The 123,557-nt window shown below is 42.8% G+C and overlaps 12 protein-coding genes across 20 annotated transcripts; 4 read left to right on the plus strand and 8 right to left on the minus strand.

The window, feature by feature from the left end:
* Positions 1 to 441: 441 nt before the first annotated feature.
* Positions 442 to 6,125, minus strand: gnl3l (G protein nucleolar 3 like). The gene is made up of 15 exons (XM_037448183.2): positions 6,011 to 6,125; positions 5,890 to 5,933; positions 5,076 to 5,186; positions 4,863 to 4,979; positions 4,676 to 4,759; positions 4,389 to 4,524; positions 4,153 to 4,256; positions 3,900 to 4,044; positions 3,719 to 3,806; positions 3,462 to 3,639; positions 3,233 to 3,375; positions 3,005 to 3,141; positions 1,221 to 1,387; positions 943 to 1,117; positions 442 to 540 (listed from the first exon to the last, which is right to left on the minus strand). Exons 1-15 carry the CDS (start codon positions 6,021 to 6,023, stop codon positions 473 to 475), a joined length of 1,710 nt encoding a protein of 569 aa, XP_037304080.1. The 5' UTR covers positions 6,024 to 6,125; the 3' UTR covers positions 442 to 472.
* A 1,378-nt stretch (positions 6,126 to 7,503) lies between these two features.
* On the minus strand, positions 7,504 to 9,793 carry LOC119193961 (red-sensitive opsin). Its single transcript, XM_037447920.2, has 6 exons — positions 9,618 to 9,793; positions 8,711 to 9,007; positions 8,425 to 8,593; positions 8,174 to 8,339; positions 7,845 to 8,084; positions 7,504 to 7,748 (listed from the first exon to the last, which is right to left on the minus strand). The coding sequence occupies exons 1-6, from the start codon at positions 9,718 to 9,720 to the stop codon at positions 7,650 to 7,652; spliced, it is 1,074 nt and encodes a 357-aa protein (XP_037303817.2). The 5' UTR covers positions 9,721 to 9,793; the 3' UTR covers positions 7,504 to 7,649.
* Positions 9,794 to 17,958: 8,165 nt separating this feature from the next.
* On the minus strand, positions 17,959 to 19,695 carry opn1sw2 (opsin 1 (cone pigments), short-wave-sensitive 2). The gene is made up of 5 exons (XM_037448155.2): positions 19,243 to 19,695; positions 18,993 to 19,161; positions 18,694 to 18,859; positions 18,317 to 18,556; positions 17,959 to 18,223 (listed from the first exon to the last, which is right to left on the minus strand). Exons 1-5 carry the CDS (start codon positions 19,619 to 19,621, stop codon positions 18,122 to 18,124), a joined length of 1,056 nt encoding a protein of 351 aa, XP_037304052.1. The 5' UTR covers positions 19,622 to 19,695; the 3' UTR covers positions 17,959 to 18,121.
* A 5,061-nt stretch (positions 19,696 to 24,756) lies between these two features.
* Positions 24,757 to 39,189, plus strand: hcfc1a (host cell factor C1a). Of its 6 annotated transcripts, none has more exons than XM_037448152.2 (28): positions 25,704 to 25,797; positions 26,085 to 26,284; positions 26,845 to 26,993; positions 27,819 to 27,979; positions 28,082 to 28,290; positions 28,513 to 28,597; positions 28,723 to 28,829; positions 28,921 to 29,100; positions 29,207 to 29,449; positions 29,561 to 29,709; positions 29,821 to 30,003; positions 30,084 to 30,305; positions 30,592 to 30,696; positions 30,809 to 31,037; positions 31,330 to 31,466; positions 31,555 to 31,702; positions 31,826 to 32,034; positions 32,694 to 33,987; positions 34,076 to 34,248; positions 34,362 to 34,490; positions 34,597 to 34,804; positions 34,936 to 35,217; positions 35,300 to 35,406; positions 35,487 to 35,621; positions 35,711 to 35,896; positions 36,007 to 36,304; positions 36,572 to 36,635; positions 36,738 to 39,189. In XM_037448152.2, the coding sequence occupies exons 1-28, from the start codon at positions 25,784 to 25,786 to the stop codon at positions 36,775 to 36,777; spliced, it is 5,646 nt and encodes a 1,881-aa protein (XP_037304049.2). In that variant the 5' UTR covers positions 25,704 to 25,783; the 3' UTR covers positions 36,778 to 39,189. The 6 variants fall into 6 exon arrangements, with proteins under 6 accessions (XP_037304047.2, XP_037304048.2, XP_037304049.2 ...); XM_037448154.2 differs by having other exon boundaries at positions 30,809 to 31,025; XM_037448150.2 differs by lacking the exon at positions 25,704 to 25,797 and adding an exon at positions 24,757 to 24,927 and having other exon boundaries at positions 29,207 to 29,709.
* A 5,085-nt stretch (positions 39,190 to 44,274) lies between these two features.
* On the plus strand, positions 44,275 to 48,148 carry gata1a (GATA binding protein 1a). Its single transcript, XM_037491172.2, has 6 exons — positions 44,275 to 44,387; positions 45,813 to 46,055; positions 46,141 to 46,647; positions 47,063 to 47,208; positions 47,305 to 47,430; positions 47,515 to 48,148. The coding sequence occupies exons 2-6, from the start codon at positions 45,842 to 45,844 to the stop codon at positions 47,800 to 47,802; spliced, it is 1,281 nt and encodes a 426-aa protein (XP_037347069.1). The 5' UTR covers positions 44,275 to 44,387; positions 45,813 to 45,841; the 3' UTR covers positions 47,803 to 48,148.
* Positions 48,149 to 52,623: 4,475 nt separating this feature from the next.
* Positions 52,624 to 55,831, minus strand: LOC119230149 (bcl-2-like protein 1). The gene is made up of 3 exons (XM_037491174.2): positions 55,683 to 55,831; positions 54,452 to 55,080; positions 52,624 to 53,222 (listed from the first exon to the last, which is right to left on the minus strand). The coding sequence occupies exons 2-3, from the start codon at positions 54,953 to 54,955 to the stop codon at positions 53,082 to 53,084; spliced, it is 645 nt and encodes a 214-aa protein (XP_037347071.2). The 5' UTR covers positions 54,956 to 55,080; positions 55,683 to 55,831; the 3' UTR covers positions 52,624 to 53,081.
* A 2,200-nt stretch (positions 55,832 to 58,031) lies between these two features.
* On the minus strand, positions 58,032 to 62,193 carry adnpa (activity-dependent neuroprotector homeobox a). Its single transcript, XM_037490528.2, has 4 exons — positions 61,849 to 62,193; positions 61,178 to 61,290; positions 60,801 to 60,893; positions 58,032 to 60,699 (listed from the first exon to the last, which is right to left on the minus strand). The coding sequence occupies exons 2-4, from the start codon at positions 61,283 to 61,285 to the stop codon at positions 58,363 to 58,365; spliced, it is 2,538 nt and encodes an 845-aa protein (XP_037346425.2). The 5' UTR covers positions 61,286 to 61,290; positions 61,849 to 62,193; the 3' UTR covers positions 58,032 to 58,362.
* Positions 62,194 to 62,444: 251 nt separating this feature from the next.
* Positions 62,445 to 66,097, minus strand: si:dkeyp-97e7.9 (DEP domain-containing mTOR-interacting protein). Its single transcript, XM_037490531.2, has 9 exons — positions 65,787 to 66,097; positions 65,503 to 65,681; positions 65,252 to 65,375; positions 64,830 to 65,008; positions 63,629 to 63,838; positions 63,409 to 63,543; positions 63,220 to 63,290; positions 62,774 to 62,878; positions 62,445 to 62,673 (listed from the first exon to the last, which is right to left on the minus strand). The coding sequence occupies exons 1-9, from the start codon at positions 65,858 to 65,860 to the stop codon at positions 62,548 to 62,550; spliced, it is 1,203 nt and encodes a 400-aa protein (XP_037346428.1). The 5' UTR covers positions 65,861 to 66,097; the 3' UTR covers positions 62,445 to 62,547.
* A 286-nt stretch (positions 66,098 to 66,383) lies between these two features.
* Positions 66,384 to 69,481, plus strand: mafbb (v-maf avian musculoaponeurotic fibrosarcoma oncogene homolog Bb). Its single transcript, XM_037490529.2, has one exon. The coding sequence runs from the start codon at positions 67,923 to 67,925 to the stop codon at positions 68,883 to 68,885; it is 963 nt and encodes a 320-aa protein (XP_037346426.1). The 5' UTR covers positions 66,384 to 67,922; the 3' UTR covers positions 68,886 to 69,481.
* A 21,219-nt stretch (positions 69,482 to 90,700) lies between these two features.
* Positions 90,701 to 97,993, minus strand: fam83d (family with sequence similarity 83 member D). 2 transcript variants are annotated; one of them, XM_037447931.2, is made up of 6 exons: positions 97,730 to 97,807; positions 96,853 to 96,948; positions 94,805 to 95,318; positions 93,607 to 93,774; positions 93,318 to 93,442; positions 90,701 to 93,152 (listed from the first exon to the last, which is right to left on the minus strand). In XM_037447931.2, exons 3-6 carry the CDS (start codon positions 95,288 to 95,290, stop codon positions 92,375 to 92,377), a joined length of 1,557 nt encoding a protein of 518 aa, XP_037303828.2. In that variant the 5' UTR covers positions 95,291 to 95,318; positions 96,853 to 96,948; positions 97,730 to 97,807; the 3' UTR covers positions 90,701 to 92,374. The 2 variants fall into 2 exon arrangements, with proteins under 2 accessions (XP_037303828.2, XP_037303827.2); XM_037447930.2 differs by lacking the exon at positions 96,853 to 96,948 and having other exon boundaries at positions 94,805 to 95,275; positions 97,730 to 97,993.
* Positions 97,750 to 109,277, plus strand: zhx3a (zinc fingers and homeoboxes 3a). Of its 3 annotated transcripts, none has more exons than XM_037447925.2 (3): positions 97,750 to 97,887; positions 104,854 to 107,740; positions 108,532 to 109,277. In XM_037447925.2, exons 2-3 carry the CDS (start codon positions 105,051 to 105,053, stop codon positions 108,560 to 108,562), a joined length of 2,721 nt encoding a protein of 906 aa, XP_037303822.2. In that variant the 5' UTR covers positions 97,750 to 97,887; positions 104,854 to 105,050; the 3' UTR covers positions 108,563 to 109,277. The 3 variants fall into 3 exon arrangements, with proteins under 3 accessions (XP_037303822.2, XP_037303825.2, XP_037303824.2); XM_037447928.2 differs by lacking the exon at positions 97,750 to 97,887 and adding an exon at positions 98,036 to 98,476; XM_037447927.2 differs by lacking the exon at positions 97,750 to 97,887 and adding an exon at positions 98,483 to 99,053.
* Positions 109,278 to 110,802: 1,525 nt separating this feature from the next.
* top1a (DNA topoisomerase Ia) lies at positions 110,803 to 120,651 on the minus strand. The gene is made up of 21 exons (XM_037447929.2): positions 120,527 to 120,651; positions 120,024 to 120,048; positions 118,487 to 118,583; positions 118,271 to 118,373; positions 117,753 to 117,799; positions 117,520 to 117,612; positions 117,329 to 117,401; positions 117,071 to 117,159; positions 116,832 to 116,947; positions 116,626 to 116,747; positions 116,408 to 116,530; positions 115,862 to 116,049; positions 114,174 to 114,318; positions 113,793 to 113,936; positions 113,503 to 113,688; positions 113,354 to 113,422; positions 112,800 to 112,914; positions 112,477 to 112,604; positions 112,100 to 112,194; positions 111,845 to 111,994; positions 110,803 to 111,687 (listed from the first exon to the last, which is right to left on the minus strand). The coding sequence occupies exons 1-21, from the start codon at positions 120,539 to 120,541 to the stop codon at positions 111,585 to 111,587; spliced, it is 2,226 nt and encodes a 741-aa protein (XP_037303826.2). The 5' UTR covers positions 120,542 to 120,651; the 3' UTR covers positions 110,803 to 111,584.
* Positions 120,652 to 123,557: the final 2,906 nt, after the last annotated feature.

The following is a 123,557-nucleotide window of genomic DNA, read 5'->3' on the forward strand; positions in this document are numbered from 1 at the left end:
CTGGAGGGGGCCGGGGTCAGAAAAAGTGTGACGATTGCAGTGGGTGCCTAAATGTAAACATTTGTTTTCCGGAAAGCCACATATAACCAAATAATCAATCCGGGATCTTCACAGAAAAAAAAGTCAGGAAAATAAATAATAACCAAATAATCTTCTCTGGGGTCTTTACAGAAAAAAATTAAATAAATGATGAGAGCATTGAACAAACAAATAATCGTTTGACCACTGCAGGTTAAATACCCTGCATTCTGAATAAACTTTTTCTCCATTATTCCATTCTATTTCACAGGGGCTAGTCTAGGATTTGCGTGGCCAGACTGAAAAAAAAATCATAATGCCCCTCTGGTATTGTTCAGGGGACCGGGCCAAATGTGGAGGCGGGCCGTATCCAGCCCGCGGGCCACATCTCATTTGCTATCAAAATAATAGGCACAAACCGTATTCATGGATAAATTTAGTCTTTTATTTTGAATCAGTTATCTGAAAAGGAGAAGTCCATTGCCGCTGTCAAGGTGTCAGAGAGTTTTGTGGCAATTTTGTCTGCAGAGGAAAAAAGAACAATTTTAGTTTCATTTTTCAGGATTAAACAGCACATAGCGAAAATACAGTAGTTCTTACAGAAGCATGTGTGCGCGCATGCTGGTTTACATGTTGATCATCTGCCACATCAATTGTAACAAAATAAACTACAAACCTATAGAAACTTTTTTCATAGACTCTCAAAGGCCAGAACGGAGGCCCGCTTAATCACTTAATTAAATTTAGGTGAGGTATAATATTACCACTATCAACTGATGACGCTATATTAATTCTTTTAAAAAAAGTAAACATAAATGAAGTTGTTGAGTCATTTTGTCTGATTACTTTTCCCTCTATTTATTGTTCAAATATGTTCTAATAAATCATAGTATCATTACATATGAGACCAATATTTATACAAACCAGCTCTTTTCTGCTTCTTTTTTCTCATCTTTCCAGCAGCCAGGAGAGCCTGACCCTGCTGTAGAGGATCTGTACCAAAGATGTCCTTCAAATCTGGCGCCCTGGATGCAGCATCATTTGAGGGGAGGTCAGTCTTCACCCTCTGAGATTTTATCTCTACAGTCATTGGTCCAAACTATTTTGAGCAGAAAGAAAAGTTAAAATAGACACAACTATCTAATTGCATAAAGCATACCGTTTTCAATGTAACACTTAAGCTGGGAGAGCCCATTTCACACCTCTGGTTTGTGGCCATCTTCCATAGATTTAGTTTTGTCTTTAAACTCAGGCTCTTCCAAGAACCCTCCCACCATTTCCAGGTCAGACGGTGGCTCACCCTGGCCACCTTGTGTCATCCCAGTGTTTTCCATGCAAAATCCCATTTGGATATCAGGACAAGATGATTCTGAAAGACAGCAAGAAGCATATTCAGCTTTGGAAGAACCACTGCTTCTTTGGGACGTTTCAACAGAACGCATCACATAATGTTCCCACTTAAATCCACTGTAAACATCAGATTTATGATCTAACGCTGCCCTTGGAACTACTGTAAAATCCAGACTATAAGCTGCTACTTTTTCCCCACGATTTGAACCCTGCAGCTTATACAACGGTGCGGGTAATGTATCATTTTTTTACTGGCTAAGGCGCAAGAGCGAGATAATTTTGTTCATATCAATCATATTCAAACACTCATCATGGAAAATACATGTAGGAATGCATATGATTTAGCATTTAAGTTACGGGCAACCAATCTGGCTGTCGGAGAAGGAAACAGACGTTGTAGACGGCAATGTGAAGAACTTACTCAATGTAAAAAGATGACAAAAGTTTTCAGAAGAAATAAAAGCAGATGTCCCCAACTTGAAAACGTTCTTGAAGACTGGGTGAAGACAAGGGTGTAACCATGCATTCTTTGGGGGGGGGTGTCATGTCCCCCCCAATATTGAGAAAATACCAATCCCTCCACCCCCAATATACAGCAGAAAATATGTTAAATGTATATGTTCTCTTTTCAATGGATCGGTCTCTTGGCTCGTTAGTGAGACTTTGCAGCGCGGTTCTCGCACACAGCTGCCGGGCATCTTTCTCTGCAACGCGCGCTCACAGCGAAATACTAGAAGAACTTTAGCTGCTGGTACGGAGTGACAGAGAAATTTCTACATCCTCCGTGTTGTGCTTCACGGAGACCTGGCTCTATGGATCGATGCTGGGCTTCAAGCTGCTCTGAGCGGCCCGCGACTCGGAGCCCTCCGGCAAGACGAAGGGTGGAGGAATCTGCTTCTACGCCAACATCAGCTGGTGCAACGACGCGACAGTGATCCAACAACACTGTTCTCCCGACGTTAAATCTTTTAAAACCCTTTTACTCCCCAATGAGTTTGCTGCATTCATCCTGGTCGGTGCCGCAGTCGAGACATTGCAGGAGGCGCAGCGGACACTCGCTGACCAGATACGGCGTTTGAAGCGAACGAACCTGGACTCCTTAGGCCTTAGTCCTTGGGGACTTTAACAAAGGAAATCTCAGCCATGAACTTCCTAGGTACAGTAAGTCCTAATGCCCACCCAGAGAGGAGAACACCCTGGATCACTGTTACACCACACCAGCCAAATACCCGCTTAAAAAAAAAGATGGAAGGGTATTCATTTGGACCCCCCCCCCCCAATGTCTAAACCATGGTTACGCCCTTGGGTGAACACAGAGAGCAGACAGCCGTGGTGATTCCACCGTGCAGATCCGACTGAAAGTCAAAACAATCGCCACCGCCGTTTTTTATGCACTAAAAAAAAAAAAAAAAAAATTAAAAAGAAAAAAGTATCATCCTTCTGTGTAAATATCTCATGTTGCGGCTTAGACAGGTGCAGCAAATATGTACAGATGCAGGTGGTGCGGCTTACATTCAGGTGCGCTCTATTGTCTGTAAATTACGGTACTTTACCAAACAAAAAAGCCCATTGACAAAGAAGCCTGAGGTTTGTCCTAAAAACTGGGACAACATTCTCCACACTGAGTAACTTTTACCTGCAAGAACCTTCTGATTTCCCTTTTCCAGCTCATCCCAGTCAAAAGCTTTACCCATCTCAGTGATAATCTCAGCGCTGACGTGTGTGGGAAGGGTGTGTGTCTCCGGAGGGTGTGTAAAGTAGCTGATCCTCCCCCTAAACAACATAGCATTTTGAAATTAGCACAGTGTTGTGACCTAGTTGATTGTCATTTGTAAGAACTTTCAAACTTAAAATTGTAACTCACCCTGTCCAATCCATCAGCACACTCTTTGCTGCTTTGTCGGTGTCAGGCAGACCTCCCTTTCGGAGCTTGCCTTGGCGTCGAGCAAGCATTGCCAAGAACTCCAGAGCTGTGTGAAAGTCTGTAACCCCGTAGTGCTCCATGATCTGTACATGCAGCAAAATCAGTCACTGCAGTGTGCAAAAGACACCATTAGGCAAAACAGAAATGGGGTTGCGCCGACATGACATACCTCCGCCTTGTTGCAGCGTCGGAGGATGGCTTCAACGGGCCCAAGAGGATCAACGAGCTGTTCAATCTTCACGCAGTTGCGAAGAATCATTGCGGCATCCGTCGTTGATGTCGCCATGACGATTCCGGGGCAATCGAGAAGCTTAATGTGCTTGTCCAAATGCACCTGTTGAAGGCACCTGAAAACCACCAAACCCATCAGCAAGACTGGAAGTGGACCAGCAGGATTTCAGCATCAACAGCTTACGGCGTACTTACTTGGTGACACCAGGAGTGGCGCCGACATTACATGCTCGCGCCCGTTTCAAACTGTTGATCAAACTACTCTTTCCCACGTTAGGAAATCCTAGAAAACAAGACGGGGCAAATTATTTCGTTGTTAGACAACCTCGCCACTTGCAAAGACAGGACCTGGTGTGTCGCCGGACATGGTGCTTACCTACAACACCGACTGTGATGGCTGTCTTTATGTCGAGGTTGCGGCAGTAGTTGCCAAGTAGCTTCATCAAGCAATCTGCACCAATACAAGCGCTGGTGCTGAGAAGCTCTGTGGTGGCTTGTGTCACTGGTATGTTACTGCGTTTCTGTCCATGGAAAGAGACAGTAGAAATAATGTGATCTTATGCCAATCCATTGCTTAAATCTCAATTAGCATTTCTAGATGATCAAAGTATACATTTTAAAATGCGTACCAAGTTCTTGTTTTGTTGCTGAGTAGATGCTTTGAAAGCTACTGTGGGAAACTCATTTCGGAGAAATTTTATCCACTTTTCCACAATTTCCTTTGACACCAAATCTATGCGAATCAAAAGCATTCAAAGTAAATGCATAGAGTAAATAAAACTATCTTTCTTGTCATCCGATGATTTTATGGAAATACAGATTATCCTGAAAATAAATACTTTCAGAATGAATTGAGATCACATACCGATTTTATTAAGCACTAAAACGATCTTCTTGTTTGTTCCACTTTGAATGACTGCCTGCTCCACCTGAGGACATCTGCAGCCAAGGGGGTCACGTGCATCCAAAACCTCTAAAATCACATCAGAGGCCTCCACCACCTTCAAAGATTGTGTTCAATTTAATTGTGTTATCCAACATTCATTGACTTCAGATTGCTTCAAAAAGGGTTAAGAGAAAAAATCTGGGGTGCTAATTCTATGTTAATGCTATCAGAAATGAAGCTGTGGCATATATGGAGCAACTTAGTACCTTTTTAAATTCTCTGTAATATGCCTTTCTTGAATTCTCATTCTCAAAATTAACATTCTTCACCAAACTCTGCATATCCATTTCCTGTGAACACAAAGAAAACATGTATGACTACAGTGGCCCTCTGCACAGAATGCATTTATATTTTAATTGCTATACAGTAAGGCCAAAGAAGGGCGGCATTTACCTTCTGTTCAAAATCCCTTTGTCGCTGCAGGATGTCATTCTGAAAGCTTTGCAAGTTCCTTCGCTTCATCAGATCTCGTTCTCGGGAGAGTTTCTGCCTGTCCTGGAGCTCCTGAAGCTAATTAGGAAATTTATAATTGAGAGAATGGTTTACCTCATCATATCGGCAATGTTACCTCAAATAGAAGCATAGGCAAGACTTTCAAAGGCTCACCCTATGCTTTCGGATTTCTTCTGGTTTTCGGTGTTCTTTGACATGCTGCGTGGATGACTGCTCTGAATTCTTTATCTGCCCTGAAGCATAATCTTTTTGTCCATCCTTAGTCTGCAAGTAGGAAAACATACAAAATAGCCTTTACTCGTAAAAAATATTTATTCTTTTAGTTCATCATAAAAAGTATTACAATGCAAACAATGACACAGAACATACGAGGTTTTGTAAATTAAACAAGAAGCTCAAAGAGGCTGTGTTTCTTTGGGCAATGTGCACTCTAGTAGAACAAAACTGATTTGTGATTCTATATTACGTTATTGATCATGTTCCTAAATTATCACTCTTACACTAAACTACTTATTTAGAAGTTTTAGGAATAGCTTTACTTAAGCAACAAGCCTGTTAGCTGTTGTGCGGCTGAACTTGGAAATTCCATTAATCTACGGCTTTACCAGTGATGTTCTCTCATATTATCACTTAACAGTGGTTCAGACAATCTCCCCATGCATTACCTCATCTGTAAACACTGTACAGTTGTTTGGTTTGTGTATGGACACGAGGAGTCTAAATGTAATTTACCAAAAATGTGTTGATGAAGGGATCTCTCCCCGATCCTCGCAGATACTTGGCAGGCTGAGTAATTGTCTCATTTATAACACATCTGTCAATGGAGTGTCCTGAGATTGGCGTTCATTTTCTTTAGAGTAAAGACTCAACTAACGTTAAATTAGCTAACGTTCTGTTACACTGCACAGTCCCACTCGCAACGTTAGCTTCAGCACTAAAAGCAAACATTAGCTTGGCTCACAGTTACCTTCAATTTCCCGAGGAAGCCGAGACGTTTCGCTCGTTTTTGTTCTGTAAGAAACAACGGAGTCCATTAAACCATACGTAGTTATTTAGTGAGTGAATGCATTTACGAAGAATATACGTACTAGCTTTGGACATGGCTTAAAGTCTCTTTCGGCTCTTCGTTCACGTGCGTGGCAAAAGGGTGAACACGTGCACACAGTGACGCTAAACACAACATCCGGATAATTTCAAAATAAAGGCGTCAAATTAAAAGACGTCGTTTGTCTAACTAGTTAGAGCGTTTAAGCGGGGAAATTAATTAATTAATTACCAAACACGGCATGCAGAAGGAGTGAAATGACAAAATCCTATGAGGAACAGTGTTAATTGTGTTAAGTGTTTAGCTATTTTTTTATTTAGTCTTAGTCTTTAGACGAAAAGGCATGTTAGTTTTAGTCATTTGAATCCTTCTTAGTTTTAGTCTAGTTTTCGTTGACGAAAACTAATTAGATTTTAGTCTAGTTTTAGTCACATTTAATTGCCATATTGAACTCATTTTCTTCCCTTTTCCGAGGGCAAGTGCGTCTGGGAGCACAGCGACGTGAACGGGCTGATACAACCACGGCTACCGGTGTTACACCGAAATCTGTGACCGCAGAGGGCGCTGTTTCACATCGTCTGCTCGTGCGTGCTAGACAATGGAGGACGAAGAAGAGCGCCTACGCAAACGGCGTAAACGTTAATACATTACGTCCACGGATGAAAGCATCATATTGTAGTGTTAAGAAAAGAAACAAAATATTTAATGGACCAGCACATTGGCTAAGTGGTCAGAATATGTGACCCCACTGTAACTGCTTAATAAAGGAGTTAAACTTCAAATGATTGTTTGGGGTTGTTATTTCATCTCTTCACATTACTTTGGACACATATTTTCTTATTTGGAGTCTTCACAGAGCCAGTACCTCAGAGGTCACCATATCTGACAAGTAGCAGCCGTCAGAATGTGTGACCCCACTATAACTGCTGAATTAATGAGTCAAACTTCAGTAGGTTAAAATCGAAATATGAAATGACAATGAATTGTCACGTGGAACTAAGGCTCCTTGTGTTTTGTTATGTAAGAATGTTCCTTTCATATATATATGGAGGGAGCATATCCTTTTCACAGAGTTCATCATGTTGCACTGCTATGTGTAAGTAGCCTAGAACGAACAAACCAAACACTGATTCACGTGTTACTTGAAGCAGGCGCTAGTTCTCCGACACATTTGGAAAAGAGGGGTAATCAGCAGTATTCAGTTGGTTGCAATGTAATGCCATTAGTCCTACATTTTGGAAGGAATTCTCTACGTGTTCTCACTGGTTGGGTTGTTTGTTTCCAGTAAATCTTTCTACATTGCTCTTCTGCATTAAGAGATTATCAAACTTGGATTTAATTAAAGGAAATTATTTTGCTTCCGTTTGTGAACATCATGCTGTCTTTGTCAGTCAACTTAATCTAGGTGGAGGTGAAAAAAAACTGAATGGATGTAGTTCTCATGCTCAAAATGAATCTCTGATTTAATCAAGTTTAAAAAATATTCAAAATACTATGTCAACCCTCAAGCAGGCGTTTAAGTCATTTAATGCTTCATTTGCTTTATGTATTTTTTATTTTAATTTTTGTCTTTTGCCAGAAAGCTATATTTACTAAAAAAAAAAGAAATTAAACAATACATATATATATATACTGTACAAATCACAAAGGTTCTCGTTTTCCCAAAAAGGAGAATATCAGTTTTATGCAGGAGCCACAGAGGAGACCTCCGTCTTTGATGTAGATACTTCAGAGCCATCGTCCACTTCTTTGCCAAAGAGCTGCATGATACATGAACGGAACTGATGGGGAGAGAATAACAAAAAGGCACGTTAAAAAGGTCTGATTTGGACAAATAGAAAAGCAGATCAACATGTCAATGTAACTGTAGTTCCCACCTGCCGGTTCATGAAGACATAGATAACTGGGTTGTAGATGGTGGCGCTCTTGGCAAAGTATGCAGGCATGGCAGCAGCCAGAGGATGGAAGGCATATCCAGGGTTAGCCGCAGCAAAGCAGGCAAAAGCTGTGTAAGGTCCCCAGCAGACAATATATGCCACAATCATGACAACGACCATTCTGGATACGTCTCTTTCAGCTTTTTGAGTTGACTCTGATTCCTTCTGCTGCATGGCAACCTGTGATCCACAGATTAACACAGTGTGAGAGTCTTCCAGGGAGTGATCTACTTTACATGGTGTATAATACTGCAGTTAAAAAAACTTACAGCACGGATAGCCATCCAGACTGCAAGGTAGCACAAGATGATGATGGCCAGAGGAATGAAGCAGCATGTAATCATGAGGACAATCATGTAGGACTGGACTCCAGGGTCTTCACTTCCGCTGAATACATCTGGTCCGCAGGAAGTCTTTAGTCCATGAGGCCAGAACCTGATGCAAGAAAATATTTAGTTTACTGTTCTGGTCAATACAAAATGTAGTGGGTTTTATTCAAGAACAAAAAATGCCAGGCTACCTGCTCCATCCAAACATTGGGGGAGCACACCAGAAGGCAGACCAGACCCAGGAGAACACTATTCCACCAGTTGCCCATTTGGCATCAAACTTGACGTTTCCAAAAGGTTTGCACACAACTATCCATCTCTCCCAGGAGATGATAGTCAGGGACCAGAGAGCGGTAATACCTGTGTAAAGAAAAAGGATACTCAGTAAATGTTTATTCTCAGATTGATAACAAATGCAACAAAGAACAAACTCTCTGCCCAAACCCAATCAAAGTGGCAAACACAGTGACCACTTACCACAGGTTGAGACGACAAAGCCCTCAAAGATGCACATTGGGTGTCCCAAAATGAAGTAACCAAAAAACTGGTTGCACACACTGATGGTACTGGCAAAAACGGTCTCTCCAAGATCAGCAATTGCAAGATTGACCAAGATCCAGTTCAGAGGGTGTTGGAGTTTCTTAAACTTGAACGTGGCCACCAAGACGAGACCGTTGGTGAAGACTGATAGGATGACCACAATGAACATCCAGAGTGTTGCAACGTTGTAAATCCATCGAGGAGCAATGTGGTAGTTGGGACCCTCAAAGGGATCTGAAAGCGAAAAAAAGCGGTGTTTTATTTATTTCACATTTTCTTTTTTAAACTCATCTTGTGAGGTCTCAGAAAGACTAAGACAGCCCTTATTTATGAAATAAATGTTACACCGTATGTAACTATATTAAAACTCTATTATTCGTCTTGCAATAAAAATTAGACTAATGCTTTGTTTTTGGAATTTATCAATGTTATTTTACAACAAAACAACTGCTAACCACAAATGTTCACATGTCTGAAGCAAAATGTGAGATAGAGTTCAATCTCCGGTAGTAGAACATTGCTGCATCCAAATTCTTTTCTATTATAAGTATTTTCTAATAGACAAAGGATACATCAATTGTCGAGCAACATTATCATACTAGTTCTTGCTGGTATAAAATGATGGATACAAAGTAAATGATTAAATAAATTAGCTTAAAATGATCCTTTTAAATATGTTGTGACTCCAAATACAAAATATCTCAATGTGTGTGCAAAATCAAATAACCAAAATAACCAATGACCAAATAAAAGTTACATCTAAATAAAGTTCTGATAGCAAACACTGTATTGATTTTGCTCTGGTTAACCCATTGAATTATTAAAGAACTAAAATGTACTGTACCTTTGGTATTATTGCTGTTTGTGTAGACGAATACAGATCCTCTTGTTGTATCTTCATTGTACCGCCTGGCAGAAAACACCTGCTTTCCCCACTCTTCTGCCATTCTGATCGTAAAGGGAGGACCTCAGCAGTTGACCTTTCTTGTCACTTGCAACCTCCTCAGGTGCCTGGTGCTACACATCTGACATTTGCTTTTATACGCTGAAGCAGACGTAGACCCCTGATTGGATAAGGCTATTAGGTTATCTGATGCGTCCTGATTGGCAGTGATACTGCGACAAAGCCACCACGGTCAAACGTATTTCAACTGTAATTAAAACTATTAGCTTATGACCTTAAAACACAAAATGCCCAAATAATCTTGAAAGCGGATTACCGTCCACTCCGTTAAAAAAATAGGAATTAGTTGCCAGACCTTTGACTAACACACAAAAGTGAATGTTCTGCCATTGTCTGATTTCATAGACACCAGCAGTAGGTAACATTGTCTTTTTCTATACAATTATAGCAATTCAAAAATGGACCACGGAGTGTGTGAATGTAATAGTCATTTAAGCTTAAAAGCAAATGGTTATTTCCTAATACTTCTGGATGAAGAGGAACATTTCCATGGGACATCAAATATTGTGAATTGCATCCATTGTGAAGCTAAGAGAAATAGTTCAGAAATGTGCATATTAACTTGAAAGTTGTGTGTGATGTTGTGGTGAAAAGTAAATACATAGATGTGAAGCCTGGTGGGCATAAGAGGACAGCCAAGTCTTAAAGCAGCTTAATTGAACAAGTAGTGGGACTATACAAGGCAGTCACAGTTGAGGCTGACGTGAGGGAAGTAAAACACCTTTAATCCGTACAGATTTGAGAGTTCACACCGGCACATTGGCTTTTTAGACTCTGCTTTGACCCCCTAAATCACGTCATAATCCTTGTTTCAAAGTCAAAGGGGCGAGGGATATCATCACGCTTTCTGATGGAAGGCTATCGGAAGAACACTTAAAATAATAGAAAGCCTATATAGGCACATTCATTGTTTTTGTGTAGATTGGCAGAGAGACAGGATTATTGGCTTGAATAACAACGAAGAAAATAAATACTGAAATAGTAGTGCTAAAGTCGACAAAGGAAATACTGTCATATTTTGTTGTGGATGTTTTACTAGTATATACTGGTCTTCAGGGTTCTTGTATTTTGTTGTGAATCTCAAACATTTTTGGCAAAATGATGCCGGGGAACAGCTGTGTCCGTCCAAAGCTCTCCAGTCCGGTGTTTTCCCATCAGGATAGGGTGCGTTTAGTGGATTAGAGCAGCTACTGTTTAAGTAAATTGGCATCTTGGACACTTGATTACTGTCTTTTACTGCTGTTGCGCTTTCTATCATAGTGAAAATTAATGATTCAATTTGATTTTTGTATTTTTGCATGATGGCCAACCAGTTGAAGGTCCATCAAGCCTTGACATGTTTTGTAAAATAGCCATTCATGATTTATTTTGAGGGGGATTCGATCTCACTATCTAAAATCTCCTATGGACAACACTTAAAGGCCTACATTTGTCTCCAAAAGTAGATTGTATCTTTGTCGTTGTGTCTTGACAAGATGGAATAAATGAGAGTGAAGGGGTTAGCATTTTAGCACTTCTGATTCCTTCTTTCCAAAGTCGTGGTGATTAACACAAGCTTAAAGAGATTTCAGGGTTTTTTTGCAATCCAAAGTACATCAGTAAATACCCCTCTCATTGCTTTTGAAGCTTTTATGTGTCTTAGAAAAGGCGGTTGCTAACAAGTGACTAATTGAGATGACAAAAACCCAAACTTCTTCAGGGTGAATACTAGTCTGCCTTTAGATTAACTGCAACATGTGAAGTCCACTGTCCTTTAATTTGTTTAGAGTATGATAACTCTGTACTTCTGCTGGTTACCCATACAAAACAATGAAGTTGAGATTAGAAGACTCCTCGTTAAATTACATTTCCTTACAGTCTTTGTGAATGCACAAAAATAATCATATTTGTGAGTGGAGACGTAGCTGGAGAACACAATGTCCGTGAGGCCCCCTAATGGACCGAGACATTCAGCTAGGTGTGGATGAGGATAAGCCCTCCATTGCATGATCAAGAGCCTCTGCCTCGAACAACCATAACCATTGATAGTGTTGAGAATACATCAATGTATCCAAGCAGCGCGTGACACCCAAAACTAGGGTAGCAGCTGTCTAAACGGTTTCCCCCCTCTTAGTGTTGACCCGCTAATCAGAAGTGGGTTGACACAGGTGAAGATTTGTCATCCCAAAGGAGATTATACGGACAAGTCAGGTTCTTCCATAAAACAGATTACCACAGAGTAATTACTTCTGGCGTGCTCACTCCGTAACGAGTTAATCTTTCCGGAGTGACAGTTCAGCTCGGATCACAGGTCGACATAACCCGCCAGTTTATTTTTATCCGTCGATAATGCGTGTCTCTGGAGTCCACTTCTTGCTCGTGGCTGGCTGGCCTCGCACGTTTGGTAAAAGCTCCATTTGGGACAAGGACTGCACATCGAGGAGAAGATGGACCCTGAAACTAAAGACATCTGTAAACTTTTTGACTATTTTCATTTATTGAGATAATATGCATTCATGTTTCATTTTGTGTTTTCATTATTATTTCTGAAATAGGTCTTGTGGGATTTTGCTCCATGATGTTTCGAGGGTAGGTCTGGAATTCCGCTAGTTCTGAACTATTCGGGATTGGTAAAAGTTCACTACTAGCAGAACTCAGATTTGCTCCCGACTACCGCCGAGAATCTCCATGTACCACCAGAAGCAGGTGGGAACGTTTGGTCTACGCGCTCCCCCTGTGAATAGCAGCTGGTCTCCTGCACTAATTACTCTGGTGTAAAGTGAACCGAGCTTTGCTACTCATCATGTTCACTTCACATCAGGTAATGTTGCATGTTAACAGCTTTGTGCGCAGAAGTTGTCGAGGGACGTTGTGATGAAAATAATAATCTTGTTTCCCCTTTGCTTTTCCCTGCATGACAGTTGACCGGGGGGGGGGGGGCGCCTACAACCCAGAGGCAATGGTGTCAACATATTGATTTGACCGATCTGTTCTCTGCAGCATATCAGGCACGCAACATGTAATCAAGTGTGTTTGGTTCTAATATTTTTCAGATCTAAAATGGTTTCGATTAATATGTTGAGATGTACTGTGTTTTTTAGATATTATATATTAATGAAAAAGTTGGTTACAATATTGAGGCAAATACATTGTGAAATGTGTGTATAACGTTTAACTACCAAGATTAATGGGTAAGCTTAATCAGTTAACCCGCTTTTAGCTAATTGTCTTAAAGCACAACAATATATTTTGTTTCTGTGCACTTCTATTATGTATAATAATAAATCGCAAGATGTGTGAGTGTTCGTCTGCCAAGATATCCTCTGAACTCTGTAGGGCAAAATCATTTTTTTCCTGATCATGTACAAGGTAAAAACGATTGACGGACTGGATTTAATATGAGTCGGTCAGTGCTTTTCAGTGGAAAGAATTAGAATGGAATTATGACATGGTAAAAATTGTATAAATATTATAGTACTATGTATAATATGACATTGTGTTGTAATAATATATATTTTTTACCATTATTAGTTGCTGTACTATCAAAACAAAAAAGCCTGGTTCCCTTGAGTCTTTTCAGTACTGATTTAATCACAGTTACAGTGTAAAGTCACAGAGAGGCTGTTTTGCGCCATCTGCTGAACATTGCTGAATCTCAGTCTTTGAACCCACTCAGATGTCTGATACATTGTATTATGTATAATTATAAATTAACTGGTTGTTAATGCATGGGAAAACAGTGAAGCCGCTCTCTTATGGTACGGGTCGGGTCGGTACCCTTTTATTTGTGTCTCCACTGAGAAAAGTACCAAAAATCCAAACCGTACCATACCACTTTTTGGGTACCCTTCCGTTGGGGTACCTGGCACAGTTGTTTGGTACTAAAGGGTGGAGCTAGACTCACTGCAGAACGTTGATTGGTTGAAAGAGTGTCGTCATTTGCGCGTGCCGCAAGGGGAAAGACAACACACGAAGCGCCATTTTTAAAACTACAACACCGTCGCAACAATGTCGCCGCGCAGCATTTACTTTACTATTACCCGTACCGTACAGCTCGGTGGAAACGCGCCATTAATGGTGCGTTTCCACCAAGCGGTACCTTTCTCAACTTTTGGCAGTGGAGACACAAATAAAAGGGTCCCGACCCGTACCGCTCGGTGAACACCTTATAGACATAGTTTGTATGTTTTGTGGGTTTTGCTTGGTTTTGTTTTCAAAGTGGTCTGAAAAATTTAATTTTTTGACTTGACAATACCATATATCAATGCAGGCGCATATACCTTTTATTTATAAACATTACATCATGTAGCCAAGAACATCCATTATTGTCAGAAAGCAGTAGTTCCACAGTTTTTGCCCAACATTCTCAATGATTGTCTATCATTGTACAGCTGCAAAGTTGTGGGTCTTGATGCATTTGCTTGCAAACATTAATTGACTAATTACTAATATGGGTTTTGTACGACCAAAATTAGACATTTTAGTGTCTTAAATCAAAAACATGAGATAACATCAGATAAAAATATCACATCTTGGATTAGAAAAAAAAAACATAAATAATAAACATGTTTACTTACTTTACATTTTTTATTCAATATAATATAATTCTATTTGTAATGTTATTTGTTAGTATTAACTAAATTATATATACTGTATATATATATATAATAAAAATGAACCAGCGCAGAAGGTCAGACATTCAAAACTTCAGTAACTGATTAACTTGTTGATGACTCCTCATCACCGCCTTAACTGATACACTGTATCTTCCATATAAGCAGAACTGACGGCGTAAAAACAACATTAGTTGATGAGGGAAATTATGAGGTTTTCTATGACTGCATACGATTTAATACAATCGGGAACATTTCAGGTAAGTCTATTTAGAGATCAATGGTGCAACAATATATCTGGTGACCCATTTATGACAGGAATTCTATTTGTCCAAATACTCCAAATGAAATAAAGAGAGGAATCTGCAGTTGTTAAAAGCACATCAGGTTTTCTGTCTGAAGAAGAAGCAAGATTTTTTTTTGCCGTCTTTAGAGGGCATCACTGGTTTGACATTTGGCATGAAAGAGAACAATAAAACAACCTATTTATTGAGGAGTCTATGGGGTCTTGGGTTGAAGGGATTCCAATGATTGTTGATCATCAAAAGAGCAAATGAGGCAAAAGGCATCCAGCACACCAGGAAGCCGAGCACCATGACCAACACCATGCTGGTCACCTCCCGCTCTGTCTTCTTGGGTGGAGAAAATGATGACGCAGAAAGGAGCAGATAAGCAGAAGAGGAACATGAAGTGGGACCCATGGTTGTATTTTTTGTCGGTTGTGTACCAGTTTGATCCACGGGAACCCTGCTGGTCTTATGGGTTGTTCCTGGAGGGACAGACAATGAATCACTATGGACTATGGATACTTCTGAAGTGGCTGTATGTCTAAGAATCCCGTCACTGCCCAGCAGGCTGCAGCAGGGGAAGGCTTGGGGCCTAAGTTCCCAAGTGGCTTGCAGACGACAACCCATCTTTCACAAGCTACCACAGCCAGATACTATAGGCTTACCATGCCCGAAACAAGACGGACAACTATAAAAGGCCGCTATCACTGAGCAGAAACATATTCAATTGCGTATATCTAATAGCAGTTCAAAATTACCAAAGGAGGGCAATGATGATGAACTATTCACATATGATGTATTTTGTCATCACATTTTCTTTACATTACATGTCATTTAGCTGACTATTTTACATGTTTAAAGATGTAAAATAGTGTGCAGTTAAATTAAAATAGTTTAACGGCACATTGATAATATCATGACATAATATCTAATGCATGATTATTTTAAGTTTGTACAGGTGGTCCGCTTTAATGAATTGTACATACAACCGGATGCAACAAAGGGATCTGCTACACTACAAAATTGTCCACAGATTACAGAAAAAGTCTTTTGTCAGAAGCCGTAGGCTTGTAAGAGACATGCAATGTTTAAATGTCTTTGCTTTACAAACAATAACCATAGGCAGAACATACAGAGCATACATCACAACACACATTATCTTTTGGTAATCTACTTACCACCACCAGTCGCTGTAAATGATTCAATCTTGCATCCTACTCGAGATGTGTATCAAAATAAGTGAAAATACATTTGACACACTGGATGTTTCAGCTCTTTCAGCGCGTTGTGTCTTGCCGACGAGTTGCGAAAGGTGCATTTATAGGATCTTTGGCAAATACTTAGGCTTGACTTAATTGGCTTTAAGGAGGGGCTATAAGGCTTAGATTCAAAGCCCACTGACATTGGCCACACCCCAGACGCACTCCCACAATAACATGCGCCACCTTCGTAAGGCCATTGTAAGTGATGGTCAATACTATGTTAAGAATATAGAATAAACATAATTACTGCGAAGTCTGTGTACCTGACGCGTCTTTTGTGGAGGACTGACTGGTATTAAGGTTCCCAGGATGTCCTTTGTCCCAATTAAAAGATTAAATGACTATGATTGACAGATTAATTTGAGTTTACTGGTGTAAGTCATTTTAAATGAATAGTTAAAAAACATGATACTCAAAAGGTTCAACAAAGACAAGAGCATTTCACTGGTAAAAGTTAAGGTCCCCTCATAACAAGCTTAATCTTGAACACGCATGTATTAGCTTGGCGGTTGGAAATCACGTGTTGGTGCAGTGCAATCGATTTTTGTATGAGGTTGCTGTTCCTAGTTAGACAATGACCTAAATTAACAATCTTAAAAGTTAATCACATCCTCCTGTTGAGAACATCAACGTATTGGTCAGAAAATGAGAATTGTAAAATATGGTTGATTGTGTCAAAAAATGATCCGCAAGAATCTGAACCAAGAAACACACAAGCATATAAATATTCACACGGTGCACTTGTGCATGTTTGCATGCACACTTGCTCCTGACATCCAAACTGATCCCAGCAGCGTAATCCCACTTTCTTAAGGAAGATCGCAGTAGTTCTTTCGTGGATAATCTTGTTTCCAAATTAGATTAACTGACACTGTAGCCTTTTGTAAACTACTCTACTGGTTTAACTCAAGCTTTGTGTTACCTTTCTGGCATTTCTGCTCCTTCCCAAGGCTTAAACAGAGCATAAGATGTTGTGAACACAGTGTAATTGCAGAAGAGGATCTCCGTAGGGTAACTCAGTCTGTCCAACAACCGAAGGCATAGTGATTTTACCAATACTGGAGGATGAATTTCAAAAGAACAAATGGAAAAGGTTTTATTACTATGTAGGGATATTGAAAGCAACACAATCATATAAAACAGAAATTATAACACAAACTAGAAAATTCCGCAGTATTTTTTAGCGTAATTTCCGCACCCCGCCATAAGCCCTGCTTGCATTAAAAACGAAATAAAATTAAACATCAGAGTGGGAGATTCCGCATCCCAAGCGAAAAGAGTTGCCACTGGGCCACTGCCTTGTCGTCATTTTTTTTTTTGAGAGTTAATGCCTTCGGGTTTAATCCCTGGGCTCCTCCCAGGGATTAAACCTGATTCTTTTCAAAATCGCGCAGTGTGATCCTGAGAACTTAGGTTCTAAAAACTGCATTTTGCCGGAAGAATTTCCAAACTGTGTGTGTAGGGAGCATTTTCAAAAAGCCACCATTCTCCACGAACGTTGAAGTTGTTTTAACTAGACCATACTTTATCTAATCTGCTCCATATTTCTCATATAGCATGAACATCTCACCCTTTAAACATCCATATGATTACTAACCTGTCTTATGGTTTTAAGAAGATATTACGGTTAATGAACTTTGCAAGGGGTGTGGCTTAATCTGGCAAGATTTATAACTTCCAAATGACTTGCCCTGCTCTCACCAAAACTGCAGGATGTGTAAACAAACAAACAAAAAGGTTCGTGAATTTTATTTATATAAATTCAAGCATAGGAGGGAGAAAGCTGGTAGGTCATAGCCCCCCTCTCCTGAACGAGCTGAATATTTAAAATAGCTGAATAAAGATTCGAAGATGCGTCCACGCATTCCAACAATGATCAGTTGCCTCTGCAGCAATATCTTTACAAAAAAAACAGCGTTACTTTCCCCACATTGCATTTCTAAATTACAGTTAATAATGAGTTACTTTTGTAGTAACGGCTCACACGTGGCAACGCCTTACAACGCAACATCCATAAAAGAAAACCAGTGACTGTGTGTTTCTTAAATCAACAATATATAGACACGATATCCATTGGATGTTCATATTTTTTTTATTTTTCACTTTGCAGATTATTTAGGATTCATTTATTATTTGAATCGCATATACTTTTGCTTTTCTTATGACAAAACACACTTACATTTAATGTTATTTACAATCCACAATCATTAGTGGCAGAGAAGTCAACGGTCTTGATGTTCAGTCTAAGCAGGTCCAACTTTGGAGACTTCGGTCACTGACGATGTCGACGACTCTTCATCATCACCTCCACCCATCCCCAGCATCTTCATCATGCATGATCGGAACTGACAGACATCGGAGGACAGTACAAGTACATTTTAAAATAAGCCTTATGAAGCATACCTAGGGTGGGTTTCAACATGTTACATCCAACTGACCTGTTTGTTGAGGAGTACATAGATGACCGGATTGTAAACTGCAGAGGACTTGGAAAAGACGGATGGAATCGAAGCAAACCTCAGGTCAAAAGTCTGCCCGCGGTTGTTGACCACCCAAAGAGCGAAAGAGGCGTATGGCATCCAGCACACCAGGAACCCCATCACCATGAGAACCACCATCCTGGTAACCTCCCGCTCTGCCTTCTGGGTCGAGGCAGATTCTGCTTGGGCCTTTGCCGCCTGTTGAGGAAGAAAGGAGGAGAAGTCTCATGTCTGCATATTTCATATTTGCAAATAGTTAAGCAGCAGTATTACAGAATTATTGGCCGTAAAACATTTTTTCATTCTGTTTTCATTTTTTCTTTACTTTGCCTCACCATTTTCATCGTAAACAGAAGCTGGGAGTAGCAGAAGCAAATTGTGGAGAAGGGAACAGCAAAGCAGAACCCGAAGAGAAACAGCACGTAAGATTCATTGTTGTATTTGTTGTTGGTTGTGTACCAGTCTGGACCACAGGAGCACTGCAGGCCTTCTGGGATGTACCTGGAGAGATAAACACAATAGCAATGACTGAGCACACAGGCTTTTCCTCCTCATTATCAGTGCAGATGGGCTTTGCATCTTATTGTCTGTGCAGATGTAAGTGTAGAGTGCAGAGTGTGTGTGTGATACTGACCTGCTCCATCCGACCAGTGGAGGAAGTGAGGCAGCCAGTGCAAACACCCAGGTGAATGCACAGCAGACCAGAGCATGGTCTGGCTTGAAAATAAAGTTACCAAGTGGCTTGCAGATGACCAGCCATCTTTCAAAAGCTATCACAGCAAGAGACCACAAGCTTACCATACCTGGAACAAGATAGAGGAGAATTAGAAACCTCATCAAAACTCATTAGGCATAAATTCATCAAATGTGTCTCAAAGTCTTACCGCCAAGCGTTGCTAGAAAGCCTTCTATCTTGCATCCTAATGTTCCGAGGACAAAATATCTGGCAGCAAAGCAGAAGAAGGCAGTAAAAGCGCCCACACCAGACACAAGAAGGTTCGACACAGCCAAGTTCACCAGGATGTAGTTGAGGTGGGACCGGAGCTTCTTGTTTTGGATGGTGCAAGCAACCGTAAGAGCATTGATGAAAGTGCCCACAATTAATATAAAAAACATGTAAAAGGCCATTGAATAGAAGGTGGCTTTGTTTGCTAGATGGTCCTGGGGGACCAGGAATGGGCTGAGAGCCGTGATGTTGTCCGTATCCAGGGCGATGGGGATATAGAAATCCTCCGGAAGCTCTGGGACACGGCCGTGCTTCATTTTGACCCCGAATTTAAAAACGGAAAATCTATATTTTCTTTTTATGTGATTGTCAGCTGAGCGTCTCTTGCTTTATGGCTATGGCAGTCTGCTACAGATGACAGGAGCCCATTTATAAAGCTGTCTTATGGAACATTTAATTGATTGAATGATTGAATAATGAATTGCTTAAGTAAATTGTAACCCCCAAGAATAGTCAGAGATTAGCGTATGGCAGGAAGCAATGCACGAACACGTTACACAAAGGAACAAAACTCTGCCAGAAGCAAGTCCAATATTTGGGATATTCACACTCAGGCAATGTGGCTACACTACGAGACACACATTGAGGGCTTAATGCACTGACATAAACATGTATTCACCCATTAGTGAACATTTTAGTTGGCCCAAGCTGGTTCAATTGGCTCTAATCTGGAAGGAAGACCATTGTTTTTGAATCAGTTAATCCAGTCATCAGTGCAATTAGATGTGCTAATCACATTCAGGCTGCCCTTGGGTAAGCTGCTTTCTGCTACTATTAGGATGGATGATCTCTACCTTCATTATCGTATCAAGAAAGGATTAACCTCTGTTGATCATGGATCTTAGAACAGCATTTCCATTTTTCACCCTCAAGAGCAGGTAAACTGATGAAAGCTGTGTAAAGAATCTGCTTATTATTACGGAAATGGAGCATCCTGTGTATGACCTGAGGTCTGCATGTCCAGTCTAAAAGGCCGCGACAAGTTCAGAATTTTTTATCTGATACAAACGTATGTTATGTGATGAACAACACCCTGCACCGTGAACAGCACACATTGGTTCCTGCAGCTCTACCTAAAGGTCAAGGTTTGCCTAATTACTAAATCAAAAATCAATTGCAACTGAATTTTCTTTCTAATTTACCTTTTTATTTTGAAAGACAGTTGTAATAAAGGACAAAGACAGGAAAGTTCAAAAGAGATGTACTAAAGTATTCTAAACAGACTTTCAGAATTAAGGGTTGATGGGGAAACATTTGTTGAGCAGTAAGTTGTTTGGTCGACAAACAAAATATTGGACCTGAAGAAACTATAAAGTATTTGTGCATCATTGTTTTGTACTTTTAAATAAAAAACATAGCAATTGTAATGTTCAACTGTTTCTCTGACTCTGAGACTCCTTAATTCATCCTCCACTCTCCATAATATATTTTTTGTGTTTTTCTTGTGAAGCAAAACAGGATTTTAATGTTTGCTTCACCTTTGTAAATAATATTTAGATGCTGTGCCCTCCCACACAGAGGCACGTTGTGTTCTGGGTCAAATGATAATCAAGATGTTTGTGTGTCAATGTCTACTTAATCTTGTGGTGCCTAAAATGATCGTATACATCCAAGGTCGTTTCCAGCCCATGTGATTTTCCCGGGGGCGCCCCTAACCCTAACCCTATCTTTCAACTATATACTCCCACTCCAAAGAGTAGAACCTTTAGGATGCCTTGATCTTAACTTTGCCTCACCATTTTCATTGAAAAAATAAGCTGGATCCGCTTGAGTTGCAGAATGAATGCAATATTTTTACTGTACATTTTTAGAGATTTCTCCCAAGTAAAAGCCCCACATTAAAAGTCATATTTTAGTTCAAAAGGATAATTTCTCCAGATTTGAGTTGCAATAAAAACATTTGTCTAAATAATTCCACATAAAGACCAATGTACATCGGTTGAGAACCTCTCTGACTTCTCTATGCTGTATGCTAAGATTTAACATTTTCAGAGAATTATCCAAAGTAGAAGTCCTATTTTTGCAAAGTCCAAACTATGATTGATGCATGTGTTTAGGACATTTTTGAACCTTCCATTTCAAATTTTAAATATTTCTAAAGAACAAATTTGGGGACTTGTCTTAAACATATTTTTAATTCCCCTAAATGCTATCATAAAACCTAATAACATAAATAATTACACACCTAATACCTGACAATGAGTTACATGATTACCTACCGAACAAAATGTTTTATGCAAAAGAATATACTCATATATAATATTATTTATCCAATCATGCCATTGAATTACACTTTGATGTAATGTGCATGGGCGACATTCCCTTCATCATCTTAAATATTACACCATTTATTCAGTTGTTACGTTATGAAACATGTATTACATTTTTACTTTTTAATCATTCCATTTCAAATTGATGAAGAATGTAGCAAGTCATTATCTGCTATTTCTACCATAGTAACCTCCTTGACCCCCACCAGTCAGGCTTCAAGCCGCGACATGATAAAATGGATGTTTACAGCGCTTTTCTAGTCTTCCCCTCAAAGCGCTTTAACACATGACATCATTCACCCATTCATACACTGATGACAGGACCTACCATCCACAGCGGCACCTGCCCATCAGTAACTTCCATTCACACACTGTAGTCACAGCTAGAGGAGCAATGCTGGGGTTAAGTGTCTTGCCCAAGGACACATTGACATGCAGGTTAGCCGGACCTGGGAGGTGCCATTTTATTCTTTTCCAGGTCTTTTCCAGGCCTGGAAATGAGCTCTAAGAAACTCAACACACATCAATGTAAAACTCAGAAACTGACCCAAAAACTAATGAAACACAATTAGTGATTATGAAAAAAGTATAATGGAATATAAAATTGTTAAAACTTGTGTCAACATTTTAAAGTTTAAATGGTGTCTCTAGCTTAAAGATTGGAAAAGCTGAAAAAGTTGAAAGTTCAAGAGGTTTTTAGAGGATTTGAAAATTTACTCCATTGGAAACCATTTGAGGATTTTAATTCATATAAATTCAATTATAAGACCTAAAAAGCTGAAAAGTCATAGCACCCCTCTCCTAAAGGAGCTGAAGATTTTAATATTTGAACAGTTTTAATAGCAGAAAGTGTGAAGGACATTTTCACGTTGTGTTCTGGGTCAAATGATAATCAAGATGTTGATGTCTTTGTACGCGTGTCAATTATTTTTCCTGCTTGCAAGTATTATTTAATAAATGTTCTGTAATGATTTTACACCCGTGTTGAGTAAGAATTTTTATAACACCTGTCACATTATAAAACTCTAGAGTGAACTTCTGTATAATAATGAGTGCTTGGACTTGATTTTGTTTGATTTTGTTTGTAACCAATCCCTGATAACATTTGTCTATTTAGAAATATATTATGTTCAACACACATGGTAATAAAATCCTGTAAAAAAGGCTCACAGACTGATCGGTTGGGATGCTTATACGGGTGAGAAGCCACATACACCTCCTCAAAATCCTCCACCCCCAGCTGCCATTATCCTTGATCCACGTCACTTGTGAGGATTTTACAAGATGATCTCTTTAAGCTTTTAACGAGCGGTTCTCCAGCCGTTTCCTAAGACTCTTACCGTGTATAAACCATTACCGGTGGCTCAGAATGTAAATCAAGGTGTTTGTCTGAACTCCACTGACAACTGAAAACTGATATTTTGGTTGAATGGAAGTTCAGTAATCTGAATAATGTTATTATGTAGACAGATTCAATGTAGGTCTATTTTTATTTTTTAATTACAATCTACATGTGTGTATAATGACTCTCTATATGATTTCCAATAAATCCCTTTCCAGGTCGGGAAAGGGATTTCCTGAGAACCAAAGGAAAGAAAGGAGATTTGGATAGGTTTGTCAACTTCCTGGACAAGTGATCTGTTAAATTATTAAATCAGTTTAGCACTTTAATAAGACAACATTTGTAACGTGTAGGGTTTTTTTTCCTTCTATTTATGGCTACTTGTTTCTGTCTTGTGCAACACATGGGGATGGATTTAGACGTGTCTTATATTAGTATCAGGTTTTAAGTCTATATAAGATTTAACAGATTACCTCATGTTGTTGACACTCATTAGCAAGTTAGGTCATTCAAGAGGCTCTGATCTCAGCTGCTGCATTAGTGCTGGCCTCAAAGCTTTATAAAATATCATAAACGACTCACTTTACATTAACAAAAGAGGATTCTACTTATGCAAATAACTTGTTTACTTTATGAAAAGTAAAAAAATGTTCTCTTTACTGGTTGTTTAAGATGAGATAGAAGGACGAAGGGGCTGTTACATATTAGAATGATTGAAATGTAAATGGTGTCAGGGCTTTTTTGTTGTTGTGAACTCTTCATCTTTTGGTTCACATGTCATGAATTGCTAGCTTTGGTCACTGGTCCACACACTAAAACTAAAGCAAACCAATTTAAATGCCTCAGGCTCCATGGGTGTCTACAGTCTGTGCTTAGTTTACGTACACCTCCCTGTCTCTCCCATGAAGTTTGCTGCACCTGTTAGAACATTACCCGATATTCTTTCTTACTGGCCCATGGAGGCTGGTGATCAGACTTTTATCAACCTAAGTAGAAATTGAATCAGACTTAATAAGAACTCTTACGTAGGTGTGTGCTGGGTTTTTAAGTTCTAACCGTAGTTCTTTAGTGATTATGTAAATGTTGCTTTTTAATTTTTTATTCCAGTACAATGGTCAATCATTAATTTAATATTTAACTGATGAGAACCATAACCCCCTGATCCTGTTTCTATCTGTGCATTACTTAATTTTATGTTTCGGCACAAAATTTTGCTATCTTTGTTGCAAGAAAGGAACATTGTACATGTGAATTAGACAGGGTGTCCTCTATACTCTTTTTATTTTATTATGCATAACACGTCTTTTAACGTTGAAGTAATAATTAGTGTGCAGAATGAAGTGAAATGAGTTAATTGATGTAGATGGTAATGCAGTACTTGTACCACGAGAGGGCGCAATATAGATGGGTGTGGGCACTGTAAATGTATACCAGCCTTCATTTGAGCGCCCAGCAGCAAAAAGGTGATATTACATTATCATTGTGCATTTATAGGCTTATCTAGGTGGGTTTAGAGGGGAATAAAATTAGCATCGCCCCCTTGATTACAAATAAGTGGGTTCAGCGCGGATGTCGCCATCTTTACTAAGGGACAATAAGCTCGGTGTCGAAACACAACTTGTTGTAATTTTCTGAAACTCCTCATGCATTTGCTTTGCATCGATATAAATTATGATCACTGTGTAGAACATCCATATCATATTCAAAACGACAAGTGGCAAAAACGATTAGCGTTTCTGTCGGAAATGTATAGCGAGCGGCTCTCTGTCGCCATGTTTACTTTGGGTGACGCCAACTCGCTTCCATTTTCCTCCGCCTCTGGTTGTCAAGAAGATGGCAGCTTCCAGGCAGGCATGAGAGGAAATACTTCTTCTAAAATCGAATGAATTTGGATAATTACCTGAAGATAAGACCACATACCCGTGTTTTTGAATTTTCTGCATCGAAATACGTAAGTGAAATTCATAAATATTTGCGCCTTATTCGGTTTGTTATGTTTTGTTGTTGCATACCGCCCGGCCATTTTTCTTGTGGGAGCCGAACTAGGCCGATTTTCGAAAAGATGGCTGCTTCCAGAGACGGCATGAAACATAATAACACTCTGTATATGCAGTTTCCCTCCGCCTAGCTTTGTTTTAGAACTGTTGTTGCAACTCAATTTATATCAGGTAAAATATGCATTTCAGAATACAACGTAGTTACTTTGCATTTAATTGTAATATCTCGCGACGCTTTGACAGATGCCAGCCTTGAGGCTAACGCTGTTAGCTTGTGCAAATTAGAGTGAACAACTAGCCGCTAGCGCTAGCGGAGTATAGCTAACGTTAGAATTCGGATGATAACCATTTAGTTCAAGTGGGCTTAATTGTTTGGAAGATATTCAGTGACCACTGAGGTTGGTTTCATATTAAGCCGCCGCGTCTTAATACGCTTTTGACATTTCTGTAACGTTAATAATTACGTGTAAGCTATTGTGGGGAATGCTACGCTTGTTAGCTACAATATGGCGGCTCCCACAGAGGCATGAAAATAGCCGACTCTTGTTCACTGTTTAAACACAGGATTACGTTTTTTTCGGCAACCACGTACGGTTCTGCTGTGTTGGCCTACTACAACTCAATTGCATTTTTTTGTATTTAGGGGTTTTGCTTGCTGTTGTAGCTAGCTAGCTTTCATCTATTTTTCTTTTTCGTTCGCTTCCGCCATTTCTCAGACGAGCAGTAGCGTTAGCGGGGGTTTGTTTGGTTACAAGATGGCTGCTTCCATGGATTGAATTCAATGGTTACAAACAACCAAGGCACAATTGTATGACAGATTGGATGTATGTATTAGTACAACTGCAACGTCCAACATATACCAGGTGTTATAGACAAGTTTAGAAGTGTTTACTCTGCAGTTATTTGTTTCTTTGCTTGAATGAGTTCACTAACCGTCAGCTAACGTTAACTGCTATCACCGCTAAGCTATCGAGTTGCTACGGCCGCACAATGTTTTTAGAAGTTGGCCAACGTTACGCGGCATAGTCGTCTGCTGACGAGTTTCTGGAGTCGTTAACGTGTGATTACTTAGCAGTTAAGTAAAACGTTGTGTGATTATTTCCTTTGACAGAATCATGTCTGCCCCTGGCTCCGCGGTGTCTGGGACCACGGCGTCGGTTCTGCAGCCGCGGTGGAAACGGGTCCTCGGATGGTCCGGTCCCGTTCCCCGGCCCAGGCACGGGCACAGAGCTGTTGCTATAAAGGAGCTTATGGTTGTCTTTGGCGGTGGAAACGAAGGGATTGTGGACGAATTACATGTATACAACACTGGTAAGACAAACGTTGCTTGTGAAACTTTAGATTCATTCTCGCAGTGAACTTCATGCTTTACTTAACAAATGAGCAGGTGCGAAATTACATACAACTCCTTTTTTCCCCATTGGGTCTTTGCCCTAAAACATCTCTATTTAATATCTATTGAGTAATTCGTGATGTGTAAAACTGTAGCTTACAGGCCTCAGCAGGCCAAGCAAGTCCGTGTCTGGTTATGTTTGGCCCCCTCTACTGGGTAAAGCCTGTTAATGCCCGTTAAAAAAGGCGGGCTAAAATAAAATGGATGATGCTGGTTGGTTTAAGAACATCCTCTGCCCCAATTCCCTGCACATAAACCAATAAGGACCTATAAATTCAGCAGATTTCATTTATATATCCCTATCCTTAAATGCTGATTGTGGTTTATGTATAATGGTCATAAGAGAGTTGTACCTAGCTTGTATCAGAGACTCACGGCCATGTATAGTTCATAACATTAACTCCCCCCATCATTTTAATAACTTCATACGAGTAAGCCTCAGCATCTAACTAATTTCATTATTTGTTTATTTTTCTAGCAACAAACCAGTGGTTTATCCCAGCGGTTCGTGGTGATATTCCACCTGGATGTGCTGCATATGGTTTTGTCTGTGATGGCACTAGATTGCTGGTGTTTGGTGGAATGGTGGAGTACGGAAAGTACAGCAACGATCTCTACGAACTACAGGTAATGTGTCTTTAATTACATATCGGAATTAATCAACATTGTGGTATTATTTTTTTGTTAGACGTATTTTTGTGTTGAAGTTTATACTAGCATAAAATGGATATGAATATTCTTACTTGACAAACAAATGTCGTGTTCATATTTTAGGATCAAAGCAAAGTTGGACTTATCACAGTACATTTTAATGGCTTTTCAGCAGAAAAAGAGTTTGAAATCAGTCTGGAATGTATATTTTTAAGTTATGGTGTAGCTTTTAATATCAGTAGAGGAACAGGCAAAATACAAATCAAACTCATCATTGTAACTTGTAAGTTTCACTGCTGTGCATGTAAATGTACTCCATGCAGTCCAGCTATACACAGTGATAGTAAGCCATTGAACATGAAAACAGGAATCTTGATTCATCAAATGAAGACTGGTATGTGTGTGTTGCATAGTTGTGGGGAGGGGTCTATTCATTCTGTCTGTGCACTTCCGATAATTGGATTAAATTACATAAGCAGAACAAAGTTTCAATCCGGCGTCTAAGAAAAAAATGATGCACATTATTCTCAGTTATTTAAGTGATTCAGAGTTTAGAGGGTTCACCAAGTACAAGAAAGTACTTTGAAGTAAGTACATAAGTCAGTTATTCTTCTGACAAGTGCACTGTGTCAATCTTGTGTCTTCATTGTAGTTCAGTCTTCACAATGAAGGGTGTTTAAGTGGTAAATAGGTTTCCTGATGAGGACATTAAATATGTTCCAATCAGGGTAATGTTGACCAGAGTCCAGTTCTGAAGTAACTAGGATAATATGTTATTTTGACCATGTTTTTTTGTTGCAGGCCAGCAGATGGGAATGGAAAAAGTTAAAAGCAAAAAACCCGAAGAACGGTCCCCCTCCTTGTCCTCGTCTCGGCCACAGTTTCTCGTTGGTTGGGAACAAATGCTACTTGTTTGGTGGACTAGCCAATGATAGCGAAGACCCCAAAAACAACATTCCCAGGTACAGCTGTGGTTCCAGCATGGCCCTTTTTTGCACAAGATGTGTCAGGTCATCCTTTAACCATCAATATGAATGTAATTTCTTTCTGTTTTTAATTTTTAGATACCTGAATGACCTGTACACACTTGAGCTTCGCGCAGGCTCCAGTGTGGTAGGATGGGATATCCCAATCACATATGGCGTTCTGCCTCCTCCTCGGGAGAGCCACACTGCTGTTGTATACACAGAAAAGACAAGCAGGAAATCTCGCCTGATAATCTATGGAGGGATGAGTGGTTGTCGCCTTGGGGACCTGTGGACACTTGATATTGGTAGGTGGCTAGAAGCATGAAAGTGTGGCTATTTATACCTATTCAGAACAACAGGAGTTGAGCATCGTCACTCTCAGAGTACCACACCGTTAGAGAGGGGTAAAAATTCAGTGTTCCACAATGATGCTTGAGAGTAGGCCTTGTATGAGGCACTTGAATTGGATTTTAGTTGCATTAAAAAGGGCTTTTTTGTAAATTCCTACTGCTCATCATTGTCAACAGATACCCTGACATGGAACAAACCATCCGTAAACGGGACAGCACCGCTCCCCAGAAGTCTTCACTCTGCCACCACCATCACAAACAAGTGAGACAGCTGCTTCACCTGAACAGTTGCACATTGAGTGTTGCATTTAATCATGTCAGAACTCTGAGAAGATCCAGGTGTGTTGGTAGCAGCATCTCACTGATTTTTTTCCCCTCAATGTGCAGGATGTATGTTTTTGGAGGATGGGTTCCATTGGTAATGGATGATGTCAAAGTGGCCACGCATGAGAAGGAGTGGAAGTGCACCAACACTCTTGCCTGCCTGAATCTAGGTTTGTTTAACTCCGTATTCATCACACTTAGTCTCAATTAGAAGAGGTTTGAGCAAAACGGTTAATATCTGTACCACGTGTTTGTCTGTAGACGCCATGTGTTGGGAGACAGTACTGATGGATACTCTTGAAGACAACATCCCTCGGGCCCGTGCTGGCCACTGTGCTGTGGCCATCAACTCTAGACTCTATGTATGGAGCGGCCGCGACGGTTATCGTAAAGCCTGGAACAACCAAGTCTGTTGTAAAGATCTATGGTACTTGGAAACCGGTAAGAACACCTGTACATGGTTTTTGCCCTTCTTGAAGGGATTTCTGTGGGTTTGGTTGTCAAATAGTGTGAATGTCGTTTAATGTCTCGTCCTCCACCTCCCCAGAGCGGCCACATGCCCCTGCTAGGGTGCAGTTAGTTCGTGCCAACACAAACTCTCTTGAGGTTAGCTGGGGCGCAGTCTCAACTGCCGACACCTACTTACTGCAGCTGCAGAAATATGACATCCCTGCAACTCCAGCTGCAGCCTCGCCAGTCATGAGTGCCAGTCCCGTGCAGCCTTTGAACTCTCCAAAGAGCCCTGCACCGGTGGCAGCAGCATCCTCTGCTCAAAGCTTACCCCAGACAGGTATTATAGTGACCGACGATTCCTCTTTTCAAGCTATGTTGTTTGCACTAAAAGAAGAAAAACTAATTAATTGCAAAACAAAGTTTGATCGTCTCTTCTCTTATGTGACAGCTGTCTTAAAGGTTGCAGCTCAACAGTCTGCCACAGGCACGTCTGTTGTCACAGTCCGCCCCAGCCAGCCTGGGAAATCTCCCGTCACAGTGACATCCCTTCCACCAGGTGTCCGTATGGTGATGCCGGCGCAGACCACCCAGGGATCGGTATGAGGCGCAATCATCATTGATCATATTGAAGTTTTTCTTCTGCAGTAAATAAAAATGATCAGACAAGTACATGGGTCTAATAATGCGTTTTCTTGTTTGCATTTTCAGCCAATTGGTAGTAGCCCTCAGATGAGCGGCATGGCAGCTTTGGCTGCAGCAGCTGCTGCAACACAGAAGATCCCGCCCTCTTCTGCAGGAACTGTCCTAAATGTTCCTGCAGGGGCCACCATTCTCAAAACAGTAGCTGTTTCGCCTGGCACAACCACAATGAAAATGGCATCTCCACTTATGGTAGAGATCTCACTTAACATTCTTTTCAAATATTGTGTGCATTCTGTCTGTCAATTCTGAAAATAACTTTGTGCTTTTAGGTCAGTAACCCGGCTACTCGAATGCTGAAGACTGCTGCAGCCCAGGTGGGCACAGGGACTGCGTCCTCTCCCACCAACACCAGACCCATCATCACTGTGCACAAGTCTGGTGCAGTCACAGTGGCTCAGCAGGCCCAGGTGGTAACCACGGTGGTGGGTGGGGTCACTAAGACAATCACCCTGGTCAAGAGTCCCCTCACCATGGGGAGCGGCGGCACATTGGTAAGAGAGTAGAACAGTAAACAACTCTGGTAGCACCCTTTAGCACTTTCACAGGCTGTAAACCATAGTTTTTGTTATATGCATTTTTCAAACAAATGCTTTTTAGTTTTTTTCCCCTCTTTAGTCCCAATATGTTGACAACATGCACTGAGCTTTAACTAGGTGGGGGGAGGTGGAAAGTAAAGTTCAGACTAACTGACTAGTGGGTCAGTTTTCCACTAACGTCCACTGTGCTGTCCAGTGTTACCTGGTGACTAATGAACACAAATGTCTCCTATTTTGGCAGATTTCCAACCTTGGCAAGATGATGTCTGTGGTACAAACCAAGCCAGTGCAGACATCCGCTATCACAGGCCAGGCGTCTACTAACCCTCTTACACAGCTCATACAGGTCAGAAATATGCATGAGTGCTGGGGAAAAAACAGGCGGTAGCTTAAAACTCCTTAGAAGTACACCAGGTGTTTCTCCAAATGGTTTATATAATATGTGCCTCTCCTCCCAGACAAAGGGTCCCCTCCCAGCCGGCACCATCCTGAAGCTGGTGACCTCTGCTGATGGCAAGCCCACCACCATCATCACCACTTCCCAGGCAGGGGGCACAGGAAACAAGCCCCATATCCTCAACATCAGTGGCGTCTCTCCTAGCACCACTAAGCAGGGCACCACCATCATCAAGACTATCCCTATGTCGGCTCTCATGTCCCAGTCTGGAGCTACAGGTCTAAACTCACGCAAGTTTACATTCTTAACTCCTTATCACAACGGGCAGCACATTTATGACATGAAAGTAGTACAAAAATCGTGACGTTTGCAGCTAAACCTGAATCAGATGAACACCTGGACCAGAAATTTGCTGGTGGGATTTTCAGCTGAGCAGTGGTTATATGCCACAACAGAAGTAGTAATAATGCAGTCTGGCATCAGTGTTACTAAAAACAAAATTGTATTATCTGCCGTCTGGTATTTGGATGAAGTTATCGTAATCTAATTTAAATTAACTTGAGGCACACATGTCTTTTGTAGGTGTGACCAGCAGTGGAGGCATGAAATCGCCAATCACAATCCTCACCACAAAGGTGATGACCACCGGAACCCCTGGCAAAATAATCACTGCAATGCCCAAACTGGGCACTGCAGCTGGCCAACAGGGATTGACACAGGTAATCCGACTGTTAGCTGGCAGAAGTCTTTCAAGCAATCATTGTTTATGTTTCCTGTAAGGACACTAATCCTGAACTATTCCTCTAGGTGGTTTTGAAGGGTGCGCCGGGTCAACCTGGCACTATTTTGCGCACAGTGCCTATGAGCACAGTCGGTGGTGTTCGACTTGTTACACCAGTGACCGTATCCGCTGTCAAGCCTACTGTCACCACTCTGGTTGTCAAGGGGACCACTGGTAAGAATAACAGTTTTTTGTGTTCTATTTCTGATGATTTCTTTTGAGATCACATTAATATGTTATTACACAGTTAGCTCTTAGTTTTATACACTTAGCCGTTTTGTGTTGTCTTCCTTCCAGGTGTCACCACTCTTGGTACGGTCTCCTCAAGTCTGGCAGGAGGCACAGTGGACAGTTCCAACGCCTCTCTGGCCACCCCCATCACCACACTGGGAACCATCGCTACTCTGTCCAGCCAGGTCATCAGCCAAGCTGCCATAACTGTTTCAGCTCCTCAGACCAACCTGACTTCTGTCTCCACATTGCCCTCGTCTACCATGGCGGTGCAAGTAAGACACGGCAGATCATTGTCTTTAGCATTGTAATCATTGTGGCAGCACTACGCGCCAAAACCTTAATTACTACATTAAACATTAGGAAAAATATTGTAGCTGTGGTGTTAAATGCCCATTTCTGTTATCACAAAGGTACCACCAGACTAATGGTACGTTCACACCGAACGCGTCACCAGTGTTTTGCGCGACAGGATTACATACAAAGCCTATGCACAGACGCAATGATGCTGGAGGGACGCAAATTTCTCGCAGCACCTTCCGCAAACTCGCAATTCCAGACAAAGTTGTCGAAACGCAGGAAACGTGAAAGTTGAAATATTCAGCTACAAAACCACAGATGCTGCAACGCGATGCTATTTAGTACAAAAACAACAACAAAAGTTTGAATGTCCGACGTGAGTAGGACTTTCGGGGGGTTGATGTGGAGGAAAATCAATGGCGAAAAGTTGATCTTTCAGGATCATAAACTACACCCCCTCTCCATTGCATCGTTGTGAATACGCGATACACGCAAAAGTACTTTGAGAGTCCTGCGGTGCGTTTAGGGCGTTTGACACATTCGCGTAGCATAACAATGTGTTAAGGAGAGGGTAGAAAAGGACTTTCATTTGAGCTGTATGACTAGAAGATAACTTGAACTGTCTTTTGTCTAGAACCAGCCCACCCAGGTGACTTTGATCACAACTCCCAGTGGCGTAGAAGCTCAACCAGTGCAGGATCTACCAGTGTCCATCCTTGCTTCACCAACCTCTGAGCAGCCCAGCTCTTCTGAGGCTGGAGCAGCTGGTGAAGGCTCTGGAACCGTCACCCTGGTCTGCTCCAACCCGCCATGTGAAACCCACGAGACAGGAACTACCAACACAGCGACCACCTCTTCGGCCTCCATGGGAGCAGGACAGGTCTGTTCTAACCCGCCCTGCGAGACTCACGAGACTGGAACCACCAACACCTCCACCATCTCCTCTGCTGCAATGGGAGCAGGACAAGTGTGTTCCAACCCACCGTGTGAGACCCACGAAACCGGCACCACCAACACCGCCACAACTGCATCATCAAACATGTCTGCGCCGCGCATGTGCTCGAACCCACCATGCGAAACCCAAGAAACTGGAACTAACACAGCCACCACAGCGTCTGCTAACAAGGAAGAAGTTCAGCATCAGTGTTCCAACCCACCATGTGAGACCCACGTAACCGGCACCACCAACACAGCCACCCAATCATCATCTAACATGAACACAAATGAGACGACGACAACCGCGCAGAGGGTGTCCTCCAACCCACCCTACGAAACGCACAAGACTGGAACCACCAACTCCCAGTCCACAGCCTCCTCCAACATGGGAAGCGACCAGACCACCACATCGACCGGCCAGGTCCAGAGGGTGTGCTCCAACCCACCCTATGAAGCACACAAGACTGGAACCACCAACTCCCAGTCCACAGCCTCCTCCAACATGGGAAGCGACCAGACCAGAACATCCACAGGCCAGGTCCAGATGGTGTCCTCCAACCCACCCTGTGAAACACACAAGACAGGGACCACCAACACCCAGTCCACAGCCTCCTCCAACATGGGAAGTGACCAGACCAGTACATCCACAGGCCAGGTCCAGATGGTGTGCTCCAACCCACCCTGTGAAACACACGAGACTGGGACCACCAACACCCAGTCCACATCCACCTCCAACATGGGAGGCAACCAGACCAGTACAGCCACAGGCCAGGTCGAGAAGGTGTGCTCCAACCCACCCTGTGAAACACACGAGACTGGGACCACCAACACCCAGTCCACATCCACCTCCAACATGGGAGGCAACCAGACCAGTTCAGCCACAGGCCAGGTCGAGAGGGTGTGCTCCAACCCACCCTGTGAAACACATGAAACGGGTACAACTGCCACAGCCACCACTGCCACCTGCAACATGGAGACTGGTGAAGGCACAGGTATAACCAACTTTAGTGTAATTGATAGCAAAGTAAATGTATTGGTTGGAAGGCCAATTTAAATTGCGTTTTTTGTGTCCATCATCAGCCCAGCAGACAGAGGAGGGAGCGGAAAGTACCAGCAGCCTAGAAGTTAATGCAGCCCCCGCCCCCACTTCCAACACCACTGCAGCAGCTGCAGCTGGCATGGTTACCACAACTCAGGGCAGGGCCATCACCACTGTCACTCAATCAACACCAGCCCCTGGACCCTCTGTGCCAGTAAGAAATTAACGAGTGATCTAACCTCTGCCGAGTTATGGTTATCTGAGCAGATGTCTTCCTGAAACCTAATTTCTCATTGCGACCCAATCCAAATCTTTGTTTCTCTCCAGTCGATCTCATCGATCACAGAGGGTGTGAGTACTGCTGCCAGCTCCACAGAGGAACCCATGCAAACTGATGAGACTGCAACAACAGATGGTGTAGAGGAGGGAGCCAGCGCTATGGTGACACAAGCAGAGGTAATAAAAAAAATGTGTTTGATATGTCCAAAGGCAGTGTCTGCTCAAAAGTCCATTGAATCAAATATGTGAATGAGTATATATTACCTTTTTAATGTGTCCTCAGGGAGATGCAGCCACCGCTGCCACCTTGAATCTGCCCTCAGAGCTAATGTCTGAGGGTCAGGGCGCCACTCTCATGGTGACGGGGCTGTCGGACGAGGAGCTAGCTGTGACTGCAGCAGCGGAGGCCGCTGCACAGGCAGCAGCCACTGAAGAAGCCCAGGCCCTCGCTATCCAGGCTGTCCTCCAGGCTGCCCAGCAAGCAGTAATGAGTGAGTTTAGTCATATTCAGAGTTCCGTGCTTGATTTGGTTTTTACATGTATTGTCTGCCTTCCAGAATGGAACGATTCATCCATTCATGCTGTCAATGTCCAAATTCTTCAATATATCCCCTGTTTATAGATGAGGGCGATTCCACTGGAGAGAACCAGCAGCCCACCACCATCCCCATCATGTTAACCCAACAGGAGCTTGCAGCACTGGTCCATCAGCAGCAGCAGCTGCAGATGCAGGAAGCTCAGGCTGCAGCCCAGCAGGCCAGTGTGGACGCAAGTTTGCCCACTGAGGGCCTCGCCCCCGCCGACAGCCTCAACGACCCCTCGGTCGAGAGCAACGGGCACAATGAGATGGCTGCGGCAGTCACCAGCGCCGTAGCTTCACTTCTCCCGCGTACCACCGCTGAGAGTAAGACCCATTGCTTCTTCTGACCGTTACTTTTGCTTTGACTTTCAACCGAGTTTGACTTTTTTCCTTTGTAACTTCACAGCACTCATTCCATCAAGCACATTTGCACCCTGTGTATCGGTGGCGAGTCCTGCCAAGCTGCAAGCAGCGGCCGCTCTAGCGGAGGTCGCCAATGGGATCGTGGGGGAGGTGAGTTATCAGACTCTTAAGATGTCTTGGTCAAACAGAAGAGAAATTAAATTTCTACTTTTTGTTTTATTTCCTTGCAGAAGCAAGCCCCTCAACCAACCCCAGTGAAGCCTGTTGTAAAGAAAGAGAACCAGTGGTTTGATGTTGGAATTGTGAAAGTGACAAATATGGTCGTCACACACTTCTATATGCCAGGAGACAGTTCTCAAGGAGATGTAAGTATTTGTTTTCAGCAGGCTTTTTTCCTGCTTCGATGACGTCTTGTTGACGTGCTCAGTGCATCTCTAATCTTTTGTGTTTTCAGGACGACTCTGGCGTCATGCCAGACTACGGCCAGATGAAGAAAATGGAGCTGCAGCCCGGCACGGCTTACAAGTTCCGTGTTGCCGGAATCAACGCTTGTGGCCGCGGGGCTTTCTCTGAGATATCCGCCTTCAAGACCTGCCTACCAGGCTTCCCAGGGGCACCTTGCGCCATCAAAATCAGCAAGGTAAACCCTCCAGTGAAAGCCCCGTTCCCGTCTTCCCGTTGTGCCTCCAGATGTCCTTGTCAGCTGCGCTCTCAGCCACCTGGTAGTTATTGTCCACTTTCACCCTGCAGAGCCCGGACGGTGCCCACCTGACCTGGGAGCCGCCCTCTGTGACGTCCGGGAAGATCATTGAGTACTCTGTGTACCTCGCCATCCAGAGCAACCAGACCGCCGAGGCTAAGGCCTCCACCCCGGCCCAGCTAGCCTTCATGCGTGTGTACTGTGGACCCAACCCATCCTGCTTGGTGCAGTCGTCCAGCCTCTCCAACGCCCACATTGACTACACCACCAAGCCAGCCATCATCTTCCGCATCGCGGCCCGCAACGAGAAGGGCTACGGTCCCGCCACCCAAGTCCGATGGCTGCAAGGTGAGCACCCACCTGGCTTCCAAGCGGACTGGTGGAATCATTTAGGACATACAGGAGGTCGTTCCAACCCATTGCAGTGAGACGTTACAAAAAATCTGGCCAAATTAATTGGCGCAGTGTTACACTATTGTTGGTTGGTTCTGCTGCATCTTTTGCCTGTTGTTTATTTAGTAGAAAAAGCCTCCCCCTCCAGAGTTAATAAAGTAACTATCTGCATTGTTGGATAAAGAAATGTATTTCCAATGTTTTCTACTTTTTTTCTACTAGAATCCGGCAAAGACGCCGCCTCTGCAAAACCGGCCGCCAAAAGACCAGGCACCTCTCCTGATACGTAAGTACAGTGTCCACGTTTCACACAGGCTTGACGTTAACACTGCACTGATGAATGAAACCTGAAATAATACTAATTCTGGTTTTATGTGTGTCCTTGCAGCAAGTCTACTGGTCCAAAGAAAGCAAGGACGGACCAGTGAGGTTGCCCAGAGACCCCTACCCGTCTTTTGTCCTTTTTTTCCACTCGCTGTCCTTTTTATCAGGAAGACTGACCTTCACCCTTCATCCTCATCCTAGTCTCATCCTCCACCCTCAAGTCTCAATTCAAGACGGCAATGGAGGCAAAACAAGCGTATGATGCCGAGATGAAAGTCAATCTGAGATGTTTCTGTAGATAAAAAAAAACTCCTTCCTCCTCGTTATGTTGGTTGTACTATTTTTATAGCAACACAAACTTAGAAGCACATTACCTTTTTTCAGTCACATCCCCTCCTATCGTTTAACATTTACTTTTGGCTTATTTCAGTAGTTAAGCAGTGTAGAGAAGAATTTCCATCTTTCACAAATGGGAAGCCAGCTCGAGCTCACTCTTATCTTTTGTTTTTTTGTGTTGTAAATCCTTGGGGGATGTAGAGAGAGACTACACCAGTTGATGTACAGTGTTGAAACAGGCTGTGGAGGCATGAGTTTAGCTGAGAGGAAACATCGGTATGGATACAAATAAAGCACTTGTCCTCAGCGACAGAGGACATCATTCTTTTCCTTCCTTTTTTTTTTTTGGTCAAAACAAATTTGCTTCATTGAGAACCACGTCTGTATTCATCGTGCTGGACTCCAGTCTCCTGTAAATGTCATCAATGTGCGCTTTTGACCCCAAGATGAGGACTGTTGGCAGACACTTCAAAGTGGACAAAAAAAAACGACGAAGAGATTTGTAGAAAATGAATGACTCACTTGCTCGAACTGAGACTTGCAGCACACACAAACACACACAAAAATCCTCCCAAAAAATTAGCAAGCAGCAAGATCTTTTGTGTAGTTTATTTTTGTATTTTTTAAGCATTTTTTCCCCTCCTGCGTGTGTATGTCGTGTGCATTTTTAAAAACATCACCTTTTTTTAAACAGTTGTTCATCCCCCATAGTTTGTGTTGGTGGGAAGATTGGTGGCTGTGTTGTGGTTGCCGCTCACTTTTTAAAAATCTTTATTAAGTTGGTTCTATGTTCTTGTTCACAGAAGGTAACAAAAGAGAGATGAACTTTTGTATTTGTTCCAAGTAGAACCCACAGAGGTTATAGGACTGAAGGGAACTTTGAAGTGGACCCAGAGAGAGATTTTACTTTGTTTACTACTCAACGCTTGTGTTGCTTTGTTTGCCAAACGTGGAATTTGCCGGGTATGAGGAAAACATCTGGTCTTATCGTACCTTACCCGCCCAAAACATCCTGATCAGTTGTCCTGCCCTTTTTATGCTCATGAATGTGGCGTCTCACCTCTTTAATTTTTAGAATGGCAAATTATATTAGTCTACGTATTTTCCCTTTCCTATTGATGTATGTGAATCCATTTAATAAATTTTAACTTTTGTTTTCCTTCCACGGCTCTGTATTTCAGACTATTGATGGTGTGCAGCTTACTGTGACGCGTTAGCCTGTATGTCTTTGGAATGGGGATGTCTCGGGAAGAAAGCTTACGTAGTCGGAGTGTACTCACTTGTAAATTAGTTCCTACATAGAACAAGAATAAAACAAACAAAAAAAACTACAATATCTTGGCCTTTTATATAATTACCCGTAACACACATTTTACATGTTGGTCATCTCTTGATTGCCTTTTGTGTCTTCTAAAAGAAACCTATGTATATATTATAATGTTTCTTTTAGAAGCTGTGTGTGTCTCCCTGATGGTTTTGATTTGATTTGCTTCTGTTGAGCTGATTCACTGTACGAGTCTGAATCACTGATGGTTTCATTACGGTATAAGAAGTTGTACAGGGAGGACGTTTCTGACTGGACATGAGTGTATATCTACTTTGTAAGAGCAGATTCAGTTATGGTAACGGCCAGGAACATCAGAGCCAAGGTTTTTGCTTGCCGCCTTTTTTCTGACGGGCGCCTTGGTTTCCATTTGTGGTTTCGTCCCTTATTTCTTACAAAAAAAATGACTTCTCTCATATGCATTCATAATTTGTGTGTGTCAGTTCGTCTGTTGAACAAAACTAGACATGCATGCAAAAGCAGTGTATTTTAGTAGTGATGCCTTAAGTTAGACCATAAACTGGTTCTCAGAAAAAGTAAAAAAACATTTAATGAGTTTGTTCCTCGCTCCATGTGGTATACAATTGTGTCCTTTCCTTCCACAGCACCTTGGCGGGGTCACTATTTTTGCACCCTCGTTAGATAGGTTGTCATCAGCAGTGCCGAGGTCTCTGAACTCTACCTCCCACACTGGGACAAGCGCTGCTCTCAGCATTCACAGGTGTTGCGAGTTTCTCTCGGCTCTTTGCAGGTTATCTGGAAATGTCCTGTATTTTCCAATGTTTGTTTTTTTTGTACTGTAGGGAGTAATGTATCTTTTATCATCAAAAAATAAAGATGTTAAACATAAACATGAGACTAGGCTGCCGCGTATTTCTTTCTCGCAGCAAAGATTCAAAAGGCACCAGAATCCGCTGCTGTAAAGCCGCTTCAGGGACGGCTTCCTTTGCGGAGTGCTCCGCTCCTATTGGCTCACACCACTGCCGGGCCTTGCTGACTGGCACCTGCAGAGGCCACAGAGGTCACAGTGCAAGCATCAAACAGTGCTGACCACTGTGGCAAAGCAAATAGTTCAATGTTTTACCTGTATGATACATTTGCTGTTAGCGAAGAAAATATTTTCATTATTGATCCATCATCCAACTATTTTCTAAGTGAATCTATTAACCTGCCAGCAGAGTGTTACTGTTAATTTAACTTTAATTAATTACTAATACGAACTTCCAAAAGACAGCTGTCACAACCACATCTCTTCCACACTTTATGAACATTTATCCCGGCTTCTCAGGTCCGTCTTGTTGCTCCTGTGACTCTCTCCTGTGGCTCATTGCGTAGAGCAGTGGCCTCGATGGGTGTAGGATGTTTTGACCCACGGGGTTCGTTCCGATCTTTTTTAAAATATATTTTCTTGAATACCTGTTTTCATACGTGGTTGTGATGTAGTGCTCACTTATACGATCGGGAACGCTGCAATGGATTTGTGATGCGTTTTGTAGATTTTGAGCAATATCTTTGTGAATGTGTTGCTGTCAGCTGGCAGGTTGTTTGGCTTCATACACGTACTGCAAGAAACTCTTCTAATCATTACGTTACACTGGGTATATAAGTTAGTTAATGCAACTTTTGATATAGGAACACCAACTCCAAATATTTTACTATAACAAGCAATTGTTATGGAGATATAAACATAATCGAAGCACTTACAGGATTTTCATGAGGGATTTCACTTTTTGTGAGGCTTCGTTTTTGCCGCGTTCAACAATAACCTACGTGTCTGCGTCATGGACCACAACAACTATCTGTGATGCTATTGGCTGCCCTGATTGCTGCCCAATCGCGCTAGGAAATGAATTAATTATTGTTATGAATATAAAACGTCACTAAAGACCTTTTCACAATCATTTTTAATGTAAAAAAAATTGGTCGGGGACCCACCAAAATCTAAAAATAAATCCTTATAGGGGGTCCCTAATGACTTATAGGTCATGAGGGGTGTCTGGGACATTTCGAACCCTGTATATATATATATATATATATATATATATATATATATACATATATCTCATACATATAGATGTCTCGTCCGGTCAGCTCGCTCACCATTAACATTGTGTTTGTAGTAATACGTGCACTTTTAAAATAACCATAACTTGATCAATTTTCAACAGATTTTTAAACGTGCTGTACGCTTAAATGGAAATATCATGTGGCCAGAATAGCATTTTAGAGGCTAATGCTCTATATCAGAGATAAAAGTGTCCAAGAACATGATCTCTACTAGTGTCACTGTATTTTATTGTTCATGATATTTCCCACTGCCCACGAAGGCACCATAAAACAGTTACTTTGTCCGTTTGCCACATCGCTGACCTCTGCCCCGCCACAACCAAGTGGTACAGCTGATTTCAGAATTAAAGTTCAGCCTGAAAACTCACACCACTTGGAACTGGGCCACCGAGAAAGAAAAAAAAGGGTCCGTGAGCGGAAAAACTTACCGCTGCAATAGATTATATTAGATCACATGTTAATGTACCACTAGGGGGCGACGTAGGCTTCAGGGAGGTCACCTTCCTCATAGGATTTCTTTTTTATTGGAGCCATGAAGGGCCTTATTTTATCTTCAGGACAAAACTTTAAGTAATTATGTATTTTTCATCTGTTTTTTTAAGCCCTTAAAAATATTAATTTTTAAATGTAATAATAGGGCTTTCAAAGAATCTTGACAATATAACAATAATAACGAATAATAATAATAAATAATAATAATTTTACAATACATTTTAATATTCTATATTCTAAGAAAATATAGACACCACAAAAATAAGACAGCAAACAAACTCGTCCTGGACAGACAAACTGTTCAAACCCTGTAACTGTATTTTCAATGATTGTGGGGACTAGAAATGTGTAAATATCATACTATTCATTTTGAAAATGATACAAAAGTGGTTACACAGCTGTCCTCTATAGAAATCCGAAATCCAAAGTCAAGAGTATTTTTGTAAGTAAATACAGCATATATTATATATATAATAAGATCTTGTGTAAAATTGTGTAATTTAATATGCTGTGATTTCGTAAGGCCGCTGCCTTGGCCAGGCCTCGTAGATAAAATAGATGTAGGACCATGCTAGGATTTGAATTAGATGAATTCATAATTTACAAACTACTTAATGGTAGACAAAAAAAAATCAATGTACATGCTCATAGGTAGTAATGACGCCCAAAAGTGTAATGATATTGCTACTGACTATCCTAAATGGACACAAAAAATACATTATTCACATCCCAACATGTAGCTGGGTGAAATAAAGTATAGAAAATCAAAACAAAACACTGGTTCAACAAGAAAACCAATGACCAGAGTAAAGCTCAATGTATGGAGGCTGCTTGCAGCAACATAAACTGAGGTAATCATTTTGCATATCAGTCTCCTGTAGACTGCCATAACACTGAGATTACACCAAATCAGCAATATAAAAAGCTATGAAATCTCACAAGTGGCACTAGAGGGGCAACTGTACATTAGACATTGCAGGAGACACACTCACAACATGCTGCCTGATAAACAAACTATCACGTGATAGAGAATCATTTAAGCTAAAAAATAGTAACTATAAGGGCGGTAAAACTGAAGAAGAGGACTGTGTGTGTGTGTGTGTGGGCGGTGGGGTATGTAAAGTGTGTGTGTGTGGGTGAGTGAGAGAGAGAGAGCTCTCCTGGGCATGGCGCTGCAGCCCTGCGCGGCAGAGATAAGACCACCGCCTACACAGAAGCTGCTTTCTTGGGAATTTGAAAGCTGTCCCCAAAGTCCACTGGTAACACACAACATCATCCATCACCCGCCTGCCACCTCCCAACTGTCCAACAAGATGCTCCCGAGTCAACTCCAACTGCCTCTGTGCAGATACTGTCAGCAGAGCCGGCCTGTTTGTGTGTGTGTGTGTGTGTTTGTCTGTTTGCCTGCATGAGGTGTGCAGGTTCACGGGTTGCTTGACACGACCACGAGCATGCTGCAATGTCCTTTGTGCGTGTGTGTTTGTGTGAGTGGTGCTGCTGTATGACATGGAGCGTCGCAGGCTCGTCATTTTGGGCCTCCTCCGTTTTTCTTGATAACTTCTTATCAGAGCAGAGCAGCCCACTCTCACAGCAGCAGCCACATCCCTGCTCAGCTGTCCTCGCCGCCTCAAAAGAACTCGATTTAAGCCTTTGCTCATGTCATATGTAACATATTTATTATTTCCTTGGTAGATTTTTCCTAGGGTGCGCTCTGTTTTCATGAAGTTGTGTTTGCAAAGAGGCGTGTGCATCAAAGCAAACGGAAATCAAGGGTGGTTAGGGTTAATGAGATAACACAAGTAATTAGCATCAGAAACCATTCGTATATTGTTTTTTTTATCCTGTTCAGCTGGAGCCTACCCAGCATGCACCGGGAGAGAGAAAGATCACAGTTGACACGGGGCACTTTGAGCTTTCAATTCTCTTTACCTGTATATTTCAAACCCAGGGCCTTCTTACTGACACAGTATCAGGTTTATCTATCTGTCTACAGCCAAGTGCCTCCTATATCATTTTAAAGAGATTCTCCACAGCAGCCTCTCTATTAATACAGTAAATACATCACTCAGAGTTGATCAAAATGTTTTTCAATGTGTTAGATTTGAGGTTTCGGTGGTCTAGCCCCTCAGGGGGAACACAAATAGCGGTGACGAACGGGGAAAAAGGAGGTATTTTATATTTACTTTGAAAACGTATGAATTAATTCAGTTATATGATTTGACAAGTCTTCAAAATAAACAAAATGTCATATTTTAATGCAAATAATGCCAATGATACAAGCCTGACAACCACATATGATTACACTAGAGCACGTAGCGATTTGTCGCAGGGTAGCACACAAGCTTCGACACCTGGGCTGGTGTTATCACGGGTCATTAGTGGACTGCTTCCACACCTGATTACCTCTCAAGCGTTTTGCGAGGGAATTAAGTCTTTTTTTCACTGGTAGCTTAGCAGAATACTTTTCAAGCTACTGTCCAAAGACTGAAAAGTTTATGGAAATATGTAACTCAATTACAGGTCAGTGCCACAGTTACCTTTAGTGATTTGCATCAGACCTAACTGATGCACTTCATCCGCCCCTGGTTACATCATGAGGATGTAATTTTAATTTGACTGCAGCCGGTTCTGTAAGTGGCGGAAAAAGGCTAAGTTTAACACTTTCTTCCCAACTGTTTTTCTCTCCTGATTTCCCTGAAAACTGTAAATGAACAAAGAGGGAGGAAAGTTGAGGAGCTGCTTTGACTACCAAATGACCGGCACAGTGTTGGGTTTGTGCGCAGCCCGGTCGTGTCCAGACCATATCTCTACCACACGATTGCAGCTCCTCTCCTGATTTGCATTACCGTGTTCCACTCTAAGCTTTGCTGGACCACAAAGAAATTAAGTCTTTGCATTTTACATTTGCTTTGTTCAAATGTCGATCTACACTTTCCCATGTGGGTTGTGTGCTTATCAGGGGCCGTATGCACATTTCATTAACAGACGAATAGCACTCACCCTGCAGGCTCCTTGCTGCTGGCTGATGTCTTCTATTTTACATCGATGTGAGCATATCTGTGCAAAACATGAAATCCTAGAAATATAAACTCAGTCAGATATATCAGCTACGCCTAATGGTTTGATAATGGCCGGAGTGGAAATCCTGAGATACAAAGACGTTTCAGTCCACCACCAGCACACACGGCCATAAAGGAATAGCAGATGAACCTTTACACCTTTGCATCCAAACATTTAAATGAAACTATTTACATTTGGAAATTAATTTCACTTTCTGAGTTCTAATATGTTGTATCTGCCCTCAAAGGTTGTACGTTTCTTTTCCTCTGGACCAAAGAGGTGTGTCTTCCAAAAAGTTGTCCCCCAACCCCTCCCACGGACTGTCTCTTAGCCCTAAACCTTGCTGCTCGTAGAAGAAGTTGTTCTTGTAGTATAATAGTGAGACAGAACACTTGGCTCCACACATCACCGCGCTCATCCGTCTCATCCACTCGGGTAGGTGTCCTCTCGGCTCTATGTCTCCTCTTGGTCCTGTTCTTCTGTAGACACCAGCATATATTCTATCGGGATCTACAAAGAATATCTATTTAATGAGAGCGCAGTTATGCATGAAGTTTGACCATTTGTTGCTGGAGATGTGGGTTTTGCTGAGGGGTGACAGAAAGAGGTATTTTTCTTACTTCTAGCTTTTCTTCATATTATTTATCATTTCATTAAAGGTTTTCACTTTTAATATATTGGGTAAAATATACGGGTAACTTAAAATACATTTGGATGAGTCATCATCATGATGATAATGGTTTTTAATTACTTGAAGTTAAACTCATTTACATTCAATTTAATATCTCATTCTATTTATTTGGGTTTGTAAAAAAAAACCAGTAGGATAACTTAACAATCATGTTCTGTGGTGAAGTGCTGGTTTAGTGTAAAATACTTCCATCTAATAACCTAATTCTTCATCATTGAATTTCTTGGTACATAAACAAATAAAACAAGATAAATGTAATGGTGCCTCCGTAAACACGCTGCCTCGCTCTGCCATCTTACATTTCTCTCACTTCTAGTTTGTTCTGATGAAGTTCCTTTAAAAAATAATGTGTTCTCTGCATAGATTTAAGTGCGGATATCTATTCACACTTGCAGTCTGACAGATTTATATGAATCAGAAGAGATGAGGGTTGTTTGTATCAGTGGAGCTAGATAAATTTAGCATTGTAATAATTGCAGCCTATCAGACTTTATCAGACACTATGAGCCTCCTCTTTCCTCTTGAGATATGGAGTAAAAGTGTTCCAGTGTATTTTTGCAGGCCCTATAATATTGGTTTGATATTCTGCGCTTTTCTCTTTTACAAATACAATTTAAATACATTTTTAGGGCAGCAGATGGTTGTTTGTTGACTGAAATCACCACCAAGGCCCAATTGCCAAATAAGAACGTCCCTCACAAGTTCAGAGGCCGCTGTCAAGATGTCTGGAATAATTCCAAACAGCTATTTCTCTGTGGTTTGAGATTGGTCCTGTTTGTCCACACTGTGGACCCATCCCCTCTTCTAACTGGCACACCGATTTTAAAAAGGCCACGGGGGCCACTTTGGTCACTGGCTGCATCAATACACTTAGATGTAGATATATTTAGTTTTTACTTTCAGCCACAGTTAAATAAGGATCCTGAAAAAGGAAGTTTGAAGAAGCCTGTTGTCGAGAGATCGTGTCCCTGATAGCTTCAAGTTACATTGGTTGATTTTAAGTGAAGAGTGTAGCGATAATGTAGCCTAAATTAAAACAGTAAATCAGACAACGTTATTGTGACAAAAACTCTCATATCTGGTTTAAGCCTCTGAAAAACAATCCTGTCAGGTTTTATTTAGCAGAAGACTGAAAGCGCTGTAGATTTCTAACACACATGCTATGGCAGTGCTGCTGGTTGAGCTGTGATCCGTCGTCATGGAGGATTCATCAGAGCAGTCCCACTGGGTGTCTCCGGCTCTTCTCAGCTCGGATCCTCTGGCCGGTTTCTCCTCTGAACCCAGCCTTCTGCCTCCAGGAGAAGATGGGGAGGCCTTCTTCTCCAGCTCGGACACGGACTACGCCGGCCTGCCCTCCTTCTTCTCCAACCTAAACCACAGCCGGGCGCCACCCACCTACAGACACAGCTCGGGTCAGTGCTCCCACCCACTATGGCCCATCACGTCATCTCCTGCAAACATGACCGTAGGCTAATCCATTCTGTCTCGCTTCCAAAGTACGACAGGTGTTCCCCTCACCCAGCCTCCTCAGCAACCTCCAGCTCCTGGATGGGCCAGGCGGCCACTCCCTGAACTTACCCTACAACCACCCGGCCTCCACCTGGAGCAGCGGCCCCCTCGCCAAGGCCCCGCTGCACTCGCACACCCCAACCTCCCTCTACAACCCCTGCGTCACCCCCTCCTTCACCACCTCGAGAGACGGATACTTGTCTCCGAGTAGAGAGAGCAGGGAGAGCCCCGGGCTGCAGGAGGCCCTGAAGGCCGAGCGCCTCAGCCCGCTCGGGGGGTCAGGGGCCAGCAGCAGTTTTCTGAATCTGACTCCCGCAACCGGGAGTGTGTACACTCCGTCGTCTCACTGCCACACCCACCTGCTGAGCCCCTACAGCTCGTACATGACAGCGCAACAAGAGTACAACTCTGCATCCCTTTACTCCAGCCCCGGAGCATGGATCAGCCCCTCGTTCTCCCCAAAGGGCCGCAGCAAGATGAGGATTTCCACTCCAGGTGAGAAGATTTTTTAGTTTAAACTGATTTCAGATCAGTTCCTGATCTAAAGATAAAGGTGTTTAAGATTAAAACTAACTAACACTTTTGACCTTACGGCAGTTGACAAGCAATGTCAAACCACAAGGTCCATTTAGAAGCGTCCATCTTAGCACTTTCCTGGAGTCAGTCCATTATCTATCTGTCTCAACTTTTAAGCACAAACTTTAAACAGTGCTCAGGTTAGAGCTTGATATTATCAACATCTGCAATGCCATGGCAACTGGGTTATTGGGTTACTATCTGTAATAGTCAATGGAGGACCTCAAAACTGGACTAAGTAAAGATTTCCTGATTTGTTTCAAGGAGGATGTGTATTTTGTGACAACTCGTTACACATTACACAACCCAGCATTCGCCTTTTGATTTTGAACAGAGGCCCGAGAGTGTGTTAACTGTGGAGCCACGGCCACCCCTCTGTGGCGTCGGGACGGCACAGGCCACTACTTGTGTAACGCCTGCGGACTCTACCACAAGATGAATGGGCAAAACAGGCCGCTAATCCGTCCCAAGAAGAGACTGGTATTAACCCACTGAGATGCACACCAACGCACTTGTCTCATAAAGAATTCTAAATCCTTGAGTCAAATTATTAACTTTTTTTAAACCATGTTTCAGATTGTCAGCAAGCGGGCGGGCACAGTGTGTGCCAACTGTCACACGAGCACAACAACACTGTGGCGGCGCAACACCAACGGAGAGCCGGTGTGTAACGCCTGCGGACTCTACTTCAAACTGCACAATGTGAGTCGGCCATTCCAAAACTTTCCCATAAACCCAGTACATCCGCTTGCTAACGGATGCTCTGGTTGTGTTTGCCGCTCCCAGGTCAACCGGCCCCTCGCCATGAAGAAGGACAGCATTCAAACCCGCAACAGAAAAGTGTCCAACAAGAACAAGAAGACCAAGAAGGCCGCCATGTTCGAGCCGTACTCGGACATGAGTCAGCCTCCCTCCATGGACGACAACTGCGGGCCCTTCTCCCTGGGCTCCGGGACCCTCCTGACCTACAGCCACACGCAGCACCTCATACCGCCGCCCTCCCCCCTGCACGCCGCCGCCTCCTTACAATACACACACCACCTCAACACCGGCATGATGCCCGCGCTGGTGTGAAAGAGGCACCAGCAAGGGGCGTGTATTTTTCAGGATCAACAGCTCGCTCGCCAGTTAATTGTGTGAATTTGTAAATATGTGGACGACATCTGTTTTCTGTTTGGTTTTCACTGTATTTCATTGATATTATCTGATCACGTGGGTTATGTTTGAAGTCAGATATCATCTCTTTACAGAGGTGACAGCACGCGTGAACACACTGATGGGGGATTGTTTCAGCTGTGAATGTAAGCATTAAGTCTCTTCCCTTGTCATGTGCTCAGGTTTTGTTACCGTCTGTTTCGTTTTTGCCAAATATTCCCATATCAAAAAATCTACCAAGGAAATAATAAATATGTTGGATGGAGTTAACGTGTTTTTTGTTTCTGATGTCATTTGAATTAATTTCTTCAGCTCGGTGAGTTGGCCGCAGTAAAGCTTCCTGTGTGCGGTTATTTTGCTATAATAGTGTCATTGTACAGGCAGTGCTCCACTAGGACAGTATCATTGTACATAGCGGCTATGCAAATTCTCCATTCTGCAGAAGTGGCAAACATTTAACTAAAGTGCGACACTTACGGCTGGGTTTTATATTGAGGCCAACGCTGTAAGATGATACGGAAGCTGGTTCAAACAGAAAGTTATTTTTAGGCCTTTTTGTTATTATTACTCACAATCATTTATGTTTTGGGGATTTTCCATCATTCTCTAAGATCAGAGGATACAGAGACTTTAGTCATGACATCCCAGCTCCCCACATGTATTTAATTCCTGAAGAGGCCAAAGACAAAGGGGAAGACTCTAAGCATCTATAGATTGCACCAGAATACTAAAGTCCATCAAGTCCCAGGTATTCAGATCTTTTACTTATGTAGCAGTCGGCAACTGAAGTACTTGAGTTCCATCACTGTTATTCCAATAGTCCAAACAGAACAAGTCTTTTGTCATAACACAGTGTGTAGATTGTGTTTTAGTTGTACAGAGCAGCATGTCATTTACTACTGTAATTACGCATGTCCAGGAAATCGCTGTCATGGATCCAGAATGAAACGGTTTCATACAGATCAAACTGAGACCGTGTCTTACTTACTGATTAGATTTCCCTTTGTAATGGCAAAACTCTTACACAGGATTTGGGCGGACTTTACAACCGAAAAAAGAAAGAAAGAAAGAAGTTCACTGTGTTGTAACGTTCCTCCAAAGGCCATTTCCTCAGTAATGTACTTTATGTGCTGGGCATATGCAGTATGTGTATGTGTATTTCTCCATGCAGCGTGGCAGGGCTGGGGTCGCTCGCTGAGGACTGGAAGATGACTGATAGGTTATCACTGCGGCCACAGACCCCACAACCATCCACCTGCTGCTGGTACCGCCACCCTCACACTCCCTGTCAGTTAGTCAGTGGGGGGCACCACGTGCACTTTGTGTGTTGTGACACAAGAGAATTCAAATAAATCATTGGTCTCATCTGAAGGCACAAGAAGCACTGCTCTCGGTAAATTCATTATATACACACACATATACACTCACCGGCCACTTTATTAGGTACCCCATGCTAGTAACGAGTTGGACCCCCTTTTGCCTTCAGAACTGCCTCAATTCTTCGTTGCATAGATTCAACAAGGTGCTGGAAGCATTCCTCAGGGAGTTTGGTCCATATTGACATGATGGCATCACACAGTTGCCGCAGATTTGTCGGCTGCACATCCATGATGCGAATCTCCCGTTCCACCACATCCCAAAGATGCTCTATTGGATTGAGATCTGGTGATTGTGGAGGCCATTTGAGTACAGCGAACACATTGTCATGTTCAAGAAACCAGTCTGAGATGATTCCAGCTTTATGACATGGCGCATTATCCTGCTGAAAGTAGCCATCAGAAGTTGGGTACATTGTGGTCATAAAGGGATGGACATGGTCAGCAACAATACTCAGGTAGGCTGTGGCGTTGCAACAATGCTCAATTGGTACCAAGGGGCCCAAAGAGTGCCAAGAAAATATTCCCCACACCATGACACCACCACCAGCCTGAACCGTTGATACAAGGCAGGATGGATCCATGCTTTCATGTTGTAGACGCCAAATTCTGACCCTACCATCCGAATGTCGCAGCAGAAATCGAGACTCATCAGACCAGGCAAAGTTTTTCCAATCTTCTATTGTCCAATTTCGATGAGCTTGTGCAAATTGTAGCCTCAGTTTCCTGTTCTTAGCTGAAAGGAGTGGCACCCGGTGTGGTCTTCTGCTGCTGTAGCCCATCTGCCTCAAAGTTCGACGTACTGTGCGTTCAGAGATGCTCTTATGCCCACCTTGGTTGTAACGGGTGGTTATTTGAGTCACTGTTGCCCTTCTATCAGCTCGAACCAGTCTGGCCATTCTCCTCTGACCTCTGGCATCAACAAGGCATTTCTGCCCACAGAACTGTCGCTCACTGGATGTTTTTTCTTTTTCGGACCATTCTCTGTAAACCCTAGAGATGGTTGTGCGTGAAAATCCCAGTAGATTAGCAGTTTCTGAAATACTCAGACCAGCCCTTCTGGCACCAACAATCATGCCACGTTCAAAGTCACTCAAATCACCTTTCTTCCCCATACTGATGCTCGGTTTGAACTGCAGGAGATTGTCTTGACAATGTCTACATGCCTAAATGCACTGAGTTGCCGCCATGTGATTGGCTGCTTAGAAATTAAGTGTTAACGAGCAGTTGGACAGGTGTACCTAATAAAGTGGCCGGTGAGTGTATATATATATATATCAATTTGGAATTTTATTTCTAGTATTAAGGAAGTCAAACCCAAAAGAAAACTTAAGGTTGAACTCTCTGTCGTTCCATTGATTCAAAACCAATGTGTGGTGCTTAGGTCAAATGAACCCGGTCAGGTTTCATAATCTTTCCCTTGAGACAAAATATCACACACATCGAGTATGTTTTCACAGTCAGAGACAGTTTGTTCAATTCCTTGCATACTTCCAGGGAGGACAATGCACAGCCATGCAATCATCTGGGAATGCCACACACTCATGACACTAACACGCCTACATACACACATACACACACACACACAGTATTTTGTATTTCGTCAGTGTTTTGGTGATAAACTTTGAGGCACATCTTGATTACTATTATGCCAAGTTACTTATCAAACACCAGAGCAGCACAAAACTATTAAAATAGCTTCTTATTTTTTCTTCTTGGTGCAGCGTCATTTAATTAGTAGTAGATTATTACTAATATAAAGGTCTGCACCTTGATGATAGGAATTGGATGTATTGATGCCCCACATGTGAGGTAACAGGTTAAAAAAGGGGGGCATTTGAATCAGATTACAAAAAATCCCATGACAGCAATGACACCTTCAAAATCCGTATTATTTCCCTCCTTGTTTACTATTAGTAAGTCGTTAAAAAAAGCGTATTAAATTAACTGTCTTTGTGTGTTGTTTATCTGGGGCTGTGGCCCGCCAGCTCTGCTCCGAGGGAAATGGCACCAAATGACGGGGATAGATTAGCAACCACAGGCCTGCTCAACTTCACTCACGAGGCCATCCGTTTGTGGCCTTCTCTCTTTCTGCCTTTCAGCAGAGCCGAAGGTGGGCAGAGCTGCACCACCTCCTCCTTAGGTGTGGTAGCCACCTTTGTGATAACAGGGAAGAAAGAGTTGCTTTATCTTTGATCCTTGGAGACTCAATGACATACAGATTGTAACCACTCTTGGTCCAAAGAATGTTTGCAACAGCGTTTCTGAAGGAGATTACAGAAGAAATGTCTGACCCACAGGACACATGTTAGTTCAACGTGGCTTTAGCTACAGCCAGAAACAAATGGGATCAAAACGCCAGTCCCACTCTGAACTGCGTCTCATCAGCTGAGAGTACGTGTGCACCTCCTACAGGTGAGAAGACCACACTGCAGCTCAGTTCGTTCCAACTGACAGGATGTTCACTCGCACTGCAGTTAAGAGATAACACACATTTAAGCGTGCGTGTTGCGCTCATATCGTCATCGTCATGCTCATAGCGTCATCAAAGGAGCCGGTGCATACATATGATGAACAGGATATTAATATTAATAATAATAGAGGCATTCATGTGATGAATGGGAAATAAAAGCGTTCTTGTAAACCATATCTGTATATTTTGGGAAATTCATATTGTATTGTCCCGACAAATATCTTTTTTTTAAATCTTATTAAGATTGAATGTTTAGTGCATTTACTTTTGTACTGTATTTGTGAAGATTTTCGTGTTGAAATCTTGGGGAATTATATAAAAACCATGTTTTACTATACATTACTATACTATTCAATGTATTTGTGCAAGCATGTTTGCATATATTGTAATACCATTTACAGCAGACTGGACTGAAAATGATTTCTGGTCAGTTCGACACAATTAATCTTAATATGAATTGATTCAGGGCAAAAACTAGCAGTTGTTTTATACAATATTAATAATGCACCTGCAGAGGATACTAAATTACAAGTACAAAATGCTGTTATTGAACACAATTTGGGAAAGAAAACATGACTTGTTTTTCTATTTGTAGTTCGTATTTGCCTTGTTATTATTTTGAATTGATGTTGCGTCCGACGTTGATCTAGGATTTTGAATCGTAGACTAAACTTGAGATGTAAGCAGCAATTCAGAGGTCTCTAAATGAGCTTAGTGCACATAGCTATGTAATAAAAAAGGCATTTGAAAAGGGAACACGTTACAAAGCTATGGGAGTAACATGGGGAAAATTCTTTGCACAATTACAGTTTATTAGACTTAAAGTTTAAATTCCCACGGTAGATGTAGATTTTGCAAATCTTTAAAAACAACACAATAAAGACACAAGAAAAACATAAATATATTTATTTTTTAAGCATGCCTAAAACTCCAGTACAGCTAACAAGAGGAGCTCAGCATTCCACAGTGAAAAGGAGGTATAACTTATATTCTGTCAGTCAGTTCGTAAGTAATAAAAATTGGTCCATGGATAACGGTTCCACTGTCTCTTAGCTTATTGGGTTCATGTCAAGCACTTCCAGTCAGGAGAATAACACCCATTAACAACTGAAAAGCTGCTGTGCGCCTGGGAAGGAAATAAATAAAAAAGGACACAGGACAGAGCGGGGTGAGAAGTGTTACAGCTCAACAAGCTACACATTTACGGACACCGTCACAAACTGCTTCAGCCAGCCCACATTCCGTCAGTGCACAAGCAGACAGGGTGTATGTAAACAGCCACTATTTAGTTTTACTTTGTAGGCGTAGCATTACACAGGTCGTGTCGTGTTGACCGAGATACAGCAGCTTCACCGCTTCTTGACCATGACCATACCGACTAGCACTCCCATTAGCAGCGTCACCCCAACCAGCAGCCATCGTCTCATCGTCTCCTGAGATCTCCTCGCCACCGCGGCTCCGTCCCGCCCGAAAATCTCAGCAAAGCACTCCTGGAATCAAAATATGTATTCATTCATTTGGATGTTTGCCTTTGTAAAGATTTTTACTCACTAAGTTATGCCTGAATACAGAATAGTGGCACATATACCGTAAATCCTCAAATAGTGGCCGGGGCTTTTATTTACATAGGCTGCACAGCGCACCGGCCTGTATTTGGGGCAGGCCTTTATTTCTTACTTACCGGTATCTTCTGTTATAGAATTGTATTATTTAAATAAAATAATGGGCATAATTACAGTAGGCTGATATCATTCATTGCATATGCGTTCAGCACTTCCTGCAACCATTTACCGATAGGCTACCGGTGGAATGAAACCGGTAGACCTAGAGCTAATCAACTTTCTGGAGACTAACCATTTAAAAATGAACCAGTAATAAACCATAGTGTCAGTCTTAAGTTTATTGCGTATAGTGCTTTATTTGCAGTGTCCTCCTCGTTGTTCTCCTCATCATGGTCTACTTGCGTGCGGTTCTCCTCCCCCCCCCGCTGCCGGAGCTGCGCCAGCGCATCCCTACCAGCGGCGCATGGCTGTCCCGCTTTGAAGCAATGGATGAGATCATCTTCATCTTTCAGTGTCAGTCCACAAACTTTTGACGGACTTTCGAATCATGTCCTTGTCCAGCTTCTCCCAGGCAGCGACTACCCAGTTCACGAGCAGGTGGCGGGCAGGGGCTCTCATGTTACCTCCAGCAGTATATTCTTTACTTTTTTTTTCTTCTTTTTTTTTTACCCCCGGCCTGTATTTGGGGCCCGGCCTTTATTAGTCCGTATCGACCGCGCCCCCGGCTACTATCTGAAGCCCGGCCACTAATTGAATCCCAGTCTTTATTTGAGGATTTACGGTATTCATGTTTGTACATACAGTATGCATAGGTGTAAGATTCTTTTTGACGTTGAAAAACAAAAAATTGTTAATACTAAAAGTCTTGTTTTGCAATGGAACAAAAAAAGTCTAAGTAATAATTCAATCATCCCAGAGTATGCAGATCAACCGCGAAAAATTGCACAATGCAGCAGGAGTTTGACCTCATCAGTCTTGACTTTGACTTGGAAATAAGTTATAACTGAAGTGACACTGAGCTGCCTGTAGCTGGCGTCCTCTGTGCTAATCAAGCTATAATCTTTCAGAATTACCAGCGGCGAGTCTCCCATAATCGCAATGGTTTGTCTGTCAAATTGTGCGACACTGTGTAGAACTCCCATTTGTAATCGACTCACCCATCCTCCCTGGCTCTGGATCCAAGCACTGATGTTCTCGTCCAGGTATGTGGTCATCCAGTCTGCGATGCGGGAAACCAGCTCGGTCATATCCTTCTCTACGCATTCCACACAGAGCACACCGCCGAAGGCAAACAGGCCCACCACACGCCCCCAGTTGACTCCATCCTTGAACACCTCGTCCATCACGCTCTTAAAGCTGTGGTAGGCCGTGTCAGGGGTGATGTCGAGCTGCAAGGAAAGGTCACTGAATGCTTGCGTGAAGAGCAGTTCAAACTCATTCGCCGAGTCCTGAAGAGCTGCTTTTACAGCCTCAGTGTCACCAGAAGGGGGCGACATCCTCAGCTGGCCGGCCCCACTCGTGCCATTATTGGACGCCAAGTTGGCCTTGTCTCCCTCTGTCCTTTCACTGGCACCCTCTGGCCTCAGAGAGCTTGGGTGGTTCTTCTGAGACAGCTTGTAGCTTAGGAAGAACTCCACCAGCTCTCTGTTAATGTTCGGCATTGTTTTCACACCCTCCAGCGCGGCCAGTCTAATAGGACCCCATGTTGACACATGCCATTACTCTGATTCTGTCAGTTAACCACATTAGAGCTTCATCTCCTGATGTTGCAGCTGGTAACAGCAGCCTGGGAGCAAACAGGGAAAGGACAAACATTACTTCCTTGGGGGGGGAAACGTGTTTAGGTTTGAGCAGGTATTAGTTTCAATTCATTGATTTAAGTGAAACTCTTCAAAGTTGCTCGAGTAGTGATTGAGTAATCAATTGGTCCGTCACGTGCTATTTCCAGTCATATTAGAAACATCCCCACAGCCTTGGCGCACTATGATACACTGTTCGCAGCACGTTTCAGCAATATGCTGACGGATCGTACTATTAGTGACAGTACAGACAGAACTAAAAACTCATTCATGAATGAAATAGCAAGAAAAATGCAATCTGAAATATAATATTTTTAAAACGCAAGCGAACATGTATGAGCTAATTATCAGTTTTAAAATCCGAGGCTGGTGAAATTCCCCCGCGTTACATAATGAATGTATATGAGGCGCGTCTGTTCGATATCAACCTGCCACCGTTGACAACTCTCAAGTCACGTAGATGCTACGTTTTAGCTTCATGTGCTAACTAGCTGTTTATAAACAGTCCATGGGAAAATGCGTGAACCCTGACTTAAAGTTTCAACTGCAAGACGTACACGATCTCATCGTGGTAGACAGTTATACTTACAACTGCTAAAATGTTGATTTTCCTTTCAGAGGGCAGCTACGGAGTTACTAGAAGCTGTAGTTGTGAATGAAGACACAATATGGACATCTTTGCAGCTGCATACTCTGTGGCCTAGACCGTGATGTACGCTGGCAGTTAGCCAATCGGGCTACTGTTCTAGCCTTAAGTCCCGCCTCCTTATGCCCGGTGCGCTAATCAACATCGAGACAGAGCGGAAGTTAGGGGGCCATTGAAAGCTAATTCACTGGAACAGAATTTATTCTAGATAGAACTCGCATCCACTAATCGTCATGTTAGTACGCCATACCGCCATCGTAGTTGTTGGAATGCATTCATCTTTATTCCAACAATTTATTATTATTTTTCTATTTATTCCGTGGCACGCTAAAACGTCTTCACACTTTCAGTCATTTAAATCGTTCAAATATTAAAATGTTCAGCTCCTTTCAGACATCCCTGATATGACTTTTCAGCTTTTTAGCTCTGATAATTGAATTCATATAAAGTAAAATAAAAAAATGTTTAACATGGTTTCCAATGGAGTTCATTTTCAAAATACTCAAAACTTCTTCAACTTTCAACTTTTTCCGCTTCGCCAATCTTTCAGCAAGAAACACCATTTAAACTTTAAAATGTTGATAAAAGTCTAAAACTATTTTATTTTAAAAACTAATTAAAGTGATTAAAATCACTAATTATGTTTCTGAGTTTGACATTAGTGTGTATTGCGTTTCTCAGAGTGGAGCCCGAGAAGACAGAGTGTGAGTAAAGTCAGAATCCAGTAAAAAAAATGGCACTTTTGCCCTCAGCGCCACAATATACATTGTCAATATTCATCTTTTTGGATCAAAACGATGCCGTGCTTGTGCTGGTCGGCCTCATGTGGGTATGGAATCCCAGAGTTATTTACTTTTGTCCTGAGGAGCCCTAGAGTGAGACAAAGTCTGTCTCAAGCCCCGTAGGCTCCAATACAAATCGGCCGACATATAAAAAAAAAACAAACAGAAGGTACATGTTTTGTAAACTGCTAGTTGAGCAGTTTTAAGACACCGAAAGACATGTAAACTAAACTGATACATTCGGTAGAGTCTTGTGTCTCTCAAAACATTGGTTCTCACATACTGTAAACTAAACTGTGAATGGATGGGGTCCAGTCTACATCCAGGACATGGTGAAACCCTACATCCCAACCCGCACACTCCGCTCTGCATCTGCCAAGCTGCTTGTTCCTCCCTCACTGAGAGAAAAGCACTCGGCGAGATCGTGACCTTTTTTCTGTCCTGGCTCCCAGATGGTGGAACGAGCTCTCTGATGAAATCAGGACTGCAGAGAGCCTCTACATCTTCCGTCGAAAACTCACGACACACCTTTTTAGACTCTACCTTGACTAACAAACTGAAGCACTAACATATCGTAGCACTTAAAATTGTACTTATAATGGCACTTATCCATAACATGTTTTGAAACTGCTTATTTGATGAAAAGTGTACTTTCTTTTTAGATTGTCCTTCTTGCCTAGGGGGTCTAGGAACTAGAATACTAGTACTACTAATAACACTATTACTTTTGTTTTTTCAACTGCTCTTAAACTAAAATGTACTGCTACTACCACTAGTACAATTACAACAAATACTTATATTACTACATAAAATACATTTAATTCTCTTTTTATTATTTCTGTATTTTCTCAGATTGATGAGCTTCTCCCATTTTTTTTCTTAAGATTCTTTAAAATTAAATTCAGCTTTTCTCATTTCTATTGTTTCAGCAATGTTTCGAATTAATTTCAGCTTTTTTCATTTCTGTACTTTAAGCAACTTTCTGAAATTAATTTTTAGCTTTATGCATTCCAACGCATTTTCAGCAGGAAATGCGTTTTCTAGTTTCACTTTAATACCAGAAGAGTTCGGAATTTTCGCCTTAAGAATGCCATAAAACATTGGATTTAGCATAGAATTAAGTCAATGGAGCATAATGTGTAAACCCGTTATGTTGCTTTTAGTTGCAGGTAAGTGCTTATTTTAAGCATCAACTTTTTTTAATGTAATAAATAAAAACATATATATATATATATATATACATATATGTATATATTTTAAATAAAAACAATGTCCTAACCCCCCCCCCCCCCTCGGAGTTATCCAATTGGAGGAAGGTTTTAAATGTAATTTCTGATACTGAAATTAACACTAACCATCAATGACTAACCGATACAAAATAGTCTTGCACTGTGTATCGGCATTTAACTCACTCAAGCTCCACGGAGTTCTGTCCACAATGTTTTTTTTTCATTGCGTTTTATAAAGACATGAATACAAATAAGCAATGTCAAAGATTGAGTAGCCAAGGAAAAATCAAATGTTTTTTATTAAACATATTTAATTAAACAATGTCATATGGGGTTAGCATATTCTACACGTTGCAAATGTGAAATGAAAATAAGGAACAAAAAAAACTAATGGAAGTGGGGGAGTAGGCATAATGACTGTAAATTCTGACATTTTAAAGTGAAGAATATTGTATGAAGAAACTCAAGAGATGAGAAGCTAAAGTATATACAATGCACTTATTTGTGCACTATAATAATAACTTTTCTTCTTTCTTACTAGCTGTTTTTGTTTCCACCCCATCTTTATCTATACACCTTCTCTGAATCAAGCCACACTGGTAAGCAGGTCCACTAACAGAAAGTCACCAAAGCATCTGCATTTCCATCTTGCAAAGTGCACTCCTTCTCTGTTGAGGAATCAGACGTGTTCAAAGGTTCCATGTCTTCAGTCAGGTTCACTGCCTCCTCAGATTCAACATTCTCGTCTTGGTTTGTGTCAATCCTTCCATTCTCAGCAGGCCCATCCTCTGCTTCTGGTTCACTGTCTGAGTCAATGGAAATGGTCTCTGGGCAGGTACTGAGTTTTAAGGTACAGTTTAGTGTCTCACACTGCTTGTTTTGGTCTGTGCTTGGAGTGCCAGACTTGAGGCCTCCGGATCTCCCAGTTGAGGTGCAAAAAAGCTCGCTCTCCACAAAGATCAAGTCGTGCTGGACTTTCTTTACGGCGTGCATGTCAAAGCCGAGCAAAACAGACAGCTTCCTGGTCTCACATAGTCTCTCGCACGTCTTTCTCTTGGTTGCAAAGTGACTTGCAATGTCAGATTTCCAAAGCCACAGACTCGCAGAGAGCTTCTCCTCTTCTTGAGAAGAGAGGTATGGTCGCCGGTTGAAATAGGAAGTCAGGAAGTTCTTCCTGGCCTCATACGTCTTGTGCTCATAACCTCTAGGATCCAGAGCGAGGCCATCAGATTCAGACTCATTCCCGACGGCTGTGGAGGACATCTTTGACTCCTTGCTCAGCTTCATCTTCTTGGGGTTGGACATGGCCTGCGTCGGTGGCTGCCTCTTGAGGAAGCCAGCCCCTGATGAGTTCAGAGTCAAGGCCGACTTGAAGCCCTCGCCGGCCTGGCTCCTGCCAACCGCCCTGCACTGCACTAGATGCAGTGTGATCGTAGAGGCAACCATGTTACTAGTGTATACTCCTAGGCAATGTATGCACTTGTATGTCATCTTCTTTTCAACCGGATGCATCGTTTGAAGCACCTGATGTCGCTCCCTCAGATGCATGGCCAAAGCGTCCGAGATGGGCCCTTTGAGGATAGTGAAGCACAGAGGACAGAGAGTCTTCCCAACCTCACTCTTGTACGGTAGTGCAGTGAAACTTCGTGGAACTGTCTCGGTTTTCTTTTCAATTATTCTGGGAGCGGTGAGTTTGACCTGAGGTGGAACACTAATCTGAGCGGCGGCAGACTGGCCTTTACCATTTATGGATTCTTTCATGTTAAAAGTGAGCACAACAAGCTGTACATTACTGGACTTATCTTGTTTAAGGGTGAGATCAAAGGTTAAAGGGGATGCACCAGGGGGTCCGACAAAGTCATCAGGATGAGCCTGAGCAACATGCTCGATCATTTTCTCCACATTGTGGAAAGCAGAGTGGCACTGTGGACAGGTGAGCCCGTGGATTAGCATGTGGTTTAGCAGTGTATCACTGGGCAGATAGCGGTTGCAAAGCAAGCACTTGCTGGTGAAATTGTGGATTTTCATGATGTACTTTGCCAGTGCCCAAACTCTCTTTGCCTTGTGTGCACTCTCAAAGTGGGCGTTGTAGAGGTTTTCCGGAAAAAGCTCATTGCAAACAGTACATATCTTCCACTTCTGTGTCTGTGCCGTGTTTACCCCAGCAGCATTACTTTCAGCCATTAAAATGTTGCTTGGAACAATGGCGCGCATCTGACTGGCTGTGACAGAGGACTGATTCTTAACAGGGGACACTGGTTTTAAATATCCAATAACTGGTTGTGCTGTTGGGTGAGTCCTAAGTTTTTGGCCCCTTAAGATCAGAGGACCTTTCTGAGAAGTAACCGGCAAGGATTTAGGCCTGGAAACAATAACGTTAGCATGTCCGATCATAGTGGTTACTTGAGCACCAATGCGCTCGTGGTACTCTACCACATGCTGAACTAGAGCCTCATAGCTGCGGGTGGAAAACTGGCAGCGCTTACAAAGGATGTTGTTGCCATTGACAGGATTAGCCCCATTTTTGACAGATGATTCAGGAACTATAGCAAAATATGGTGAGACAATATGCCGAAAATGTTCCCTGTATATGTGTCTTCTCACAACATTGTAGAGACTGTCCCGAAAGGTGCATTTTTTGCAAAAGTACATTGCTTTCTCCACACCATCTCTCTGTTTTACCCTATCAAGAAACGTTTTGTCCTTCTTTCCCAGAGCAGCTCCCTGCGAAGCTCCATAATTCTGCCGTGTCGAACTAGGTATGTGGAATATTTTAACGTGAGTTTCCAAAATTCTCTTGCTTGCAGTGAACGTGCAGTATGGACAGTTGAGCAGAATTTTACTCTCAAAGATTTTCCTGTGTACATTGCGGAAGTGATTCTTGTAGCCTGAGTAGTATTTGGAAGAAAAGGGGCACTCAGTGCAGCAAAATGGCTTTGATCTATATTCCTAAAAGATATAGAGAGGAAAAAAACAATAGTATCAAGATAATAAAAGTGATTTGTGCACAAGTATTTGAAAGGCACCAAAAAGACAAAAGTAAGATTCACCTGTGTTTTGGAGTAAGATGAATCCCAACCACAGATATCAATGCAAAGACTAGCCTTTACATATTGCTCATCAGGACAAAACTCTTTGAACTCCTGTGGGAGGATTTGAAAAGATAGACACATTCGTTAATGTAAGATCAGGCACGGTTGACTGCTTGCAGTACTTTATCATACCAACCACACAGTCTTTTAACACATTTACCTAACTATGCATTGCTTTCAATTGTCCTTGATCGCTTTCAAACGTTTAGACACTTAAGTCGGTCGAGCGGTTTTAAAATACACACCTGAAATATCTTGAAACGTGAATGAAAATGATCTGCACGCTACACACGTCTTTTTTCATTTCTACTCGCATGTAACGAATATAAACTCACCTCTGCTGCCTCCTTGCAGAACTCAAGTCCAATGTCTCCAAGGTTTTTTTTCACCTGTTTCCTAGCTCTTCTAATTCTCGTAAGGTTATTCACTGGAAGCTGATACATTTCTCCTGAAAAATAAAAAAAATGAATAAAATAACTGCTTATGAATTTAAGGAAACGTGCATCCTAGCCAGCAAAAACAATTACATTTTTTAAACGTCATATCATAGCTTAATCAATAATGACCAGCCGTGGATGTGACGGCTTCTCAAACAGGCGACACGCCCCTCAAACCTTCGCGTCAATTCAATAAATGATTTTCAACGGATTTACTTAGTGACAGGTTTACTTTCTGTATGCTCAGATCGTCAGGTTTCTGCCTGGTACTTGCACCATTTCAGAGAGCAGGCTTCACATTAGCTTGCAATACTGCTGGTTTGATCAGAGACAATGAAACCCGAGCAGATGCGATACCTTTCATTCTGCGGTTTATCGGCCAAAGCTAACGATAACTGGGCTTTCACAGCACATGTTGTTAGCTTTGTGGGCTAACGTTAGTGTGTTAGCCAAATTAGCGGTGTTGTCTGCTTGATAACACTACAGAGCTAGCACCAAAGTTAGTGCCGAATAGCCGGTTATGATGATTTATTTCCCCTACCGAACGTGAGCCAATGCCTTTCACTCACCTGGAGATCGTTGTGGGAAACAGCTTTCTAACAAAGACGGTGACCGGAGGGTTGATGACGTGCAGATTGATGTTGATGTTCACTTTCCTCACAGCCGGCGCTGATATTCAGCTAGCTAACTATGCTAGCTTGTTATCTCTGACATCTGCTCTGCTATAGCTGCAAGCTAGCTGGAGGAATGAAAGCCCGGGCAGTGTGCCGCACATTTCATGCAGACTCACAAACCGATGACCGCCACGACCACTAAATGGACTCTACTTATTAGTATTGTACTTGCACTTGTGGTCAGGCCAGGCTGCAAGCTATCGGCACCTATTTCAAGTCAACCAACTCTCAATCTAAAATGGCGACGACAAAAAGACGGAAGTCGTAGCAGGGCGCTGTGCGGGGACTGGATCATTGGCAGGATGGCCACAAGTTAGTATTCTGAATACTACGATGTTTTATTTCCAGTCAAAAAACACGTGTCCCTCAGGAACTGAGGTTCTTTATAACAGCACACAGGTGGTAACAAAAAACACACAACCAAGGTTCATTTATTTATTTTTTCTCCATAAATGAGCTCATGACCTCTGTCCATGCCAGGTTATATACAAAATAGGCTTTAATTGAAAATAATACACTACATAATGTTATAATTCAGTTCCAGCAAATGTAGTTGTATCTAAAACAAGAGCTAGAAAAATGTTGTTGTTGTTGTCATTCTAGCAGTTCCAGAACTTCCAGAACGACGGTGCGAGGCCCTGTCATCACCAGCCTGGTGACAGTCCTGTAGTTCAGGTAGAGGACGCACCGTCCGTTCACCTGCCACACAAACTGCCGCACCTAAAGAAGATGGTATGAGGTACAATGGTCTTATTTATGTATCTGAGTAAAATATTATTTATTTACATTTCTAGTGCAATGTGCCTAATATATGTTTGACCTTAACACCTGCAGCTGCTGAAGGGCTTTCGGGGTCAACAGCCTGCACATAACAAGGTGCCGTGCCTCTGACAACAAAGCCCCAGCCCAGGGCATCTCCGATAACCTGTGATTACACGAGGGTAAGAGCAATTACACTATTTTTACAACAACAACATGAAATAATTTTGTTCTGGTGAGAAACAACTTCATTAGTCCATATAGATGAGGTATGTCTACATGAATGAACTAGATAAAACTAGTTCTAATGTGAAATAGGTGCTTTGTATTACATGGTTTCTGCATGGGGCTTGACATTGACATTCTAGTTGACAGAAAGTTTTAATAGAATGTTTTCATGTTTGCTCTTTTTTTTGGACCATGAAGGACTGTGGTTCAAGTTATGCTTGATTTAATTTTAAACTCCTAGAGATGCTAAAAATGTTTGTCCGATCCACGGTGACTCACCGTCAACACTTTCTTGATTAAAGGAGCTCCAGGTGCAAATAACTCTTCACATGTAAAATGTCTTCTTAGCACTAAAAAATTGTTCAAACATTTACAATTTTTCAACCTTAAACCGCAATACACGTAATACTCTTGTCTTTAAATGCCTTTTTGAAACATGTGTGATATGAATATTAGTTACACACTTGCCTGATTTAGGATTGCATCTCACTGAGGGCAAAGACAGCTGGACCAGAAGTGGAAATCCAGAAGAGTGAAGCTGAGCGGAGTTCAAGCTGCCTCGATGCCCCCTGGTCACCTGTGTCAGATCTTTACTTAACCTCACTGCAATCAAATAAGTAACAACATTGTAATGGAATAGTTACAACAATGGGTATTAGGTGCAAGAAAGAGGATAATGTTCTTTTACCAGACTGGAACGCATTACTGTCTTCCTGAGGTGAGCTTTTGTGCCAAACAAACGCACTGTCAGCACGGCTGTCCTCCTGTGTGGACACTATAGCGCCTTTGTCGTCCTTTTCACTTTCGCGCAAAAGTTCAGATAGGCGATGTCTCCGGCGAAAATTGATGCAGAACTGATACAGCAATCTGCTGTCAAAGAATTCATATTTCTTTGCCACTAGGGGTGGAAGTGTATGGAGGACTAAAAGTGCCACAATTAAGTAAATAAATACACAATTAAATAATTACTTAAATGTGTCATTAATTAATTAAAAATAGAATTAAATACATAAATGTGTTAATAAATGTGTCATTAATTAATTCAAATACAGATTCATGTTATGTAAAATACATATATACTTATTTCACTATTTACATTTACATTTCATGATCCTGCGTTGCAGTGCTTCATGAATTACTTAAAACTGTCAAACTGACCCATCAAAGTCAGTGGGCGGGGCTAACGCGAATCCAGTCTGATCCATTGCTTTGGTAGAGTACCTGGCCACGGCAGTATTTTGTTCCTGGCCCAAACTCTTTGTGGCATATAGATGGCCACCATAAGCTCATTAGGTCAGTGATATTAGCAGGTAAACAATGCATCTTTATAGATGTTTCATTACAATTCATGTGTTTGCAACAGGTGGAGATTTGTTGTCCACGTTGGGGTGGATGGATTCAGTCGTTTAGTAGCTCTGCATCAATCCAGTATCCGGAATTGATTTGTCTTGACTTGATACACAGGGTAACCAATCAGGCGTAAGGTTCCGCCTACCAACTTTTGATGGGTCAGTTTGACAGTTTTAAGTAATTCATGAAGCACTGCAACGCAGGATCATGAAATGTAAATGTAAATAGTGAAATAAGTATATATGTATTTTACATAACATGAATCTGTATTTGAATTAATTAATGACACATTTATTAACACATTTATGTATTTAATTCTATTTTTAATTAATTAATGACACATTTAAGTAATTATTTAATGATGTGTTTATTTATTTAATTGTGGCACTTTTAGTCCTCCATAGAAGTGGGAGAGAGAGAAGGGGCAAAAAGCAAAACAATTTGCTATTAATTGAATTTTTCACAAAGAGTTAATGGGTTGTATTTGCTTTTTATTGCCAAAGTCCCTGCTGGCCACCCACTGACAGGGCTGCCCTCACCATGCTGAATGATGCCATGCTCTTGCATTGCGCGGCACAGCTCCAGTCCCCGGCACCGGCTTTCCGCCTCCCCGTTCTGAAGGAGCCAGTCAATCAACTGGCCGCCAGGAAAGGAGCGCTGATATGCAACGCCATGCTCCTCTCTCAGCTGCAGAATTGACTTCTTGTCCCCTATGAGACTGAAAAAACAGACACGTAAACACGGGTCAGATGTGTCACAGGCATGCAAATTACACTTTCAAAAGTGCTGGTCGAAGCCTTTCAAAGTTAGAAACACCTATTGAACAGGAGATTGCGGTTGTTCTGTGTGTGTTAAATTTTAAAATCATATTGATGTGTTGTATGTGATCACTTCTATGGTTGACGGTGCTGTTAAAGGTCAAGCAAAAGAATACCAGCACAACATAAACAGAAGCTCTTACTGTTCATAGAGCCGTTGGCCTCGCATGAAGATTTTCACCTCTCTATTGAAGGAAAACGTACCATCATCCTTGCGGAAACGGTACAGCAGTTTGGCATCCTTCAACAGCGGCATTTTATCACAGACTAAGGACAACATACGGTTTCTAATAAGTTTTGTAATGAGCGTGTCTTTAAATGTAGCCACAAAAGTATTGTTTTCATGACGTCCAATATCTCCTTGCTTGAACTTGGGGGGCTGCGTCATTCTTACCGTGGTGAAGGATGTCATGATCCATGAGGTGCTGCATGAGGCGGACGGCCGTCGCTCGATCTGGAGCTTCCTTATGGCTCACTAGCCAGTCGATTAGTTCCTGTGCCACAAAGCAGTTAGGATACGTGCGCAGGTGGTAGCGGCGGTCCTTGATCAGCTTTCCATCGTGGAGTCTCAACCTTGAAATCAAGTTCAAATCAGCCACACATGTTTAACCTTAACCCTTGAATTCCCTTCAAGCCGACCATTGACGAGTCAACATCTCTCTCTCTTTCTCTTCATACCTTAGTTGTTCTCCTGCGATCATTACTTCTCCTTTATGTGTGGCTTTTCTCCTAATGCTGCTTGTTCGCTCCATGTTCGTTAGATGTGGACTGGGAAGTTGTGTGAAGCCAACTCTTTGTTAGGGCCCTTTTGTATTTACAAAATATCCATTGAAACACACAGAAGCCCATTTGCCATGTGGGAAAGATGTTGTGTATACAGACAGAAAGGGAGACAACGACATGGTACAGCTTAAAGCAGCTGCATCATAGGTCGAGTTGGTAAGTTGTTTGGCACACAGAAGTGGTATCGTATGAATATTCATGACCACGTAATGCGTTCTTAGAGCTCTCTTTGTAATCATGGCATTCATTGATTGCATTTTTTTTATACACAAATATAATGTTTTCAGTGGCTTCACTGTTTTCCTTCATGTGGACTGGTACGCGAGTGTCTGCTAGAAATTTGCTCCTAAGCTGTTAGCATCCTATCTTTAGCTGAATGTCCCCAAGCCATCCTCGCTCAGTCACTCTATCTCCTCTTTTCCTTTGTTCTCAGCAACTACAGTTGCAATACCCCCGTGTCCTGGGACAGCATTTTGTATTGACTTTGGCTTGAGTCCTCTATTTTGTCAGTAAAGCTTTCACAATCTTTGGAATAAGCAGTGCCTGAGAGGGTCATCTCAGGGCAGGAGCGTAACTCTTTATACCTTGTGCAGCTGTGGCACCTCTGGACACCGCTAGGGGGGACATGCCAAATCAGAGGGCACATCCTAAGCACACCATGTTATTTTTTTAAATTGTGACAGAGACATTGGGGATCTGTCAGGGGTGTTCATGATTGATGGGGGGGATATCTTGTTTTTCGGGCTCAGGGCCAACTTTCTGAAAACTCAACACATGTTGAAAGCCTCTCCCGCAGATGTTTTGAGCTCTTTAAATGCACAATCATAAATGGAATTAATCCTTTATTTTGTACTGTAGCTTTCAAAAAGTGACTCCTTGAACATGTAAATATCCCCAAAACAAATATAATACAACTTTTTTTTTGAAAGGAGATGGACAGCCTGCTGCTGTGTTTTTTTCTGAAATGTCTCCCCTGATTGATCCAACAACATGTAGTGATTAATGTATATCTATGGTATGAACTCTCAATTACTTTATTCACGCTGAAAGCACGAACTTGAGTTTGCTGGGCCCAGAAGTGAAGAAGATGTTCACAGTGAGGGTTCGGAGTGGATTTCTGCTGCGATGTGAGCAAACGGCCGCCAGGTGTCAGCATTCTCCTTCGATCTGACCAAAGAGCACAGTGACCGCAAAAGGGTCGACTGAATTATCTTGCAGCTGCCTTTTTGTTGTTTAAGTGTATTGAGGTGTTTTTGCGACAAGTTGTATACATCGTCACAAGTTCAGTCTGAAATGTCAACCAAATTATGGACGATGGGGAATAATATGACCACAAACGTGAAGTAGATCGAAGTGACCCCATGCAGGTTGAGCGTATTTTGCTTGACAAACAATAAAATCACTGCCTGGATTCGCCAGGGTGTGAAGGTATTTCACCGGGCCTTATGCACCATGGGATGAATCTAAACAAACCTCTGGGGTAAGTAGGCCTGAATGTAAAATGGAGGACAAGTCAAACTGTTAAAGAAGCATATTGCAGAAGATGGTGTTCCGCTGTGCAGACATTTATAGGTTTTGGTCAAATGATCATCACGAACAGCCCGTTGGGGGGAGGGACAGCCTCGCAGCAGCTCTTATGCAAATCGCCCTCCTCAGCGTGTTTCTATTGGAGAGCAGCGCGGAGGTGTAGCCTAAAAGGCGTGACATCATGCCAATGCAGCTTTATGAAGAAAGTGCGCTTCTCCCGAGCAGGCATAGAGGTGCGTCCAGTCCGCTGGCGTCATCGGTGGACTTCTGGCGTGTGGCGACTGAAGCCGAGAAAAAGGCTGCGCGGTGCAGAAATCTCCGGTTCGTAGAGTTCTGATAAGGTGGGAGGCTTTTAGGCACGAGTTTTTTCACCCTTCTGAACTGAAATCAAAGTTTGGGATTAACTGCTCCGTTTTTTTTTTTTAAGTAAGCGCGATTTTGCTGACTGTATGAAATAGCTTTGGACATTCGGAGCTCTCCGAAGAGACCAGCTTGCCAGTTAATATGAGCGATTCGCATTTGGGGCTGCAGAAAAACCCCATGGATTTCGTCAGCGACTTTGAATTGATGAAGTTCGGCGTTAAGAAAGAGGACATGCAAAGGATCGACCGCTCCTTCGTCGGGACATGCAGCCAGCTCCAGAGACCGGACTCCGTTTCGTCCACTCCCGGCAGCACACCTTGTAACTCGGTGCCCTCCTCGCCGAACCTCAATCCGAACGAGCAGAGAAATAACCCCGGGGGCGACCAGTTCTGGATACCCAACAACGGGGGTTACCCGCAGCAAATGTACCCTCAAGCTTTCGGTCTGACACCCGAGGACGCAATGGAGGCCCTGATCGGCGCCACGGCGCAGCAGGGACACCCATCTGTGCCCCACGGCCACCAGCCGCCACATTTCCAGGCCGAGTACGAAGGGTACGGCCAACTGAACGAGCCCGTCCAGCACTACGGGGGGCTCCCGGGTCACCCCGACATGCAGGGCATCCACAGTAGCCACTGCCAAGACCCTTACAAAGACGACATGGGCTGCGCGTCCCCCGAGTCCCCGGAGGACAAGCAGGTCCTCGGGGCGCACCACCAGCACAGCCGCCACGACCGGCTGTCCAACGCCGACAGCCACTTCTCCGACGACCAGCTGGTGTCGATGTCCGTCAGGGAGCTCAACCGGCTCCTCAGAGGCCTCGGAAAGGACGAAGTGATGCGTCTGAAGCAGAAGCGACGAACCCTGAAAAACCGGGGTTACGCACAGTCCTGCCGGTACAAGCGCGTCCAGCAGAAGCACGTCCTGGAGCACGAGAAGACCAGCTTGGTGTCTCAGGTCGAGACGCTGAAACACGAACTGAACAGACTGATGAGGGAGAGGGACGCATACAAACTTAAATGCGAGAAACTGTCCGGTGCAAACTGTTACCACGAAACTGGCTCCACCAGTGACAACCCCTCCTCACCCGAGTATTTGATGTGACTTTGTTAAATTGTCCTGCTGAACCGATGCGTTTCCATGTGGAGGCATTACGTTGACAGCTCGCCTGGCTATTTAGCAAACAAGCCCGTGGATACACGAAGTTGTAATTAGTGTTGGACAAAAAGGATATTGCTCAAATCATTGTAATAGATTCAACTAGGCAAGTTAGGATACAAAATTACAATACAGCATGCATGCAGGACATGCATGAAATGTTTTTTTTTCTACAGGGCGGATCTGTATTTTGTCTGAAAGGACATACTTGAAATCAGAGAATATTTTCTTTTTATTAATACACAACTTTAATCATTCTGCATTAGTTACTTCTCAATCTTCATTTTAGTGATTTGCTTAGTTCATGTAGCTCAAATTATAATGTGTGTCCATGCTTCCTTAAAATAGAAACCATACAACGAAAAATTATGTTTAAATGGCATTTATATTATTTTTTATGAAGCCGATTCTGCTGGACAGATGTTTTCCTTATTTGCTTTTCTCTTTAAGATAATATATGATTATGCAAATTGTTTTTCATCCACTGTTTTTAATTTGCTATGGATCAATAAAACTATTGTGACTTTTTAAAATTGTGTCTCTTCTGCATAAATCGATTTACAACCTCACAAAAACAGTCCACACGGTGAAATATTTAGAGTAACTCAATTTTTTTTTTCCAGTTTGCACACACAGTCATTATTTGTATTGTAATTAGTTTTTATCATGCAAGCTATGACAACATTTCTTAAATTCACAGTCAAATTTATAATATAAAATATACAAAGAAAGAATCCATAAGCAGAATTTATAAATGTGAAACTAGTTTGTGTGCGGTGTAGACAAACAACAGGCATAAAACACGGCCTCTATCCTAACACATCTTAACATTATATCTTTTGAAATGCACATAAATTCTACTTTTTCATCATCTTATTATTATTATTAATATAAGACTACAAAAACAAGGAGCACAGTTACAGCGTTGCATATCTGTTGGTGAATGAAAGGGACGAGTGGCTTTCCCTTCTTCCCTGACCTTTGCCCTTCATGGAGTGCGGCTTCCTGTGGGACCCGGGCATGCGAGAACTCAAGGGGCTGACTGGTAGGGGCTGTGGGGCACTGATAAAAAAAGTGGAAATCAGGCTTCCCTTCTGCTCTCTTCCTCAGACAAAGATCACCTCTGCATTCATTAACAGAGGAAGAGAGAAACACGCCGCGGCGCTCCTCTGGCCGGCGACGCAGGAATTCTTTCACTTTGTTTTTTTTTGGGTTGTTTATGTCTTATTTTGATAATCCCCGAGCAAATTTCCCGACAACAGATCCTTCCCAGTTCAGCATTACAATAATATTTGGATGACTGTAATAGTACCAAGGCTATTGTGATAATGCGTGATAAGTGGACACATTGTAAATTGAGCTTTAACCCCTTTGTCACGGCCTCCGCGCTGAGAAGACACAAAAAAATGTAGGGAGTTTTTCCCAGTGAGAGAAGACTTTCTCTTTCCGTTTTGTGGAAATCCAGCCGGGCAGGTGGCTCTGTTAATGGCACCACCTTTTATACTTGAGACCAGGTTCTCTCTTCTTGTTTGACCCTTGACAGTTTTGACCTCACCCCTCTGTTGAGGGGCAGCAGCTCTAAAAATCCCACCACAGGTGCAACAACACTTTCTTTCTGAAAAAGGAGCCGATCCCTGAAGGTCGAGGGAGTGCATGACGTAGAGGAGTGCGTTTGCGAACACGGAGCTGAAAATATCCAGATGGTTATGGCAATGCTCCTCTGTATTTTAATACTATTGAGAAGAGCTAATTAATCAGTGGCTCTATGGAATATTTATAGGCACAGGTTAATTTTCCTCTATTTCAGAAGTGTAATTGTATATAATATGCTCACTGTTTACACAACAGTAAACCTCCTCAGACGGCAGAGAGTGAAAATCACCATCTACATACAATCGTCTTATTAAATTAGCCTAGTTACATTTTTTTGTTGTATAATTCTTTATGGTGGGATTTTATTTCTAAATTATAGAATCATTCCTAAGTGCTTAACATGAACTAAAACCTTTCAAATTTCGGTAACATTTTACATTAAACTACCTCAAGTGTGAGGGCGTATTTGCTCATGCAAATTGGAGAGTGCAAGGTATGCATGTTTGTGTATACTTGCATACGTTTAACATTGCCTGCTGCGATGCATTTTAGTAGGTGGGGTATTTCAATAACTTCTTTGTTTCGTGCGGTATGTCTGCACACTTACATACATCACAGGATTTCTGAGCAACGGTGGAATAATACAGTAGAAGTGTTGGCGAGGAGAGCGGTTTGTGGTGCTGTGTGACAGTGTGCTGTGTGCCATTGTAGAAACGATTAGCCAGCTCTTTTCCCTTGCACGTGATAGGCTTGTGGGCCTGATGTGGGAGCTTCACGCTACCCCTCCCCCTACTCCTCTTCCTCCTCCCTGCCACCAACACCCCGAGCCCACAACGCCTGAGGCTGGCTACTGAGTCAGCAGGAGGGAAAGGTGTCTGCACGGCTGTGGCATCAGAGAGAGAAAGAAGGAGAGAGAGAGAGAGAGAGAGAGAGAGAGAGAGAGAGCAGTGAAAACGATTGAGAATAGACACGTTTGCATTTTTTTTTAAAGCAGACGAAGGAACGGTTGCACAAAGTAAAATGAAAATGGCAGTATGCGGTGATGAAGCCGGTTAAGGGGGAAGCTATCATTTCAAAACCTCTTCTACAGAGGCCTTTTTATTATGGCGACCATGATCTACGCGTAAACCTCGGCACACTCTCACATAATTAAATTAAAGGCCCTGTGGAGGGCCGGCGCTCAGTGCAGCCGCTTTACGGCGTCCCGCCTGCTGAAGCGCGGTGCCCACATCTTGGCTGGAGTGCAGGAGTTCTGCCGAGGCCCGGCTGCATCTCAGACAGCGGACACAGACAGAGGAATGCTGCAGAGACTTACCATTGTGTGGGGAGAGGCAGAGGAATGCAGGCTGCCAGGCGACGCGCGCCGTCACCAATGAACACAGCCAGAGGCCTCAAGCCACGAGGGGCGCCGGACCCCACGGTCAAACATCCCTCGCCGCGTCCCTCTGCTGTATCCCACTTCACAGCTCCTGCGCACGGTGTTTACTGTGTTTCGCGGCGGTGAATCTCTAAACACAGGTGTGTTGCTGCGGGACTGTCACCCCAGCGAGAGATTAGATACAAAGTGGCCTCGTCAAAGAAGAATTGGTCGATCGGCTGAGCAAATATTCTTTTGTTTCAAACAAGCCTCGTTGAGCAATCTGTGATTCCCGCATTCACTACAATGATTGGCACTAATCTCCTTTGTCTAGGTGTCAATGGACCAGACATTTGACCCCCCCCCCCCCCCCCCCCCCCAATAGCAAGCCGTTTCCAGCCTCAGCCAGTTCTTTCAGCCAGTGTTTTGCAACAGTTAAAGGCTCACGCTGGTCTGCGGAGAGCGGCTTCACATGAAGTGCAGAGCAGAGATTGGGATGGAGCACAGGATGGACGAGGGGCTTCCTCTTTCACTTCCTATATGAGGGTCCAGTCAAGTGACTCTTTGTGAGAGTGTTAGGTTTGTCTGTCGCTGGAGAACGCAGCTTTGACGGCTGTGGTTTCCGCTCAGGATGTCCAGTCGTTTCTGAGCGTGGTTGTGACACCGTGAATCATGCTGCGATCACACACGCACAGGGACGTCTCCATGGACATGGCACACACACACACACACACACACACACACATACGCAGACAGGCCAATGCAGACGATCATGTGTGTGTTTCTGTGTTTTCTCGCTCTCTCACACAGAAGGCTTTTTTTTTTTCAGTGTTGCCACATCTCGACAGATTCCATGGTACTTTTGTTGACAACTACTGTTAATGACTTAGATTATCACATGATGAGCTCTAAAGACTCCAGCAGAGTGGATTAATGTGTAGCCTCAGAACTACAATAAAGATTATCTTGCTATCTTATTGGCCATAATAAGGAATCTTACTTCCTGGGGCCGTCGTGTTTCACATGTTTGTGAGTGATCTCTGGGGGATCTGATAGGAGGGTTCCTTGATAAAGTGCTTGTCACGTTTCAATGGACATCACTGACAGAAGTGTCACAAAGTCCTGTCACATTACAGACGTGGACTTTAGCTTCTGAGCAAAGGGTGAACCGTTGCATGTAATGATTATACAGGTTCCTCCCTGCGTGACAGAAATATGATAAAACAGCCAAGGCTTTAAACAGAGGAGGAAAAAACAGAGGTGTTATTTTGCTGTAAATGAACTGTGCATCCAAAGTGACTGATCATTCCACATACAATCCAAGGGCAGCACCCTCAACACCTGGTCTTCCTTTAATACGATGGACAGCCAGCGTATTCTTCCTGGCTTTATTAGTGACACTGCAGTTTTGCAGCATATATAATATAAGAGTCCAAAGAGTGAATAAAGGGTCACTACAGAGAGGAGAAGAGTAGAAAAAAAGACGTGAAGGAATCTCCTTTCCTTTCATTCTCTGCAAGGATTTCCTGTTCTGTTTTATGGGGGTCATGCAGCTGGCAGGCGCCCTCCTGTTTCTGTCCATAATGATGACAGGCGTCCATTAGTGCACAGTAGAAACACGAGCCACAGAGGTTAACACAGGCTGTTCCCCCCTCTGACAGCCTCTTCCCTTTCCACAGCCCCTGGCCCCCAGCATTCAGCTCACCTATCTATAGGGCAGATAATTGCGGCTTTCAGTTGCTGTTGGCAAAACTGCGCTGATTAAGGGTCAGCTCTTGCTCAGACACCAGCATGTGCACCCTGGCGAGTTTATCACAACCTGGAAAGCAGATCCGGCCCTGTGGGACCATATTATGTCTCTGGTATATAACAAACTTGCTTCCAGGAAGAGTAACGGTGGGACTGTAGCAAAAACAAATAGTCCTCGGTCCTCTTAAACAACAAAAGAGAAGAAAGCCTGTGGTTGTTCTTTTTGTTGGGTTTAATGTTTATTTTTCCTATTTGTGACTGTGATTTTGAAGGAATGGTGCCCCAAAGGAAACAGTAAAACATATTATAGAGCAAAAATGACTATCCTGATCCGGTTTATTTGGGAAATCCCGTTATACTGTTAAGAGCCTCACTTAAAGAGAGGAAGATGGGGTTCGATAAGCTCCATTCAACACCCTTTTTTCATAGGTATCTGCATGTGTCACTGACATGAGAATGTCGCAGCGGGGTTGTACGTTCTGGTAAAGTCTAGCAGGCCTCCTTGGAATTGGGTGTGTTATTCTCCCACTGATGTGTCATGTTAACGTCTCCCTTGTGTCATAACTCTTCCCTCATGTTTCTCAGATGCACTGAGGAACTTAAAGCCATATTTAGAACCGTCTCCCCTTCCTCAACGCAGCTGTAGGATTTGGCAGAACACTGTTCACACAGGTATTCTTTGATTCTTTGGCCATCTTTGTCATCGTGGTCGATGTTAAAGCCTCGGTTACAATAACTCAGTGAACAACCATCTCTCTGCTGCTTTCAAGCAGCGGCGCTTGTTATTCACCAACACGGGACTTATAAGGACTTTATTAAACGGGAGGCCGGCCCTTGTACTGTATTGAACCCGTATACTTGTTTGCTCTTTTTGTGGTCAAGATACAGGAAGTACTTTGTTCTGGGAACAGCAGAAAAAAAGAAGCCCAAACTTCTCCAAAGAATTAAATGAAAGGTTACAAGCAAATAGAGGGTGTGTCATAGATGTGCTGTAGGAGTTTTTTTTAGAATAAATGTCTTCTGAAACTACCGACCGTTACATAAATGTGCGTCTTTGATTCTTCCAACATAACAAATTCTCAATGGTTGTATGGTAATTCTGAACTTTGGTAATCCTATTTTGACCAATTAGTTGCAGAAACGAAAAGTAAACACATAACACAACATTTTATCACCATTTAAAGGTTTAGTTCGACCTTCTGTTCAGACTGCACTTTTGCCCTTAACTGATAAAAATTGTATCTTTCTCTTTTTGTCTTTTTGTCTTTAAAAACAGGACTTGTAGTAGTTCAGCGTATTGGATGAAGTTGACTTGATTCTTCCACTCTTTGTGGTTGAACCCAGATGCTTAAATTCACCTATTGTGAATCACGTTTTTTGTGAGCTTAGCTGCATCTGCCCAAACTAAACAAAATCCACCTCCCGGCCCTCCTAAAGCTCCCCAACTAGCACAGTATACCTTTCATGGTCCCAGTTCTAGCCCGACATAGCAGAAGTAGGGTTATAGAGATGGGGTAACAACAATGGGCCTTTTATAAGTTTGCCACATTTGGGACACCTCACAACGTCCCAACATCTCGTTTAACAAAAGTAAACTGGATCTCTCAAAATGTCTAATTGATATGGCACACATGTTAGCTGTTGCTTATTTACAGATCATGCAGACACAGATCAATAAGGGCATTAATTAGATTTTTGGTCAAGTAGGACTATGAATGTAACAATATGCATTCTCCTTTTAGGTGTGTTTATGTTATGATCCGCTGTGTTGGGGGACAGTTATCTGCTCATCTCTTTGAGTGGTTCTTTCATACATAGTATAACGAGGCTAACGACATGATTTATACCGTGTTTGTGCACTTGTGGGTTCTGTGCAGGCATTTTGTGACCCCCTCCTTTTATACTACTGCAACTTATTGAGCGCTGCGTATTATTTAGTCCTTAAGAGCAGGAACTCACAAAACATAGGAACGGGATTTAGGGGAAGACCTTCAAAACACGGGAAGGAGATTCAAGAACACAGGGAAGGTGCTTGGACAGAGGCTTGGACAGAGGTGGAAACAATCATGGACACGGCGGACAATCACGGGGGACGACAGGACGAGGCAGGACGTGAAGTTAACCCAGGGACACAAGAGAGCATGACACTACAAAATGAGGCTGTGACACTTGATAGCTTGATACTAATGTCAGAATGCTAACATACAAACAATGACGTTGCCAACAAGTTGATCCCCTTAAGAACTTACATTTTCGGGAAAGCTTTGCAAAGTATTGTGTTTTTTGCTAATGTTGTGCTGGTCTGCACAATATTATGTATTGTATTATTATAACCTCCAGAGAAGAGGTAGCCTTTTGGGGTTTGGTTTGTTTGTTTCATCAGCAGGATTACAAAAAAGTTTATAGGTCCATATTTTTGGTGGAGTGTAGCACAGCCCAAGCAACAACCCATTTAATTTAGACATTTTTTTGGGGGGTGGGGGGGTTCAAGTGGTTTGTGTGAAGTAGAACACTGCCCACGCGTAGTCGAGCAGTGGCCTGCAGCATTCCCGTGTCCAAGCTGAACAACAACAACAACACAAGTGGGTGGCCTCCATGCTGTATCCCAACTCCGACCTCAGCCTGCACCTGAGGTGTTGAGAAATGTTCAACTGTCCAAATGTCGTGGGAAACCTCCACCAGTTTGCCTACCGCACGTCTGCGCTGTCTACTGGTGCACACATGGAACCTCAAACACATTAAAAGAACTTGGGACAAACTACAACGTTGATAACAGCCAAGCGCAGGAAAAAAAACAAAAAGAACATTGAAATGCGTCTGTCGTTTGGCTGCCCTGGTGAAAAACATTCGGATTGAGTATGTCAGCTTCAAGTCTCTTTTGCACAGCCAAGGTCAAAAGGTCACCATAAGTCTGTGAGTGACAGCAGTAATGGAGAGCGGAGCTATATTTAAATCCCAAGGAGAGGAAAAGCCTTGACTCATATGTGGACCTTGAGCATCCCATTTCCGCATTAAAAAAAAAATGAATCCGCTCATCTTGTTAAGTTCCCCATATGACTTAGTGGCAGAAATTATGTTAAGACACTGATTGTAAAATCTATCACAGATCTATCTATTCACTCATCTATTAGCTAGCTTTAAAATAAAGCAATGTATATTTTTGGCAATGCTCTCCTGTCCCCTTAGAAATTAGAAAGTAGGTTGTGTTTTAATGGAAAGACATATCACTGCCTGGTTTGAATAGATTTTATTGATCCGTGAGATAAAGTGAATCCTCTCTTTAAAGATTCTTTCCCAATGTCCTGCTAAGGGAATTCAGCTGCTTTGTTGTCTGAATAACTGTGTTGATTCGTCTGAGGCATCTGAGGTGTTTAGTCGGTTGGTGCAAAGAGTGGAATGCAGGAGCATTGGACTTTCCCACAGAACCAGTGGAGAGCACTTTGAAATAAGAACAGGTTTTCAAAAGCTGTATCAAGCCCTGATCACCTGATAAATGTGTCACAAGCCACAGCCCCGCTCATATGTGCTAGTAAAACAGATCTTTGAAGGACTAATCCTTTAATCCCGATTCATTGTTTCATCAGCAGAATAACACTTGTCTTGCTGCAAAGACTTCACACTGTTATCAAGAGCAGTGCGTTTCCAAGTGTCACAGGAATGTTTGAGATTAATGAGAAAAGTGTGGCACACGGATGGTACGTTGTCCCCTCAGTCTTTGTGTTTTCAGACCGCTGTCTTTCCCTCGGGGGCCACTTTGACATGCACATGCATACCTATCTGGGCTGCCATCTCTTTACACTATATCTCTGTCAGCAGTGGGCTGAGCCAGGAGCATGAGAAACAGAGGCAAGCTTGGTCCTCAGTCCCACGGATAGGGGCTGTGCACCCAGCTGTAAACAGCTTCTGTGTGTGTGTGTGTGTGTGTGTGAGTCTTTATTTCCATCTGTTTTCATCACCTCTGGAGAGGTGGCTTGACGAGTCTTCCCACAGGAGGGGCGAGAGCGTTGCCGTCCCGCACCTTCCTCCTCTCCTCACCTTACGTGATGACATGGGTCTTATCGCTGCATCTGCCGGGTCAGTTAGTGCGTTCTCTTTGTTTGAGGATTAGGGGATGCTAGTGCACCCATTGTGAACTACGGGAGCTTTCCGGGCACAGACTACGCACAGATATGCTCCTCTGTCCGTAGTTAGTTTCAAAGAGTAGTTAAAATATTGAATAATATCTGTGGCCGCTGTGATGAATCCAATTGCTTAATATGCAAGCATCTTTTTTTTACACCATGATTGCATTGAATCATCATTGTGTTTGGCTTCGAGCTGCGGGGGAGAGAAGTGGTTTGTTTAGAGTCACGCAGCTGTGAAGCTACGCTCCTGATATGAATAACTAGTCCTCCTTCAAATTTCACGCCACTATAAGGTCACAACATTATATTTCATTCAGTTTGACTTCAGGAGATGTTCCGCAAAAGTACTGACAGCATCAAGGAGGGGATGCCTCCACTCCATAGTGAGCCACCATTACAAAGAGAGGTTGACCTTGCCTTTGGCCTCTTGGCTGTCTGACAAAGCAATCCCCATGCTCTAGTGCAGTACAGCTGTCCTCTAAATGAAAGTAGCTGAGAGGCGAAGGGCAAAGAGGCCTATGGAATATCAATGTGCGATGCTCTCAATTAAGATTAAAGCTTCAAATGGAATCCTATGGAGCCGCTTCCCTAAGAAATGCTTGACATTTTACCCTTGCTGACTCTGGATTAAAAAAAAGTCCTGCGCCACCAGTACCTCCACCGCTACCACCCCAGCTGCTAACTAGCGGCCCCTCTTCGGCAATTCACCAAATTCATCCTGTAGATATTGACTTAGGCTACAGTCACACTTCTAAGAAATAAGTGAAATGGATCATCTTACTGCCGGTGGATGATAAGAATACTGAAATATGAAAAAGCATCTGGATCAGCAAAATGACAAACTGGGAGGGGGTTGTGGGCATGAGGAAGTCATGATAAACTCGTAGAGACATATTCCCTACAGCCAAGGGGAGAACTGAGGATAGCAAAGGAGGGGAAGAGAGGTAAAGGAGAAGGGAAAATTTGCATCTGCAACATGGCCGTTTTAAATATATGTTTAACAGACAGCCTCATCATTTTACAATATGTGCATCCTCTCTGAAAAGCAAGGACACACTGCTCGCAGGCCATAGGGAAATATCTGGTTTATTTGCCTGTCTTATCTGAAATATTTCATTTTATCAGTCAATATATTTAAGATCAGTTTAACGAATAAATACATTACATATTTTTTTTCCAAACACTGTCTGTGTATTTGCACAGACCAAAAACCACATTTCAGTGCTTTGTTCCTCATGATTAGTAGAATGTTCTAGATTTATTCAGCAGTTTGTTGAGATTCAGCAGATTTTCTTTCTGGGTCCAGTGGCTTCAGATGGAATATAAAAGACGAGTCGGTATTTACTTGGAATATGCAGCATATTTCCTGGTGATTTACAGAACATGGTGTCAGTTATTTGCAACAGATCTTGTAGCTTAATGCAGATTATGATGTTGTTTACCGTGTGTATCCACCATTATCATCACATCTGAGCTGTGCAAGCATTTCTAGTTGTTATTTTGGTACAAAAGACACTGGGGAAAAACCAGTATGTGGCCGTATGCAAGGCAGTACATTTGTAAAAAAAAAGAAATCCACATATCTGCCCGTTTTGTACAGCTTATGAAATTCCATGTGGCATAAGCTATATACATAAAGATAAAATTACATTTTATTGAGGAAAGCAAGAAAGCAAAGACTGATAATGAATGCGATGTAGAAAATAAGATCAAAATGGAGGCTACGTGTAAACTCCACCCTTGATAAACAGAATTCCACATCACGCTCCAACTCTGCAGTTAACTGAATCAATGCAATTCCACTTGTGCTGATCTTGCAGACTGAGGCCCTTCCCCCAACCTCCCTCCCTCCCTCCCTCTCTCTCCCGCCCTCTTTCTCTCTCGATGTAACACACACACAAACCCGTCTGCCTCCCTGCGCAGGTCTACCCATCGTAATACATTAGCAGTAGAAGCCATCACACAATCAAGACAAGGCAACGTATGAGACGTCAGGCCAATTTGTTTCCTTCTTGGAGCTACATCACATTAGCAGTATGGCTATACCCTTGAGCTAAATCCAAGTTCACACAGAGGGAGCGGGCTGCCGGACAGGAGGGCAGCAATGTCAGCACTTTTCAGACGGCTGCTGACAGCAGACTGACATGTATGGAAAAAAAGCTTGATAGTCTGAAATATGGTCCTTTGAATGCTTCTTTTTTTTTGTAAGGCATTTCCTGGGGCCCGGAAGAGAAAGAGTGCATAGTCAAAAAATTAAAAAGTTCTTCAGTCAGAGGTCAGGACATCAAATGAATCTGTCGAGTGAAGAAAAGGACCAGCTTTTCTCTCATCGGGATCTCATGGCTCCAAACAAATGTGACATGACTTCAGCTTTGCCCTCCCTGAATGAGAAGACAAATGTGACTCAGAGAAACCAGTCAATTGTTCAATTATCTGATGTCTGTCTTGCTTAATTAAACATATAATTGACTATTCAATCACCAATGATAGCCATCCCATTACCCGTGAATCCAATGGATTTGTCATAACCACCACTTGACCCTGCTGTGGATGGACTGACCTTAAGTACAGGGTCAGAGGGTATCCAATGTTCACGTCTGTTCGAGACTGTATTCACCATCCATGTGTCTGAGCTCTCAGCTCTGCCAAAAACAGTCGGAGGGAAAAATGCAATTACTACAAGATTATCATACTGCTTCCGTTTTACTTTTCTGACTGAATTCATGAATATATATGAATCCATCTTGCATCTCTATCTGGAACAGCCGCCATCTTAGCCCCCCCAAGTCTCTGTTTGGCTAGTGGCATTTTTACAGGCAGATTAAAGTGTTTCCCTGAAAAAGCAGAACATATTTAGAGACTGTATGAAACAATTTCAGAATACATATATATCTTATACTTATATAAATGTACAGATCATTTATAAAGGATATTTTTCCTCCGCAACCTATTTTTTTAACGTGCGTTTTTGAGATTATCTGAATTCGAAAGGTTTTTATGAGCTCCAGTCAACAATTTGTTCAAACCAATATAGATTGAAGGAGTACTTGTTGTTGCAGAGGACCTTTTTCTGTGCAGTGAGTATCAAGCTGGAGCCAGGAGACACTTAGCTGCTAAGAAATATCTTCAGCATGCAGCTCTCTGCGGCTCTCTGTAAACCACCAATTGTTGTTTTCATGTTTGAGATTGTGCCCCTATAAAAGATACAAGATTTGGTGGATCAATTATATTAATTTCAGGTGAAGCAATAGCAAACAAGAGCACAAATCAACTCACGTAGTTTGAATTTACCGACACATTTTAATATATTCTGCGCAACAGAGAAATATTGGTTCTTGCTGAACAAGTGTTGAGGTTCAACATCAAGCCCTAAGTCTACAATTGGTTAAATATCAAATCACTGCACACTTTGACAGGCCTGAAAAGGTTCCAATTTACCAATACCCAACCCTCACACACACACACACACACACACACACACACAGCACCGCTCTCTCCCTGAATGTATCACCAATTGGACTTCTCCACTACTCTCCTTAATAGCTCAATCTGATGGATCATTTAAAAGCCAGCTGAAACAGACAGATGGGTAATGGATTGCATGACAAATCAATGTCGGGATCAATAGAAGACATGCATCAATAAATGGATAGAGAGCTGCTGAAATAGACACCAGAGTTAATGTGGAACAGTGTTGAACATCATTGTGTGGAGCACACAGTGGAGAAGGCTAATACGAGTCGCCCTGGCTGATAAGGTGTCCTTTTGAATAACGGAGACAACAAACTGACGGTGATAAGCTAAACTTAAGCCAAGCTGTGGGAGTGTGGCTGAAGGAGCTGCGCATTTAGTGCCCATCCCGACACAAACACGCATTCTCTCTCTCACTCTCTCTCATAAAGCCAACGTCTCGGCCTGATGTAGCTCCACGGCAGTTTCCTGCCAATTCACACGAGTGTACTCATGTGACAGCCCTGATCAGACTGAGGCCGTGCTCAACTGGAATCTAGATACAGTATCAACGGCACATAGGATCAAAGTTTCCTGTCTTTTTTTGTACAAAACACAAAGTCCGAGGGGCCCTTTCTCAGTCCTCATCAGGGACGTGTGTGCAAACACGGAGTCACCTTCACCCGGGACAAACCATATTGTTGTTTTTCAGATCGCACAGACTGCTGAGCTACTATGCACATGGTGCCGTGGTGGAGCTGCTCACCGCAAGTGTTGAACTTGTGTCGGATGAGGGTGACCGGATTCTGACTCAACGTTGCAGCACCGGACGCTCCGGAGTTGTGGTCTAAACGTTCGACTGCGTGAGGCACCCCGCTTGCTGATAACTAGATTTAATGCGGGTGTCAGCCATTGTTAAAGCCACGCATCGATAAACAAAATAAATGTGATTCTTAGTAAACCTCAGCTTACACAAGCAAGTGGCACGGATACTACAGCTGTTTCTCACGGGCTCATGCCATACATCTCTGTTGAATGACTGGTTTAAGGGTGGGTGCTAAGCAGCAGCTGTACCCATCTTAAAAATAGCGCTTCTGCTGGACAGCGTGTTAAAGCTCAACACGAAGTGTAGCACAAAGAGCCGATCAACAATACCTTCCACCTGCATTAGCCTAACTGCGGCCTGGCCTCAGCATTAAAACGTAGGGAGTGACTGACTGTTGTGCAAACTGAACGTCCATGCATGTCACTGCGTCTGACTCACACACCGAAACAACGGCCAGATCCTGACCACATAATCAGACACACTTTATTTTTCCAATGAGCTGAACATTCATTATCAGTATGTCGTGGCCCTAGGCAGAACGCTCCCTCCTCGGAGGAGTGACAACCACCGGCCACCCTGATGGAAAACAAAGCCAAGATGGCACAGCAAACACAAAATCATCATGACAGGCAGAGTTCAACATGGTAGGACGGAGCACACTAAGCACATTTTATTTCAGTGTTTTCTGTTAGTCAGTCTCTTTCTGGAAATTAGAAAAACAGACTGAGATAACTTCATCTAGCCTTGCTTGCTCAAGCTGATGATAAAAAGGGTGAGTGTACATTTGTGAGCCAGTTTGTGTGTGTGTGTATTTGGGATGCTCACACCTGTTTGGGTGTACTTTACGGTAAATGTAATTGCTAAACACAGAAGCTTGTGGTGTTTAGAGATGCCAAATTGTTCCTCTGGGAGTCACTATATCTCACAATCTGACTAATGAAGGCCAAGTAATCAAGCCTCAAACTCATCAACTATGTTTGCTGTAATTAAAAGGTTTATGTGCAGCACCAGGAGAGCCGTTCAACTCTTTTAGTGTCAGAAGCCAAACCTGATTTTTGTTATTTCCAAGCGTCAGAGCAAAAATTGCAAAAATTGGCAAACAAAATCTTCCGCTCTGACTGTTCCCTCAGGGCTTAAATAATGCCATAACAAATACAGTGTGACACAGTCAAAGTTACAGTCTGCAATTGTCTGACGAGTACTGTCTGTCTATTTCCTGCCATAATACAACACAGCGCCTGGCCTTAAAATCTACATTTCATACGCTTATAATCTGATGTTCTTCCAGACACAATAAATACCGCGTTTTTTAATTCACATAAACAGCCTCACTGTCGTCCTTGGTCATACACCTGCAAGTAAAATGTTATCGTACATAGGTGTAATTTGTGATTGTGCACAACAGAAACGCACATGCTGACTAACTGGACTAGGCCTTAACACAATATTTGGTAGGATATAGTGTTACACTTTCTGTCAGACATGCTGACATCCACAAGGATTCTACCCTGCATGCAGCATGAGTCCATCGCTACAATTCTCCAGAGATCTTAGGTGACCTGATGAGGACATCAGATGGCAACTGTTTCCCTTTTCTAAATAAATCAATTGAATAATAAATTGAAAACAAATACTGTACAGTTTGATACAGAGTGAGTCAGCCATCAGAATTGACGCAATAAATAATCAAAATTTTGATTAAAAATTCCACCGTGGTGAATATATGATGCTGTTTCCTACGAAGAAACAAACCGTCGGTATTTCCAGAGTTAGAAGCTTCTTCACAAAGGGAGTGAAGAAAAGATAATCAGTCAGCGTGTTTCGGGTTAGGATGGGGCTCCCTCTGGTGGCTGAGACAGATAAACGTAATGTAATAGTAACAGTGGGGAGTGTAGGTGATGTTAATTCATTGTGGTAATACTGTGGTATCTTGTCAATGAAGAAAATGTCAAAAAATTGGGACATGTTATAGTTACTGCTTATAACTTGCAGAAGAAGCACTCTATATATATATATTTCTTCTGTGACAGCCCATAAGCCTCTAAAAGGCAAAGAATTCACTAAAATCCAAAATTGCTTGCTTCATGTTGGGTTTACGTATTTCTCCCAGAGGCCTTTTGTACATTTTACCAAGTATCATACATAGGTGAAACCCCATTGAGCGACTCTTATCGCTATGGAGGTGCGCTTTTGGCATCACTTGTGATGCGTATGCAGAGTTTGACATATCTGACACCAGAATAAATGAACAATAAAAACATACACAGATAAAAGCTGCTGCTAAAACCCGTGAAGCCCTTTGAACTGCACTAACCTGTTTGAAAGGTGTCATAGAAATAAGGTTCAACTGAGCAATTACGTTTTGTTATGGGTAATAACATTTCTGTGTCTACTGTACAATAGACAGAGTAACTAGTCTATTCTCATTACCCATCAATACACCCTGTACTCCCTCGTCTGTAACCACTGCCCTTTGATCACCTTCAGATTTCAGCAGTCGGTCACGTGTTATGGACACATCAGTGGTCCCCTTCCTCTGAGAATAGTTATCTGTACATCTTGATATGGCAGAGCTCCACTTCATATCCAGTTAAACATTATTTGCAGCTCAGAGTGAGTAATACATTCATAACTCAAGGCATTCTGACCCGCCTGCTTTCATCATTCATGTTTAGACCTTTGTTCTTTCGTAGAGATATGAAGACAAAAAAATCACTGTTTGTGCCAAACTCAACTCAACTGTATAGAAGCACCATCAAAATGGCTTAGGATTATCTCCAACATTGAGCAACACAATATAACAACAGAACATAAAGCAAGGGATCAGCAGGTAAGAAATCCAATGCGTGTTTAAATAAGTGTTGTAAATAAGTGTTGTAAATATGTTTGTGATCTGTGACAGAGATTATTCTCCAAATCCACTCTGGACAGCAGCTGTGATAGGCTGCAATCAACCAAAGGTGTATTTGTGTCACGAATTTTCCGTCTTTTTATTTTTTCTCCTGCCTGCCTGCTCGTCATTTTACTCAACTGTCATTCCAGATCCTGTCATCAACACAATCATGTCATCATCTCATTCTCTTCACTTGGTCCTCATGCCCTTCCCACCTGCAGCCCATTCCCTGTGTCGCAGTGTTTTATTAAAGAACGACACGGAGGGCTGCTGTGTTGCCATGAAGCCCCACTTTCTACGTGCATGTAACGTTAGCACACATTAGCCCGCAGTGGTTACACGCACTTGGACATGTCCAAGTTAACATCGAGAGCAGTGTTTATTTCGTAGACGAAAACTATGACAAAGAATGTTCGTTAACAACCTTTTTGCCGATGACGAAAATGGATTTTTGAAAGTAAAAACTATGACTAAATAGGGCTGCAATTATTTCGTCTTTATTTCGTTCGGTGCTGCTGGGCGCGCATCTCTGCAACTCTTGAGTGGCGTAATAATTGCGCAACCCAACAATCGATAATGAAATTCGTTTCCAACTGTTACGTCCCTCAATTGCCTAGGGGTCGAGGACCAAACAATGTAAAATAATAAAACTGGGAAATCTAGACAAACTGTAAATAATGTTCTTTAATGATGGAAAACCCAACACAAAGCAACTGAAAACAATCTCCAAAAGGTAGACGATTCTGGCTCCGTCCCTGGCTCAATTCTGGTCTCAAACTCCTCACGGCAGCACCCAAAACGTGTCACTCTCTTGCTTCCACTGAAGCAACCCTCTCACTCCGGCTTGGCACAGCCCTTCCTGATGAGCTGATCAGCATCAGCTGCAGCTGCCGGACTGACATCACCAGCACACCTGAAGAGAAACACAGACACACAGGCAGACTACACAGCAAAACAAAACAAGGCACGCAACACCCCCTCCCATAAGAGGAAACCCCTCCTCCATATGCACAATTATACATAGTCATCACAACTTAATACTTACCTAAAAAAAATGCATATAATCGTTCCCACGTCCACCAGTTTATCCAGAATCTCACTTGCATTCCTCAATGTAGCCTCACCCACGGGACAGCGCGTCAGCCACGATATTTTGTCGGCTCCCTTCTTGAGTTTGATGCAGATGTTGTAACCCTGGGCGCATCAAGCGCTGATTGCTGCTATACATCTGGGCTAAAAAGACAAGCGGGTTATGGTCAGTGTATACAGTGACAGGAGATGAACTGCATCCCACGTAAACTTGCTGTAGGGCAAGGAGCATGTCTACGGTCTCCTTCTCAATAGTGGAGTAGTTCAGCTGATGACGTTTTGTGGAATTTTGTGGAAACAGGATGACACACATCCCCATCATTGTCCTGCAACAACACCGCACCAGCTTCAGTGGCACTGGCATCCACCTCAAGCTGCAAAGGTGGAGTAATGTCAGGCGCAGCCAGCACAGGAGCACTACAAAGGAGACTTAGAGTTAAAGGCATGGTTACACAGGACTACACAAACTGGTCAGAGGAGCGACTACTAACGAGAGGTTTTTCACAGAAACAGCGTTAGTAACCTAAGAATTGCCTAGTGCTCGGCACTGGTAGTGACACAACAGCAGCTGCCTTAGCATCCACAGGCCGGACTTGCCCCTGGCCAACCTGCATACCAAGGTAGGTAACAGTAGCCTTTACCAAACTCACACTTGGCCAAGTTAAGGGTAAGAGAGGAGCTGGAGTACAGTTGGAGTACAGTTTCCTGTCTGGACCTGTGACTCTCCCACTCACCAGAGTAGACCACGACATCTTCAAGATACACACTGCAGTTTGGTACATCTCCTAATACGCGCTGCATAAAGCTCTGAAAAGTGGTAGGCACGTTCTTCATGCCAAAAGGCATCACGGTGTACAGCATAAACGCTAGGTGTGACAAATGCTGATATTTCAGAAGCTCGCTGTGTCAAGGGAACCTGCCAGTATCCTTTGAGTAGATCGAACAAAGTAACAGCATTCACTTTGCGAAAATCTGTGCAGAAGCGAGGACTACCGTCAGACTTAAGTGCCAACAAGCACAGATAACTTTAGGGACTATAGCTGTGCTTAGGAAATCCATTCTCTCCCAGATAACGAACCTCTTTCCTCATGGCTCAGTTAGCTAGCCAACCACACAGATGACCTTCACAGGGCGTCATCAAGTCAACCCCTAACTCAGGCTGATCACAAAGAGGGTGTACGGATAACATAATCTGTGTCTGAAACTTTACCTTCCACCATGTACGGACCTGAGAATCGGGTGGCAAGAGTTGAGCCAGGTGAGGGCAGCAAGAACAACGCTTTATCACCTGCGCCAAAATGTCGCTTAACTTCCTTGTCAAAAAGTCTCTACAGGTTGACCTGAGAGGAAGAGAGTGATTCCTTGGCTAACCTTGTAGCATGGTGCAGATGCTCTCTACAGCAGGTTATAAAATCAAACAAATTATTTTCACAAGAGTTATCCTCCCACTAGCTTCTCTTTCAACACTTTCAACGGGCCACGCACATTGTGTCTGAACACTAGCTCTGCTGGGCTTAATCCTAGAGACTCCTGCTTTGCATCACGAATAGCAAAGACAACAATAGGCACACCCTCATCCCAGTCAGTCCCAGTCTCACAGTACTTTTTCAGCATTGACTTCAAAGTCTGGGTGATATGCGCTGGATACAGAGTGGGAAATACCAAGAGACTGGAGAGACTGCTTGAAAACCCTGGACAGGAAGTTTGTCCCCTGATAAGTCTGTACTGTCTTTGGCAAACTGTAGGTCGTGAAGAACTTAATCAAGGCTTTAGTGACTCCCTTAGCGGTGATCTTGCGCAAAGGAATGACCTCACGAAAACGAGTGGAAATACACATGTCAGTGATGCCATTAACGTGTTACTTAGTAGTGTGTATATACACAACCAACAATGGAGGAGAGAGCATTTTTGAGTTGGAAATACAATCACTATTTGGAGTATTTGTCAGCTAAAGATGGAAATATCAAGGTTCGTTGTACACTGTGCTGGTGGTGACAAGGTGCTATCAAGCCAGTGTTTCCCCTTCCATTATAACAGCGGGGCGCGTGTGCGCATATGTCGGTATATGCACACACACGTACCAGCGGACGGCCCGCCGGGTGACGCCGCGTCGTCAACGACCCGTCAGCCATACCGTCAGCCATACCGTTAGCCGGTCGGATCGTCAGCAGCACAGCAACCCCCCTGCCCGACTCGATTAGATAAAGTGAGTCTTGGCATCACCAGTTGTCATTTTTATGTTGAGGCGGCGGGTGTTGTCGGCAGCTGGTGAATATAACTAATAAAGTAACGTGTAATCTAACTTAGTTACTTTAAAAATCAAGTAATCTGTAAAGTAACTAAGTTACTTTTTAAAGGAGTAATCAGGAGTCAGTAATCCGATTACTTTTTCAAAGTAACTGTGGCAACACTGATCATGGTGAGCAAGAACTGATTTCCAGACTTTCGGCAACGGACCAACACAGTCGACCAGAACGTGCTCAAAGTTGTCTTTCCAAAACTCAGGTGATTGATTCCAGGAGCAGCCGTCCCCAGATTGGAGATCTGGCCCCACCCACTCGTCAGTGGCTGCACCTGGATTCCTACCGTCGGAAGGATATATAAGTGATTACATTTGTTGTGGTTCACTCTCTCTGGTGTCCTGTGTGGGGTGTAGTGAGAGCGAGAGGTGATTCTGTGTCTTTGTTCTGTGCTGCTGTGGGAGGCGCATTTTCAGTTGTGTATTTACCTGTCTTTTTGATCACAGGGAAAAGGCAAAGCACCTTAGGCGTGTGTAGGTCAGCTGCCTGTGGGCCTACACCACCCGTAGTCATCCTCCTGTCTAGAAACACTAGGCAAGACCTGGGACCAGCTCTCTGTATTTTGGTTAGTGAGCCTTGCTAGTGCTTAAATCTAGGTTGGGGGGGGGGTGTTTCAGGTCAGGTAGGCAAGAGGGACTGTTTTGTTTTGTTCCGTTCAGCCCCTTTTCCCAAGCAACCCGTATTTTTTTTTAATAAACATTTCTTTTTACAGGTTATATGTGTTCTGGTCGTCAGTGCACCTACACACACCGCACCTTTTCCGCCTTGCTGCATTGAGGTCATGAGCGGCGGGTCGTTGCGTTCCCTCCCCCAAGAGGCAACGTAACAGCCTGAATAACCACACCCACAATCATCCTTTGAATCCGTCACCACCTGACCGTAAGACCCACCTACGCATCAACACTCCATTCTCAATAAAGAACGGAAGTTTACCATTACACTCTGACTTCCAACACTTATCTAAGGAGGGATCATTTTTCTGAGCTTTGAGACAAGTTGGGCCCTTTTCGACCCTTTTCTCTAGTGGTCACACTAGCTACAAACACCTGAGGATGTTTTCTGGCTAGCTCGTTGATTTCTGACTCAGGAATGGGGGTGCACACCACTTCAGGATGCAGTCCTGCCCTGGCGCCCACTGTGAAAAACCCTGACACAAGGGCAAAATGTACATGAATCCTGTAGAGCGGTGCAGGGACGCTGATCCTCCGCGTGGGAGGGAGGGACAGGGACGCCTGATGTACAGTACAAGTGTACTATGAGTGCAAAAGTGTTTTTATGTTTCACAATGACAAATTACCATTACAACAATTTATTTTCAAACAACAGTGTAGTACACATGTAGTTTCTCTTCTATCAACTTGAATCAGTCGGCCCATTCTCCTCTGACCTCTAGCATCAACAAGGCATTTTCGCCCACAGGACTGCCGCATACTGGATGTTTTTCCCTGTTCACACCATTCTTTGTAAACCCTAGAAATGGTTGTGTGTGAAAATCCCAGTAACTGAGCAGATTGTGAAATACTCAGACCGGCCTGTCTGGCACCAACAACCATGCCACGCCCAAAATTGCCTAAAATCACCTTTCTTTCCAGGATCCCACCCCTAAATCCATTGAAGCAACTGCCATGTGATTGGTTGATTAGATAATTGTACTAATGAGAAATTGAACAGGTGTTCCTAATAATCCTTTAGGTGAGTCTATACAAACCAAACAGAAACAACTATTTCTTTTTTTTTTGTTTAGTTTTTTTTACCTGTCCCTCCACATAGGCACAGACTGCTGACTTCAATATCAGCTTACGTTTTGCACTATTAATGTGATATCACAAAACATTGTTTTTGTATATACACTTAACCATCTTCAAATTGATCAGTATTAGTTCTGTATTCATATTAATCTAATCCATGAAGATCTGAATCTCAGTTAACGTTCATCACTGCTCTCCCAACTCACTGAAAGTGCTTTGCAGAATGTTAACTTTCTCTCTGCTGTTTTCTCTCCGAGCAAATGTTGCAATTAAATAAAGTTAAATTGGATGCTTGGGTTAGTAAGTCGAGTGCAGAACGAGTATTCCTGTTGTGACGCCACTGAGTTGCCAGCGTTGCCGCTGAGTTGCCACTGAGTTGCCACAGCCACCCAGCACACCCCTCCCCCACACAGAACCCTGCCTTGCCCCGACCCCCCTGACGAGACGCCGCCCCCATCCCCACAAGCTCCACTATTCTGCCCACAATGCCCCCCCCCCCAGGACCCATATGTTTGCTTACTTGTGTTTAAATCCGGTAGTCACCTATGTCTTTACACGTTAACGTTCAGAAAGACATCCGTGCAGCAGCAGTTGGAGGTGCAGTGAATGGAAGTCGGGACAACACGCTGGACTCAGTCTGGATGTTGGTTTATTCAAAATCGATTGTGTCGCATCTTCAAATCATACAAAATGTCACACGGTACTCCCTTGATACCCTCCAAGTGGATCAGGTGAACAGTTGTCGACATGCTGATGAATGATATATGTTGATATATGATACATGTTAGCAAGAGGTTCCTGTTAGAGTAAGATCTATTTATTTAGGGTATTTCTCAACCAACAGTTTTAGCTTTATTATCCGGACAATTTCAACAAAAAGCTGCCATGAGCTAACAGAAACCATGACACCTATCCGTGTTGTACAAGGATTTGATTCATCTTCAGTGGAAACTAAGGTCAAAAGTCCAACACACACACATTTGGTTGTTGTCTTAACTGCAGTAGTGTCAGTAACAGTAGTAGATGCTGTAGTTGTAGTAAAAAAAGTTATACTAAGCAACAATGTCATAGTACAGTATGCCATTAAATGTCATACAAATTCCTTTAAAAACGGCATATTGTAATATGCCAAAACGTGTGTTAAGTCCTGGTATTGTATGCAAACTAAAAAAGCCATAACATGTCCCTTTGTAGTATGTTTTTAAGTGTGTCAAGATGATATAGTTCAGTATCATACAGGGATTCTTTTTTTAGATTTTTCATTTCTGAACAATAGTCGTCCCTCACTGTTAACGTAGAAGAATAACAGGTTAACGTGCGTAACAAGCCGCTCAGCTGCACACAAACACGATTCAGTTTGAATCCAACGTGTAACTGCTAACTCTGCCATAAGGTGCCACTGTAATCCACAACCCACATTATGTTTTTTTGAGGTCGTAATCTGAAACATTGCACAAAAGAGCTATAATAAATACCTTGGTAAAGTGTTTCACCTTTCCCGAGGGACTGTCATTCATAAGTTGGCCCTCTAAATTTGCATTTAATTGTCATATCTTTTGTCTGTAGTTGACGTAGTAGGCACAGATCTATGTAAATCCAATTCAAATTATTTTCTGCTTCTTTCCCTAAATGAGTATCCGGACCAAAACTGAGGACAGCATAGTTTCTTCACTTACTTAATCCACAATAGAGATATGATAACAATTTACATTACATCGCTCCTTCAATGTTGTCTTAAGTGTTTCAAATCCTCTCTGCAAAGGGACTGGACTTTCCTGAAGGAGATCCTTTCCTTAGCAAAACAAATCTATATATGGGGACCTTTGTAATCCTCACAATAGCAAGGTCATCCGGGGGGCCGCACCGGTTTGACACATGTGGTCTAGGGGGTACATGGCTGAAAGAAATACTTCGTAGGGGGCACATGACTAAATAAAGTTGAACTGGTATAACTATACCAGTGGTTCTCAAAACTGATTAACATTTTTAAAGCTTAGGTCGGAAATAAAAATAATGGTGCAAAAGGTTAGATTTTTTTAAGTGAGAAACAAACAAATAGTATAGTGTGTCAAAAAAGTCTAGCAAAAAATGCTAGCATTGTAACTAAAAAAAGTCCCAAAGAACTTTAAAAAAACAAGTATCATTAATGGTTAATCTGCAAAGCAAGGACGCACAACGAAATCAGTTATAGCCCATTTTCAACAACAAACACAGACATACAAATACAGCTTTAGATTTTGCACAGAAGAAATCCTGCACAAGCTCCTCTCCGACTACCCTCCATCTCTGAAATCCCTGAAGACGTACTAGAGTACACATCTGCCTCTTGGCCATGTGCCTGCACTCTCAACAAGCAGTCTGGGGTCTGCTTCCTGCTCGCAGTCTTTGTGTACCCTCGGCCCGCTGAGAGCGCCGGGCTGGTGCGTCAGGTTGGTGACGTCCGCCAGATGTGTCCTCTGGGACAGGGCACTCACAATGTGCTCCAGCTTGCAGCGGATGGTGGAGTAGTGGTGATGGCGCTCTTTGGTCAACTTGTGGAAGGAGTCCTTTAAGGTGGCATCCGGAGCCGCCTGGGTGGGCGACCTCTGTCTGGGAGGGGTAAAGGAGGGAGGGGGGGCCTGCTCCGGCGCTGTGCTCGGTGGTGCGATCGGGTCGTGGTGCGGCATGAGCTGGAGGTCAGTTTGAGTGTCGCTGTCAGTCACTGACAGGCTCGTTTGAGTGGCGGCGTGGCGGCAGGCGGTCGTTGGGGGATCTGCGTGAAAACACTGCCCGGTGCTGCCGGCCAGAATCTCCTCCTGTGTGATGTGCCGCTCCGTCCAGTCCTTCCCGATGGTGGACGCCGGGCCGGTTTTAGGGTGATCGGCACTGGGCGGTCCACACAGGGGCTGGACTTCTACATCTAGGGGCTTACGGCTGGGCGTGCTGGTCAAGAGATGCTCGTTGGTGCCGCTTGGAGGTCCTCGAGTGTTTATTGGTAAAGACTGGGCGTAGAGGATGCGGAACTCTTCGTCAAATTTCTCTGTTATCTGCCCAGAAAGCTCGATTAGGTTGCTGCTGTTGAGTTTGCCATCGGTCCAGTTGTACCTGCACAGGAAGGACATTTTACGTGCATGACTAAAAGTAAGCAGTTACAATTATATCACAAAAGAAGTAGAATTGATCAATTTAAAGCCTGGTAAATGTGTAGTTTTTATGCCATCTCCATGCCACATTATAAGCAGCAATACCATTTTGATTTCGGTCGGTTACCTGTAGGAGCCTGTAGCCACTCTGTTTCCATCAATCAGCATGAACCTCTCATGAACCTCTCCAGTAATCCTGGCTCCAGATCTCATGTAATAAGTTGTACCAGTTATGGTTCGCACCCTCATTTGCTGAAAGAATTTTAAAAAGTTGAAATGACAGAATTGAGAGATAAATGTAGCCCCACCCAGTTATATTAAATATTAAACGGATGTTTTCTTTATCATTTGATACTATCGGATGTTCTTACTGTGCACACACAACCACGCCCAGCTTTACTGAACCAAGCACATACCTGGAGGTCATCCAGGCGAAGGTTGATATTTTTGCACATCTTGAGGAAAGCAGGAGCACATGATTGGTCAAGCAGGATGTAGACAGGGACTTTGCGATTGGAACACGCCTCCTGAAGATCCTTAAAGATATCCAGGTCCGTCAGAGAGTCTGTAACTATGGCAATCACCTGCAGTGGAAAATTACAGAGAATAAAATAGAATTCCTTTTAGGGCTGCAGTGCAGATGTAGCACATGACTGTGTTTTTATTTTTGTCAAATGCAAGGCCTTCTTCAAAACAGAGCTGCGATTGGCTCAGACAAACTCCCAGTAATGGGTATGCTGATGAGCATTCTATTGACTGTGGTCTGTTACCATGGCAATGGGCAGTAACCCTTGGTCAGCAAACAACTTACTTTTATACAAGACACAAGACGGTGCTCTGTGGGGCTTGCCTCCATTTTCTTGAGCTTAGCGTCAAACAGCAATTTCTCTTTATTTTAGCGTGAAAGAATGGAATTTCACATGCTGTGGTAAAGGTTTTGTATTGAGGATTAGACATGGATGTTTACATAGCTCGGGCTTACTGCTTCAAACTGGTGTTAGCCACATGACGTGTCAAGTTTTTCCCTCCTTATTTGGATGATAGCGCGCGGGTCCTTATTTTTAGTAAATTGTGCAGAAACTAATTTCAATTTCACTGATAATAGAGGATCAGGCTGTTCCTGTGAGCTTGTGTGACAATACAGATGCTCACAGCGTATGCACAGTGAAGACTGTGCAATGAGTGGTTAGACATTACAAAGAGACAGACGACCAAAGGGTTCTTGGCTGAGAATATTTTTCAAGGGTTTTAACTGGTTGCGCACTCCCCTTTAGCTGTAGACCAGAGAGGAAACCCAGCATTGAAATCGGTCTAATGAAGAGGGAATGCAAACTTTGATACTGGGGGGGAAAGCAAGTCGAGGCACATCTGGCAGGCAGGCCCTCCTCAGAGGTGCTGCTGAAGCCACACACTCCCTTCACGCTGGAATGTTTCTTTAAAAAAAAAAAACGAGGCCAGACTTACATCTCGAATATTGATGCTGTTTGTTAACTGTTTGGTCGTTTTGGTCAATGCTTTCTTTCTGATCTAACACTTCGAAGCCTTCCAAATGTTCAGACTGATGAAGGAAGGGAATTAAATTTGGCATGTATATTACACTTTCTTCCAGCATACCTCTCTTGCACTTTTAATCATACGCCTCGCAGCCTCCTTGCAGCTATATATGCAATCCCCGTAGCTGGGCTGGAAGTGGGCCACGGCCCGCGTGACTCCCCGGTACGAGCCGGCGGTAAAGCCGGGCCACCCGATCTCCAGCAGAGGCGGCTCCACGTCCGACACCTCGGGGAAATAGGTGACGGAGGAACAGTCCATGGAGCCGCCGAGCGACCGCTCCAGAGCCTGGTCCTCCCCGAGGAGGGAGACGCGACGCGGGGGCACGGCTGCGCTCCTGATCCGCTGCATCTCGTCGTCCGACAGGAAGTTGGGGATACTTTCTCTGCCGAGGAAGTCCACAAAGTCGTCGAGCCCTCCCGACACCAGTTCCTCCAGAGCCAGCCGGTGTCTCTCGTTGTAGACCTCCTGCAGGTTGAGGTCCTGGACCCCGGTGGGTTTCGTCCGCGGCCTCAGAGGTGAGTCGTCCAGGTACTGCGACAGAGCCATAGTTACAGACGTTGCACACCTGTCCCCTCTAGAGAGACGGAAGCACAAATTCATATTTGTTTTTTCCCTCCGTTCCGGTCCGTCATGGATCCGTATTGGCTGTCGAGAAGTTGTGGGACCAGAACGGCGTCTCCGGACTCGCTAACGCGGCCTGCCAATCTAATGTAAAGCGTCTCCCATTGGCTCGTTTGGAGGAAAACAAGAACGGCCTGAACGGCCCGCTGATCCTGTTACACCACAGAGAGCAGAGAGCAGCAAAGAGCACTCACTCTGTCCCTTGTCTGTGGTACCAAGCACGTTGTCATTTCTGGAGACCACTATACTTAACCTCTACAAAAAAATAAAAAAACGCCTAACCATTACTTTTTTTGCTTAAAAGTAACATAGACTGGTAAAAATTAATATTTTCAATTGTCCTATTGAACTGAACGTGTTCTGAAGTTGTTTGCAGTAAAGATAAACTCTGTAAAAGTCTGGGGTACATTTTTATAGAACCGTCAGGGTTTAACTTTTTAATCTGACAATATTCAGCCATGCCAAGGTCACATTGGCATGAGTGCGGTAAAATCATGTATCTCTTTTGTAAACCAGTGCACAGATTGTGGGTAACTATAGCAACAGTATCGACTTCTAAAAGATCCCGTGGATGAACTTAATTTTACCACAAACTACAAAAAATTGGTTTATAATTTGAACACATTCTTACCTCTAAATCTAAACTTGAATGAGGCTGAAGAGTTTAAGTGGTGGCACCTGTGACAAGGCTGTAACCTTGAGCTTTGGATGAAATATGCTGCCTTCCAGGAAATGTAACCGTAGAAATAAACCGTACACTTACAACTTTGAATTAACTAGCATGCTTTTTGTGATTTAGATGTTAATCCAGAAACACTGGATGCAATGTCATCCAAGCAATACTCGACTGCCCTTCTGTTCATAGGCCTGGTGGGATCCACAAGGAAACATGCAATAAAGGAGATACTCCCAGCTGTATTGTTACAAAAACGCAATAAACAACAATAAATATTATTATTGTTGTGTACTGAGCTGTTGCTGCTTGTATCTTTTCCATCACTTGATCACCAGCCGTGTGCACCAAATATATTATCATAGTAGAGGCACATGTCTGTTGGTACCAGATAATGAACAATAAAATGACTCACTCCAGCAGGACCGGCTATTCTTTTTAACCATTGAGTTATTCATCTTTCATATAGATCATCTTTGTTTATCCTGACCGTACACAGCCACAGTTACCCAGACTGAACCCGGTAAGGACAAACTGGGAGGGGCTCCGTGTTTCCTAAACAATGGCGGCCGGTAGCCCTATATGTCCTTACTTTAAAACGGCGATTGAGAATGTGGTATCTATTTTAAATATGCCATTGGCCTCTGGCTGTAGTCCCATACCTGTTACATATATTCAGCTGCTACATTATATCCAAGTGCACATAATGTATTGATAATGCTCACTTCAGAGTACATCATACTTCATACTATTTCTGAACTATTACTACATTATCCCATTTATCTTGTTTATATGACTCAATGATATGTCTTACCTTCAAAATATCAGCGCAGTTCGTCTCTCATTCCTGGTTTATTAGATGCTTATTCAAAAGGTGTCCCTGTTTTGAGCCCCTTCACTTCTCAGTGCGCTTTTACGCACAGAAGGTCAACAGGTCGTAAGGGTCACCCCCGTATAGCCCACATTATGCACAAAAAGAAAGCCATTAGTCCTACCAAATTAAACATGTCATCCCAGGGTTAACTACATTCAGTGCACATGTACAACTGGGCTACATTTACTGTTTATCTGAGTCCGTGATCCTCCACTTTTACGCGTGTGCGTAAACGTCTATTTCGAGCCGGCGGGTTAATGGGCCTGTGCTTTAAATGGCAATTCTGACAACGATTCATTTTAGTGGCCCATCATGTGATGTTCTTTCTTGTAAATACTACAGACATCTATTGCAAAAAAAAAAACATCAACATGTGACCGATTTCAGAATAAGAGGACCTTTTTGTTGAAGAAGCGCACTAAAACGCAGATCACTAAACTACTGTATCCCAAATGTACACAATGCAATCCATCTGTCCAGGCTGCTCCGCGGCGCCATTGTATCTATGTATAACCCAATCTGTTAGTGTACTGCCTTACCCCTATAACGACTTACCCAAATGTGCCCTGGGCTCGGTACGTACACCCCCCCCCCCTCCTACATACACTCGCACACACATCGCCATCTCATCCCCGCCCCTCTCCAAAATGTTAGATGAAAGGGCTTCTGGATTTCGGATGACGCTCCGAATCACGTGTTCATAGGAAATAGGCTACACTAAAAATTTTTTGGAGCTGCCTCGTCCTGCACCGCCAACCATAGTTGTTTTGCCATACAGTGTGGCGGAGGGGTGGAAAGGTAACGTGATGTAATGTACCTTGCCGTGGTCACTGAAGGGTTCACGCCAGTTCACCGGGTTCACTTGAGGAGAGCTCCCCCCCTGCCCGACTCCTTCTCCAAACGCAACGATCGGAGCTCCAATATTATTCATTGATATACTAATGCTGGATTCCATTTCTCCCAGCGACTGCCGAGGTAAGGACACATCACACATCTACTCGTCCAGAACGCGAATGCCTCTCGTTTCTTTGGCGAGCTGCGATCTCCAAAGTTGTTTACTGAAATTAAGCCTCGCCACTGAATGTTGAATTTTCATCTGGTGCTGTAGTCAGTAGGCAGTTTATATGAAGTCGCCAATGTATAAAATGGCGACAGGAGGAGGAGGGGGGGAGGATTTTTGGGAATATTCATTAAGGTTATAGAGTGGCAGATCGGCGTTGGCAAGTAGGCTGCGAGGCGGTGCGTTGCCCCACAGCCTCGTGAATGGAGTGAAACGGGTTAATTCGCCAGTTTGTTACAGTTAAGACAGCGGATCCTCCGAATGAGCTCCCCTCCTGGCGCTATACAATGTGGCGTATGTGCTTATTCTATTGCACAACGCGCTGTATTTCCCCCCGGCGGGCCGCGAGCGTGCGTGTTTTATAGTTGTGAAAGACTTCTGAACCTAGTGCTGCACTGGACTTAAACGACCGATTAAAGAAGCCTCCGAGTCCATAGATGGTTCAAACTGCACGCCAAGGGTCCGTTTTCCATCTATTGATCGCTCACTCGGCTGAGCTGAAAGGTAGGCCTGGGTTTCTATGCATGGGACTCTTTTTCTTTCATTTCCTCCTCTTTCCCCTGTCAACATGTGCTGCTGCCCTACACGCACACAAACACACGCACGCACGCACGCACACAAACATATACACGGTACAGTTAAAAAAAAGAAAAGAAAAAAAAAGCTAATTTCCTGAACACGCAGATTTTTTGCACACTGTGGATTAGGAGTTTCGGTGAAGATTAGCATTTTAGAAAACCAGTTAGTCACGTTCTGTTTCTGTGCATAAATATTGTGCCAGCTTTGAATGCCATGTGTCTCCCTTTAGGGGAGGGACCTCTGTGCTGACTAATGTTACCGCTGATCATGTGTGAGTCCAGTGTCCCTGACACCAGAATAAAACTGAAAAAATACTCAGGCAAACATGAAGAATTGTTCCTTTTGATGGATTTATTTAAATTATTGAACCAAATAAGCTCGTCGCATGTAATGTAGATCATGGAAATGAATGAACAACATGATTTCTTCTAGAGAGAGTATGTATTTGGCCAGCAGGAAGATCGTTCATTGTCAGGCGTGTGTGATGACCGGATAAACAAAGGTAAAGGCGCTCTCGCCGTGCCGATCAGGCAGATCGGGTTCAGCTCGGCCTTGTGTGTTTGTGTTTGTGTGTGTGTGTGTGTGTGTGTGTGTGTGTGGAGGATTTCACTCCAGCAGGACGCTTACACTGGGGGAATGTCAATTCCCTTTGTGGATCCCTGGGAACGGTCTTCCGTCTCCCTTCTTGGAACTGCTCTAATGAGGCCAGGCATATTGCCTTTCATCCCTCACTCCCTGCAATTAGGCACAGCTCACAGTTTTCATTATGGCCACAGCAGAGTGTTTGTATACACAGACACAATGTAGTGGGCCAGGACTGCCCACTCACCGCATCCAAAGAGTGTCTCTGCTCACGCCACCCCTCGTATACCTGGAATACTGTACTTTTCTAGATTTGGTGTTCTGATTTCTAAAAACACTCTACATGTTTTTGAGTGCCTCCCACAGCTCAAAACAACCCCCTTGCCAGAGAATACAAAGGAAGGTCATATGATTTGCAGATTTAGTTTAAATGGAGTTTATAACATTCCTTGAGTTCAGAGAAGAAAATCAATCAAATCTAAGGCTGGCCTGATCTATGGCACAGACGCATTCGTTTACAGCGGCATACCTCGTGATCCTCGCACAAACCGCAATGTCTATTCTCCTATTTTCACCAACAGAAAGGATGGTGTTTCATACAGGGTCGCTTTTATTTGGGTCTTTCATCCTTTTTGGTATTGCTTTTGTTGCATGCTCCAATGCCAAATCGAAACCCAGACCACTCAAAAGCCTCACTAAAACAGCATGTTTGCACAGTTCCATCCAAAAGAAACGCGCACTGAGAGGGTGGGTGAGTGGCGGAGGTTTGAGCTGGTGGGGGGGGGGGGGGGGGGGTACTAGGGCTAGTGGGAAAAAAGCCGCCTTTCACTTTCCCGGTCCCATGAAATAAAGGTTTGGTCAGCGGGAGCTGGCATTTGCCAGGCTTTGGCAGTTAAAGGAGGATGTGATGTCGGCCATTTTAGGATGGACAGTATAATGTGTGGTACGCTGCCATCTTTCTTCCTTTTCTTCATAAGTTGCCAAATGAATGCCTGTAGTGTTGGCTACAGAACTGAAGAAGTTATTCATCAAAAGTGATTTTAAAAGGGTGTATGACTGCGATTCTCTTTTCCTCTGCGCACCACGGTTTATTTGTTTGTCATTCATCTGGGTTGGGAGAACAATGTAAGATTCCAACACTGCGTTCCCCTTAAACACAAAACAGGACCATGCAACAAGGATGCTCAGGATGCAGCAGGTATGTACTGCGACGCCCCTCCACCTGCTGCCCACTGCCGCCGATTTACTGAGACAATAACAATTACTTTTACGGACGCATGTGTGATTTATCGGCTGCGGTAATAAATGTGCAGGATTTTTAAAACTGGGAATTCATGTCGCTACAACCTGGTTGAGCGGCGGGGGGGCGGGGGAGGGTGGGGGGAGTCCATTCATTGTTTCGGACCCCACCCAATGTTTTTTGAATGAGACTTGACCCATGAATGGACTTCTCAAAGGTGGCTGGCAGAGCATGTAGATTAAGTTTTGTCCTGCACCGGATGCAGTCAAGGGAATTCCATGTGCGTGTGTGTGGGCGCGCTTCTAGAGGTTGGTGGGTGTGGGCAAGTAATCCGCCTGTGTGTGTGTGTGTGTGGCGTGGTGGGCAAGGGGAAGAGAGGGGTTGCCATGGCGATGTTAACACATGAGTGGCACCACCGACCGGTCTCCCAGTAGACAAGGTTGCAGTCATAGAGGTGAGGGGTGTGTGTGTGTGTGGGTGTGTGGGTGTGTGTGTGGAGGAGGGCGACAACAAGGACGCGTCGCTGACAACACCTGCATCACAAGCACTCAGACACTAATAAGCACACACACGCATTAAGATTTAAGAAGAGCCCTGGGTGGAGACTGGTGACTACCAACTAAAGGCACGGCATGTGTTCAGCTGGACAAGTGGGAAAGATGGCGCAGAGACGTGTGCTCTATTAGCACTGTGCTGAGGACCCCGGTGAGTCTGAATTGTTTTTCAGTACACGTAACACAAGAGCCTGACACTTATTCATGCTGGCAGGCGTACAGTGCCGTTTACGCCCCGAAGATGTCCCCAAACTGAAACCTGTCCACCCTTACTGTCAACAAAAAGCCCACATCAGTCCACTGTGGCGCCGGGATGATGGACACCGGGGACACACAGACAGGCTAGAAATGAAATAGTCACAATTCGACAGTCAGCCGTCCTAAAAGCTGCCAGCACGGGATCACGTTTCCCTTATAAAAGAGGCACCATTGTTCCCAATCTCATCTCTGTGCAAGACAGTAATTGCTCCCTTTCTCTGGCTTATATTTGGGTGTCCAGATGATCCACTCACATGACTTTAATCTATTTAATGGACATTTGGTGGAAAATGTTCCCGCTAAACAGATTTTATTTTATTTCCAAAACGGACGTCGGGTCATTTCTTTTCACTGATTTTTGAAGAATGCTCTCAAGACAGCCGCGGATCACTGTCAAAGGGAATTACTCGCAAAACAAACATTGTCACAAAGTAAGATAATTTATGCGTGTTTTTTTTCTCTCTTCGATTGTCGCATCAAGAGACTTCTTGCCTGTTATTCATTTCAAAGAGAGAGATTTTCAGAACGGTGCAGGTGCTAAGTGTTGCAGAGGTGAGGAGGGGGGGGGGGGTGTGAGGTGTGTGTGTGTGTGTGTGTGTGTTTACAAGGCGCCAGCAGGGAGGAATATTAAAACAGTTGAGCCTGTCATCATCCTCTCACTTCACACCCAAACGTCTGATTTTTTTGTCCTCCTTCTTCCTCCAAATTCTCATTCATGTGACAGGTGGCACAACAAAAACACCAATCCCTGTTTAATGTCCACTGTAGGTAATCCAGCAATCTGGGAGTGGTTGAATCAGTGAACTGTTTTGAATTCAATTTAAATGTTTAGCGACCGCTTTCGCAGCCTCGCCTCCCTTTCCGCTGGCAGCCCCTCATTGTAGATTAGGCATGTTATTCAGGTTGTAATATTGTAATTACTGCAGCAGTTTATGGGGTGATGAAAGGGAATACATGCTGCTTTCTTTCAATTGGTTTGCTGAAATGGGAGCAACACACTCAGCTGTTGCCGAGTGTTGCCATGTAAAAGTGTAAAGGATATAATTATTAATGATATGTAAATATAATATTGTCATGGAAATGTTGGTGTAAGAGCACATAAGGAGGCTTCTTAAAGCTGCTATTAAATGAGGCAGAGCGTATAAAATCCCATCAGATTTCAAACTAGCTTAATCCCATTTGTTTTGAATGGCGAACAAGGCCCCTCTGCCAGCGCTGTCCAGAAAGCACATCTGAGGGCTCTGCCACTTTCACTCACGTCAGATTCGACTCACCGGGTTTCCTCCCCCTGTGCCACGGATCCAGTGCGAGGACACACGACACGCTTGGGACAGTGATTGTCTGAGCGTTGTCTATTTGGTCGCTGAGACACAAGGCCTGGCTTTACAGAGGCAACCATTCAACGACTGGGAAGCCCTTGTCTTGTGTCTGATTGGCTGCCTCGCACGCCAGATAAAGCAGCCCATTCTTTTGATGGGTGACCTGATTCTCTACATAATCTCTCAACTTTTTGGCTCCTCACATCAGCTTCTCAGCTTCCCGTGGGGGGGTTAATGGGGGGGGGGGGGCTGGTGCAACGGTGGTGTCCCACCGCCGCGAAGAAGCCACCTTTTTACAACACTTTCATAAACGTCTTGATGTGCGGTCTGCTGCTAAATCCACCTCTTCAGCTCGCAGCTAAACCGAGCCAACACGGAATCGTTCTATAATGACTTCTCTCGCACAGATGTTTCAGATGTGCATCGCCACGTGTCTCTGTTGCGTGAAAGCCAACGACTAAATCCCTCGTACAAACTCAATGAACGTCATGTCCTTAACAGGGGTTAATCGAGTGCGCCGTCAGAGGATATCATGACCTCTCTGGCGACAAAACATACAGCACATGCCTGCCTTTGGATGCAGTGAACTGGGATTACTGCATAAGATGCTGGTGACCTACTTTTTGTTGTCGTTTTGTTTTAGTTTAGGTTTTTTTCTGTCAGAAAGCAACAGTCGTCAGTAAAAAAGGTGGAAGAGGTGAATACAGGGATTCTTTGTGGGATCAGCGTGTACAGTTGGCCAGTCAATTGAGGTTTTTAATTCTGGAACAAGTTCATCTTTTATTTATTGTCCAACAAGCCATGTGAACATGCACATGGATGCGGTAAAACAAAGGTCTGTGAAAGTGCTAGAGGAAATGTTTTGACAGTATGATAATTTGATTTATTTGAAAGGACTGGCCGTGACAAACAACGGTACAAAATATTGAGGTGTACTGGATTTCAACAGTAACCCGTGTTTGGCTGTTATGGGGGTGGAACTTGTGCAGCTATGTTTTTTTTACCCAGAATGATAACCTTACTTGAATATAGCTTGAGTGATATTGATAGATAATAATAGGATGAGACAAGTTTTGTGTGTGTTTGTCAAAGGTTCACGCAAAGTGCAGCGCTACTTGTCCATTTAGAGATATTTTTCATCATTTGTTTTACATGCTTCGTACTGTCCAATGTTAAAATTCATTGTATTGTTAATGAAACTCTTGCTGTTGTGCATCCATTTTCTTCTTCTTGTTGAATATTTGTAGCTTTGGTAGAGGCAGGTTTTTCCCCACTTGTGGCAAAGTAAGAGGAGAAATGTTGCGAGAGTGCAGAGGTTGTATACATCCCCATGAGTGGAGCTTTATAGGAAGGTAAAAGCCTGTGGATGTGGTCTTGAACATGTGAAGGGTAAAATCGTTTTGAGCCTGCCATTTGAAAACCGTTTCAATTGGTTTGTAGTAACCTTCTCAGACCTTTATGAGAATGTTCCTGGCCCTTAACTGTACTGTTGTTCGCTGACTGCTGGGACAGACACAAGCGCACATGCACACACACACTCACACTCATACACACACACACACACATGCGTCACTCGATTCACTTCTTGACACATCATTACCCCGGCAAGGTACACTGTAAAGTCCAATGTAAAACATATGGCTTCCATCCAAATGTGCCACTAAAGTGCTCGATCTCCTAAGGAAAGTCATGTAACCTTCATATGGCTGTTTTACAATATCAATCAAAGACAAACAACACATCGCAACCCTATTTTTGTTAATATATGATACTAAATAATTTCTCCCTTTTTAAGAAAAAAATAAAAGATACCTGTACTGGTTTAGCAAATATTTTTTTTAGACAAACCGTTTGCATATTTCTGCAATGCGGGACAGCTGGTAAGGTTATTTTCATCCGGCACTATCAATTGTGAGCAGTGAAGTGCATCCCACTCAATAGTAGCAAAAAAGTGTTCCCTGGATGCTATTTTTTTTTACTGATATTGTTTCTTTACTGGATGGAGGCAGGTGGAATCTGGCAACTAACAACATTTATGTGATATTAACTTCAGTTTTAGTGCCAAACGGCAATATTATTATTATTACTTAATAAAAATAATTCTGTGTGCTTGTGCCATCCATAATAGGATGGTCTAAAATAAATAGGAACAGCAATTCTTTATCATCAAATAACACTACTTAGTACTAATTCTTTTATATACATTTCTACCCATATACTACATGTTTATAATTGTATTCATTTATACAATCTACTTGTGCCATACAGCCATTTCTTTCTGTAACGATGGAATTAAAGAGGCTGAGAATCACATGTCTTTCTCTTTTTTTTTAAATTCTTTCCTCACAGGTTCCCTGGGAGCTGTTAAAGTTATCCATGTGACTGGAGTCCTGATGTGGCAGAGAGCATGAAGCAACACTGTGATATCATAGTGGCTGGTCCATGACACTAAACTCCATTCACCCCTCTCCACTCTCCAACCGCCCTCTGTTCTCATCACACCAAACAAGCAATCACTCACTCTCCCATCTACACAAAGCGACACAATGGCCAGCAAGAGGAAATCCAGTGTACCCTGCATGATACCATCCAAATCCAAACATGTTCGTGAGGAAATCATCCTGGGCTCGCTACCAGAACTACTACCAACGATCCCAGAAGACAGCATACTCAGCATCTCCGGAGAAGAGTCCGGCCATTTCCCTCAGAGCTCCTCCAAATCCGATTGCGGCAGCAAGGTGCAGAAAGGAGGTACATACAGCTGTCCAAAGTGCCGTTTTGAGTCCAGAGATCTAAACTACTTTTTGGACCACATGCACAATTGTCACTTAGACTTCAGGGCTCAGCCCACTTTCTACTGCCTGAACTGCGGTATGTCGGTTGTCCGCTTTGAGGCTCTGGCTCTGCATAACGCTAATGCCCACTCTAAGATAATGGCGGGGTTAGTCATCGCCTCCCTTTGTGTCAACATGAGGGATGGAGTAACAACAGTGGAGCAAAGCCTCTTCACAGACAGCGGAGAAGTCTACAAAGAATCTGGGCTCTCCCTCACCAAAACACCGATTGCAAAGATAATGAAAGCCAAGGGGGAACACAAAAAGATTGTGGTTTCGCACACCGTGGAGGTAAGGAAGATAGACACCCCAAAGGATGTAGACCCCAGCGTGATGACAAATGTGCCTGAACTCCAAAACGGGGCTCTCCGTCTATCTGGCGCCCCGGCAATGCCCAGGACCACTGTCGCTCAAGTGATTAAAACCACAGTGTCCAAACAAGTCTTTCACCAGCACACTCCCTCCCTCTACTCTCCCCTCTCCTCTGGTTCCAATAAAGACCTTCCAAAAGTGATGATCCCTCTCAGCAGCATCCCCACCTATGATGCCGCCATGGATACCAGCAGTTTTCTCAAGACATCCTTTGGCAAGTTCCCCTACCCGACCAAAGCCGAACTCTGCTACCTAACGGTAGTCTCTGAGTTCCCGGAAGAGCAGATCAAACTGTGGTTTACTGCCCAAAGGCTCAAGCAGGGCATAAGCTGGTCTCCTGAAGAGATTGAAGAAGCCAGGAGGAAGATGTTCAATACTGTGTTCCAGGGCGGAGCACCCCAAAAGCAACCTGCTACACCACAGCACGTGAATCACATTGTAACCCACCACACTGTCACTGCCCAAGGAGGCTCAAAAGGACCAAACTTTCAGATGGCCAAAATTCCCTACGGCACTATGAAAACCGGACCCGGCGGAGTCACTGCCACGCAGACAAGCGCGTCAACAAACCCACATGTCACTAGGGTTTCATATTCTACTCCGATAGTCCCCCCAAAGTTTCCTGTTGTTAGAACAACACAGGTACTGACGAAGAATACTCAACCCACTGTGGAGCCAGACAAGAGCAACGGCCTGCACATGGCTGGAAGCGGTGGTTGTGTCAGTAGCACCAGCAGCAGTCGAAGCAGCAGTAGCAGCAGCAGTTGCAGTAGTAGCAGCAGCATTAGCAGCTATTCCGGCAGTAGTAATGGTGGTGAGACGGTCCCCACCAAACTGGTGCAGAACAGGAGCCCAACCAACAGTATCGCCACTTGCTCTGCCGAAACAAGCAATAACGATGAGCACTGTGTTGCCAACACCAACGGGAAACCAAACACCCAAAGCAACAGTTTACCATTCCGATTGGAAAATTCAAACTGTACCAAGAATCAAGTGAACATCAATAACACCAGCAAATCCAACTTCCCCTTTAACAATCACAAAAGCGGCACCATCAGTCCACAAGAGCAGGCCCACATCCCAAAGCCTGACGATGACCGCACCAACAATATTCACCAGACCAACAACGGCAGTATTAGCAATGAATACCCCAATACTACCTGGAAGGACAATGCCCTGAACCATACCAGCAAATCCCCGACTGAAAGCACCAGCAGTACTGTCATCACAAAAAGCAACTTGTCTATTTTAGATGAGGGTAAATGCAACAAGGACCTCCCCATTAAAGGTATGTCAATCTTACAGCAACTCATTAAGGAGGAGGACCCATTTGCTGTGGACAGAAGCTGCCCAGAGTTGAAAATAGACTCCATCAAGATCAACTTGCAGAGGGCAAAGATGAATGAACCAGATACTACATCTGAGAATGTACATCAAGATGAAAAGTCTGAGATAACTGAGGTGTCTCCTTCTCAGCCCACTTTCTCACCCCCCTGGGCCAACAAAACCCCCCAGCAACTGCACATCCTCCGGCAGGTTTTCTTCAACACCCGCTGGCCCAGCAGTCAGCAGTACGAGGACTTGAGCGTCCAGACTGGCCTTGTGAAGTCAGAGGTGGTGCGCTGGTTCAGCGACAGCCGGTATAGTCACAAGAATGGGCACCTGAAGTGGCTGGACATCTATCAACGACCGCCCACGGTAACCGAGGAGGTGAAGAGCCACGGAGACGCAAGAGCCGAGACCCCGAAGAACCCCACAGTAGCCACGAAGAAATTTGTCGAGCAAGACATGAACAAGCAACTTGAAGGAGAAGCAGAACTGAAATCAGGGCAGCGGGTTGTGTGGCAGGATTCATACTCGCCGCTGCTGGGTCTGATGGGGTCCGAGGGGATTGTCGAGCGAGGCCTAGCTGAGGAGCAGGGGCATCCGGGAGTCCTGGAGGATCCCTGGTCCGACAGCGCAGAGGATCACCAGCAGCCAGTGACCAGTCAGTCCCTCATTGAACAGACTGATGCCAGGGGCGACTGTGGGTGAGTGGGGAGCGCGGGCGTCTTCCAATCAGAGGTTTGGTGGTTTGATCCCAGGCCCGGCTAACGATGCGTCCTTGGGCAAGACACCCCAGCATTGCTCCTGTAGCCGTGACTACAGTGTGTGAATGTTAGTAACTGATGGGCAGGTGCCACTCTGTATGGTAGATCCTGTCATAGGAATGTGTATGAATGGGTGAATGATGTCATGTAGTATTAAAGCGCTTTGAGTGGTCAGAAGACCGCTGTATAAGTCCATTTACCAATCAGGCCAGGTACTTCAGTCGAAATGCTCGAATTACAAAGTGTGATTTAAAAATGCCCTAAAGTAAGACACGCTCCTTTTTTTGCAGTGTCTTGAGATCATTTACAAGCTTAGTGCTATTTAACAGTCAAGACAACACAGTCAGGTGGAGTGATAAAAGCATGACAGCTTGTTGTTTGTAGTCACGTCTGCGTGATGTACAGTAAAAAAGGAAGGAAAGAGAACTATGTACAGGTGCTCATGCTGAGCAGCTTATTCAGGCAATCAAAGGTCTGTGTTTAAGAAGCTATTTTTAGATAAGTTGAAGTCTGGGCCGTTGAATTATAGATCGAGAGAGCCTTGCTAATATATGTGAATAAATCATGACGATTGTCTTAGGTGAGATGAATTTCCAAGAGGCGAGTTTACCCGTACACGGACGTCTTCTTACAAGGCACCCTTCTGAGTGCCCCACCAACCCAATAGGAATTTCATATTACGTCCTGACAACTTGTGTATGTTGCGTTTTTTTTGTGTGTGTTGCTGATAGGGATCTGAGGATGGAGCTGCTGGAGGTGTGATGAAGAAGCAAGCCCAATGTGACCGGAGGAACATGACGTTTGAAAAGGCTGCTTTGCTCCCCTGGCCGTCGTCTATAAAGAGTGTTCATAATGACAGCAGATGTGATTGTAGCTGGACCGTTGGACTCTGACTGTAACTGTGAATACCCCCCCCCTCCTCCTCCTCTTCCATCACTTCCTGCCATCGTCAAAAGAAAGAACTTCTCGTGTTGTGATGTTAAAGCCTTTCATGCTTCTTTGTGGGGAGGGTGCACAATGAGGTCAGTTTGAGGGATCCAAGAAAAGAACGAGAAAAAACGCACACTGACTGGGAAACTGACTTGAATGAGGGGAGATAAGATAGAACCGAGAGATATTGGCGTTGGGTCAGAGGGATATATATATATATCTATATCTATATATAGATATATATATCTATATATATATATATACATAACTGCACTATAGAGGGTTTGTACCAACTGGACAAACAAACGATGTGTCAAGGAAATGTTAATGTTGGCTTTGTGATATTTTTTACTTTTTTAGCAACCAGTACTTCAGCACTGCCTTGAATTTGACTTTTTCCGTTATTTGGTTTTTCAATTCTATTTACTCTTCTATAGTCACTGTAAGTCCAGATGCAATCAAACATGGTTTATTTAGATCTGTATAAATGTTGGTGATCACTTTGCAGCATAGCTACACACAAGACTATATTCAATGCACTAATGAAGACAGCAATGCTATAAATCACACTGCCCCCACAGCGAAGGTATTGACTGCTCTGTCACGATCAATACACTACACTGCCCTGCAAACTGAACAGAGAAGCCTGCCACGCTAACGTTGCCTTACTCAGCTCTGTCCATGTGTTTATATGACCTGTCTGACCATCACCTTGCTTTTCAGCTGTGCTGTCCTGAAAAAGAAAAAAAAACATGCCAGTGCACTGTTTGTCTACATCTAAGGAAAAAAAAACAATCTTGTGCTGCTTTCACTTGGAGATGTTTAACTTTAAGCTGTAATCGTATCAAATATTGTTACTGGCAAAATGTTTAATGCAAAATTTTCAATTTGATCCCTAGACAGTGACAGAGTGAGATATTGAGTTAGCTAGAGAGCCAAATGAGGAGCTCGTTGCTCTCCTCTGAATTTTCTTGTTTATATAAATCGTCACTACATGAATCCTGTCAAGCTGCTAATTGCTAAGAACGGTGCTATACCATCCAAAGTGAAATTGGAGGTTGATCTCCTACCAGCAGTGTATGCACTTGTGTCGAATGTTACAAATTTATTTTGGTTTGAAATAAATCGAATCTGGACTTACGGTGTTATGATCACTTTAAAAAAAAACTTTTATGAAATTGTCTGATCATAAAGCACTGTTGTGTCATCCTTTCTACACTTCTGAATCTTTACAAAATAAACTGAATATTCACCAAGAAATAACGTCTAATTGCTGTTGAGCACCTTGCACCAAGAGTGAATGAATTAATCCGTACACTTTCCAAATGATTCAGTGTGACGGCATGGAGGACCTGGAGGAGCGCATACATCCCCACCTGCTGCCCAGCAGCTGACAATACAGTTTGTGCAGAGCGCTGCATTACAGGATATAATCCTATAATCACAGAATAATGAGCATAGTCACACCACAGCTCATTTTTAAAAGTAATCTCATCTTTAAAAGGGGCTTAATGTAAAGGATTAGATCTATAACAGACTTTTGCATATAATGCTGGTAATCTAGAGAAAGTTCTTGCTTTTCTCCGAGGAAATCCCTCCAGAAATTAAATTTTCTAAAATTAAATTTTCTAAAATGTTAAAAGACAAATCTCCATAAAAACAAAAAGGGAATGAACACATAGCAAATGTACTTGTAGGGTTTTATTCATTTTCCAACCTACAATGAGCATAAAACTCAAAGAACATGATCAAAGGCTATGACAAGATAAACAGGAATAAGATGTTAACTTTACAGCTACTTACAATTTTCCTATAATAAAAGTGGAATAAAATGAACCGATAAAATTCACATTATTTTATCTTTACACCATTAAAAAAACCTGTCTCAAAGTGTAACAGATTGGTGAATTTTTTGGCAAAGTTGATATCCCTCACACAACCTTTTCTGGGAAGAAAACACTTTCCATTGAATGACTTTAAATACATAAGATTATCTTCAAGTAACAGATTCGAGTTATTTCTTTTCTGGGAACAATTGTTTAATCAGATGTAGACAGGGCTATGAAGAGAGATTCAGAGGATGCTTGCGACTTTAAAAAAAAAAAAGAAAAGAAAAGAAAAAGACAAATGATTGGTTCACATTTACAATGTAAAAGAAGTCCCTGATGGAGGCTGTAAAACAAAATATTCACATTCTGCTTGCTTAAGTAAATATTGACATGGTTGCAGTATTTAGTCCACCAAAACATCCTCATGCTTAACAACGCAACATAGTCCAGTTTAACATATTCATCCAATCAATTCCATGGCCGAGCCCCTCATACACACACGCACACAACTCCAGCTCAGATTTCCATTTCCTCGAAAGGCGCGTGGGTGTAGTTAAGGAACTCATTTGATTTAGCTTCGACTATCAAAATATAGAATTCATTAATAATACATGGGAGGGCTAAAATACAGAGCAAGTAAACAGTGAAAATAAAATGTTACAAAGCTATTTTGTTTTGCTGAATACCATAGCGATAGGACCACAAGGGTCAAAGTTCAGGCAATGTCAAGTTTTGTCCCTGAGGAGACAAAAGATAAAAATGGCTTCCAATAACTGGGGCCGTGCCTCGATCCTCATGTGTGGGTATATAGTTCAGCCTTGATGCCTGATCTCAGATCAGAGGTTAAGACCACCCACAATACACTCCTGCCACTTCATTATGGCCTTGTTATACAATGTCAATGCCGTTTTCCTGCACAAACTGTCTGAAATTCTTGATCAAGTCTGGCCTCCGAGCAAATTCAATTAAGCTAAAAACAAAGTATCAGAAAAAGAAATGTGTATCAGTTAAAACCAAACTCTGATTTAAAACTCAAAGTCATCATCTGCCATGTCAATGGCCCAGGCAAACTTCTCGCGCTGGGTTTTGTTGTAGATCTTCTCCACTGGAATGCCCCACTTCTTACACCTAGAACACAAAAACAGATCACCTTAAGTACAGCGCGCATTATTGTGTTACACAATAATTTATCAGCGCCAACAAAATTTAGAAAGGGAAAGTCAACCGTGTTGAGAAGGCAACACAACAAGATAAAACCTTGAGAAATATGAGTCCATTATCTTACCAAGCCACAGAGATGCGAGGGTCCAGATAGTTGAGCTTGGAAGTGCCGAGAGCAATCTGCTTGTTCTCCTCGCGATCAGTCGCCTGCACCTCCAACTTCATCAGTTGCTCTTCTATCCTCTCAATCGCCTTCTTTCTGGTCTCCACGGTCCTATTAATGAGGCAGGGTTGGTTAAAAATAAGGCTAATAAATATAAGAAAGGAAGGAAGACCTTGAGAGGGACATTTGTTGGTAGTTAAAACTTTGGATACTTACTTTTTGGTTTTCTCATCTCTCCGTACTTTGGCATCAGCCTTTGAGCTCTTTAGTTCTCTCTTTGCATCAGAGAGCTGATCCCTTTTAGCATCAATCTAAGAGGGGGAAAAGAACGGATTAGTTTTTATTAGTTTTAAAGACTGGTGATCATTTCTCCTGCTGCTTGCTTGAAAGTGAACAGTTTGAGCTAGTCAAACAATTGGCATATTTTCTAAATGTTTGAAAATAGTTAAGTTTCCATCCTAGTTTCTTAATGTGCAACAAGCTATAAGACCTAGCACATGGCGATATTAGACAGATGACTAGTGAATCTCCCCTTTCACCAAAATGATAACTTAACTAGGAGCAGGTTTACCAAACTAAAAACACATGTGAACCTTAGCCTGCAGGTTCTGCATAGACTTTTCAAATGTCTTTGGCGGAGCCCGCTGATGGTTACACAGGATGGCCACAGCCCGGTTGGCCCTGTTGTAGGACAAGATCTTGGCTGGAACGTTCTCTTCCGCTAGAAAGTGAGAGAGAATGAGTTTTCTGTAAGCAGATCAATTCATTATAGTAGGCACACCTGAAAGGCCTGTTAACTCCAAGCAACCAACACAGCTGCATGGAGTGTTTACACTTTTTATGCATCTCTAGCTGGGATTAAATTAGGGGGAAAGAAATGTGGTTTCAGATCCTTGTGCTGCAAGTGAAGACGTACCACTTGTGAGCTGCTTCAACTGTTGTTGCAGGGTGATTGAAGCGTTGTAAGTACGGAAGACTTTGGCTGTCAGTCCGTCCATCAGCTCCTGAAGGTGCTTGTTCAGAACGGAAGTCTGGGGGAGAAACAATCATTCAATGAAAGGGATGTCTGAAATACTCAGGCCCTAAACTACAATGCAATTTCAAAACACCCTGGGCCTCTTGTGATGTGGCCTGACTCACCACAATACAGCCAAGTGGTCATCAACCAGTAAATCAGGGTTTCTCAATTGGACTGAGTTTTTTTTGTTGTGATTTCTATACATTTGTGCACCATGATTACCAGTGGGACGATACCGAACGGCTTCAAGGTGCACTTATTAAACAAGCTGTCCTTTGCAGCAGATGTTTCTGAGATTGTGTTCATCTTACAGTAGCAAAGATGCCAGCTAAAGTATTAACATACAAATTGATTTAATGGAAAATACAAGTCACAGAAAAGCAATTGAAAAGCTCCCAATCTCAGGAGCTCATTTAAACCTCAATTTAACTCTGGTTATATGCTTTGCTTACATTTAGGCGGTCAAACAGGTCATCATCAGGCTCCTTGTTCTCCATAAACAACTGAAGATTCTTAAATACCTAGAACAAATCAGAACACATGTAAACACACAACTAAAGCTGGTACTCTCCTACAATAATAAAACTGATGCAGTTCTTACCCTTTTCTCCACAGGGACTTTGTTGTAATAGCGAATGGAGTCTTTACCGAGGAAGTCAAACTCCACCACAAACTCTTGACCGTCGTTCTCTGGATAGAGTTTGATGTGTTCAACTCTCAGCGAGCAGCAGCCCACTGTGTCGGCGGTCTCTCCTTCCTCCTTCTCATTACCCGCTCTAAGAGCCAGCTAGAGCACATCAGGACGGATGGATTAGGGCCAGCTGACACTGACATCACTGTGGCTAGCGTTTAAGCACCGGCTAAAGCCTTCATTTAAAAAATGCGCCTCACCTTGTCAATAAAGTAGAGTGCCACAGCCCTTTGTCTGATCCTCATCTCCTTAGACTTCCAGTCCTCGCGGTATTGGGTCCTAATACGGTCCACACATTTCTTCAGTCTGCGAGCGGTTTCATACTTCTGCCAATCTTTCTCTCCCTGCAGCCAAACAAATTAGTAATTAATTAGATGGGGCTGCTTCAGTGTCAACATGCAGCCTTATGAAGTCAAATTAGCTTTAGGCACAGTACAGCACATCATGTGACATGGCTGGCCCTCAATGTATACAGTGGAGTAAAAGTTGTTAACAAATTGTACACAGCCTTGATATGGGTCAATAAAACATTAAACAAGTTCCAGAATGCATTTTCTAGAATGTAGTAATTAAATGCCCACCTTGATCCTTGAACTGGGGTTCAGCATGATGTATTTGATTGAGCCCTGAATGTTCTCTGTCCATGACACCAGCCAAGTGACCTTGTTGTCATGACGAACCTCTTTCCACTTAGTGCCTGGAGGAGGCTCTGGGTGCTTAGAGTCCCTGTGAGGCACACATTAGGAACATGTCATTGTGATCCCACTTCAAACACAGGGTTCATACACATTTTGTCCAATGGATTTTCATGACCAAAAATGTTGTGAAATCTCAGCGTATACATGAAAAAGTGAACAATGAGAATTCCTGAGCATAGATTCTCCTACCATTCAATTAGGCTCCAAGTCTACAATTATCCACTATGGATGAGTATTGTTGGTACCAGTGCTAAACTTTTAAAACACACGGTGCCCAAAGAGTGCCTGAACTATGGTTGTCACGATACTAAAATTATGACTTTGATACTAGAAGTAAATACTAAATACTCGCTACCAAATACGATACTGGAATATCTATGATGGCAATACATAAATAAAGATATTAATGAAGATTACATGGTAAAATCATAGCATTGATTATACACGACTATGTGGGCATATTGTCTGTATCTGACTAGTTATTACAATAAGTATGAATAACATCATTTTACAGATGTGCGTTTGAGGTGAAAAAAAAACAACCTAAAGCCATGTGGGTTGGGTCCATTACAGATGCACACATAAAGGTAAATTTCTCAGTTATTAAAAAACAATGACAATTACATCAAGTGTGTATTATTTGGTACAATTTGTGTGCATTCTGACATCATGATCATATAGGCCCACATGAGTGAAATTGTAGGTTATTTTGCACGTTTATATTTCTGCTGACTATTCAGTAACTTATTTGCTGTCTTGCATTCACGAGGTCAAGCTAGCCAACAGCTACAAGGCTGCCAACTCACGGTTTCCCCATGTGACACGCGCCTTTACGTTTTCACACGCACTCACGCCGCACATCCAATTTCTTACGCAAAAATATTTATTAAAAATCCACACTGGTTCATAGTCAACCTTGCCGACAGTAATTGGCACATCTGTAACAATTCACTGCACGTAGCGTACATGCACCCCCCCATCGGCTGTAGCGTTTACCCCTGACAAAATTTCACAAGGTTTTGTGAAAAGTTTGCAGCTCTGTAGCGAATACAATAACATAAAGAAGCCGACACGAGCACTAGCATCAATGTCCAAGCAGGTCATAACAAGCTTGCAAACATCGCTAATGAGCGTGTAGCTTCGCTAGCAGTCACCCTCGGATGGGGGTTCCTGTAGTACCTTCGCTAGCATGAGGTCTACTTCCTTTAGCAAGGCTCGGTAATGCCACTCTTCCATGTTTGAAATATCTAATGTTTTGCCTCCACATTACATTCTGCTCATCCCGGGGCATCCGGTGGATGATTCCTAAACTACTGTTTTAATGGCCACCAAACTTTTCAGTTAAGGTGCGTTCCCACAACGGTGCCAATTATTTGCACTGCAAGTATGGAAGAGTGTCTCTTTAAAACCAAAAAAAAGAAAAAGGTATCTTAAAATGAACCACATGAACATAAATTTCAATGACTTTTAAAAATCAGACTTTTTCAAGTTTTCCATGATCATACGAACCCTGACATACATTCACTAGCATCAGAAATGGGAGGGAGGGGGAGGGGGAAAAAGAAACAGACCTGCTGCAGTTGACGATTATGTCTTTAGGCCTGATGCGACGTTTGAGCATGCCCATCTTGGGGTGGTCTCCGCGGCCACGGAACAGGCCTGGGGGCTCAATGCGAAAGTTAGCAATACGTTCCCGGTGGTTGTCCATGACGCAGAAGCCGTACAACTGTAAGAGCCGCTCATTCTCCTCCTTTATTTTCTACAAGAGAGAAGGAAACAAACACATTAGAGCCTTCTTATCGGCGATAACGATCAATACCCTTGATTCTAAATATGAAATTGTGTATGAGGCATGGGAATTATTCTAAGGAGTGCATTTTAATAAGCCATCTTTACTTGAACAGTGCCAAAAAATAAATGTTAATAAATGTTGCATGGTTAGCATTTCAAACAGGTCTACCTTTTGGACTTCAGAGCCTCAAAGATGTTTGGGAGCAGGATTGACTCATACAAAAAGAATGCTGTTGGCTAACAAAGAATTGAACAAAAAAGTCCCACAATATTGTGGGCAGTATAACTGTTGAGCCACTGTATTGGTGTTTGATGCAATGCTTTACCAGTTTCTCTTCCTTTGACATGGCCTTCCTGGCTTCGGACTGTGCCTTGAAGTAGTCGCTCATCTCATTAAAGTCACACTTCTTCAGGTCTGTCAACTTAGACTTTTCCTCTGCATTCATTTCCTGCATCCGCAAAACAAACAAATAATTGAAACTTCACAAGACTGCTCAATTTCCAAAACTAGTGTAATTTATCTAAAAGTCCCTTTTCTTCCTACCTTCCTCCAATCTTTAAAGAAGTTTTTGCGGAAGACATCTTTTGTGGTGTATTCGTGGTCCAGCATTTTGGCAAAAAACGTGGCCACCTCCTCTGCCTCCGGGCTGAGCTTCATGGGCTTACCTAAAATGTGAAAAGAAAGTATATTTTGTGCCCCTCAGACACAGTACTGCATGGTTCAACCGCATGTTTGACTGACAATCTTACCATCATAGAAAAATTTGACATGGCTAGGGAGAGGCTCGTACGGTGGTGCAAAAACAGGACCTTTGTGTTCAAGAAACTTCCATTTGACACCATCTGTGTAGCGCTCTTCCTCCCACCTGGAATATACCAAATAATTCAATAAGGGATTCAAAGAAAAAAAGAAAAGAAAAAAAGACTTCAAACAAGAGAAATACATCTACACCTGCCGCCCCACCACATTTATAGGATGAAAAACTCACCATTTCCACTTCTCCTCTGGCTCCTTCTTTGCTTTCTTTTTTCCATCAGTGATAGCCCTTTTATTTTTTGTCTTATTGAGCTTATTATCCTAAAAAAAGAAGCAAAAGTTATTTTGCTTGCATGTTGGAACAAAGTTACTTGCAGCATCAGCCAAAAAAAAACATAAGACTAAATCTTTTGCAATTATTCAGGTTTTCCCTCATTTTGTGCTTTCTACGAGTTGAGAGGCTGGTCAACCCAAGTTGGCATTCGCTTACCTCCTCATTCGGTTTCCTTTTCTTGACCTTCTTGTCATTTTCAATCTTTACTTTTTTGGGCTTGAAATCCAAGCTGAAAAATAACTTGTTATAGGTTTGTCCTAGACAACTTCACAAAATGTACTAACCCAGTGAAACAGAAAGGGGGCGTACAGGATTTATAATTGCAACGGTCTATTTTTATGACTCACTCGTTATCATTGTCCCGTTCTCTTTTTAGAGACTTCTCAATTTTAGGAGAGGAGAAAAAATCCTCCTGAGGCTCAGACTTTACTTGTGGGGGGCTGCAAAACCAAAGAAAACACATTAAAAAATAAAATCACAAAATATAGAAACACATGATTAATAGTAATCATGTGGTGATTAATAGTAGATTAAATTGGGTAGATTAATTGTAGGATGTTGATAAAATGTACAAACATACCTGGCAAAGCCGTTCTCGTTTTTGACTCTACCATCAAGGGACTTAATCTGTAATATTTACGAAATTGTTAACAGAAATTGTGTAGTGTGTAAAATGGTATTTTTTCAGCATAGTCCAACAGTACAGTTGTAATTACATATTTTAATGGTTGAATAATACATATTTACTCCTAACTTTTTAGTACTTTCTGCGTAAGATACAACTGGTGGGTTCCGTCTGGTAGAAGCTCAAGGCCAGACCTTTAAAAACGCCCACTCCAATTAACAGGTTGATATTTCTGGCCAAAATCAGGCGAAGAAGACAGAGCATCTAAACCCTTTAGCTACAATAGAATATACAGCTAGAATCCATTGCATGGAGAAAATAAATAAATAGCAGCATAGCCAGCTGCACGGTACATGTGGATTATGTGACGAAGGCTAGTATTGCAGAATGATTCATGATGAACCCTAAAATCTTAACATTACATGCACGACTACATGTGCATTCCTCCATGAATTAAGTGCATGGTAATTCACCTTCTTCTCCTTGTGCTTGTCCTTGTATTTGTCTGCGCTGCCATCTTTGTGCTTCATCTTTTCCTTGTCTTTATGTTTTTTGTCAGAGAGGTCCTTGTGATCGCTTGAGTTAAGAAAATAAATAAAAAAACTTATTGCAGTGGTTTAACCTTTCAATGTTCAGGACAAAGAAAAAATGCCATTATCAAGTGGTATGCATTGGGGACACACACTCACCTGTTGCCATGCTTTAATTTCTCCCGTTCCTTATCCTTTTTGTGGTCCTTATGTTTGTGTTCCTTCTCTTTATACTTGTCTTTATGCTTGTGAGCGTCTGAAAAGGAAAACTGTGTCACAATGAAAGCTATTGACAAACAAGCAAACAATTGACTGAAGGAAGGAAATGATTGTTGTGTGAATATATGTAGTTTTGGTCAAAACAGAAGGTCTTAACATCCATCACCAAAGTCATGCAAAGTAGATGAAAATTCTATTTCACAGTAGCACAGCACCACCTACAGCCCATTACAGCCTCATTGTTTACAAGACAATATGAACCAGACCAGTTAAAACATGTCGTGCAGAATGTCCTCTTTCACCCCCCCCCCCTTAATTTGTAAACCTGATTGTACCATTGTGAAACGAGCTGACTTGGTTTTCTCCACTATTTGAACGTGGCAGAGTTGATTTGTGCCATCTCTCAGAAATAAAGCAAATCACCGACACAACTTCAATAAATAGGAGCTTTGCACCGTTAACACTCTGTTAATGAAATGGTTGAAAGCGCTAGAAATGTTCATCCTTATTGAGAGTAAAGACTCTTTAAACAGCCACAATTGATTGTTAAAAAGTCTATTTTGGCTGGAAAGAATATCATTGTGGCGACTGCACGTGAAGCTATGGTCTCAGTCACCCTAACGCTGATGTATGAAATCCAACTAGGTGGACTGCTAACTGCTGTGTAAATAAACCAATCACAGATGCATATAAGCAAGTAATAAGTAACTTAGATCAAGTTAGTCCTGCTTAAGTGAGTTTTTAATAAAAGCAACTCAGTTTTCTTGGTATGGATGTGGGTGAGTCGCCCTGACCCATTACAGAAAAATAATAATAACAGGAAATATTTCCAGAAAAATAATTTCATCATTATTTACAACAGAGTATGCTCAAATAAACAAATAAGTCTTCAGAACGTGTGTGGTGACGACTTTGCTGACATGACGTTCATTCTCTCCTACCATGTAGAAATGTGCATTCCCAGTAGCTATAATACAAATAACTTAATGCGTATAAAAGCTTTAAACATCATCCATTATAAAACAAGAATTCTTTGTCACTACATGAGAGCTCAATTTAGCTCCATGCCTTCGCATTGCTCTTGCACAGCCAGGGTTCAGCTTGCAGCAGTCAGGCCGCTACACTGAAAAAGAAAATGGCGCAGAGACTAAGTCCTCAACCCCCAAACCCTCACTTTCAGGTGTGAAATATGGTATTAAAAGCCAACCATAAAATTATTCTAATACGACTAACTGATAAAACACCTCTAGGTGTGCGCCAATATACATTTAAATCGGGACAATATGTATCAAAAAGGCTTTTATTGGACCTCCCTTTTGAACAATAGGTGCTTGAGAGTGAGGCAGAGGACTTAGTCTCTGGACGCCATTTCTGTCCTCTACTGAAAACTAGCCCAACGTTACAGTTGAGCAGTAAAGACAGCTCAGAATTTGAGGAAAAACACCCTTATGGCCGGCTGGCTTCATGTTACACTTACCATTGAAACGAGGGCCACAGTCGATCTGAAAAATCCGAAACAGATTGATGTTAAATATCGTAGTGGCTAACTAGCCGGCTAACTAACTTTGAACTTGCTGGAAAGCTAAGGGAGTTTGTTAGCTAGCATGCTAACTAGGCTGGCTAGGTACGCTGGCTGCTAATGTGGTTCTGCGCCTGACACTGGAGCCGCTACGGCTAACGTTGGCTACGGCTAACGCCGAAATAAATGTGGCGTTACCCCACGTTGCCCTGGAGTTATTGAGCAGCTACTCAAACCTGAATGCTAACTAAACAGTCCCCCTTCGTCACGCCACAAAGGCGAACATTGTGAAACGTGTCAAAAAGCTTTTAACAACAAAATGAGTTGGTGTCACGTTACAAACACACTCGGCTAACGCGCGCTAGCAGCCACTATCTACTATTAGCTAAGTTATCTTGTCAAACCAAGCGAATAAAACGGTAGCAATACATTATCACCGTACGTGGCCACAGATATATTACCTGATCCCCACTCATTTCCTTCGTGCGTTTGATTGAAGAATCAAAAGCGAGGAGCGTGTAATGTTACCACAGACCGGCGAGGAGATGCAGGCAGAATGAAGAAAAGACAGTTGTGTAATAGATTTAAGTCCCGATTGTACACTGCTGCGCATGCGCAGACATTTAAATGGTGGAGCAGTGTGGCTCCTCCTTTTGGTAAAACGTGTTGCTCTTTAGGCCCACGATGGTTACACACAGTCATTCTGGTTTAGGTACACATGTACCAGGAGCACAAGCCGCTTGGTTCTTTGTAACGTTACACATTACTTGTAACACTAACATCAACATTCACATCATCATGCCTTAAGAGGTCTGTCCCTTCAGATACTGTATATAATTCCTACTCACTAAGTCATTAAGTGATTATGCATGTTATATTGTATTATGAATGTTTAGCGTGTGACAGGAGTTGTCTTGCCCTCCACAACCTTGGGAGCCAACAGGCCGATCATATAAGAACTCAAAGAGAAACCTTTGAAATTCCAAGCTGTGGTTCAGGATAAGAAAACAATTGAAATATACTCAAAAATTAGGTTTTGTCTCATACTATGAAAATGTGAGGTGTTTTTTAATGGTTGACCACTGAATAACTACATAATTAAACATAAATACACCAATGTGGCATACAAAAAAGTATTTAAAAATATTTTGTACATTTTTTATATTTATTTGACATCTTCTGAATACCTTTTTGGGCACATTTTTTAAGATATTGCTATTTGTGATGTGGTGGGTGTGAAAACATACCAGTAATAAGAAAATTATATTTAAACAAAGTATTTATCATGTTATGTTCATAGCAAACTCACATCATGTCCACAAGAGGACACTGCAGTTCATGATATTATAGGACCATATAGGATTCCCCTGTCCTCACAGAACCTTCTAAGATACCTTGTCTAGCCCCTTTAGTTTAGCATGAAACAGGAAAGTATCTTATAATTCCTCACTTCCAGCCTCATACACTTTGTCACTTTTACTTGTCACTTTCTGTTGGCTGGTGCACTTTATTTGTATTTCTATTTTAACTTAACTTACCCATAGCGTTAAATTACTAACCCATAGCATTATATTATATTTGTATCTTATTATGTTGTCTGTTGTCCATTGTCGCACTGTCTGCTTTCATGCACTAACCGCCAAGTCAAATTCCTTGTATGTCTGACCTATTATGGCAATAAATGTTTCCTGATTCCTGAATTTTTCCAAAAGGGCAGAATTTTTGAAACATGCACTCCTTGTACATTTAACAAAATAATGCCTTAAGAAACTTGATAAATTGTTGTTCAGGTACCGTCTTTCTTATTACTTATCTCAAGTAGTTAGTGAGTAATGAAAAGTTATTTTGTAGCAAAGCAAAAGGGTCCCAAACAACTACGATCTGCCTAACATCGCAAGATTTATTTCTAGAGACATTACATAAACAAGAAAAAATGCAGTTGTTGTGACATGGGAGGATTCAGTATGTTTTAGGTCAAGGCTGGAAGCCACAGAAAAAATCATCACACAAAATCATCACAAGGGCTCAAGTAACCCTTACCGATCAAAATAACTGTCTTAAAACAACAATTTTACTAATTTATGAGAATTGTCAGTTTACTTAAAAAACATATTTTCTGTTATATTGTAGCTCAGTGTAACAACAGCAACACATTCAAGGTATAAAGAAGGCATACGGTAGTTTGTGGCAGCCAGAAGGAAACATGGCCCCTCACAACGCAACACAAGCACCTGCAGCACCACGGAGAGCACCATCAGAGGAAGACAAAAGGTAACAGCTACACAGAGAGGGATAGCTCCACAACAGGTGTACACAATTTCCCCCCTCTGACAGGAAGCCTCAGCTGCAGACGGTTGCGCCAATTAGCAGCATAAACGAGAGCTAAGCAGCCACAGTGTGGGGGGATGGTGTGGGAAATTCAATGCACATAATACATTGTGGGGTAGTGAGAAAATGGATGGTAATGGACAAGTAATCGAAGAACTAATGGATGAGAAAATCTTAGTGTGTTTAAATGATGGAAGTAAAACGAGGATAGAGGTTAAGACTGGGAAGGAATCTGCACTGGATCTAACAATGGTATCTAGTAATATGGCAAAAACTAAATCTGAAATGTAGAGGCACTTGCAGAGATGGGAAAAGTAGAGGATGAGCTAAATGTAGTATTTGATATGGGAGAACTAAATAGGGCAATGGCCAAAGCTGGGAAGACGGCACCAGGAAAAGATGACATTTGTTATAGCACTTAAGTTGTACTTATAATGGCACTTTTCTATAACATGTTTTGAAACTGCTTATTTGAGGAAAATTGTACTTTCTTGTCACTTGTTCTTCTGAGTTTGTATCTCTATGTGGAAATGCACTTATTGTAAGTCGCTTTGGATAAAAGCGTCAGCCAAATGACGTGTAATGTAATGTTGAAACGGTTAAGTGAAAAGGGGAAAGAAAAATTGTTGATGCTATATAACAAAGTGTGGGAGAAAGGTAAATTACCAAAGAGCTGGAAGGAGGCAATTATTGTTCCGATAAGGAAACCTGGGAAGGACGTTAGTAAACCAACAAGCTATAGGCCTATTGCCCTGACTTCTCATAGTTGTAAATTAATGGAAAGGATAAATGAGAGGCTAATGTATATAATGGAAAAAGGGGTATGATGGCTGAATGTCAAAGTGGGTTTAGAAAAGGTAGAAATACTATGGATGCAATACTGTGTTTAGAAGATAATATAAGAAAAGCACAAGTAAATAAAGAGAAAACAGTAGCAGTATTTTTCGATGTAGAAAAAGCATATGACATGTTATGGAGGGATTAATGATTACATTATATAATGTGGAAATTAGAGGAAATTTTCTGAACTGGATTAAGGAATTCCTGGAAGGAAGAACAATCCAGGTTAAAGCAGGAGCAGACTTGTCAAGGGAGCAGGGTGTATACAGAAATACAGATAATGGGAATCGAACGCCGAGTTCAAAGGGTGGTTAAAGCCGTTTA

The sequence above is a fragment of the Pungitius pungitius genome, chromosome 8 (genome assembly GCF_949316345.1).
Source record: "Pungitius pungitius chromosome 8, fPunPun2.1, whole genome shotgun sequence".
In the NCBI taxonomy this organism is placed as follows: domain Eukaryota; kingdom Metazoa; phylum Chordata; class Actinopteri; order Perciformes; family Gasterosteidae; genus Pungitius; species Pungitius pungitius.

Bases quoted from the DNA above. Each gene is read 5' to 3' on its own strand.
- zhx3a (XM_037447925.2), top strand. From the start codon at position 105,051: ATGGCCAGCAAGAGGAAATCCAGTGTACCCTGCATGATACCATCCAAA. The intron at 107,741-108,531 runs GTGAGTGGGGAG...TGTTGCTGATAG, and splicing joins GATGCCAGGGGCGACTGTGG to GGATCTGAGGATGGAGCTGC.
- opn1sw2 (XM_037448155.2), bottom strand. From the start codon at position 19,621: ATGAAGCACGGCCGTGTCCCAGAGCTTCCGGAGGATTTCTATATCCCC. The intron at 19,162-19,242 runs GTAAGACTTTGA...ATCTTGTTCCAG, and splicing joins CTTTCTAGCAACGCTTGGCG to GTATGGTAAGCTTGTGGTCT. The intron at 18,860-18,992 runs GTCAGTATCACA...TTATCTCTCCAG, and splicing joins CCACTGGTCGGATGGAGCAG to GTACATCCCAGAAGGCCTGC.
- gata1a (XM_037491172.2), top strand. From the start codon at position 45,842: ATGGAGGATTCATCAGAGCAGTCCCACTGGGTGTCTCCGGCTCTTCTC. The intron at 46,056-46,140 runs GTCAGTGCTCCC...TCGCTTCCAAAG, and splicing joins CACCTACAGACACAGCTCGG to TACGACAGGTGTTCCCCTCA. The intron at 47,209-47,304 runs GTATTAACCCAC...ACCATGTTTCAG, and splicing joins TCCGTCCCAAGAAGAGACTG to ATTGTCAGCAAGCGGGCGGG.
- si:dkeyp-97e7.9 (XM_037490531.2), bottom strand. From the start codon at position 65,860: ATGGAGCGAACAAGCAGCATTAGGAGAAAAGCCACACATAAAGGAGAA. The intron at 63,839-64,829 runs GTGAGGGCAGCC...TTCCACCCCTAG, and splicing joins GCATGGCATCATTCAGCATG to TGGCAAAGAAATATGAATTC. The intron at 63,291-63,408 runs GCAAGTGTGTAA...ACAATTTTTTAG, and splicing joins GAGATGCAATCCTAAATCAG to TGCTAAGAAGACATTTTACA.
- LOC119193961 (XM_037447920.2), bottom strand. From the start codon at position 9,720: ATGGCAGAAGAGTGGGGAAAGCAGGTGTTTTCTGCCAGGCGGTACAAT. The intron at 8,594-8,710 runs GTAAGTGGTCAC...TTCTTTACACAG, and splicing joins CTTTGTCGTCTCAACCTGTG to GTATTACCGCTCTCTGGTCC. The intron at 8,085-8,173 runs GTAAGTTTTTTT...TGTGGATCACAG, and splicing joins TCTGGATGGCTATCCGTGCT to GTTGCCATGCAGCAGAAGGA.
- gnl3l (XM_037448183.2), bottom strand. The intron at 1,388-3,004 runs GTAAAAGTTACT...GCTGTCTTTCAG, and splicing joins AAATCAGAAGGTTCTTGCAG to AATCATCTTGTCCTGATATC. The intron at 541-942 runs GTTTGTATAAAT...TTTCCTCTGCAG, and splicing joins AAAGAAGCAGAAAAGAGCTG to ACAAAATTGCCACAAAACTC.
- top1a (XM_037447929.2), bottom strand. The intron at 118,584-120,023 runs GTAAGTGTAACA...TTTCCTTTTCAG, and splicing joins CTGTGGCCCTCGTTTCAATG to ACGCTCACAAGCATAAAGAC. The intron at 117,613-117,752 runs GTATGTTTGTAC...TTGGTTTTGCAG, and splicing joins AACGAGAACGGCTTTGCCAG to CCCCCCACAAGTAAAGTCTG.
- LOC119230149 (XM_037491174.2), bottom strand. From the start codon at position 54,955: ATGCCGAACATTAACAGAGAGCTGGTGGAGTTCTTCCTAAGCTACAAG. The intron at 53,223-54,451 runs GTGAGTCGATTA...TTTTGATTCCAG, and splicing joins TCCAGAGCCAGGGAGGATGG to GAGTGCTTTGCTGAGATTTT.
- adnpa (XM_037490528.2), bottom strand. From the start codon at position 61,285: ATGTATCAGCTTCCAGTGAATAACCTTACGAGAATTAGAAGAGCTAGG. The intron at 60,894-61,177 runs GTGAGTTTATAT...ATCCTCCCACAG, and splicing joins TCTGCAAGGAGGCAGCAGAG to GAGTTCAAAGAGTTTTGTCC. The intron at 60,700-60,800 runs GTGAATCTTACT...TATATCTTTTAG, and splicing joins CATCTTACTCCAAAACACAG to GAATATAGATCAAAGCCATT.
- hcfc1a (XM_037448148.2), top strand. The intron at 26,285-26,844 runs GTAAGACAAACG...TTATTTTTCTAG, and splicing joins ATTACATGTATACAACACTG to CAACAAACCAGTGGTTTATC. The intron at 36,636-36,737 runs GTAAGTACAGTG...GTGTCCTTGCAG, and splicing joins CCAGGCACCTCTCCTGATAC to CAAGTCTACTGGTCCAAAGA.
- mafbb (XM_037490529.2), top strand. From the start codon at position 67,923: ATGAGCGATTCGCATTTGGGGCTGCAGAAAAACCCCATGGATTTCGTC.
- fam83d (XM_037447930.2), bottom strand. From the start codon at position 97,906: ATGTGTGATGTGTCCTTACCTCGGCAGTCGCTGGGAGAAATGGAATCC. The intron at 93,775-94,804 runs GTATGCTGGAAG...TTTCCACTGCAG, and splicing joins TGATTAAAAGTGCAAGAGAG to GTGATTGCCATAGTTACAGA. The intron at 93,443-93,606 runs GTATGTGCTTGG...AAATTCTTTCAG, and splicing joins TTCGCCTGGATGACCTCCAG to CAAATGAGGGTGCGAACCAT.